The 119,917-nt window shown below is 32.3% G+C and overlaps 1 protein-coding gene across 1 annotated transcript; it reads right to left on the bottom strand.

Moving 5' to 3' along the window:
- Positions 1-5,369: 5,369 nt before the first annotated feature.
- On the bottom strand, positions 5,370-114,312 carry LOC132923449 (zinc finger protein rotund-like). Its single transcript, XM_060987446.1, is given in 8 exon segments — positions 5,370-8,320; positions 18,188-18,265; positions 66,714-66,940; positions 70,177-70,219; positions 71,104-71,175; positions 105,303-105,821; positions 113,246-113,474; positions 113,476-114,312. Coding segments are annotated over 8 exon segments (2,907 nt in total). The 5' UTR covers positions 114,033-114,312; the 3' UTR covers positions 5,370-7,138.
- Positions 114,313-119,917: the final 5,605 nt, after the last annotated feature.

The following is a 119,917-nucleotide window of genomic DNA, read 5'->3' as shown; positions in this document are numbered from 1 at the left end:
TAACTAGACAAATATTTAACTATAATTATTATCTCTCAAAAATTATCCTGCTATTATAGCGTATTGTTCGACGTGCAATCACCTCGAAGTACATTATTACTACTACTGTGTACTCATTGCACGTACTATATGTACACAATATATTACAAATATGTTTATTATATAATATACAAAATGTATTGTGTATATATGTATATATATGTTGTTGTTATTATTATTATGTATATTATTGTACCTTTCGTTGCAAATACTAGTATTTGTAATCAATAATAGTATATTTAAGTACGTAATAATATATTTAGTATACTACGTATACACTATATATGCATATAAATAAAACTGGTTAAACGGTTTTTTTGTTTTTCAATACAAAGGCGTCTCTCTATACACTTGTTAATAATGATGTCGTTGTGGTCTACTCAGTAATATATTATACTTATATAATACATATATATATAGAACAAACACTCAACTTACATAGTCAACTTTCGAGTTCTTTTCATAGAGGCCAAGCGTATGCTTTCGTCTTTGGCCTTTGAAATCGTTGAATACGGTCGGATACGCTTATCCCTCTTGCGGTGACCGTGAAAGTATGAACGTGTTAAATAATAACACCATATCCGTAGGCGATTGATATATACCATATAACATCTTACTGTATTACACAATAAAATATACGCTTCCATATTACACCCCTCACCACATTAATCAAAACTTAAACAAAATTATTATGTTTTATTAAGTATATATATTTTTATTTGAATAGATGCAATATTAATTGTATGCGTATAGAAATGAAAATAACTCACAATATTATTAAAATTTAACGTAATTTGTGACATCTCATAGAGTATTATTCTATCAATGTTTCAATAGTAAATAATATAAGTACAAGCCACACACTAATAAAATATTAATAATTTATCACAAGTTTTTTCTCACTTGTTGATTGCTACATCGCTATTACGATTATCTATACACATTGCGCTTTGCAGTCCCGGTAATCGTATAAATGTCCTTGTATTTAATAAGATATTGCCTGGTTCACGAAAAAAAAATCACTCTGTCATCCAATCTAGCAAAATCACCGACAGTTACTGATAACCCATAATAATGAAAACTGTTATGGATAAGCCACGTGGCCTCGCCGGATAACGCCTCTGGAGTAGCGCGTATGGCACTGCCTCTAGGATGCAGATATACCGATTCCGTTATCATTTGTGTCGAAATCTAGCAAGAAAGTGGACATCACGATGGGCCGCCGAGGGCACAGGACTAAGTAAATTAAATATATATGTTATTCTGACATCAAGCATTTGAAACTCTGAGTCTTAGTACAACTTAAAAACTACAAAAGAACCCATAAATACTATATCATTCTACCATTTTATGATGTTTATGTTTGCAGGTCTAAAACAAATATAACTATTGTGATGTACACTCATCAAGAGGCAAAATAAGTACCGGAATCTTCGTTTAAAAAAAAATAATTACAATAAAAGTACTGTGGCTAAGGAGAGGGAAGGCTTAAAAGTATTATAATATAGTTCTTGTCACATTTTCGATGGTCGGTTTCGTAATGGAACTCCAAGTATAATATTATATACTTAGAATCGTCGATTAAAATAATATATTGTTGTTTATTAAGCAGTTTACTTAAATTATAAATTAAACGTGGTGTCTGTAGTAATTTATATATAGTAATAACTGTATTTAAATGTATAAGGTCTGCAATATTAAAGTATCTAATTCTATATTATAATGCACGTACTTTCCGATGATTATACAATTAAGGATTTCAGTCAGGACAATTAAATATCGTTTCGATATAATAAGAAATAAGACAGCAGGAGAGGAGAAGGGTAGAAGCTTATAATACCTCCTCATATAATATATAGCTAAAGCTTACCACTTTAAACTAGTACTATAACATTTATTAGTTCATATTTAGTATTAATTAATAATGATAATAAAAAAATTGATGCCTACATCGTAAAATAAGTAATGTCGAAGAACGTAAACTAGGTATGTAATATTATAATATATCCATATCGGCATAGTGAAATCTACAAGAACATACATCTCAGACAGCCAGTTGCATCTAAATATATATGTATATATAATATGTGTAGTGAGCATTTTTATCGCTTGATTATTGCTTGAAACCGAAATCCGAAGCCAGCTATAAAGAAAATGTTTTTTTTTTTCACGTGAAGAATATGTCGAATTTATCACACAGGTACATGTATCATTATTATGTCATGTGTGCGGTGTGGCGGTGATGATCGTAAAAATTATAGGACGTGACTATCGCGTGTATAGTTTTATACGATTATTGTCGCGTAATCACGACGGTTTAGATGTTATTTTTTTTTCAATGTTTAGAACCTTGTAATATAATACAATACCGTTGTTTGATACGCTGCCGCCACCTTCCAATCGGTCGATAAACAACAAAACCGAATATATTATACACGTGAATAAAAATTAAATCAAGAACCTATCAATAGACCAGAGTACCAGACACGCTATTTTATTACAACCGCCAAGGGATATTTAGTATTTACAATGCAAAGTATATTTGGATGGATAAGTTTGAAAAAAACATTTTAAAAGATTGGAATCCTATTAACCATTTTCCGTACAAGAAAATGATTGTGTTTACAAAATGTAAATTTATAATTTTTGCTAATTCGTTTTATGTTTTTTAAAGGTAATTTTTTTTTACATTTAGTATGTCACACAGTGTTAACTACGTTAAAATACAAGATCTTAATAACGTTGTTACAATCAATTTTGAATAAACCAAAAAAATAATAGATATTATACCTATTGCGTCGATCGATGTATCTCTATTAAAGTATATTATGTATACATGCGCCGTCGCAACGTTATCTTAAGATTAAAACGTCTTATACCTATCATTGCGATTTTGTCCTTCACTTAAAAATTGAAATCATACCCTAATTATATTACTGCCACAACAATAATATATAATTACGCTGTAGATCTATAGTACTTATATACGCACGATACCTATTATATAAGTATGATTATTGGCTATTGACTATGATATATTATAAATTATAGTTATTATCAATATTCTATATAGGTAATGCGAATCGAAAATACTGCTCAATATTTAAATATAAATCGATCAACATAATACATGTCGATGTCGCGAGACTATTTCACAAGCCACAAGGTTTTAAATGGATTCTTCAAACGTATTATACGTTATACGCCATATTATAGGTATACAGTAAACATATATTATATAAATTCAATAAAATCGAATTAACTACACGTTTCAGAGGCGTATGAAATTTTCACTATTCCTAAAACAATAAATGTAAAATAATAAATATTATTACTTTGCTACTTTAACGGCGCATTATCTTCAAGAAACGTTTTGTTGAGTCGGAAGTATATTATAGTTCACGAAGACTAGTTCATGAAATCATGACCATAGTTTCCTTGAAATTTCCGTCAGATTGCACATCAGTCATATAAATCAATATAATATAAATGTACCCGAAGTGTTTCTTTTGAGTTGAAGGTGGATACGCAAAAACTGTTAATAACAGGTAAATTAATTACAGACAGTAATGCGAGTACAATTAGATCTAAAATCGTTTATTGTGAATCAAACGGTACTGGCGACACGAATGCAAAAAAAAAACGGATGACGACGACCTTTATCGTAAGAAATGTGATGACTAAGTGATCAATGGAAAATTTTACATTATCGAGGTATCGTGTTCGTGTACACAATCACACGAATATACATTTCAAAAATGTTATCACCGAAGAAATATTTATCAGTGATGCACGTGACCCGGTAACGTTCTAAGCTTGAGCGATCTGACCGCGGTATAAACACCGCCGAGGTGCAGACCATCGATGTACGATGTACTCGTGCTGGCTCGCCCGGTAATTGTAATTTTTGTGGTTTTTTTCGGTCTCACCACCATTTTCCGGTCCAAGACCACACTAAATCTTCAACTGTTTTTTATTTTCGTTCTTTGCGTCCACGCACGTCTTTAGTACCGAACGGGTCTAGATCACTTCCGGCCCGTCGACACAAGAGCCATCCGTTTTCCCGAAGATTACGCGCTCAAAGTCGACCCATATAATATCATTATTCACGGATCACCTGCACTTGCTCCGTATGTAAAAATATACTACAGATATATTATATACAGTTATATAAACGGCTCTACGGCTGTTGTTTATGAATTAGTCTTATGCTGTTTAAAATTTAAATATATATTATGTATGATTAGATTCGAAAAATTTGAGTAAACCTTGATAAAATAATCGCGTTTAATAATAACGCGTTGTACTACGTTTTTTAGTAAAACTCTCTATATATAGTAATAGCTACAACATAACATAAAATAATATTGTATAAGGTATACTTATAGTATATTTGGCGCGTTATCCTCAGTTGGTCTACAAGCCGACAACACGCATACGCCATTTCGATTTAATATATTACTGTGCAAATGTGTCCAATATTACTGTATCATATTTGGTTGGAAGCTCTGCCGATTCGAAAGTTGTCGGTGTTCTGACGAACATCAAACAAATCTAATCTAACCTAAACCCAACCGAACCGAACATTCCGCGAGTATCTGTAACACTACCAATTCATAATGTCATAAACACAATATTATGTTGAAACTGATCAAGAATAATACGTTTCATAACTCATAATGTTCTATAAATAATTCTAAAATTATATTTTTACTTGTACAGTGGGATGTTGTGCCCACTGAAAGTTTGAGATACTAAAACTATTTAGCTTAAGAGTTCGATTTTAAATGACGCTTTATAATAATAGTTGTTGTTAATAACATCCTGAAATATGTCAAAATATTTATCAAGTATTTATTTTTAATTGATCCATTTGGGTCTAACACCCATTATGATTATGACAGTCGATGACAATGTCGGTTACCTGCGGTTTCCGTGCTTGGTCGGGCCCAAGGCCGTTGTCGTCTTCGTTGTAACGGTCGTTGCGAAAACTGCGACATTTGAACAATAATATTTTTGGGTTAAGGCCACTTTTCTCCTTCAAAAAACACACGCTTATCTCGTCTCGGATATATACTTCTCCGTCAACGGAACATTATTTATATTTTTAATTTTGATTGCCTATACCGATATGTATCACTGTATCAGTGAAAGTTGTAAAATTACTTATTATTCGTAAAACCACATTATGAATAAAGTTATTAATTATGTCATATTAACTCAAACTGTTGATTCTCATAAATAAATACTATGTCGCCCATATTAACCTGTTTTTTTTTTTAAAGATAAGGAAAATAATAACAAAGTAGCCATTTTTTAATACATTTTTTTATTGGAATATTTTTATCAACCTCAAAAAAAAATTATCTTACAATTTATGTATATATATATTTTATACACATAATATATATATATATTATATTTAGTTATGTATATATATATAATATATAAGACCGTCGGAAAATGTGTTGTACAACAAACTTAATAGTCGCGTTATAATATTATATTATAACATTTTAACTAATAATGTACAGGCTTATTTTTACTTATTTTTTTTTACTTTTTTCCATGTTCTTTTTTGTACAATTCGTAAATTAAAATAGTTCAACAAAAACAAAAAAAATATTTGTTAGCCTTAAGTACCGAACCATCACAACGATAAAAAAAAATTACATAATTTGTTTAAAAGCGGAACAACGAAATTTAATACAAATTGAGCATTAAACGAAATAAAAATTATATAATAATAATTAAAAAATTAACGTTTTTAAATTAATTAGTTACAAAAAAAAAAAAAAATTAAAAACTTATTCAAAATAAAATTTACGTATCCTATAAAATTAAGTTTTAGGTTAGGAATTTGTTAATTACCTTCGTGACTCGTTGACTATACTATTACAAATGGTAACAATCACAAAAGAAATGTAAAACACTGTTTCAGTAAGGTTTTCAAAAAACAATATACGTCGTCTACAATTTACTGAGATCCATGCGACTGACCTCTGTGTCCCTAACGCTCTCCATAAAAAAAAAAAAATAATAGTAATGAAAATTAAGAGAAAAATTTTTAATACCTCTAACATTTAAAACTGCGTTATTATTTTATGTTTTTCGATAGTATATTATTACTGCCCGAATTCCGATAGTTATTTATTTATTTTACAATAATAATTATTAATAATGTACACATCAGTCTTGGGTATAGACAATTCACTTTGACGAGAAGAAGACGTTGAAGATAAAAAATAATAAAATACAAATTAACGATAGCTGTTTTCTTCATCTCGCCACTCGCTCAAAAATATTTACATGCGTTACACGGTTACGGGCAATAAAACCGCACGTATACACTCGGTCCACAACTTAACACCAAAACTTAATTTAATATAATATACTAAAATATTAGGGAGGTATATAAATGAAAAAAAAAAATAATAATCAAAGGATTGGATCGAGACGACGATGAGACACATACACGTTGACATTGGACAAAAAACATATAAAAACACATTTATAATAATGATAATAATAATAATAATAATAATAATAATAATAATAATAATTATAATAATACAAAAAATAATAATAATAATGATTTTAAACGGCGTAAATTGGCGAGAAAATTATAGTGGTCGTCGACAATATTCGCTGCTGTGTGCGTCATCACAGTTGGCTCGCGTTGCAAGGTAGGTAAATATAATATATATAGATATATGATAACCAAAGCCGGTATATACCTAACCTGGTATATATATATAATATATAATATATAATATATATATCTAACATAACCACACGCGACACAGACGACACGACGACGACGACGACGACGACGGTATTAATAAATAATACGATGAGGAATACCGTGCGCGGGCGTTTCATAAATATTATTATTAAATACGGTTTTCCGCGTACCAATACACATACGATAATATTATTATGACATTATGCATAATATTACACTATACATAAATACAGATATTATTACGACACGCGGTACGGAGCCGCGAGTCGCGGTGGCGTGCCACGTTATAATAACGTAATAAAAAACGCAGTCGTACGACGCCGCTGTGTGTGCCCCGTCGCTCGTCACCCACTACTACTGCACTTTGTCCTTCATGCCGTGCAACAGGTGTTCGGACATGATGGACGAAGGACTCGGCTGGTGCGAGTAGTTGCGTATGTGATGCAGCGAGATCAGCTGGTTGGGGAACCCGTTGGGCACGGACCCGACGGACGGCGGCTTCATGTCCATGGGCCCGGCCATCGGCGACAGTTGGTGGCCGTGCGCGCCCAGCTGCTTGGCGCCCGGGAACGACAAGTGGTTGTACGGCATGTACATGGTCTGCTGGTGGTGCTGCTGGTGGTGCGGGTGGTGCGGGTGGTGCGACGGTGGCGGCGGCGGTGGGTGCGTCGGCAGTCCGAACGACTGGATGGGCGTGAACGCGGACGTGCTGGTCTTGGGCACGGACGACGCGTCCGACAGGTACTCGGAAGGTGCTGTGGGTAGGTGGGTGCCGTGCCTGTTGGACGGCTGGTCGTCGGCGGCCACGGACGCCGCGGTGCTGGACGGTCCACCGGCGTTCAAGTCGCCGGCGGTCGCGACGCCGCCACCGCCGTTGGAACCGCCGCCGCCGCCTCCTCCCTGCATGCACTCCTGCTGTTGCTGTTGCTGGTTGATGGCCTCCACCAGGTTGTTGGCCGTGTCCGGTGACATCTTGCCCCAGTACGCGCCGTTCTCCAGGGCCACGCGCGGTATGCCGATGATCGGCGGCCGCTTGTCCATCCGCTCGGCGTGCTTCTGCATGTGCTTGGACAGGTACGTCTCCTGCGTGTACGACTTGCCGCAGTACTGGCATATGTGCGTCTTGAGGTGTTTGGACTCCTTGTGCTTGGGTATGTGCTCGAGCAGCGACTGCTCGTCCTGGAAGCACTTGTAGCACGAGTTGCACTTGAACGGTTTGTCCGTCTGGTGGCACCGGGAGTGCGACTGCAGGTTGCTGAGCTGCGAGAACGCCTTGGTGCAGCCTGGATGCCTGCACTTGTAGGGCTTGTCGCCGGTGTGCGTGCGTATGTGCTGCTGCAGGTGGCTGAGCTGCGTGAACCTCCGCTGGCAGATGTCGCACCGGTACGGTTTGATGCCCAGATGGATGCGCGTGTGCTGGCTCAGGTACGAGCTGTTGGCGAATGTTTTGTTGCACTGATGGCATTTGTACGGTTTCACGTCTTTGACGTGCAGCTGCGAGTGCAATTGCAATTCCGACTTGGACGCAAATATCTGCTGGAAAAAGAAAAAAAAATGTCTGTTAATACCAGTGTGCAGGCGTGCAGCATACATTATAATATTATATTATCAAGGCTGGATAAGTTGTAATTTGTATTTGTACTAATAGTACTGCTGAACGGCACTAATTTATTTTTTCTACGTTGCAAGATACAATTATTAAGCTCACTTATACAATTATAATTACCCACCCATTTATTTAAATAACAGCGTTACTTTACGTTACTAAGTATAATAAAATGTAGAAATTATAATTTACGGAGAGTAATAAATGTTATTAAAATCAAATATTTGTTTGATTATTAAATTGTTTTATACTTTTTAAATTATTATATCTATAATTAAATATATATATAATTGACAAGTTTTTTGCTTAATTATGTATGAAATCGTTTAAAGGAATAATTAACGCAATAGTAATAAAAACAATATGGTGAAAACATAATATGTTATTTTTTAATTGAAAAATAAATGTATAGGTATATATTTTTGTTTTAAGTTTTTAAGATTACTTTTTCTTGGTCTAATAAATACAGTCGTTTAGTTTACCTTCCCTCCCCCACCAGTTATATTTGCTGCGTGTGCATTATGATATTGATACAATATAATAATGTACGATACATGATATTGTTTCGTCCTCCGATCGTAATTATTATGTACTAAATTAAAATTGTTTAAATGATCACGGTGTGTCTGCGTGCGTTATACCGGTTACCGCAAATGCACAGGTTGGCCACCACTATTTATTATATACTACCTGCAGCCGTGGGCGTTTATTCGTATGCCTAATATTATATACTGGTTTGTGTTGCCACCCCTCTCGGCCTCTCCGGACCAGACACAATACGCAACGGGTTACGTCGGGCAAGTATCCAAAAAATCCGTCATCGTCGCGGTGCTCGCATCGAAAATAAATATATATATATATATATATATATATATATAAATTAAATGGGATAGAATTTTCACAGCTAAGGTCAAGGCGTCCGAATATAGACTACACGGGCCTCGAAGGATTTTCGGATAGAGGTCTATTGGACGGGGTCCAAAAGCGCGTAAAAGGGTCTAGCTGCACGTACGTCACCGCGTCCAACAAATGTCACACGTACACGTCGTCGTCGCAAGGCGATAAAAATTCCATAACAATCACAACCCGTTTATATTATTATTCGTCGCGTTGGGACCAGGTCCCGTAGAGACGTACCTAACGGGGGGTTGTATGACACGGGTGTTTACACACACACACAAAACACGCACACACAACCCGGTCATAAATAATCGCATGTTGCTCACCATAGCCCCCGCAACGACGTCCGGTATTCTCTTGTCAATAAACATCTGACGAGAACAACGGTCACACGGTAAGCTATAAATTATGATTATTATCGTATATTGGTGGTGCCTATTTAATAATAACGATAATGAAAAAAGGTCTGTCCGAATCGATGAAATCCGCCGTATATGATTGATTTCCGGTTTTGACTAAAAAACGTCATCTCGCACCGATGAAATACCTACTTTGTAAATAATAATTTGCATATTATATTTTTCGCTCGCTCGAGGACAGTCACGTTATAATGATAATCTATAAAACCACCGGCGGCGGTGGCGATTTAATTATAATAATAATATATCATGTAATTATTATAATATAGTCCAACTATTTACGACATGTACGACGACTACTACAACGACGATTATTGCCACTACCGAACACCCGCGGTAGTCCTGTACGCGGAATTATTGTTGTTTTATTATTATTATTCCTATTGCCTATTAAGCGTATCAGTAAGAGCGTGATAAAATACATTAATATACATTTATAGATATATTAATACACCGACAAAACGAAAACGATTCCGGGTCATATCGTGACCCACTGGCGCGCAACACATAGGTACCTACGTCGTTCGAGACCAAGGCCGACCGTACGGCGTCGATGAGAAAAAAATAATAATAATAATACGTAAGACCGCGTCGTGTATTATGTGTGTTGTTATCATCCAACGACGACGACAGTGCCATGCGTTATCACTAGAGCCGCCGGTTCGACCTTGGCCGGAACGTAAAATTCAAGGCCGTCCGAATCTGTGCGGTGTGCGTGTGAAATAGTGAAAAATCTCTCAAAAATGTATAACGTTTTGTACGCGAGTATAGTGCGTTATGAATATAATTATGACGATGGTAAAAAAAAAATCGAAATCTCGACAAAGAAACGGATCGCCGACGACCGTAGCTAACATGGCGGTGTAAAACACACACACGCGGGTCGCTCCGACGCCGCCGCCGATGATTATCTCCGCACCCGCACCCGCCGCCGACCATCGGATTTATTCGCTTGTCTGTCTGTCCGTTTTCTTTTTTTCATTTTTTTTTTTTCGGGGGGTCCGAGAGAGGCGCATACGCCGCACACACAATCGTCGACGGGTCGAGTGTGGACCGGTTTCGGCGCAACACACACGCGAGACGCGTATACACACCATAATATTATATACCTCTATAATACGTAACATCGTACATAACTATATAATATAATATGGAAGAGGGTCCTGCTCGGCCGATTAGTGTGTGTGTGTGTGTGTGCTAGAGCGGCATATAAGTAGACGTGAATTTTTTTTAAAAACGTGCGCCCGACGACGCGTTAGGGTTAAAAGAGAGACTGGTGCGTGCGACTAAAAAACCGGGTTTTCAGCTGCTGCTGCCGTTGCCGCTGCTGCTGCTGTTGCTGCCATCGATCGAAGTGGACGCGATAAACATCGACGGCGGCCAAGTGCAGTACATTATAATAGTAGTAATAATAATAATAATACGTAGTAAAAAGAGTTTATTTTTCGAAAATCCGATCGTCTTTTATGATAATAACAATAATAATAATATATTGGTCGGCCTAGCTATATTATAATACGCATATTATGATATACAGCGTGGTTGTAATTTTCAAACATTAACTCGAGCAAACAAAAGAGCCACAGAACCCGTCGCGGTCGACGGTGAAATAATAATAATAATAATATAATTATTGTTCCGTTTCGGAATTACTCTTATTAAGTCCACGTGCGCGTTCCTCGACACACGCGTTCATTAATTTGCAATTAATTTACATGAGCGAAAACTTGACGACCTATTATATAACACACTACAACATATTGACTTGAGACCTCGAAGACTCCGGGACTAAACACGACGAGATTTTAACACGAGAAGCATTTTGATTAGAGGCGATCAGAAATAATTCGTAGTCATCGAGTGTTATGTAGCTTATGAGTGTTTTTACGAGTTTCCTTCAAATATATCATTATTATGATTTGGTAATTATTACTCACCGACTACGAGTACATCATAATGCAGTTATATACGTATTATACGATAAATACACATTATACCATTCGAATATGACGACAGCTATACATGCAATGCAATAACGCAGGGTTAATCAAATTGCATTTATTACATCAACGATAAATAGAAATAATCGAAAAGCACTAGGATTAAAAACAGGTTTGAAAACGATGGTATACTAGTCGTCGATTTAACGATTCTCGGTCGATACAAGATTGATTTTTTTTAAATGTAGTACCTACGTAATAATTATAACACTATAAAATCCATTAATCTCATGAATAACATACAAATTCTTTTAGCATGTAGTCAATCAATCATCGTTAAGTTTTAAAATGCTTATTATCAACAAAAACCCTTATTTTAAACAATGATATTTTGCAACTTAAACGAGTGTTAAAAGACTGTAAATTCAAAAAAAAAATGTGTGTACCTGAATATATGGACTTAAAAATATTAAATAAATATATATTGTTTTAAATCCCTAGACCAATGTCGACTCATTGATCCAACTGAATACAAAAATCACATTTATTTTTAACCAAAGTGAAATAATTCAGACATAACCTTTTAAAGCAGAGTACAATATTGATCTAAAATAAGTGGAGTAAGACCAGTTAATCCACCACGCAATAGTTTCTAGGACATTCGGAAAACCAGTGCATAAATCCCATATGTATGCATATATACATTTTTATATAAATGTATTTAAAATAATGTAATATACATTGTGTGGTGACTACTTGCTGCAGTGTATAGTTTACCGGTTTTTTATTCAATGCAAACGAATTAAAAAACGAAATCGCAATAAAAAATAAAAAGTGTCGTCGAATTTCGTAACGGGTTTGGCGTTCGCTTTTTTCGTAAATAAGTCGCCGCAGGAAATATAATATAAGAGACGAATCATCGCGACTTTCTATTGAAACGATTCAAATGTACCGCCACGCCGCCGTTGATCAACGTCCCACACATCACTGCGGCTATTGCTCTGCGACGATGTGGAGTAGAGTAACGATATTATATTATAAATTATAATATTAGTTTAGTCACTTGCATTTTGTGAGAATATCGAAAGGGAAAACTCGTTTTTAAAATAAAAAAGATTTTAAACCACCCGACAAAGAAGTCACCATCGCCGTCATTTAAAATACAATATTTTATACATTCACACTACTTTTTGCGCATAATAATATTATGTATGTATATAATATCGTTGGTTCGCAACACTGCGTGTTTTGATATTTGCGTATTTCGCCATACTATAGGGACAGTGAAAAAATTTAAATTTCAAACAAAGTTATGTAATTTTTTCCAAATCCTAAGTCCCCTATAATACACCTAACGCGCCTTTATCCGTGTAAATGTTTTATCTGGGTTTCACTGCCAATTACGAGCAAATCACGAAATTAATCGAAAATAATGTAAATTATTCGTGTATGGTTTTCTCTAAAAACTGATTTTCGAGAACAACGTTGTAAACCTATTACGAATCACGTGGTCGTCGTGGTCGTATTACTCGTATTGCGACTACACAAACCGTCGAGTGCACATTGAACATCACACGAGCGTTGCCCAGACACGCCGCAGTAAATAAAAGTATGACGCGCGATTACGCGGCTACCGATTTGACTTGAGCACTGAATATTCCGCTACAGCGTAATAATAACAATATTGACGCGTATGCGTAGAAAGTCGTCTATAATATTATAATCGCATAGCGTCATATTATTACATTATAGTGTACAGTGTTCCGTGAATTAATATCGAAATGACGCGATCGATCGTCTGCGGCGAAACGGCATGTCGACAATAATAATAATTATTACACTCGTGCAGTTGGCCGCCGTCTCGGATTATCCGCAAAGCCTCGTGAGCCCGTTTAAGACAAACATTTAAAAAAGACGCACGTCCGTCCAATCGAGTCGTGTAGCGATCGTCCGTCGCGCTTATACGGAGAGGTTCACGTGGCGGACGGCTGTCTGTACCGCGTTTTCAACAATAATACAACATTATAATATTACGTACTGCACGGCGGCGGCGCGCGCGCACTGATGTCATGTCCAAGGTCGGTCGCGGCGTGCCGTACAAAATAGGTACGCCGCCGCCGCCGCCGCTGACACGCTCGTCGTCGTCGAACGCGCGTTTTGTCTCACCGCCGCCGCACAATAATATTTTAGTAATAATAATATATCATACGTTATATTATAATATTGTTGTTAAAAAGTCGTCAAAGCTGAAACACGCCCAATTCGAGTGCATGTGTGTGTGCAGCAGTATGTATATAATATGTGCTGCGTATATATATATATATATAATAGTGTATACTAATAGTCGTAATCCATACGCGGTCGCAAGACCGCCGCCGCGGTAAAGTCGACTCCGATCGCTTTTTAAGTCCATACCACGTGTATACTGTATGCAGTATTATATTTGGGGCGATTACAGCCGATAAGAGCAAACGACGGAAGCCGCAGTGTGTTGAATAAACATTTTTTTTTCGGAAATCCGGAAATATCGGACGATCGTATAGAGCGCGCGTGCGAATCTCCGACGCAACAGCGGTGCGCGTACACGCGACTGGAAACGGAGAAACACGCAAAAGTCGAAACGTGCCAAACTTTAAAACCGTCGTCGTACACGCGCGGGGAAACGAATCGCGGTAGCGGCGGCAATCGCTCCGTACGACGTTTAAAAAAAAAAAAAAAATATATATTAAACGCGCGAGGCCTCCTCTCCGCGGCAGAGAGTTCGACGGCGATTGTAACGCGGAGGGAGGGGACGGCCGTACGAAACGAATTCCGACCATTATTCGGGCGGCTGTGGCACGACACACGCTGTATATATGTGCGCACCCGGCGCGAGTCCGTTGCTGCCGCGGGCGGCACGCACGCACACATACACACATATACATGCGATATTAAACGGCGACAAGCTACCTGTGTGCGCGTACGTTTAAAAACGTCTGTTAAAAAAAAAAAACGAAACGAATAAAAACGCCGTGGCGCGGACGGGCTACTGCTGCACCGGTGGTGGTCTGTATGTTTACTCGAAACGACGACGGTTTAAGTCAGCGGCTGATAGCGATTTTATTTACATTTTTTTCCCTTAAATATCTTTTCTGAGATAGGTAGCATCTACATTGGTTACCTACTGTGAATTTCGTGATTCAACCGGAATCTGCAGTTGATCTATAAGTAACTTTACTTACTGTACATCATATGTATTTATTATATTATCGCATATATTATACAGGAGGGTGGTGATTTACCGAGCGTGCTCACCATTTTATTCTTCTTCGATAATGCAGTTTATCATAATCTCATTTTTGGAATATTTTAATTCATCTTTAAGACCATAATTTTCATAACGCAGACGATAAGTTTTAACTCTGTTCGTTAAATTTGATGGTAATGGGTTTGGAAGATATGGTACAGTAAAAAAGGGGATTTTTTATTTGAAAAAACAGAAGTTTGAAACACCACATCGCACTCAATTAATAAAAAAAAAAATCTCTAGAAATTAAAAATAAGATGATCCTAAGGTATATAAAAAAAATCCCAAAAATTAGAATTTGAATAAATTATTCAACTTTAAAATGAACGTAAACATGTTCGGTGAATCATAATGTGTATACAAATAGTGTATAAAATACCGATACTAACGATATTATTAAAGATGATTATATATTACATGACATATAATTTACTCTGTGTCGCCAAACATTTATAATATGTGCTACTCATGTCCTATATTGTTATTTACACGAAAGTTGAAGTTATGTAGGTAATACTCTGCTGTAATGATCGGGAGCAGCGACCTAGTCGACCGCAAAATTCGAATTCAAAAACACATAGACGATTCGTAAAAAAAAAAATACTCGCGCGGTCACGGCAATAATTGATGTCGCGGCATTACAACATAAAACTATATAATTGTGCATTGCCTGCCCAAGACACGGGATTATCGAATATTTTTTTCCGGGACGTGCGACGGATGATGGGTGACCGACGTATTGAATTATAAATATAATATTATGCAAATTACAACATTGGAAAAATCGAATTTCACATGCGTACCCACTGACCATTCTTTTATAATTAAATAATAATAATAAAAAAACGACAGACCGATAATTCCTCCAATTTAGCGGTCACGTGTGTACACGTGCATGGGGTATAGGAAGCAGGTAGATAAAAAAAAGGGGTTCTATACTTCTATATACCTAAATATGATGTATATGTGTTATGGTATATAAAATATATGTGTATTTAGTATATATACATAATAAACATAAATATACGGATAGGTATGTATACATATATGCATGGTAGAACGAAAAGGCTTCAGGTTTTTTATATTTCTAATTCAATTAAATTCGACCCGTTCTCGAATTGAGGGGTTACAAAAAGCGAAAAAAAAATCAACGGTTCGTAAATAATGCACGATGACAATCGTACGCGAGCACACCAACACACCGGTTTGTCCGGCTGTGCTAAAAAAATAAATATAATAATAATCATTTTTCGTCCCCATACTACTATAGCGACCAACATCGATTATGTAACATGAAACCGCGATTCATAGCGTATATTTGGTCGCTCATCGTTAAAAATTTAAAAAACCAAAAACAAAACCAGAACTAAACCGGATAAAGCTATACATATCTACGAAACACTTCGTAGGTGTTGACCGCAATCTCCGATTATTATTTTGTATTATTATTATCATTATTTTTATCCTCGATAACTATATGTATAATTTAAATCGTTGAGTGCACCGTTGCAAAACATACAAAATAATGACGCGACTATAATATACATAAATCTATTTAGCCGTTTAGGCTTATATACTGTAACATATTATAAATAGATGAGGCGTGGTGAACACGAGGCGCTTACATTTTTTTTTCAATTGAAATTAAAACACTTCTCGTACACACACATATATATATATATATACCTGATTTTATCTTTTTTTTCTCCCGGGTGCAATTCTCTACGATAACCGCGGCGTCGGCTAATTGAAACACAATATGTAACAAACGATATAGGTGATAGGTAAAAAGACACTCGTCGGCGGCGAATGGCGTAAAAACGAATTTCTCGTTCTGAAGATTATAACGAACGTCCGTCGCTGATTTAATTTGTATGCTTTTATTTTCAAAATTAAACGCATTTTATTCCATATACACCGCAAATGTAACGAAAATAGCCGAAACACGTGAAACGCGTTTTCGCAACGACCGTGTGATAATAGTAATAATAAATTTAAAGAAGAATTCCGTCGACGAATACTACAATACTAAAGTACAATGTACAATATAATATGTTTAAGTATACCTACTATTACTCGGTTTATATAAACGTCAGTAGAAATTGATTTTTATTTGAAGCATAAGAAAAAAACAATTGGTTCACGTACTAGTGTATACCTCTATATGTAATACTTGCAGTCTGCCAGTTTAAAAGAAAGCATATTCCTGCGATTCGTATACTCACGTGCACAATCTATTGGTAATTAATTAAATTTACTGATAAAACACAACAACAGAGGTGAACGCGTGCAGCATAATATATATATATATATATATATATACAGCCTAACAGTTACCTATATAATAGGTGTAAAGCTGCAATGATATACATATTATGCGCCTGTTATCGTTTTCGCACCGCACTAATGACATGCAAGTTATATATATAATTTTTTCAACGGTGATTATTATTGTAAGTGTTATCACACAGTCACAGGTGTATAATTTGTTGAGATTTTTAATAGATTTATTTCTCAGAGTTTGATTTTCAGCGCGATGAGGGTTATCGCCCGTGCGTTTATTAAAAGTGATGTCGTACTTAAAAAATTACCAACGTTTAATAAGAATAATAAAAATCAACAGTAAGCGAATATCATATAACCCAACCAAAACTATTTTCAGCTCCGAACCTACCAACGACTTTGGACGTTCAATAACGTGGCGGCATCGGATATAATAGTAGGTTTTTCGTAACCGTTCGTGAACTAAAATACATATTATAATAATATTATAATAAAACCGGTCTAATCGTGTTTTATCGCCGCATAATACACGTTAGGAAGTAATTACTAATTACAAGTGATGTCTATTATCGTATATAATAATATGTACCCATGTACTATAATACTAAAGTGTATATAATGTATATACTATATTATAATATATATTATACTGAAACGTTTCAATGCACCCAAACAAAACTCGTTTGTATATTATATATTTATATGTATAATAGTATACTACATAGTAGTAAATAGTAATATATTATATTAACAATCGTATACCATGGTTATTTTTTCCGGTGATTCTTAAAATCGACGTCGAGGGCGGATACGATCGATATTATTTTAAAAAGCACTACGCATATTATTTTCAGATTATGATTTTTCAAATCGGAAGACGAAACAACAGCGATAATTCATATATTATACATGACGCCTTAATAAGCCACATATATATATATATATTACTAATAAACAATCGAAACTTACCTCTGGGTTTCCGTGGTCCACACTCGACCATCCGAGACCGTCTCTACCTTTGTTCACGCCCCGCTTCCTACCGCGACCCTGTAACAACAATACGTGCCATGAGCATAACATATACCTATATATACGGGTTGATCAGTAGTTCGTATTACAAAATGGTAGGAGCATTATATGATTCATATAAATTCCACAACAGTTTTGTAACATAGATCTATGATCAGTCACCCACTGTAGCTATGTACAAAATAGAAACCAATTAGCGCAATAAGTAGGCAACAAACATTACGATTTCCGACAACGGACTTGTCTGAGTATAGGAAACATTTTCCAACGAATGTGCATTTCCGGAAGATTTGAGTTTTAGTCAATACTCAATACATAAACTAAATTTAACTAACTGTTGACAAAAAAAAAAACCTACCTAACCTATATACTCGTTTACAAACGCCCCGCTCTAGTTAAAATATATCGATTTCCATACACTGCGTACATTAGCAAAACAAATTGTGTATGGTTTTTTTCATTCCGTCCGCTCTTATATATAATTCATAAGCATCGCGTCTCGCGATTGAATTTTATTATCGATAACTGTTGTTTTCCCTCCGCCACTACAGCACCGACCTACACCGGTCGAGCGGAAACACTTGTTTTTATTTCTTACGATAAAAAAAAAACCCCCGAGAAGAAAGAATCAAAATACGAGTCACCCCTTTTTTATATACAGTGCCTATATAAACGAAAAAAACTTGACCTACACGCGCGCGCGAGTAATAATCGAATTCGCGCGCGCTTGGTGAACGTATTTTATTTTTTATTTCTTTATGAAACGACCGAGCAGAATATATAATATAATATAAGTATAATGTACATGACAACAACGACGACTACGACGACGACGTTTTAGGAACATTAATTCTTCGTCTATTTATACGGTTTTTTTTGGCCGACGGAGGCTAATATTTTGGCATCGGCCGCGCGCCGTGGCGTAGCTGTGCGCGTATCCTCAAAAATATAAATATAATATATATAGGTACCTATACAAAAAAATACGTCGTTTATTTTTTAATGACCCACCTCTCCCCAGTATCCACAGTTCAATTAAGTCGACCAATTTGTCGATATATACGTGAGTATATAGGTACTGTATGCTGTAATGTGTGTGCGTGTGTGTATTCCCTGCACGTTCATTACTCCCATCGCACGGGACCCTCTTTTCGGATTATTGCACAATCGACGGCGGCAGCGGTTGCGTGCAACATACACACACATATAATGCAAGTAAAAATGGAACCTAACCAAAGGGGGTATACAGCATATACTGCACACACAAACACTCATACAATCGGGTTTTTTGTGTTTCATTAACCCGCCGCCGCCCTCTCTAGCGATCGAGCCAAAGCGCGCGCGCGCGCGAGACGCTCGCCACCGAAAAAAAAGGGTGGAAAAAATAACCCGGAGGACTACTGCTGTGGCCGTCACCCTTTTTTGTCCGTTAGAAAAATCGCCCCCAGAGAGAGGGACCCGTTGCCGAGAAGAGGACGTCGACCGCGAGACGACCGAGGTGTTTGGTCACTCCTCGTAGCATATCGCAATGAGTGCGTTTGTGTGTGTGTGTATGTATAACGAGCGAGGGGGGAAATGGAAAACTATTGCAGCCGCAACCCCAGACCGAATTTACCGGTTACATTTTTAATAATCTAATAATTACGAATGTATTTATCATTTGATAACGATTTTAGATTGTCGCGCAGGAAAAGACTAACCGTCATCATTGACGAGCCGCGAGATGAAACCGCCAATGTCAATAAATCCGTCATTATAATACCAAGTGCGTATGTACTTATCATTGGCGGGGAAAAAAATAATAACCACAAATTATGCAATGGAGCGCTTATTATATAATTAGTTGTCTGACGTATAGACTCGGTTATAAGTATACGTTTCGACTATATACGACTATACGGCAGCGGAGTAATAATAATAATAAAAAAAAAAAGAATCGTAAGCAACGATAAACACAAATATTTTTTATTTAAGTCGTATAATATTGTCATTACAATATTTTCGATGGAGTTCGTTCGAATAGACGATTATAGTGTGTTTTTTTTTTCACGCCAATCGCGTATATACTTTTGACGAGTACCTACCTACGCAATAATACACGGCGAGCCTATGAAAGTCGGCCTAGATATGTGCGTGTGTGTTTATTATATTATATTACTGCAGAGACATGCAGGCGACGACGGCGGCGATCGTCGATGAACGCGCGGGACCCCTTGATGACGACGATAAAACAAATATTTACGGCGGACAAACACGGTATTAAAAACGCGCGCGCGTGGACGACAGCGACACTTGTCAGGTGTGTCGCGCACACGTGCAGGCACATTAGGTAGGCATATTATAATATCGTATGTTATTGTACAGGTAGGTTAGGTACGTTTACGAGACGACCGGAAAAAAATTGTCGACGCGTTTTTGTAGACTATTTGTTTTTTGTGGGGAGGAGGAGGGGGGAATACTGCACGTCGGAGGATGTCACGTCACAAACCGTATATTAATATATTATGCTGATGTGTGTGCACACCGCGTGTATATGATAATTATTATAATATTATATTATTATTGTTATTATTATTATTATTATTATACGGAGCGGAGAACCCGACGAAGCTCGTGATGTGATGACGACGAGGAAGAGGCGGCCGTGACTGATTCGTCTTGGCAGCGACGACGTGCGTGTACAATTTAACAAACTCGAAGAATGCACATTTTACAAGCTAAATCGTCGGCGGCGGCGGTGGCAGGAGCATTTCACTGTGCAGGATTTACGGTGTGACCCGATGAACCCTGTCGGTTATATTACATATGACACATAATATTACGCGTATATTATAATATTAATATATACGCCGCAGTAGACGTCACATATGGTGTCTCTCTCTCTCTCTCTCTCTCTCTCTCGCTCGTTGTGCCCATTTCCCCCCGCGATCAGTCGACGGAACTAATTTTGAAAATTTGCCACCGTGTTTCCCGTGCGAGCTCGCGCGCGTATAAGGCGATGACGACGAACTTCCGACTAGATACGATAGATCTTGCAGCCGCGCGGCGTAATAAATCCCGAAGCGTGTGTGCCGGTTGATGGGGTAATATAATATACTCGACATCCGACGATTCCGCCCCCGCCGCCAGAACCGTCAATGCGACCCCGACGAAGGCGGCCTCGTTCTCACGAGATGGAAGCTGCGTGTCGGCGGATACATTATTATATAAGACTAGAGATAAAATTTTTTTTTTTTAGTTTGTTGTTATGTTTCGTTCTTGTCCGCGTTCGTTTTCTGACTATTTGCAGTGGTTTGCGTATTTTTAGTTATTTTTTTTAGGATAGCGTAGGCACGCCGTGCCGTTCTGGGGGAAGCCCACGCCGCCCACGATCGGAACCATATCGATCACCGTCGTCGCGCGAGCGAAGTGAACGCGTGTGCATTTGACGTAAAAACCGGTTCCCGCAAGCCTTCCGAAAAAAAAGTATACACAAATACAATATCATACGCATAATCGAACACATAACGAGTATTATAATGTGTGTGTATGTGTATATTGATATTGAAGACCTATACAAACGAGTTTTTTTTTATACCTATAGCTACGACATTCTGTTAATTTTTACCAACAGTTATGGCAGATAGGTACCGGTTTTATTGACAATAATAATAAAATAATAACCCGTCGATAAGTCGATAAGTACACGAGTGACAGTGTTCAGCGAACAGTACCTATCTATATACAAATATTATAAATTTATAAATACCTACTATTTATATATCTGCAGTGGATGGTTACAGCTGTTATAACGCATCAGATGGTCCAGTAATGAGCGGGAAACTAAACTTTAACCAAACACCTACCTACATCGTTAAATAGTATTATATATTATGGGGTACTTATAATGTATGAGTAACTATACCTATAATAGCTGATAAATAATGATGCGTTATATAATCATACATGATTTTATTAATTTACAAGGTGAATATAATATATCATTAATTATTAAAATAATCGGTTAAAGTTTTGATGGGCTCCTCGCACTTATTATATATTAATATATTATATTATCATACCTACGAACGATGTGTCACCACTCACCTTTCAACTATAGTATACATATTACACGGTATAGTACTAAAAAGCTTCTGCCGACAACGACGGCAGCGGCTGTTATATGATAATATTACATATGGATGAACGACTGTCGCCGCTTTATGTATATTATCGTACGAGGTATGTATTGAGGTGTCGCCCGGCAGATGTATATATACTTCCCAGTTACCATTCATTTGGCGCGGGCGCGCGTGCGTGCGTTTCTCTAATAACTTTTAGGTGGGCGACTATAGCCTAATTTGCATATATACGTATATACACTGCACAGTGCACACATACACACACATTATTACTATATATACACATACCTACGTATATAATGTGCGCACACAGACACACGCAAACAAGCACACACCCGCACACACGGACACATATTGCATAGCGGGCCTCTTGTATTGCGTGCAACAGTTTTAACATGTTTCAAAACATTTATGCGCGGCCACGAGACCGTGTGCACTGTCATTGTTAGCCCATATGGTTGGTATATATATTTTATATATATTATTTTTTTTCTATATTTTGTGCGTGAGAGGAGTCTGTTTTTTTATGGTCGTATATTACGAACACGTATAATTATCGTTTTCCCTCTCCCAATATCGCCGCCACCGTCGCCACACGTTCCGACCATCCTTTTTGTCTTCGTTCGTTCGTCGTGAATTTATTACCGCACACCGGCAGCGGCGGTGGCGGCAGTGGCGCCAAATGATAAAACAACAACCATAATAATGTTAAAGTATATTTTTTACTCTTTACTAGACTACTGGATATACCTAATAATAATAATAATAATAATTTTCGGAGTAGCGCCTGCGCACCGCGGAGCTGCAGATACCGGCAATTAGACTACGTGTAATAAAGTGCCGAAACTGCGTGGTTTCGGGAACGCAAAACGGAATGCGAATAATAATATTATAATTATAGGTATAAACGAACATTTTCCAGAGATATTTAAGGACGCTGTGGCGTAAAAAAGAAGGATTACGATGTGGCGGCGAACGCAATAGTTTAACACCCGCACGGCCGCACGTGGTCGCTTTACAAGGTTACGACGAATGACAATACTCCATTTCCTGAAACCTATTAAATTCGAAATCGGCTAACGAGACAACAACGACGACGAAAAAAAGAACCGACTACGAGATGAAATATATTTTATCTCGCCTTCTCCTCCTATATCCTATTGCGTACACAATTACACTGTCTTTATTATAATAACGTTTGCTAAAGTAGTCCGAATCGTAACCACCGCGGACGGACGGGGTATAGAATAGATTATAATGTTATATTTTTTAATTGCCAGTTTCATGGCGATAAAATTATAATAATGGTAATAATAACAGACATTGTCGTGAAATTCATTTTTTTATATAATATATATATAATATGTATATAAATAAAGCCGGCGTGTAACGCAGTGGCGACTTTTGGACTTTAAGAGTAAAATATTATTATAATGCTATAATATACATATATATATATATAATATTAATAACTGTGAGCGTGATAAGACCGTCGGCGCGGATTTCGTACGAATTTTATCTCTTTCCGCACGTCGCCGATAACGACGTCTACGCGGAACGAACTGGCGCGTATTTATGTAGCTACTAAAGATATATTATACGCGCGGCCAAACGAAAGCCGCACTGCACAGCTCGAATTTCTGCGACACTTGTCTGTAATCGTTAATCCCAAAATTGTGTAGTGCCATTTCGTGTTTCCGACGATTCGATCCTACTAAACACTTGGCCAGCACACGTTTCAAGGCTAATGAACTCTTCATTAGTGTGTGTGTGTGTCGCGCGTGTGCATATACTACGGCTATATAGTTACATATTGTATGCGCTGCTGTCGTTTTCGTCGTGTGAGAAAACTCACAGAAAACAAACACACATACACTCGAGGGCGACGATGTACAGTAGAACGGATTTAAAAAAAAATTAAAAAAATTGAGATAATATTCTGTTATAATAATATCGTGTCAGGTATACTATCTCGAGTGCACGTATGTAAGAGAGATTATAATACGAAACGTTTTGGGGCGTTACGTTTGGAGGTAAGTACACTCTGCACGCCCGGAGTGTGCGGCGCGCTTAAATGTTATAATATGTAATAATAATAATGGAACAATATTAATAATTATTATAATGTGATATTAATTATAACGATACAATAATATCATTCTACCGGGCCGGCCACCGGTGATAACGACGGCTGCGATGACGTTATTATTATCTGTCCGTAGCGGACACCCCGCTGCACGCCGCGACGGCGGTTCGACTTGGCAACGCTGCCGCCGCCGCGATTTATATACTTACTTACGCTCAGTGTTCCGACACACCACACACACACACAGACGAACACATTATCCTGCGGGTGCTTTATATTTTTTTTTACCGCATATCAAACACGTTTCGTAAAACGTCAATATTGATTTTTTTTCGTGAGCGCGTGTGACAGTTGTTAAAACGTTACCTACTATACAAAAGAAGGATGAGTACGGCGTTATTTAGTTGGCACATATTATACATACATGGTTAGTGGAAGAGTATTCGAACGTGCGGTTCATCATATTTCTATATAACAGCGAAAACAGCTTCGGTGTGCAGCGATAAGTGGCTTATACTGGAATTAAGTTTTATCCTATGTAATGACATTTCATGTGTGCGAGTGTTACAGACGAGTGTAATGTAGGTCGTTTGGAAGTTAATAAAAAAATAAAATCAGTTTTTTGCAATTGTCGCACAAAAATTAAATGCTTTGGTTTGTATAATCTTAGTCGTGTTGGTCTTTCAGACACAGCAGTTTGCGCGCACGCACGTGAGGGAGATGGGCAGATGGCTTTCTTTTAATGAGCCAATAGATAACAAATAGCGTGTGCGCTGTGCACCATCGGGGCAGCTAGTGAATCGATTGCCAGAATTTCGGATTCGAAATCTTTATACATAACAGCACATTAGAAAGAGTCGAAGGCGCATCACCTGTATAATATGTACCATGATTATGAAGTGTATTATGTTCCCTGTGTTTCTATAACGTAAGGTATCGTGAAGTTGGGATTTGGACGTCAGACGACCGATTCCGGGGAACGGGACTACATTATATCTACCTGCGGCAGCAAATTCGCCTTAAAAATGTTATAGCTCCCAAACAAACAACACTCGCACACAGCATAATACCCGGCACAATGATAACGGTCGTCGTGATGTGTATTGGTTTTTTTCTTTTTCGTTAACCGGCAGACAACAAGAGGGAAAACTCTCGGACGACTCGACCAACGAAATGTATATAAAACATAATAATAATAATAATAATAATAAAGAAAAAAGCAAGTATAATTGATTATCTGACATGTTCTGGTCGCATTAGTAACCGTGCCGTGATCTCCGGATTATTCGGGTACGCATATACGCACGCATATAGGTTGGTTTTTTTTAGTGTTCCTACAATACCAGGACTCAATAGACTATTCAGCCGCGGACGAAAGTAATAGAAAGTGGCGAACAGGGAGCCGTGGCGATAATAATCGTTTTAAATATACGCCACAATGTCATATTATACTTAAGCGTTAATTGACGGTCGGTCGAGACTCTCAAGGCGGGGAAAATCGGCATTTAAAAGAAATGCACAGCCAAAACAGCCGCGATGGTTGTAGTTAGCCTAATATTATTCTGCTGCACGCCGGGTGCAGTTGCGGGTAAATGCCGACTCTCGAGGGTTTCGATGGTCGGATGGGGGCGATATGTTTTCACTAAAATAATAATATTGGTCATCGTGATCGTTACCTTGTACATGGTCTGTTCGTCGGCAGCGGCCGCGGCCGCGGCGGCCTGTGGTCCGTTCTGCACGCTGGCCGGCGAGAACCCATAACAGTTCTTGTTAAGTTCGTGCAGGTTCGGATAGTCGGTCCCTAAGCAGTTCTCCATTGCGAAATCGTACTTCATGCCGACGGCGTACGGATTACAGCACCGATGGCTATGCGCGGTAGCACCGGCGTAACGCGCACACGGTCGTCGATGTTCACATAAAATTCAAATGACCGGCGGCGCGCGAGGGATGATCGTGCTCGTATGCGGGTGCGGTTTTTAGGTTTACAATAATTTCTGGACGATAAAGCGCACAGCCCAAACGCATGTAAACGCACCGGGTTCGCGGACGACGGTCGAAAAAATAATGAAAACTGTATCAATGCTCCAATAACCAATAAGTGTATATTTAATAATAGCCGGTGGCGAGTATAAAAAATAAACGCGGGACGGACGCACACGCACACAATAACACTGGTCCCGGCCGGGGGTTATTACAACTTCTACAACCGCGGTCGGAGCGGATTAAAAAAATTTACGTATTAATTATTGTTGAAAAAAAAAAAAAAAAAAAAACAATAAATAAATAAATAAAAAACTATTTATGTTAACACACACTGTTCGTTGGAGAAGACGACGACACAACAATTACTTTGCGGTGTGTGTGTGTGTGGAGCGCGCACGCAGACACCGGTCCGTACGTGAGCGGTTCGTTTCGGCGAGTGTGCGGTTTGGGCGGCCGACGACGACGAGAACTCTCCGTCGGGTCCCCCCACCGCGACCGCCGCTGCCGCCGTCGCCGCCGCCGCCGACGACGACTACGACGACGACGACCAAACTCGCCCCGCCACCACGCCGCCGCGACGGACGAACGGCGCGCGCGGCGAAGGGCCCCCCGCCGCCCGTCCCGCGCCGTGTCTACACGAGCTCGGGTAAAAAATATATATGAAAAAAAAAGAGAATAAAAAAACCGGCGGCGATGATGGTAGGGTGTCACAATGAGCAGCGAGCCGGACCCCCCGCCGCCACTTCGTCGTCCGGCGCGACGCCGCCGCCCGTAGTTTGGGATCCATTAAAAAAATCCCATATACAAGTGGTGGGGGCAATGGCGAGCGGTGGCGGCGGAGGGACTCACGGCGGCGATGGCGGTGGAGGAGTTGGTGGCGGTGGCGGCGGTGGCGGTGGTAGTGCCGGCGGTGGAGGAGGTGGTTGATCGGGCGCGGAGGAGGGGGCCGGTGGGCTTTTTATTTTTTCGTCCGCGCGCGTTGTTAAAAAATAGAACTGCCGGCCGGCCGGCCAGCCAGCCGTACGTGTGCGTGTGTGTGCACCGGCAACTCAGGCGGCGGCAGCTGAAACGATCGGTAAAAGAAGGAAAAAAAATATACTCTACACGCACACCACAACTCACACTCGCATTATATTATTATACGCGCGAGACCGTGTGTGTGTGTGTGTTTATTTGCCAACATAAATTCATTCATAACTTTTTTTTTTTCATCGATACATTACTACACTACGACTCGCTTAACGTCGTGTGTATACGCGCGCGAGAGCTAAGTCTTTTTTTTTCGCTGTCGGCTTTTTTTTTTTCCCCCGACTCGTCCGCGGCGTTTCCTCCGACGTGATGTTATTATTATTGTTGTTGTTATTACTATAATAATAATAATAATAATAACGATAATAACAATAATAATAATATAATCGGTTCGAACAGGTTGTGCGCACGATGACATCCGACCGCGGACCCAACACATATTATTGTGATATCGTCGTTATTCTATTAAAAAATAACATCATCGTTGTTTTTTGTTTACGCGTAATACTATTTATTATTGCAATGTTTTCAAAAACTTCATATTGTAAATAATTATATTATTTCGAAGTGCAGCGGGCTATTATAGGTATAATAACGCTAAACGCGCACAGCATTCGTCAAATATTATTATCAGACTCGAAGCCGTTTACGAGGAGTATTTTATCATATTTGTAATACAGAAGTGTGGCTGCGTTTACTCGCAACTCGGTGTTATATATTATCATATTATGTTATTATAATATCGAAAAAATACCGACGAAACAGCACGGATAATGTTATCGCTGGTTATTTATCGTTTTATCGGGGAAAACTTTCGAGCATTATTATATTATAATATCTATTTGAAATAAATGTGCTACTTGTACTCGAGAAGAGTTTTCGACAATAGTGTGTCCGTGTAATTTTTTTTCCGTCAAACGGACGTGTGTCGATAACGTTGTGGCGCTGCACGAGAACTAGAACAATGCACTTGTCTTATTTTATAATATTATAATTTATTTATAAGACGTACGGAAATGAACGAAGAACGCGGTGGACGAGTTCCACGAAATGTACAATATCTGCACGCCAAATATATAATAATATACATTCGTATTGTTGTTGGTCAATTCTGATTAAATTTGAATTAATCGACAGTTTTAATATTGTTTTATACTCTTATGTCACTTACGCAGCAGGCAACAGTGCCATATACACACAGTAATGTTCCTATTGGTGGGGATTGTCGTGGAGGAAATCAGGATATTGAACTAATTGTATAATTAGAAGTATGAAAATTATGGAGTATCTAATTATTTATTTAAACGTATTAAAAAAAAGCTCATGGTGGAGGGAAATCTGATTAATTAAAGAGTTCTTATACCTGTAACATTTAACTCTAATGTTAGTATATATTCATTAGTATACTCAATCTAGACATGTTATGCAATATATTATAATATTATGTGTATAGTTTCTAATTTATACGATGGAAATATAACATCTTAACGCGTTTTTCCAATTAATTTAATCAAAATTACCACTCCATTTGACTTTACCGTTATTGAGTTACAGTACCAGACTACCTATATAATTTCAATTAGATGATTATAATATCATACCAATATAGATTTTCAAATAGGTGTAGGTACTTAACCACCATATTCATAAAATGTTAATATAGGTAGACCACTTCAATCCAATCACAAAAATTAAAATACAATTCCTAATCTAAAACGAATATAATTATAATAAACGTACATAATAAAATAATTATGATCAAATGTATTTTTTTAATTCGTGCGCATTCGAATTGTGAATTAAGTGCCATCGTATAATACATATTAATATATATTAAGTAGGTATCTTCTACATAAATATGCATGGGATATCATAAATTATTTCATGCAAGGTATTAGACCGAATAGACCGATGATAAGTGAATCAAAAAAGATTTATATGATTTACATATACATAAGATATATAATATAATAATAATGTTGACATGTGTCGTTGGCGTGCGGATCCAACTGCTGTTTATATCGTCGGGGAGACGTAAAAGTAAAAATTCAATGTCGATGTGTATAAGTCGTTAGATAAATCACCCAATAGCTTGTCGAATAAAATGCGAAATCATACACATTACGTAACTTAATATCCTATGAATATCCTATGCGCCATCACCATGTCCAATGTGGCTATACATATGCAATACATGAGCATAATATACTATTGGTACACTGCAGGAACTTCTAGAACACCGCGTTGACAATTAATTTAATAATTTTAAATTATGATAATAAACGTTATATTTTTAAGTTATAACATATTATAACGAAAAGAAAACTTGTTTCAAAAGTAAACAATCGCGAACTCCCGCTTACTACTTATAATACTGTTATTATTTATTATAACGTTACCTACATTACAGTGATTTAAAATAGAATCATTAAAACCTTGACCTTACCAAGATTTTTAAGTAGCTGTTAGAAATTTACGTTATAGGTTCTGCAATATTTTTAATCATTATTATTGTAATGGGTCTGACGACTAACGGTCTAATACATTTTTCGATTTTCCGAAATCCGCATGTTTATTATAAGTCTAAAACCTTGTAAAATAAGATATATAATATGTGCCACTTATTTTTTTTGCATTTGGGCAGAAAACTCATGTCAAATAAGAAAGCCTTAGGAATCGCCCTGAAATCTGAAACACCAGAACTAAGTTATGTATAATACATATATATAATGTATATATATTGCGTATATTAGCCTTGATGTGTCCAAGGACATTTCCGCTTCGGGATTCCATAAAATATACAATAATATAACAAATAATGTATAATATCTATTATGTATGAACTCCATAATGATAACAAAACCGAAAAAAAATCACCATTACTCTATAGATCGCGTATTGGTCATGGTCTTTATTCTTTTATATACAGCGTGTGTGGGTTCATATACTACATGTTATATATTTATTGTAAACTAACAATTATATAACGTAGTATAAAAAAACATTTTTTTTTTATTGCGATTTAAGGGAAGTTTTGGCTTATTAGTTGCTGTGTCTAGGAAAACAAAAATGTTAAACCAGCGGGCGCTTATTATTTGATTATATTAAATGTGTAATAATAAAAAAAAAAAATACAGTTAAAATTGTAACATACAAGGAGAACTGTGAAGTGTATAATAAGGGAGCGATTCAGAAAAAAAAATCGTAAGCGAATTACGACAAGTTAGAGTAAACACACTTTGTTGATCGTTTAATAAAAAATACGAGGGTCGTTATAGGTGTATCGTAATATATATATATAAACATTATTATGTGAAGTTGGCTATTATTTCTATATTACCTTTATGTATATAGACAAAAATATAGGGTTCGATTGTTTTACGACACAAACTCACGGAAACAAAAAGTAAAAAAATAAAAATAAAACAAATCACATAATAGTTTGACGAAAGAATAATAATATAATAAACGAACTGTTTTTATCTCGACTTAGACCTGACGAGAGGATGTACCGTTTTTATAAACGTGTTATAATATTATAAAATTAATATACTTCTGCACACTAATATAATAATAATGTAAATCAATACCATTTGAGTTTTAACGAACAACGGTCGTCGTCATATTGTTGTTGTCAGCTTGGACTTATATTTAATATATTATTATAACTATACTATACTATGCATACTGCCTACTATGTCTGTATATAATAATTGCCCGCATGCTTGCCCAGTCACCCCTCTTGTGAAAAGCGTTTTTTTTTCTCGCCGTGGGGAGCAAAAGAATCGAATGATTTGCATAATATGCACAAGAGCGCGGCAAACAGTAGTGCCAAATTAAATCTGGAACGCGCAGCAAGCATTAAAAAAAATAAATAATAATACTACAAATTAAAAACATCATGTACTTTACAGTAAAATATACGCCCGAATCGCGTTTTTCGGTGTTACAAAACATCGTAAGCGATTTTGCGTGTTTAGTCGTACTGTTACATCACCTCACACAAGCGCGCAACGGACTTAATTTCCCCTGAAAAAAACCAAACTAGAATATTACCACAGCAGAAGTAAACCACGGTGTTATGAATATAATATATTATTATTATTATTATTATTATTATATTTGTAAAGAGTTGAATGTTGATCGAATTCGAAATTCACGAGTGACACGACCGGTACGGCATGAGCGACAGACTGCAACGGCACCGCCGTTGGTCTCTTTTTTTTATATCATTATAATTTATCGACGTCACCGCCGTCGCTGCCGAGATGGAGCATTACGAAGTTGTTTTTTATTTATTTATTTTTTATGTATATATAATTATATGTAGGTGAGCAGTCGCAAACGTCTTCTCGCCCGAAAACAAATATAAACTGCAGCAGAGAAATGTACGTATCAACTCTGGAAAAAAAAAACGATCGTAAAGACTTGCACTCAGTCAACAGGAGGTGTATATAATTAACAAACTTAAAAAAAGACGGAATATTAATGACAAAACTCAACTCCCAACGGAATATACGCGCCAGATATTTCTCGAGTTTTAGGTAGATCATATTATACTCAAACAATCGTCGTGTATTTTCGGCTAAATAAAATATACAGAAAACCGATTTAATTTTTATATTATTTCGCATAATATAAAGTATTCGTCTTTTTATATTTGTAGCTTACGTCTTACGTATACGACATACATTAAACTGTGATCCATCACTATAGAACAATAAATATTTATTACATACAAATAGTACATATATGTCCTATAATATCGCATAACATCTTTCGGCGCCTCGCATTCCGAGAAGGGAACGCCATCTCTGAAATTATAATCGACAGTTGCCAATAAAAAAACATCTTTCCGTGACTCAATTGAATTAGGAAACGACGAAGATATACTTTCATCAGTTCCTGCTTCCAAATAAACACTCGGTTTACATAGTATACAATTAATAAATACGGTATGAGATTGTACGAGGACCCAATGCAGAGTGCAAAGACCATAACAGACATTAATAATATCTAATACCTATAGTATTATTACGCAGAGAGGACTTACATGAATTTCCAATAATGCAAGTACAGACGATACAAAATATTACATTATATATACGCGTATGCAGTTTACCAACGAACTGTGTCGAAGAAAAAAACAATATAATTTCCACAATAGTATCTTTTTTTATATTATTATTATAATTCAAGTACCTACTTTATCAGATTTCTGCTTATATACGTTATATATATACATAATGCCATACGCGTTAGGTTAGGTTAGGGAAACAGATCCATTATATTGTATAATAAGGTCGTATAAAACAAATAATATTACACACATGGTATATAAATAAATATTGTAATAAGATTGAAGACAAAACAACGCCTTAACAAAATATAATATATATATATAAACCTATTACACCTAAATGCAAAACAAACCGTTTACACTGAACACTGCAGCGGAGCAAAATGTTTCCGTGATGTTTATAATATAGTATGATAAACAGATAAAGTTATAATGTGGATATGATGTACACGAAAGTATAATAATATATTTTATGTCGGCAATATATTTAATATGATAACGTATTGTTTACAGAGATGACATACATATTATATATAATACATTTGGCGTTTAAAAGAAAAAAAACTTATTAAAACATTAATATCTACCTATATAATTTTAATTAATGTACGTGCACGGCGCACACTGTAATAAGTGCGCACATGAAAAAACACCACACACACACACACACACCAACGATTAATGTAATAATATTATTATTGTAACATATTATGTTTGTATAGGTCGTAAATCGCGTTGCGCTGCACTGGTCGCTATAACACGAGCACGCGGTCGGACGGTCTGTGTAATTACGTTAATATGGAATATCACAAACCAGTATAATGTTATAATGTAATGTGTTTGTGTGCACAACGGAGAAAAAAGGCATTTTTTTTTTTTACAAATTTTTTCTGTAGGTACAGCTTAAATATGATGTGTATATTGTTCAGTGGGCGTCAAATCGCGCGCGTCCACAAAGTGGGGTGTAAGTCGCGTGTCTGTTATATAAAAAAAAAAAAGAAATAAAAAAGTCGAGTAAACGATTTAATAGTTTGTTCCTCCGTAAAAATATATGAAAAAAAACACAGAAGGAAAAAAATATGTATTTTTTTCCACCAACGACGAAAAAAAAATGTTCCCAAAGTACCTCTACTACTCACTCTCCTGCACACCGTTCAAGGGGTAATTTAATGAATGACACATTTTTTTCCGTCGCTCGTGTTGTTGTGGCGCGCGCGTACGGCGACCAGTGTTGTTTTTATTTCTTTTATTATTTTTTGTCTTTGCTTTTTTTTTTCCCGTTCGTTCGTCGTGTTGTCTTCTCTGCCCCACCTTCAACGCCACCGTCGGAAAAAAAAAATTATATCGTAAACCCATTGAGTTTAATTCGCGTGCCAGCGAGTAGGGCAATACATTTACCGATTGATATATTACAATATTGTTATTACTATATATATATATAGGTACACGCAGAGGTTTAGTATATACATTATTATTCTATCGGAATCAATGGCCAAAGGGGTCGCGTGGCCGGATCGATGATCTATATTTTTTAATGATTGTTTGTGTGTATATATACATACACACTCGTCGATTATTGTTATCGCCGTGATTTTTTTATTTCAGTATTGAATGAAATCATTTACAATGGCTGCCGAACCGACAACTATTATTCAAGGTGGGATATTTATACATTGTACCTATACCTTTATAGATTCATTTTTTTTTTGCAATATAGTTAAACGTAATAAAGTATTGGGGAATATCAAAGTGTCAAGAGAATAAAAATCTATCAATGAACGCACCATGGTAGCACCACATTTGAAGCTTAGATATATGACAAAAACTACAATTAGTTGTGTAATTTAATTTTCCACGAATACATAATAATATAATATTATGTTATATTTATAATATTACTATATTAGTGCTTATAATTTTATGTTTTTAATATTTAGGTTATATTATATTTAGGTACAACAATCAATGAAGAGGATGTGGCTAAGTATAACATATCAAAATATACGTTTAACAATTTTATTTTATTTGGTTAGTTAATGTAATATTAAATAATTAATTGATTAATTAACAAACTTAAAGGTAAGAAAATTATCTGTGTTTCTCGTTGGTTTTTTTAATATTTTAATTTTTAAATGAGTTATAAACATTTTTAAATATAATACTAATCATACTTATAACTCACTTATAAATGATTAAAATATTGTAAAAGTCCAACCAGAGAACACTTATAATGTTCTTACTCTTAAGTTTTATAATAAGTCAATTTACTCTATACATTTCAGCTAAAAATACGAAATTGAAACTGCTGAAAGTAAATGTTGGTATATATTATACATGAGTAAACAGAGACAACACATGTGGATACAACGTCTTCTTAATGAAATATTGCAGAGTATATGATATTATTATTATTATTATGATTAAAAAAATATTACGCATACATACACGGGTATATACCTTCGACCTACCTATACAATTTTAAAAAACGATTTTTAACGTCATTTTTTATTAAAGAATAAATAAAAAGATACAAATATTGTATTTCTATTAAGCCGACGAGTGTGTCCAACATTAACAATGACTGTCATGAAAACCTCGGGGGACAGTGGGTATAAGACGTATAGGTATTGCGTGCGTTGACCATCGAAGAATAGCCCCGTCGAACATAATAGTCGCTGTTGCAGGTATTTTTGTATACGAACATAATATATAATGTATGTACATGTATGTGTTTATATACGAAGGGTAGGTATTATAGTTCATTATATTGGTGTAGGTATTATATTATTATTATACTCTTTTTTTTTAAAACACCTCAGCGGCTGCAGTGGTAGTATAGCAACGCGGCGACCGGAACGTGTTTCACACATTTATATATTTATACTCGTATAGCGAGGTAGTTTTTTCCGTCTGTATTTTGGCGTAAAAAAAGAACGAGTCGCTTGCGTTTTTGTATATATATATATCTGCTGACGAATTTTTAGCCCTCGCGAACGACGACGAAGGGTGGAAACCAGATGGTTGGTCGCGAGGCAAAAGACCGACGGAGGCTGCACCCTCTCGAAGACGAGAATTACTACGCAGAGATGGTAAAAAAGAAGTTGCGGGGGTTGAGAAAAAAGAAATATAATGTATATATATATATATACAAGCCGTTCATTTGCATTCCCCCATTTCTTTCTTTTTTTTTCGCTAAAAATAAGACTCCGGCAATGGCCCTGCAGTGCACGGAACACTCGGGAAACAAATGGCTACCGCGTGAAAATTAATGTTCATAAAAAAATACAAAAAATAACGAACACCCTTGAGTAAATTAGACTGGAAACTCGCGTTCAGATACGATGCACTTGATGGAACGATGCATTATTCGAACATGTTCAGTTTTTTTTTAGTTTTATATTCCATTAACGCGTGTCACTAGACTATGCGTAGAAAACATGAATAACGAACTATATTATAATATAATCAATGCAATCGTAGAATTTATACAAACATAATATAATAAAATACGGCTCACCTTAGATTTCCTTTGGCGGAAGTCGCAGTATAAGGCCACGTACTTAAATTAAATTAAAATTAACATAATTAATACACATTTACTTGTTTACATTTTTGTTTGAATATGCATTATTAATATTTCTCGAAAACATAGGAACGTGTATTATTTGAGTCACAATTAATATCAAACGGAAGAAACCTGTTGATTCGATCGAATTTCGCACGAAATAATCGTGCCAAAATATATAGGATTGTGAGTTGCAGCGTAACTGATTTTTCGTATAAATAAAATAAGTAGACATTTTGGATATAAAAAAAAATAAAAAAAATACACTTTATTGTTTAATATTACATCGTTACACGAGTACAGTAAATCCTTATTAGAATATTATTATTTAGTATACAGTATGGACATATGGTATAGGTACTATGATACGGGAAAAAAGATGACTAAAAATATTCGTAAGAAATAGCACTAAAAAAAAAACAGTGTATACAAAATGTGTCGCTATGAGGAACCGTTATCCGATGGCTAGGAAAAAAAACCGTTAAGAGTCAACCCGGAAACGAAGATTTGTCTTGGGGGATTTTTATGCTTTTTGGGGTAAAGGAAAAAAAACGGTTTTTGTCCCCAAAAATACGACGACGACGTTCCGTGTTTTTTCTCGCTCGCATATTAGGGTGTCGTCTTTTTATAGAAATTACGTCCGTTGTTTGCCTGCCACGTCCAATACCTGTTGCGACGAATAGAAAAAACATACAAACACACACATACACACACACACACACACACACATACACAATGCAAATCGGGTGCGTAAAAATTTGAATACACATAACACAATATATATATATTTATATATTGTATAGGTGTATAGGTACGTATAAAATCAACGGAAACGTGTCCGGTCTGAGGGGACGTTTTTAGCGGGGTGACGGGGGGAGGATGGATAAAAATTGGGGAAAAAACACGTTCCCATGGGATGCGATATGCATGTGCGAAACCGGTTACAGCAGTGCACATGGAAAAAAATCCATTATAATGGATATTGTTCGATTCATATTGTGTAAAAAGAAGGGAAAAATATACTTTTTTGGAAAGAAGAGAAAACCGTTTTTTTTTTTAATAGCAAAAAAACGAATAAAATTGACGCGTGTTGCAATTCACTAGCAGCCCCTATTTGCTAGATTATATACAATTTTTTTTGTTACGTTTATTATTTTTGACTCGTGCTCGGATGAGGCTCGTGCCTTTTTTTACGAACCTTTATGTTACGGGGGTTAGAATGAAAAAAAACACGTCTGGCAAGTTAATTTTGTTTTGCCATGGGTTTTCTTTGAAACTAACATTGGTTGCAATTGAGCAAAAAATTCTAACTTTAAAAAGAAAAATATATTCCTCTTGTTTTTGACGAATATTAATTAAATAGAAAATTAAACATTTTGTTTGATGGGATGTTCAACGGTATCTGAACAAAAAAAAACCGATGATTCTTTTTTATACATAATTTACAAAAAAAAATAAGACAGCCAATGTAAAAATAGCTCTTAAAGCAAACCTTATAGTGAATTCTGGGAATTTTATTGAATTTAAATTTGATTGATATTATATATAACAATACTGAGATATATTTAACGCATGGAAGTAAATTAAATAATAATAATCATCATAATAAATTCTACCCCATTTAAAAACGTAAGATATTATGTTTTATTATTATTTGCATTTAAATCTGTTACAATAATTTTTTTTTAGGAATACTGAAATGAATAAATATACGTATTATGCGTGTTTATATATGATACTCGTATAAATACCGCGCACTGCACATAAATGTACATAAAAAAAACTATGTTTAAAATTTAAATTAAAAATTAAAAGTTAACTCGTTGTGTGCGGAATCATAAATAATTCGCCTTAAAGTAATGATATGTATATTTGTAATTTGTATCGACATAATAATGTGTACCAATCATTACAGAAATGCTTAAATATCTGTATGTATTTACGTAATTACGTGTATTATATACATATTATAATATTATATTTATATTTTGTTGATTAGCATTCCATGGGAACCAGCGGCCAGAGAATTATACTGGAAACGAAATGGTGACAGTGTGTATTTAGGGGGGCGGGATACAATTAATCACGACTGATATTTTCGCAGCAATGAAAATGTGCTGTATATTAAACTAATTATATAATGTTTAATGTAAAAAAAAAAAAACGTATAAATTAGACTAAAAATAAGATTCGTAATTATTGTGTTTTATGTAAATGATAGCGAGGAGGTGGTGTACGTTTTGAATATAAAAAGCCTCTGTATTTTTGTAAAAAACGATTTACCCACAGCTTAGCTGTAGTTAAAAGTAAAAAATTTCACCACGGCCTTGGGTGTACTCAACTCAACTCTATACTATATTAATAATAATATTATATAATAGAACGAAATAATAGCATACATTTTACCGAACGTGATATTATCGCGTCATATGTTACGTTATATGTAAGTCTGGAACAAGCGACGGCTGGCTGGGATAGTATCGTTCATGAGGATTTTGGACTACCCTGTAATTTCGTCACGTCCAAAGGATGTTTCAAAGACGATTTTTTTCTTTTTTTTTTCTCTCTTGTTATGTGCACTCAATAGCATTTACGCGCATACACACGGAACTCGCGACAATGGTCGAACGACAACGCACATAAAATCGACATCATGTAGGTATATTATATTTTATTTCACTGCGAATAGGTACAAATTATGTACACGTGCAGTGCCTACTATACCTATATTGGTGGTCAGTTTACAATATAATAATGTGTCGCGCAGTGCATTATTATTTCGTTCGCAGCGGACGATTTAACATTATATTATCATGTTGTTTGCTCGCGATTTATTTATTATTTCCCGATCGTTAGTCACGAATAATGCTCGGCCATCCACATCCGAAACGTATATCGTTTAGCGTGTATTATGAAACCATTGTGTTCGGTTTTTAAGACCGAAAATCGCCTTAAGGGCATCGAGCAATAATAGCACTATAATAGAATATGTATAATGTGACGAATAAAAATCAAACAGAGAAAAGGAATGGGTCTCTCTGCCGACTTGCTAGTTACTAAATCGAGTGTAAAATCGGACGCAATTTTGCACTCTTTTGCTGCGCTAACAGGCTTATCAAATTTAAAAAGCTTATTATATTTCCATAGGATTCCTCGCCTCGAGGCTTATTGTGGATTAACCGGGGACCGTTTAAGTCCTCGGGGGATTTTTTTTTTTTGACAACCTGGTTGTATGGTTATAGGTCGATGCGGAGGTTTTTCAACCGAAAATTATTATTCTTATTAATATGCAGCGTACACGCAGAAATACGAAGAAAATTGTTCAGTATATAGTATTATTACTATTCAGTGGAAAAAAAGCGCATTTTTCTTTTCGGAACATTCAATGATTTTAGTTACATATTTGTTCACAGAATAATATTAGGTACCCATATTATATTATATATTATCGAAAAATCACGATCAAACAATAAATGATTCTGTTTCACATGCGCTTACATTGTTTTTGTCCGATTCATTCTTTTCGACGAGCATCCTATTATGTTTGTATTTTTTTTTTTTAATGCGTTAAGCATTTTCCACTTTATTTCAATACATAAAATGTAATATGTTTGTATGTTATTTATTTAAATGTTTTTTCCATTGTGCTACTCCATGCAATGCAATATACATATATCACGTCTGCCTATATAAGTACTCTGTATAGGTATATCGTATGGATAACAATATACACTATTCTGTTGCATATATTATTATAGTTATCACAAAATATATTATATGATGATGTATTGGGGACGAATGAATAACGATAGAAACTGACGAAACTTAGCATTGGAATATATTATAATTTTGATTTTCAACATTATCAATAATGGTCTTGGTTTTATCCGCGAGGACTTCTTTCGAGATCAGATTAATTAAACGCAAAAGCAATATATTTTAAATGCAGACAAAAACAAAATTAAAAATGTTCTTTATTTTCTACGGTTTATTAGTGAAAATCCAACGGTGGTTTTGTAAATAGGCCATAATATTGTTGTAAAACACCGTATACCCTGACTGGTACTATATTAGTCAGCAGTATTATAATATAATACGCGCGTATAAAAAAACGACGTTCAGCAAAATTTGAGAACCAACACATATTGTGTCGTACACACGTTCAGAATACTTGCATAATTGTACTATTGTAGAGGTATATTAGTTTCGACTTGTATATTAAATGACGTACGTCTTATAAAAGCACATTGAATCGTAAAATTCTGTTTGATATTCATATTATTATAATAAGAGAAATATTTTTTGTTTTTCGCGTACTTCGTTTTTATCATCATCTCCGATGAACCATACAATATCGTATAGTAATAGTAGTACCATTATTATATATCATTTTTGAATATTAATATTTAATATTGAGTTAAAAATGAAAATCATGAGTTGTTTTATTTCAGTTTGTTAGTTGGACACTTGGACGCTAGATAGTTGACACTTACAGTTATAAATAGTTATCTACATATTAATATTTTTTCGTCCTACTAAAAAATCTAAATAACGTAGATAAACTACTAAAACACGTCACAGCATCACTTATTTATTTATGATACAAATACTATATAATTATAGAAATCACATTAAAATTGGATGCATACGATGAATGATATAAAAATTAGGTGTATTATATAATATATATGTTACGGGAAATATAGAAAATAGAGGCGTTATATAATTATATATTGGATTTGTATAGAATAGCCCACATTTTTGGGAAATTTGAAAATTATTCAAGAATTTTTTATATTGCCCGGGCATTTTAATAGAATGCCCGGGCACTGTATAGAGTAGCCAATTTTCCAAGGGCAATATGAACTTAAATAAATATTGTCATATTTTGTGTTTACTAAAATAACCAATATAGAACTAAATTACCAATATAACTGCCTGACCGATTTATCAAGGTATAATAAGATGCGGATGAATTCGATAACAATTCTCATAGTTTTGATTCACTATCACCTATAGGCTATAAAGGTAATAATGATAGTGAATTTACTAGATTATTTTCAAACTTTAGGTTAGGTCTAAAATTAAAATTAGATAATTAGGCTAACATTAGCCTCTGGCCACCTTGTGATTTTATTCATAATTATCATTATTTACAATAAATTTATTTGTCGTTTATTTTTATATATTATTGCGAGATACGTATTTAAAAAGGAGCAGAAGAAGTTTAAAATATATGAATAAACAAAAAAATAAAAAATAAATCTTCATTTACAACCATGTAAATCATATCTAGATGATAACTAGTATAATTTTATACTATTTAGATGTTTACCGATAAATAGAGGTAAGTTCATTATAAACGTTAAAATAAATATCACGAACATAGGTACCTTTCTTTACCCTACTATGCATTACAAGACCACTAACTACATACTCGAAAACAGCGCAAACCGCTCTTACTTCTCAACTGCGGAAATTAAACAGTCTGTAAGATGTGGACTACGTCTTTTCATATAAATGTTATGTGTTTCCAAAATATTAGACAACTATTGCGATCTTTGACGTCAAGGGAAATACAAAAAAGAAAACTCATTGATATATTTTTTTATTATTATTATTACTCAATTCGTACTTAACAGTACGTATTTCTACACCCTACTCAATAGCTCAATAATTATATTTTCTACATCAAGGAGCTATAGTACAGTACACTACTATAAACGTAATTTATGATATTATAAGAGTGCTCTGTAGGTATACCTATATATTATATTATATACGTATTTATAACTAAATAAAAACCACTTTATTATAATAATCATACACTTAGGCATGCAGTCATATTGGCATGGTTGTAATTTGCGTCAATTTTTGGAGGAGGTGCTAGATATATGATAAAATAATCAGTGGGTCTTTGCTCCCACCAATATACCAATATATCTTCAATGATGTATCACTTATATCTTACAAAATACCTATATAGACATATAATTATAATTTATTTGTGTATGGTACTACCAACACATCACACCTAATATTGATGGCCAAACCACTACGATTTTATTAAAATTTTAGAACAATGCAATACAATTGTTTCATAAGAAATCATTATATAGATTCGTATGTATAGCTGGTTTTAATCGTATAAGTATAATTGTTATATGAATTTTGTAAAACATTTTCTTTCGTCAAGAAAAAGTGATGAAAAGGGTTTTTAATCCAATAAGTAATAATAAAAAAATCTAAATTTATATTCAGTACTTCAGTATGCAAATTTTCTCAATTATAATATCTCTGCTTTTAAATATGTTATATCAATATTCAGGATATCCAGATCCAGAATAATAAATTAAAACTGTGTTTTATTTACAAAACAAATCAAATACCAAATATTACAATGTTAATTTCAATAAAAAAAAAAGAAAAGATTATTTTCACAGAACGCGTTATCATTTAATTTATAATATTGACCTTGATCTTGTAATGATTGATAAATTGTGAACTTTTATTTATTAGAATCCATAAGATTGTCTAATGAATATTTTTAAATCAAACTCTCGTCTAAAATTACGAAAAGCAGTATATATTATAAAAACATCAATTACATTAGATACATTTACTCGCTACTCGTTATATTATAACAAACTCATACAATGCAATTGTACTAATAGCTGGTATAGGAGTCCCGACTGCGAGAGTGATCTAGTTCAATAGGTGCCTCAAGTGTAATCGAACTAGTCATTCTAGCTCACACGTACGCGAGTTGGTTCGCCGACCAAGCACAGTATAAATTCAGTATCGACGCTATACGTAGCATGTTATAATATTACAAGAACGATAATGACATCCATTTTAACTATAAAGATTATTAAAAGCAAGTTGTTTCTGTGCTCTTCGAAAGCGGTAGTTTAAAGATTAGAATATAACTAATAGAAAAAAGGATTGGGTCGTTAAAATAAAACCTCACGCGGGGAGAGTTAATGACATAATGACCAACAGTATCGCTCTGTATATTATGTATGAACGATATCACCGCCGACGACGATGACGACGACGACGACGACGACAACGACTATTATTTGCCAATTAAAACAGATAAAAGTACATTATGAAACGCCATTATTATAACTACAAGCACACACTCACACACACGCGCGCGCGGACACGCGAAATTGATTTATTTGCCGCAGAGCAAGTGCTCGGCGATAGAGAGCAATGAGCATGGTCTGCAGGTATATCGGCGGCGGTGGGCTGTCGATCGTGACGTCGCCGCGTTAAAATATGACCGTTTTGTCGCCCGAGGACCGGGGCGGACGCGAACGTGTTCCGCGGTTTGATTTGTGTCTTCATCCGCGTGTGCGTCGTGTAGGTACCTACCTATAATACATGTATAGCATATATTATAATAATACATGCAGCCGAAGGATGCAGCCATACGCGGAGGAGATAAAAAATTGGACTTGCAAACACCACGATACAATAACCGTCCACCGCGCCGTCGATAATATTGTGTTATTATTATTATTATTATACCCGAATCGGTTAACTATGTAATATATTATGCGTATTGGTTATAGGTTATAGGTAGGTGTATATATATATATATATACTATATAGTTATGTACACGTTACACGTATATTATAGTTATTAACGACGACGAGACGACGACGCGCGCCGCAGCCGAGAGGAGAAAAAACACGTCGGACTATATTATAACATATTATATTATAATATGAAACGAGTTTTAATTTCGATAATATATTATTATAAAATTATTGCGCGTGCGTGCGTGCATGTTTATCGACCGAACATAAACGATTCGGAATTCAAATCTGTGTATACAGTGTACAGCGTGTGTGTCTTATATACCCACAAAACATAATATTACTTTATGTATACATACACATTATAATATTTTAGATTTTTTTCTCACCGTCTGGCGTCTTGGTGAAATAGTTTAATATTAAATAGGTGTATTATCGCGTTCGATTTTATAGCAGTGGTCGATAATGCGGCAAGCGTGTTTATCAATAATTATTGTATCTATCATTTGTTGTATATTTTTGTCATTTTGTTATATATTCCAATAAGTTCGTGCCATATTACGATGTTTATTATTAATAATAATATACCTACTACTGTATAGTAATTAGTAGCTAACTGTATGAGTTTTTCACATTTAAAGTTAAACGGTTATAAGTCTTTTTTTTATTATTACATACAATTGTTAATAATATTAATACCTATTGGCTATTATTGTCTATTGATTTATGTTATTTTGAGTTTATGAACGTATTAATTAATTTTAAAAAAAACTTCGAAATCATAACAAATAGTTCATTAAATGAAAAGTGTGTTTCACGTTCCTGAAACATATTTTCAGCCATAAAAATGAATATTGGGCAGTATTTCAATAATAAGCTCATCGAAAAATTTGTGAAGCTCTTACGTCATAATATAAAAATATAATACTTGGCTCATTTCGACAATCGACAGCCAACACGTTAAATCTATTAACGATAATATGCATAATTATGCACAGCATATTTAATTGCTCACGTGTAAACGTGTAGTGTATTTGTAAAATTATAACATAATAATATCGAATTCGAAAGAAGTCCTTCGCCAAAGGTAACCGAAGTGAACAAATTCTTCCATATCAATTTATTAATAAATTCTCGTGCAACAGGCAATATATAACCACAGTTTTCAAATAGAGAAAATAATATAACCAGACTGCGTGACGATTAGAAAAATCGGAAATTCGAATTTAAATAAATGCGTGTCATCGTGTCTTCGATTGCAGCAAGCCTTGTCGGTCCGGTTCGTTCGTGTCTCCATACTACAATTGCAGCGAAGGGGATTACGCTGTGCGAACACAATGCAAATGCGTTATACCTATTATGTTATAATATATATTATGCGTGTTACAATGTTATATATATATATATATATATAATAAGTATGTTTGTCGTCTGTACAGCGTATAATGTACATCGCCACGAAGTTTGTACATTATTTAGTGTTGAACATTGAGCAGACCGTAGTATAATTTCGAATGCATTTTATGAATCGAATATAACAGAGTTGGATATGTAACAATTGCAACACGTCAAAGCGGATGCTCGGCGAGTTTAGTGCAATGATAAACCAATAAATTATATTTGTTGTTAAAATAAAAAATCTTCCAGCCGATAACGTCCTATAAGAATCCGACCAGAAAGTAGGAACCAATGAAAATCAACAAAGAACGTGCACGAGGTTATATAATTTATATTCAATTTTTATTTTATACGATTCATTGTATACTAATCATCTCGCCACAGATAAAGATAAGTACAATTCGGAGGGGATACCGACATGTCCGGCGGATTAGTATCATTTAGGTCTATGGTACAATTCATATCATTATAAAAATATCCAATATTAGCTTTTGAGGTCTACAAAATACCTTCAATCACTACACTTTTTTGATGTTTACTACGCGTCCCGAGAGTTTAACTTGCTGAGGCCGTCAAACTTACAACCGGTCCAAATCGTTAACGTAATATTATTTTTACTATGTTTAGGGTCATCGGACCCGCACGCTACTCGGGTAAACAATGATTTCTTCGTACCTATATATAGGTATACCAAAAACGTGGACGTCGGAAGCGCGTGTGTGCGCGTGTGTTAAAAAAGTTTTGTCGGTTCGTTAAGAGAAAAATACGGTTTCCCAGTCATTGACAGACGAGAGTTATCCGTCGGTTGATCAACAACAGATGTTGTTGCGGTGGCGAAGACTCTCGCCGCCGCTGCTGCAGCGTGTGCAGTCATTACCCTTAAGAAATCTGTACGGGTTTTAATGGGGTTTTTGCGCTCGCGCGTGTGTATATACATTATACTTTTATACGTATATATATAATATAATACCCAACGTCCCACATGACGGTTTTTAGGGAACGGGTGGAATTGTGGAAGAATGTGTGATGACGTGACGCGGAGAGACGAGAGACCCGTCGGCGCAGTTTGTGCAGTCTTCTATGAGCAGATATACGAGAGAGCCCGAAAAACGCAAAGCTATTGAATTTCACGTATGTGTGGCCTACTGAAAATTTTTTAAAAACGCGATACTCATAAAAGACAAGTATCGGGTTTCTTTGTGTGTATAATATATGGCCATATAGTTATTACAATAACCGGCACGGCCACGGGCTGAATACAACAGTAACTGCAGTTATTAACATGGTACATAACCATATAATACATTTAATACAAGCATATTGTATTAGGCGCTATTTTATATTTTAATAATGCAAGATGGTGACGTTATCGTGATATCGAGAGAACTTTGCAACAGTGATACGTATAGTTTGTATTATACAATTACATTAATTCGTTGATTCGACTGCACGCTTGTCGATATTCGTAAAAGAAAACACGATGTTTAAAACCGATCGATCACATGACGGCGCGATAAAAATAATTCTTCTCGCACAGATACATACGGCGGTTGCGGCGAGATTGCTTATATTTATTATTATTTTCGTCCGGCGTCACGCGCTCCAGTCACAACTATTGCTTTTAACCATATATACCTATAACCCAAATACGATATTCCAGAGCGGGTGGTCGGTAGGTAGGTCGACGGGGTGTCGATTGAAAAACAAACAAAAAAAAAAATTCACAGGTAGGTAGGTACATTATAAATCGTTTATGACGCAGTCGCATTTTTGACCGTACAGTACGGTATAGTACGGTTGCACAGTAGAGTAGGCAGGGTCGCAATTCGCTGTATTGTCACTTCCGATCGACTCGACGGGGGGCGGTTACGCTTCCGGTTATCGATTTTTATTTATTTATTTATTATTTATTTTTTTTTTTTAATATTCTTTTACACAACCCGAACCGGCGACCAGCACACACGCGTATAATGGTGATAAATATATAATAGACAAACGGTCGGACACGTATACACGAGGAATCTGGAAATTATATTTTTTTTTCTTCGTCCATGTTGTCCGCGTCGTCTTCTCCATCAAGCGGGGGACCTTGGACGCGAAATCGCTCGGCCACGGTTTAACGCGATCGCGCTGTGTACACGTTCGTCCAGCCGTGTCCAATTGCCAGATGACCGCCGCCACAGTATATATCTGTGTAGTAAGCCGCGCGGCGGTCTTCCGGCCCCAGGAAAATGTATGACCGGCAAGAATGATGTATTTTTGGCGAATGATATTGATGGAGATGAAAAAAAAAATATCTCATACTATTATACATTTTTATGCACCACGTGTATAATAATATGAGAAAACCGTAAACCGTAATATAAACTTATTATATACATTATGTAGCGCGTCCGATAGGTATGCGCTAGGTAATGTTATAATATTATTCTTCAATACGCATTGACGTATCTGGTCTTTAGCCGCCACAGGCGAGTCCCTTCGTTTCGCCGAAAAACTATATATTTCGTGTTTATTATAGTCTTATTAAATCGAGCTATTTTCTTCTCCGTTTCATACACAGTTGAAAGAAAACACGCGCTTCTCTTTCATAATAGTTTATAATTTAACTATTTATATTATCTACAATATTTTTATAATATTATATTATTTTACATTAAAGTTACGTATTATTGTTATACTGTATTATTTGTGTATAAAAAAACGTACCTATAATGGTAACGTGCTACAGAAAAATTCACCCACGTTAAACTTCGCAATAGTTATTATTGTATAAAATAAATACCGATTTTTCTTCTACCATCAAACGACAGCTGCTTCTATTATAGCAGATTATTCTTAAGCAATTTTAAATAGTTGGATCAATATAATATAAAATATAATATCAAATATATCAAATACCTCAGGTGGTAACCAGTCGAAAATTCCGGACTTATTTTTTTTTTCTGTTGTATAAAATGAGCAAACGCATATTATTTTGGAGTCGGACATATAATACGAAAATACGTATTATTCAATTCGCAAAATAAAAATTTTAAATAAATATTTAAATTTCTTGTATAATATTAAATTCGAGTATTATTCATATACTCGTACATACAAATTACAAATATTATAGTTTCACGTAAAAAAGAAAAAGAAAAGAATATGTAAAAAATCAAAAACCAAAGCATATGAAAATAAATATTCAATTTAAATTCACTGGGAAAGTACAGTTTATCTTATACCATTCGATTACTTATAGGCTGGAATCAATATTATTATCCATTTATTAATTATATTAAACAATATTTAAATTTGTGAATCTAATATAATATCTGTACTAGGCATTTACGAAATTAAATTATGTGTGTTAATGTAGTTCGCGCATTTTTACAATATTCTTATTGAATATACTTTTAAATAATTTAAAAAAATAAATTTATATTTTTTTAAGCTTGCTGTAAAACAAAACCATCTTTCACGGAAATTTCAAATAATTAATGAATTTGAAATTAGTACAATTTATATTCTACTGACAATATTTTTTGATAAATAATAATTAATAATAAGCCATCACTTGACTGTATTATTTTCGTCTTTCAGTATAATTTATTCATTATTAAACTCAGAAAAAAAAAATTAAAATGCGCCGGAAGTACAAAGTTTTATTTTAAAGTTAGAATATCTTTTTTCTCTCTAAAAAAAAGCAATGCATATATAAGAGCAGCGGCGTTTATTTAGTTAAATGAATATGACTACTTTATTAATGTAAATTTTTGTTTGCTTAAAGACCGTTCAAGAATTGTATAGAAAACTTCATAATCAATATTCATAATCACTTTTAATAACAACTGACAAGCTTATAAATCAATATTAGATATTTTAAATGTATTAATATTTATATGAGTTTAATGACAAACAAAATGTTTGTTTTCATTCACATTTCAAAATGTAAAACTCGCAATAGCTATTTAAAATTAATATATATACCTATATTATTTATACCTAAAATGTAACGTGTAATTTTTTATACAAACGTGTTTTCAGTTGTGTAATGATAATTAGAGTAACAGTTTATTATTTACGTATAAGATAAAAGGTTTATCAAATAATGGTGAGAATTTAGAAATGATTTACATAATAATATGTATTTCGATTCTTTATTTTAATTATGACATAGTCATATAGGATAAATCTTAAATGATAATATCAATTACTACCGTTTAAAAATATAAAGGCATTACTAATATATTATATGGATTCTTCATCAGAAACTAGGAAATAAAATATAAAAATAGATTCATATTATTATCTCTTGATGGTCTCCATCATCATGCAAATATTATAAAAATACAAATTGTATAGATATCTAAACTATATAAACTATATTATTTTTCCCTAAAGCACTAATTGTAAATATTCAAAAAATAATTTAAAATAAAAATGTAATTAAAAATAGTTTTATTAGATGGATTTTTACGATTATTAAATTATATTAGACATTAATAGGGCATACGTTTTTCGTTACAATTTTGTATGCAATCTAAAACGTGTTTTTTGTTGACTTAAAATATACTACGATATGGGAATTATTCAATGTTAAACATAATTGTATTGTAACAATAATATTTAAAAAATAAATTAGAAATATTATTTTTATCCAATTAATGCGTATGATATTTATTTTATTTTTACAACTTGATAGGATACGTTTACAAATAACTTTTTAAAATTTAAATAAACTATGATATGCAACTTTTTAAAATTTTAACGATCCTCATAACATTTATTTTAATAATTTTATTATTGTAAGAATATTATTGGTTAGTAAAGATATATGTTTACAGAGAATTACGAGAGAAAATTAGAGAAAATTACGTCCGGGTATAAATTTAGGTAAGTATATCTATTAATATATTATGAAAATTAAAATGTTTAGAAATGCTAAAAAATGAAAACGGCTTTCGATTTCGATTCGCGGATTTTACATGTATATTTTTTAATAATAATCGCACAGGATCATAAAAAAAACAGTCTAGTTATCGGCGTACCGCGCGGCTCTGTTCTCACAGGTCTTATTACACATATATGCACGCGTATACACACAGATACACGCATACATACACCACGGGTAATAGGTCGGGGGGCATCTGTTTTGTCCGAGTGCCGTTCGATGACGACGACGTACCCATACACACGCCCGTCATCGTATTTGTAGGTAGGTATATATAGTATATAAATACGTACAGTAGGTGTATACATATATACTATATAGGTATATACACTTGTCTGGCATAATATATATTTTTGCGCAATCTCTCCCCTGGTGCGGGATAAAATGAGAATAAAAAAAAATAATAATAATATAAAATAAAGAAAGACCGTCGTCTCTTATTCCACGCAATCGTGTGTCTGAAGGAACCACCTGTTTCGATCGGCTGCGGCGGCGGTGAGGCAGGCAGTAGACGAGTAGTGGCCAGACGGTCCGTGTGGTGGAAAACGCGCACAATATATAATAATAATAATAATAATAATAACAACGAGCGCGGGGGAGAGAAGAAACCGCCACGATGTCCGTGGGAACTTAGGGTCATGTGTACAGTCATATTATTGCGTATTCCTATACACCACCACCTATACACCACCCTACAGCCGCCGCCGCCCAGGCTATTATTCCGGAAAAAATAATTAAATATTTCGTGTACCTATACGGGGGCGGACGGGTCACCTGTTAAAAAAAAATCTCTATTTATTTGATATCCTCCCCCTCCCTGTCGGTAATGAGGCGGAAAATCACAGCGCGCTGTGTATTGCTGCAGAGGACTTGAGTGCACTAGGAATTCCGGTGGAACGCGACGGCATTATAATATATAATTTAATAACAATATATAAATAATCACATATATATATATTTGTATTATAAATACCTATACCTACACCGTCCCGGTGAAACGAATGACAAAATATCTCGTGAGTTTAGTCGTTGTAAGTACTCATACAGCAGTACTATATTTTGTTACAAGTACTTATACAAAATGCATTAACCGTTGGTTATGTTATAATATCGGCTAAATAAATTTTTTTCCTGTTTTTTTTTTTTACCGCCATGAAAATTCGAAATAATATTTTAAAATTTTATGCCAGTTATTTCACAAGTATCGCAAAAGTCAAATATAATAATATTTTTTTGTTGTTTCTCGTTGGTTTACTTGCATGCACAAACATTTAACGTTCTTAAACGCGCTTATTTTTTATTTTAATTCAATGTTTTAATGATCAGTTAGGGTTTATTAATTTAAAACAACTTACGAATTAGGTACCTTTGAAGAACGACTTGTTAAAAATGTTTTCTGCAGTTTTTGCAGCGTTTTGTGTGGGCGTCAAAGCAATTATATAATATAAAAGTTGTCCGCGGGTCAGCGATTCCCGCTTGGTTCGCTCACCCGGCGTTGTATATTTAACACTTTAAAGTGGCACATTAATATTATATTAAATTAAATGCGTTAATAATTACATTTAAAAAATGATTTTATATGGAACTCTGACATGTATTTTCAAATAGGGGTGTTTTTTCAAACTTAACAAAATCAATTCAAGTACTTATGTCATTTGCTTTCAAGTTTCAATTAACAATTGATTTATAATACATATGAAAAATTAATTAAATCTAGTAAAAATGTATATAAATTTAAAAGGCAGCAGTAGTAGTATATAAATTCGAAACAAAATATTTTATTTTTGTTATTGAACTATAATAATAGTTACAACTTTAAATTAAATTATCTACTGCACTTAATATACATAGTGTATTTTTATTGAATACCTACATAAATACTCATATTCTTTGTAAAGTTTTCTATCTGAATTACGTATTTTTAGAGCTTAATGAAAAATTATTTAATATCGAAACAATACTATTTTAAACTGAACTTTAAAAAATGAACAATTTTTTATTCGTGTAGGTACGAAAACGTGCTTTATTTTATTGTCGTATGTAAGGATTTCATGCTTGTAATTATTTTAAAATGTACTAATATTACTAATATTAGTCAAACATTCAAATATATTGATTGGTATGCTTTCGTTATGTCATATATTACTGTACAACTTTAACAAAATTATGTTTTCATAAAACCGTGATATCACTCTGATCAGTTTCATATTTCAATTTTAAGTTTAAATTATTTTATGTATTTCCGGGGATGAATATAAACAAAAATATAAAATCTAATCGCGTACCGTTTAAGAACAGTAAAATAAATAGTAATTAAATTATATATGTATATTCTAGACACAAAAAATATTGAAAATTATAATACAAAATAGTATTCCAACTAAACTGAATGTCTAAAAAATCATCGAAGTTAAAATTTAAAAACCAGTTAGATAAAATACTTTTGATCCATTTACGTACCAATTTTCGCGCGATTATCTTACTTTATAGGTATAAGAATATAATGATGGCAATTTGCATCTTTACAATACGAGAAAGTGTAGCAAGGTACATCCATTGCGGTGTGGGTGGCAAAATTCGGGCAAAATAATAATACTATAGTAATATAATATACAAGTAGAGTACAATCCTTAAGCCGCCGAAGTGTGACCAAACTGATGAAATGACGAGCAATAAACCTACTATGTACCTATAACATATTTCAGCAATCTGTCCGGACGCTTAAAAAAAATTACTATAATTTATAGTTTAATATCGATTCGGAGTCGACAACGATTCGCGTCGGATTCGGTACACTTTGGATGAATCGCGTTTTGATTTGTGGTCATATATATTTTTAATCCGATCAGGTTTTCCGAATCACGCGCGAAACAATACACCCGGGCAGTTATAATTCGCCACGACTGCAAATCAGCTAGGAAACTGCAGCATTTTAATATCATGCGATACAGTGATAATATTGGTCCTATATAATAGCTAGGTGTCGGTCGGATACCTACAGGCTACGCGACGTTGTGAGCCGTCACCGGTGCGGAGAGCAAGCGCGATGAATACAAAATGAAATTTAATGTAGAATGTTCGAGGCCGGCACAGCTTAAACCGGTAGTTTTTGTCGGAATAATAACCGAGACAAAAAAAAAATAATAATAATAATAATAAATCGCCAGAGTCCTGTAGTAGGTATATGCACTGCAGATATAGGTATATAGGTAAGTCTGGTATCTATAGAGACATGCGAGCGATCGTTTCCTCGGCAGTTATACACGCCATATCCTATTTATTTGTTTATTTTTAATGGGTTTCAAATCGGAAACGGTACGTCAGTTTTCCCGACGTGCTTACCCAAACACGAGTCAATAATGGTTTATTTTTATTACTTCCTCCTCCCGCAGTGGCCCAATTACCCCGCTGTCATCCGCCAATGACCACTCCAACTGCAGCGTAGAGAATAAAAATTAAGAACACTCGAATGACCCGAACGAATTTTTTTTTACGGTGGAAACTATAATGTTCACGCGTTATATATTTCATATACAATATTTTCATATAAAACAATATGTGGATAATACATTGTATCCATGCATTTTGTGTTTACATATTAATTATATATTAAACAATTGAAAAAACGTATTTTGAATATTTTTTGTGTTGGTCACGGATGGAAAAGTCAATGCAAATTTGAGAAAACTATAATCAAAGAATGTTCATTAATAATATTTATTTAAATTCCAACAATAGGTATATAATTATCGGCATTTCTGACGGTTTAATTTTTTGTTTTTAATTAAAAAATAAATAATAATATAGCTAAGTTTATAAATGAAAAAATAACTTTTCAATACTGTAAATAGTTTTTGCAAAACATTAACATAAGTTTTTCCCTACGCTTTTTACTGCTCTCCAATAATAATATTATAGTAAAAATTGTTTGGGAAAAAACTTTTCTGTCACACGTACTACGTAGGTATTAAACGAGTTTTGGTCGTGAGATTGTGACTTTTTTATTTGTTTATTTCTTTTTTTTAATTACTGGTCCAAGGAAGTCGTGTTAACCAGAGTTGATAAGAATCGATTATTGCTGATACCCGTTCGACGGACCAGTCTCTCAATCGTGTTTCGCTAATTAAACGACCGTGGGAACAGCTCCTCGGTAATAGGATCGTTTGAATGTCTCGAATTCAAACGATTTTACCAAAAATATAATTAAAAATGCATTTTATCGGTACCACTTAAAAACATCATACGTACATTATACAACGACGTGTATAATAATATTGATTTTAGACGTGTGTCTTGTAGATAAATACAAAATGATGTAACTTAAAATCTGGCATGTTAACAACATGAAAAGTATCCGACTACTATCTGCATTGTTAAAATAATAATAATTTGTAAGAGCTTACTAAGCTTTCTACGAGTAATGGCATTGTTGATCCAAGTGTGTTTCAAGAGGAAGTTATCAAAGAATAAACTGCGTGGAAAATTATAATTTCAAGTGTTATTCTAGAGAAAACAAATCGACACCCTCTTTCTAATGTTTGCTCATCCGTTCAACAAGTTTAGCGTCTAGGGTTATGGAAATATAATTTTAAACAAAAAACAAATACGCTTGTGGAACAAAGTTAATGTCAAGGACCACAACGTTGTATTACGATAAAATTTAGGCTACGAATAATATTAAGACGTTGAAGTTTTATAGGTTTAATAATGTATACTTACGATGTTTCTATAATTTGTAATGATACTCAGCTAGAGGCCTCTACAAAATTATTCTAATCGATTTCGATACACTATTTACGAGTATGTACAATATGCAAGAATTTAAACTTGTTGACAATATTTACAATAATACCCTAATATGTCCCTCTGATGGTTGACGAACTGTTGTCGCAGGTTTTGGGTCGATAAACGGTTAACGCGACTATAATGCGTATACTTGGCAACCGTGTGATTAATATTGTTATTTTTATGTATTCGGACATGGAACGATAAATACGGCCTAAGGTTCATTTTCGGACTTAAATACCTCTAATCTTGCTATTTGCCGATCGTTTAAAATGTAAACAAAATATGTCAAATGTCAAATGACTGCCATATAACAGATGCTAAGACAACCAAACGAATGCGTATAAACATTTCGCAACAAGCACGATTATATATTATCCTACGATAGATAGTGAATGAATACAAAATGCGTTAGCTACTATGGACGACTGTTTTATAATATTTTATCGTATGTAGTTTATTACTCATAACCAAGTATAAACCTAGCTAAAAAGTATAAACGAATCGAACTATAATCGTCTGGAAAAGATGTTCATGTTAATTTTCCTTCGTTGACATGACGTCAACTGCGATAACAAACCGTACTATAATTTTATTATAATATAAGAGTGGACGAGTTACATTGGAAACGATTGTATTCTTACACGGATGTTTTCAAAATTAAATTTATAGCCCCATCCTATATAAAAATACCTACATTGAAGTGACCCCAAGAATAAGCTCGGCGGGTGTGTGAGAACCAGGAAGACTATATTTCGTGCGTCTTACAAGACGTGTTTGTTTTCCTAAGGAGGGAGCCAAGTATAAGAAGAAAAAGAAAAAAAAAACGATAGAGATATTATGTCCTTTGAACAGCGTGCATATAATATATAGGTACGTGTTGTTGGGCGTAATAAGGAAAGAGAAAAAAAATAGCGTTTCGAATTCAATGTGTGTATACACAATTGACCATAAGAAGGAGAAAAAAACAAACAAACAACAGGGACACGTGAAAAGAAAAAAGGGCTGGTGCGGTGTGGCCGACCGCTTATATGTAAATGTTCCGAGTGCGTCGAACCAGGAAATATTCACTTTTTTTTGCCCTCAATAAACCACCCCCTCGCATCTTTTGACCGTAATTTATGACTTATCAATGGAGTGTTTACAACCCTTTTTAAAACCCTTTAAGTTTTATTGAGCATTGTGTATGCGTGCACGCGTGTATTTTTATTTTTTTTTTGACGGACAAAATGAAAACAAAAAAAGACGGACAAGACAATTTCACGGTCCCTTTCGTTTTCCAAAGTATCTTCACCATTTTTTGCCACTCATTTCTGAAATGTCGAATATAATTTAGTTCATTTCTACAAGAGCAAAAAATATAAGCCCTAAAAGAAAAAAGCCATATATTAAGTATATGACACGTGTATATGGCCACAAAGCAATGGCAATCCATACCAAACTATACTCGTATTCATAAATCAGTGGGAAAAAAAATTGAGTCAACTGAAAATATTTAAAACGTGTAACCGTGTTAAGAAATGAAGTTAGAATTGAAGTTTAACCTAAATCTTATAAACGTAATAAAGTTTTTGAATCTATTTTGAAAACAATATTGATTGGTATAATTTGTTCAATACAACAAAATATTTAAATGTTATAAACTATTTTTCATCAAAAAACAATCAGTGTATAATCGAATAAGGATGATAAAGACAAGTAATTATATTCATATGCATAACTATAGTTATAATCCTTATTAAAAGAATGAAATAATTAAGACACAATAAACGAGTTGATAACACAAAATGAGTGTAAAACAGTTCATCCTGGGTAATTCAATATTTATGGACAAAAACGTCGTAAATCAACTGTTAATTGCATGAACAATACACATGAAATGTGTACCTACGTATTTAGCGTGTGGTTGTGGAAGAATTTTAAAATCTGAATACTTTTGTGTGTGACGTGCTAACAATTTATAAGAGAAGTTTTATAAAATACTGTACAATGGAAAAAAAATCTAATGTTATAACGATATTTCAATAATAATTTTTTCAAACAGTCAGTCCCTTACTTACCTATAGTAAGTATATAAATATTTAAAGATTTCGTCACTAGATATTTTTTACAAAAATAAATATTTTATTTTTCCAGCGTTAGCGTATATCGGAAATCTGAATGTTTAAAAATATGTACGTTAAAATTTTATAAGTGGTATAAATATAAATATATTATTATAATATTATGTATTATGTACCAATTACATTACAGAATAATCGTGGAATTTGTGAAAAATCCAATGACCACTGTTCAAGTGAAATTATTTAAAGTCAAAGTGTGTAAATTAAATAGATTATTAAAACTTGAATGATTCATTGTTATTTAAATTTTTACTGATAATACACTTGTATGTTTAATTGGTTACTCAGTAAAAATAAGTAAGCTACCCCGATATGAGGGAAAACATTCAGAGGTGTTTCCGTAATTACATTTCAGGGGCTATAAATTAAAATAAATTGTTGGAAATTTATAACACAAATACATTTTTATTATAATCTATACACAATATTATATATACAATTTTATTAATTATACACATCGTGTAACTAAATAAGCAAATATCTATGAAATAAATATATTCAAATCAATGTAATAATATTATTATATTGTTAAAGAGGCAAATCGTTTAATATCAATTTAAAACATAAATAAAATGTAATTTTTATTTAGTGTGACAGCGTTTCAAATTATTCGTTGTATCTTATAACTTTAATAATAAGAGAATATTTGAAATATCGTTACTTAACAGGTACGCAAACGGCAAACAATATACGATTAAATACATATTTAAGAAACGCATAAATCACAATTCATTTCCGACAATACCCTCAACACATAAACGGTTCAGCTCAATAAATAGTTAACCGTCGTTATTACTTATTACACAATTTAATTGCAGGTCATTGTTTTTATTCGGAATTAAACATATTAAACAATAGTTCTAGATATGCTCAGACGTAAAAGGTTATATACTATTATAGTGCGGTTATACAATGATATATTGAAATTTTATTTACAGTCAATAGTTTTACTATGATAATATAGTGCCTACAATCCTTTGAACTTTATTATAGTTGTAATCGGCAATTGACCACTAAGAATAATATTATTGTACTATCAAAAACTAAATAATAATGTTTAATTACTTATCTCTAATAGGTAATTCATATATAACATATATACACGCATATAGTAATAAATGTATACTGATATTATAGTGTACCTGCGCGTTATATTGTAAAAGAATTCTAAATACGTGTTTTAAATTTAAAGTTTGAATATTTCTATACCTATTTAATGATATAGCGAATCAATGCAAACGCACATTGCATTTTATTAGGTTGTTTGAGTACGTATTGATGTTCTGATAATAAATCGTTGTAGGACTAACGTATACAATTTCCCATAAAAAACTCCTTATCCATACGACCAGATAAAATCGGTTAAGATATTAAAAACACATCCGTCGGTTTATAAAATAAATAGTAACATAATTTGCATTTATCGTACTCACTCATAGGACGTGCGACACAACGAGCAAATAAAAGGTTCATTTTAAAACGTCTATGCAACGGCACACATACAATTATACAGGTATATATATATATATATATTATACAATATATATGTACAGTGTACACGTAAGTATACGTAACCCTATAGGCTATTCCTCCAGTGTTTTCATTGCGAAATGACAATTATTACATTATTATTATTTATTATATATAAGCCGTGGGGAGAGTCAATTCGGCGTGTTTACTTATCGGTGAAAGGACCAACCCTTTATCGGGGATCGACTGTAAACGTCCGATACGTATCGGCAAACTATCGTTGTCGTCGTCCCCATTTGTTGTGCATTATAATATTATGTAAAAGAGGCGACAAACACACACACGAACACGCGTATCGGTCGCATTAAACACTGTATATGTGTGTATATGCTATTCTTTAGGTACCTATATATATTTTTTTTCGTTCCCTTTCGTTTTTTTTTCACCTCATTCTTCTCGCAGTATTATATATCCTTTTCCGTTTGTATCGATTCCGGGTCGCATATACATATATATTATATTATGTATACACACGACGGATATCTCTACGGGTAATAAACTCAACCGATCACCCGAGGGGGGGGGAGAGTTCCAATACGCAAGGGATGATGATATTGGGTCTTGTCGGCGACGTGTCACGAGTGTGCCGCCGCTGCCGCGTGTGTTGTTTTTTCTTTTCACTCTTGGCTGGGAAGAAAGGGTTCCGCCGTCGCCGCCGCCGCCGCCTCTGAGAGAGGGTTTCTCGTGTTTCCGAATCGCAGTCAAAATAACATGCGTAAATATACAATAATATGCGTATGTGTGTATAAACTAGAAAAAGGGTTGATCGTAAATTTTAAAATGTTTATTTTTTTGTTCCTTTTTGTTATACATACACACACACACTCATACACGAGGAGTTTCTATTACACCGAATTTGTCACGAATGGCCTCTACAAAACGGCGTGTCCCTTTGTCGGTACACATAATATGTACGTCTATATACCTACACTCTTATCCCTATTATAATATACCTATATATATATATATATATAACACAACACGTTGCCGCCGAGTCGTCTCATTCCTTTGTACGGTGCACTGCCTGCCCCTTAAACAGTTTCGTTTTTTTTTTGCTCCTAGACGTGCATAATGTCGTCGGCATTTCGAAATCACGAACCAACACTTTGGGTCCGGACGCACGAGTATTGAAATCATGCGATCGACTGGCTCGTCGTTCGTATACGTTTTAGCAATAAAATACCTAATTTAATATTATAACGTTTTCAGTGAAATAGTACATTTCTATACTAGATTTCTATATTATACGCACCACAATAACATTAAACGTTAAAAATTTACTTGTAATCGCATCATAGGTAATTGGATATGGTATCATAATTATTGTTTTCTAATGATTCAGATAAAATACGACTTATTTTATTATATTGTAGTGTTATTGATCGTAAACAGAATAATATCAATTATATAGTACGGAACCAAGATAAATGCTTTTACTCAAATTTATTTCACAGAGCTATTTGTGATTAATAATTAACATAGTTTCTCTGCAGCATATTCGTGTATTTGAGATTTAACGAAATTACGATGAAACTGTTTCTATATTCGATGCATAATAAATTCTTGTTATTTTAGTTTTTTGTTTTTTATACTGTTTAGTCATGTAAAATGAATATAGATTCAAAATAGCTTTAGATAAACACTGACATTTGGTGATTGAGCTGACCCATCCATCGTCGAAGTATAAGTATAAATAAAAGTTTACATATACTCGAATAAGCGTATGAATAAAAAAAAAATAAAATACAGTAGTATTATAAATACTGCATATAACGAGTGCTGATATTTAAAACTTAATAAACATTATTATACTGTAAAAATATAAAACAATTTTTTATTTTTTTACTCGATACGCAATTTAAAATCCTTACGAATGTCTACGGTAGTATTGAATATTTAAGTATAGCATCCAAAGTTAAAAAATATTTTTAATTCGTTATTTTCTTGAGCGTTAATAAATTATAATTGTTTGTAAGTACTCCATTTCACCATGTTACCCTACAGTGATTTCTTTTATAACTATACACTTGTCTATTAGTGTAGTATTAAATAACAACCTACAGTTTTGGCATTGTCAAACGTGCGGACTACAAAAGTCAGATGCAATTTTAATATTATGAGTTAAATAATAATTATAGTAATAATCGATAGTTGTTGTATGAATAATTCACTAAATATTTATCACATAAAATTCACACGAACAGACGCGCTTAACACGTGTCACAGAGGTATGAGTTTTGTGTAACTCTTGCATAAAACGTGTGTAGTATGTACAATGTGATCATACACGATGTGCCGATGTTCGACGTTGCAAAAAGACGGACATAATGTGCTGAGGTGAAAAAATAATAATAATCAATGATTAACAACCTGCTTGAATTAATTTGCAAGTTAACAAAATATGTATGTATACGATAAGTTATTTTTTAAGCTTTCTATTTATCAATATGATTTAATATCATTTAGTACTATCGTTTAAATTTCTACCTAGAGAATATTTGAAACTTTATCCCGGTGTACTAGTTGTATAACGATACAGATCGAAAAGTTGTTGAAAGTTATACGTTGTAAAGAAAGCGTTAAAGGTATGTAAAGTTCATTCATCAGCATCAAAGGTATACGAATGAAATCGCGCATAGATATAACATCATGCTAGTAATTAATAAAATATATTCCGAGAAACGCATACACGATTAGTTTAAATTATTTTTATATTTGAGCTACCGGTTGATGTTAACATATATTATATATTATTATATATAGAAACATTATTTTAAATTAAATCGTTCAAGTATATTGTCAGACTAACTTATAATATTATATACGTTACGTTATATAGTCCTAAGTTTAATAAAAAATTAAAAAATAAATAAATAAATATATTAAATTGCAACTGTATCAATATTGTAGAATATTAAATGAAATTATAAAAACATATAATATGCAAATCGCATAATAATTTTAACGATAAGGAAATATGAGTTTTTACAATATCCACAATGAATGTTATGTATGAGTGTTGAGTACATATAGATATCACGAATACCTATGTTATTTTGTTTTTACGCGTAACCATATAGTCCGTCGTCGAGAATAATAAAAAAATAAATGAACGATTTTGATACTATATAGGTGTATAATACGCCGCCGTCCCTTTGGTTTTTTTTTTTTAAAAATCAATAGAACAGTTTTTATTTCGTCCTTCGTCCTGTTTTTGCCATATGTGTAACTATGTGTTAACCGATTTTTCCCTCCGGTTTGCTCTTATTAACGTTATCGACGCGAACCACTGTACAAACCACTCGCGTCAGTGTCAAAAACCTACTCTTATAACGCCGATGTGTTGAAGTAGCTGTGCTTACCTAAACATAATATTATAAACACGAAAGTTAACCGTAAAGAAAAAATGTACGTAAATTTAGTTTTGTTCACAACATCGCATCAGCCACTGAAAGGATGAATATAATCGATCATTGATCTTAATTAATCAATTAACTATATTTATATTCATACTATAAAAATGTGATTAAACATCTTTTCAACTATAGTTTTTATAATTTATTATGGTACAAGAGTGAACGCAATATAATCATTTGATAAAGATAGTAATATTTATATGGTACTTAAGTTGTTACCTACATTTATAGTAAGTTTATACAAATTGTATTTTAAGTCTTATAGCTATAATAACGAATACGTTATTACCTACGATACATACAGTAAACGATCTAAAAAGGTACATACAATTGCATATTAATTATTATTATATATCCGCTACTGGACATTATATAACGTAATGCATGAAAGCGTTATAGGGGACAAATTATCTGGTTTAAAAAATGTTGTTTTTTGTAAATGAAAAAAATACTCTTATTCAAATTTACATCAATAAATAATATGCCTACCTCGAACAAAAAATGAACTTATTATTTCTGATCCATGTCTGGTGAACATACTTATAATACGACATGTCCTAGTTAATAAGGATCATTGTCATACATTATAGTCCACGTCAAATTTAAAGAAAATAATACAAAATAACAATATCCATTATTATAACATATCGTTGTTATTACAGCGATGAGTGCATTTTAAAAGACCAATGCTTTGGTAGATCGTCGGTGGTTTATTAGGATGATCGTCGCTCAACTTGGCCCACCTGCATTCCAGGTATACACACACAGACAACTCCATCGTCCGCCGCAGACCACCTGCAATTACACCCTTCCTCCCTACTCTTACGAACAAACTGACTCGCCCACTACACCTACATATAGGTATATTCATGATATACCCTACACGAATATAATTTGTAATATGTGATTATATCTCTACGTATACTATCCCAGCTGGATCGCAAATTACACAAAGATTCGTTACTATCATGGTCAGGAAAGGTTTTTGTTGGTCTATACTGCAGGATCTCCGTCTAGCGCTTATATGTATACTCTGTAGACTGTACATGACCTAGCGTATATATATAATATATACTATATAGACCGAACTGTTGTCTGCCAGGTAGAAATACGTTGCAATACTGTAAGAAACTAAGAACAAATAATACGATACAGAGACAGGATATTTGTAAGCTAATCATGGTAACATGGTAAACACTATCTAACTGTAGAGTAGATTTTTACGAAAAAAATTAAATTAAAAAGTTGTTTATACTATCATTGATTATGATTTATGAACATAAACACATCGTATTTATAATCAATGGTATTCCCAAAAAAAAATAACACATTTTAATGAAAAGGAAAACAATTGTTCATACGTCTGGTGATTTTACAGAGATAAACTTTTGCAAAAGAAAAAAAAATTGAGAATATGTCAACGGGTTGATATGAAAATTAAAAAAAAATAATATATTTTAAAAACGGTAAAAGGAGTAAAGAGAATGTGTGGATTTGGGAATACTTATTTTTTAAAATACATTGTCTTTCAAAATAACAAATTAATAAGAAAAAATTAAAAATAAAATATTATCACACTATTCCATAACAAAATGTAAGATTCAATTTGACATTTTGATTTAAATATTATTGATAAACATGATAAATACGATGGTACATACATACCATTATGCTTGTCAACATATTGCGTACATATTTCTGTTTTAAATTTTAGATTTTTGTTAAAAAAAAATTTGCAGCAAAAAAAAACTATAATGTTTTTATGAATAAAAAATTACACAACAGGTATATAATTTATTAGGGAAGTCTAAAATGCATTTTATTTAGAATAATAGAAACATAAAATTTTTGATAAGTATTATTTTGTAGAACGCAGCTATATATAATGTATCAGTAATGTACGTGATGTATTTAAAAAGCTTTTGAACGCACTGAAACCCACAGTTTAAAAGAACGCACTCGAACCGTATAATATTAAAACAGGGTTGTTATAACGATTTTTTAAAAACTAACATTCCGGGAAAGAAAATACTATATAAATGTCTAATGGGAATGGAATAATTGAAGTAATTTTTTGTTTTTTGCACTCGCTCTTTTTTTGAATCTCGTGCTAGCTACTACCAACGCACGGTGTAAAATAAAACACGAAATGTGCCGAAAAAAAAACTTGGGGTCGGGTATTCCTCCCTATTCCCAGTTTGTCCTTAAAGAGAAACTCGTAGGACAGAACGAATGAAAATAAAAAAATCAATCAAAGTGTTATTTCTCCCCCTGCGTCGCGGTTTCGTCTCATTTAATTCAAGATCATTGCATGGCCGTAAAAAAAATAAATAAATAAAGTATAATAAATGAAAACATAAGTTTAGACCGTCAAATGAGCCTGAACGCATATTAGTGGATAATATAATATATTATATTATGACCATGCAATACAGGTTGATCACGCTAATCCAAATGATTACAACAGGTCGTAGGAAACGAGCAGAGCGAGAAAATATGGTATTTTTTGTTGTTGTATAGGCATACCAGTTATGACTTTGACGTTGGTGTTTAGTTAACGATAATATACGAATATTTTTAGTCGAAAATATATCAATAACGTACTCTAACCTGATTTACTGTTTAGTTTTCACTTCTCAGTTACATTGATATTTATACATCAAACACATCCATTACCTATCTAAGTAGATGCAGCGTGCATATAGATACCTATACCTATTTTACTTTCTGTACACAAATTGTAACTAATTTGTTTCTGCACGTTATTAACGATTTTTTTTTTCAAAGATCACAAGTGTGGACATGTTATTATATTAAATTTATATATGGGTATATACTGATTTGGAAAAATAGGAAGTAAATAAATAACCATATAAATTATGTTACAATCTAAATTATTTGCTATTAGGCAATGCAATACATTTAAATATTTTAAATTTGAGCGATCGAACGAAATTGAAGAAAAGAGTTTCAAATCAGTTTACAGGGGATGACTTTACAATTTATTCTGAAATTAAAAGTGGTTACTAACTACAATGTGTGTCTAGAACCCGTCATATTAAAATGTATATCAATACATTGTTTTTAATACAGTAAAAGAAATATTTTATAATTTGTAAATAGCTGTTTTAGAAATATCAAAAAATATATGTGTATTAGATTATGAACCAACATAAACAAGTTTATAATAACAGCATTAATTAAGATAATTAACATGAATTTTCGATTAATTTTTATTATTAAACACTATATAGAGTATTGAGTGATTTACATATACCATTTTTATAACTGGTACTAGAGCACAGACTATAAGGCACGCTAGAAAAAAACTTTCTCCGTCCTGATCCTCAAACTGCTGTCCATATTTTTTTTTAAAGGTGACTCGACTTTAAAGGTGTTTCCTAATTTCAAAACTATCATTTACTCAAATGCTTCTCATATTATGTAGTTGAATATTAAGTTTTCATGCTGTCTCAGATAGATGATTATTTCACTTTAATCATTGAATCGAAGAAAAATTGTTACCCTATATTTATTTCAATCAATTAAAACGTCCGTTGTATATTTATTATACCAATTTTAAACTATTGTCTCAAATTAAAATGGTTTTCCCTATTTTTGATAATAATATTTATTTAATATTTTTATAAAAACAAAAACTTGCTTGTTAATAACGTAACAAATGCACAAACGGAATTAATTATGCAATGCTAAACTAATCTTCAAGAATTATCAGTTATTAACAATAATATATTGTTTGGAACTTTGGAAGTAGAAAAAAATAAATATATTTTTAACGTATAACGAGAAATGTGAAAATCAATAAAATAACCAATAGTGCAATAAAGTATATTGAATATTATAATCGATAGTACAATGAAATAAATAGATATATTGATTTTTTATTATGGGCATGATATATTGATATGGGAGGCAGTTTAAGTAAAAAAAGGACACCTACCTATTTACGAAGCAGTTCGTGCGCACCGAAAATATATTGCGAACGTAGGATGTAATTATTTATTCTGTCCTTAAATAGTACAAGTCAATTATGATTATAAAATAAATTGAATGTTCTGATTAAATTTTTATCGTTTACCTATTCCGTTTAGACGTTTTCAAACTAATTAGCAACACTTTATTCCATATCAGTATATAGACAGTGACCAATATTTTATGTTTTCATGTCTTACTAATCAGTTTCTACATAAATATATAAATATGCGTAAGGTCAACAGCCAACAGGACAAAAATAATAATTAGTTACTTATGATAAAAACAGGTTACATTTAATTTAACTGCATTCATAAAAATGCATAAATTACTTCAAAATATATTTAAAATTTAAACGTGGAATTAAATCACTAGTATGTGTAACTAATTATTATCTAGTTAATCAAAGTAATATACTCAACTATTTGTAGGTATTTACATTTCGAATCTAATAACGTTTTTATAATATACATAAAATATAGACCCGATTAAATATTTAAATATTCGGTGAATAAATGTAAAAATTTAAAATTTTAAAAATATTATTATGTCATACGAGTATACACAATATGTGTTAATGGACTTAACTGAACAGCTTTCCAGATCACGATTAAATAATAATATCCAAACGCAATCAATTTGGACGAATTATACAAAATATTGATACCTAATATTTTTTAATATAACTTTATATAACATAATATATTTGTCAACTCTAATGTTTAATGAAATTATTAAATCAATAATTTTTGATTATTTGGCCAGATTGTAATAATAAACGGTACTCTATGAAAATACAATCGTTACAAGTTACAACATATTCTTGCTCAAGCGTTATATCATTAATAGCTTATTTACACAAAAATGACTTACCGATGGGCACATTTTGCAAGTATATTTTCGACCACCACCGTTTTGATGCGTAACCACGTGATGTGCGTCTGTGATTTTGGCGGCATTTATCGGATGTGGTACGATTAACATGGGCGTCGCTGAGTTACCAGTGGGTGAAATGCTGCTAGCCGTACTTGCTGTACTATGTGACCTTGGCGTACCACCCCCGTGTTGCTGGTACATGCCAGAACCATCCTCCATACCACCTGTAAATAAAATTTGAATAATTATCGCGAATTTTGATAATATAATTGATTATATCTATATGATAAAATAATGTAAAGATGTTATTATTATTAAACTAGTTGAACACGCAATTCATTTATGAGTTACCCTTTGGCAACCTATAGAGATTAAAAACAAAACTATGAAAACTCCCCGAGTCTCAAGGAATATGTGTGCAGAATATGGTGACAATTGTTTCAGTATTATATATTTCAAATTAGCCAAGTTTACCTAAATTAAAAATAATTTATTTAGGTACCATATAGGTATATGCAGATTAAACGGGTTATAAGCATTCTAATCGCAATGTTTTTATTATAAAAATATAAATGATTGGTTCAATGCTAAAACCGGTTTACGATCAAATTTTATGGTTTATTTATTTTGAATTAGTAAAACACCGAAAGAAAATCCAAAGTTGTTTGTTACTGAAGTATTGCTGGTATTTAGAGACTACAAATAGTTGAATACATTCATATACAAATCTAGATGATACCTGCTCGAGTATTTTGAATTTTTGAACAATAGAAATATATTATGGACTATGGTATATATTATTATTATTAGGTATGGAATAATAAATATTACATATCAGTTGCATGAGCATATGTATATTATACAGTTTATTGAATAATTTATGGTAAAAAAAAAACCGCAAGTTATGTAAAGAATTTTTATTTTTGCAACCAAAATTAACATTTTCTGTATATTTTCGATAAATTATAACAGATTATATATGTAGGTATCAGTGTACCGTCCCTATGAGTCGAAATGTATGCAAAATTCGGCGTTTCAAAGGGTTCCGGCGGTGTCATTATTCTTTGAAAACAACTATAATAATATGTTGGTATCGATTTAAAACCCGTTCTGAATTTGTCGTGACCATAAAACAGTATTAAATCTGTTATATTAATGTTATCGTTACACAATAGCTCATAATAATATGGTATTCTTAAAACATGAACCTTTCCCAAATTCACAACTACTTGATTAATGCAGAAAATCAGAAAATCAAACAGAATAATATGTATTACATCTTTAAGCGTGGCATGCTTATAACAACATTGTATTTTTTTGGTTGATAATAATTTTAAAATATTTCACAACTGCTACTATTTTCAAGTTATTAAAATGATATAATATAGGTAATATATTATCTGTATTTAATTGATATTAGCTAAATAATATAATATGGGTTTATGAAATAAACGATCAAATTATGTGTTTCAAAACTGGTTTCGTTAAACTAAATAAATAATATTGGCGTACAAAGGTCTCGCGAAACACGTTTGATCCCATGTAAATTCGATCGAGTTTGTTATAATATATTATGTATACATGTATATTTATACGAATTTCAAGCGTTTGTTAGCATAATATTTACCATCAGATGTAGGGGTACGTAAACTTTCACACCTCGACGTCCTTTCGTGAAAAATAAACAGAGTATACTTCCATATGCGTATATGCATATTGTGTGTCAAGATTTTCATGTTATTTGCATTTTGATATTTTAAAGCACTCGAATTAAACGGGTGGCATTGAAAAGCATAAAAATTGTATTTTATCGAAGCACACACATTATCACGAAAATGTGTAAGTGTCAAATAGAACATAAATATGGGGGCTGTCGAACTGCATTCCTTATACCTAAGCCAATGTTCGAATCGGATTCGGTCTGGTAATTTCGTAGAACTTATAAACGTTCATTTTAGAGTATTGTACGTGAGTGTTGGTGATTTAGTATTGAAATTGTCAACAACGTATTCTGAATAATTTAGAAATAAATGTTAATGTATTTTTATACGATTTTAATGTTTAAATTATATCTATGTAATATCTAAATTGCAATTATTTGTTAATTTTTTTAATAATATGTTTTTATATAATATTTTCAAAATTGTAACTATATATTATGTAATTATTATAATAAAAATACTAGTCTTTAAACAAATTATTCTCCGGACCATCTACTGAATGATACTCGTCGGTATGTAGGTTATATCACGTGCATGTAATTATCAAAACGAGTACAATTTAAAAAAAACAAGTGATATTCGACCTTACCCGTAAACAAGATGACACTCGCGGGTAACGCCTTAGATCATTCTGTATAGTATATCTATGTAATCTAAGGGTAACGGCCACATACAACCCGAATTACATGTACAATTTAACATTATAAAAAGTAAATCTTTAACCATTCGACACGCAATTTGATAAATCAGAACTACGGAAACTGACCCCCTGATGGTTCTCTGAGAATCCCTTTCTCTTATACTCTGGCCTCGGGCGGATGTTCATTCGCGTCATATTATATGTAGGGTATATTATGTGTACACGTCGTAATGATATCGGAAGAGTATAATAATAATATGTATTATAACTGTACCGAAGACAGCCAGCCGGCCCGAAGACTAGACTGACTACGTTCCGGGTACACACCGGAGGAGCGGGCGACGGTTCACTGCAGGGGAGAGGGTGTAATGAGCCGTATAACGCTGTCAGACTACTCGGAAAGGTATTCAAGGTGAGCATCGGTGAGCATAGGTGATCATACTAACAGTATGTCAGTATATACATATATATGTGTGTGTGTATTGCGTATGTGTGTGTAGGTCTGTGTGTGTGTGTGTACGTGAAAATGTACATTATATAAACAGCCTCGCCTTGTCAACTCGGACACGTACTCTGCAACCATCGTTATGACTGTCGACTACGATTACGACCCTGCGTGTCGTATCCATGGAAACTATCGATATCTTTAGAGAGAAAAAAAAGTTAATTATTATGCGTATTGGAATTGCTGCATATTCTATGCCCACGAGCCATCCACAGGACTTACAAGAGAACAAACAAATCACTCCGTTCGATAGTGGTTCTGCTTGACGGCCAGTTTGCCATATTTGCTAAATAAGGGTATACCCATGTCACTGCGGGGGAGATTTCGATAAAAGTATTACATTAAACGGAATTCTATATACGTATAATAATATTGTAATTTACTAACGAGTACTACAGCTACTACTTATCATACCTGGTCTGCATAAATGCATATATAGTGCATATATATATATAATATATTGTACACATATATCCTATGCAAGTACCAATACGTGGAAATATTGGCCATAATAAATATAATATCAGTGACTGTAACTATTTTTCAATGAATACATGTTAGGGTTGGGTATATAAGATCATAATATATACGTACCTTTTGAAAGTTGTTGAATATGATCGTTGTTGTTCATTTTTGCCTAAAATAAAAAAAAAATTATATTAGTTTTTATCGGATATCTATGCTTTATACAAATTCATGGATTCAAAGGTAATGTTGCTTTTTGAATTATGGTTTTATAGTATAACATCTATAAGTGTCTTGTAAATTGTGAATATATTATGTCGTTTTGGTAGAAAAAGCACGTATTTGACAACCACGTAATTAATAGGCACAAATTTATAATCTCTAAAAGCAAGGGACATATTATATTAAATTTATACAAAGAAAATAGATGATGAAAAAAATAATGCGTAGATCCATCATAATTTTAACTAGATATATCTGTATAAGTTAAATTAAGTTACCTATAGAAAGTTAAAAATGTACACCGTTTTTTGGTGTTATTTCATCGAACTACTCCTCTATCGTGTGTATATATATTTGATACAGGATAATATCCAAATTAATATTGTACTACCAATAGTATTTATTTTATTCCTATCAATAATATTTTGAATTATTATTTTTTGAATACTTAGCAACGGAGCCCAAAAGGAATCAAGTCAATAAGAGATAGGGCTTATAAAATATAAACCAGTTTAATCCAGACGCCTAAAACTGGATATAATATATGTATATCCATATTATACATATTAATATACGAACCACACAGTGTTTTTAATGGCCATCTAAAGTAAATACGTGTAGAAATCATAATGACGTGTAGTAGTAGTAGTAGTAGTAGTAGTAGTAGTAGTACTAGTAGTAGTAGTAGTAGTAGTAATAGTATTAGTAATAGTAGTAATAGTATTGTATATAAGTGCTAGTTGTAGTATATAGTGAGTAAAGTGTATAATATTGGCAAACGCGTTTGATTTTTTCTTTATCGTTTATGTTTTTTTTTTTTTTTAGAATTTTTACCTCATAGCCTTGTTTCATGGCTGTCTGTCTAGTCCAACTATAGTCCACTTCTTTGCCATGTCCACCACATTGCTGTAAACACACAAACAAAACCGACCAATCAGAATTAGACACAACAATCAGTGATAATCCGGACCTGCCGGAGTGCACAGCTCACGTGATTCGAGAATGCACAATTTTAACACAACCATAAACGAATAATATATTATTATATAATTTATATTATACTATTGATAATAATTAATAAACATTTATACTGAATATAAATTTGCAATCGATATAATATTAATGCGTGAATTACGTACGATTGGATTTTAACATATGCTGCGATATAGGTAGGTACTTATATAATATATTATTATTCTATGATTGTCTACAATTACAAATTTATTATACAATAATTATTGATAAATTAATAATTTCTTTTTTAATCATGATCAATGTAAAATCGATGTATATGTGACTACGACGAGGGGAACTATCCGGTAGACGTTTTAACATTTCCACAATGATAACGATAAGTGTAACGAGTTATACAATACCTATCTGACCATACTGATTATAATAATACATTGAAATGTATAGGTTTAATGAAATTCGAAGAAAACATTGTAAAAACGTATTGTATTAAGAATACTGTTTTGTTGTTTACGTGGCCTTATCGAATTTTTATTGCATAGAAACTTTCTTCAAAATCGTTTAATTATAAAAGTGTTTACTGGGCTTCACTATTTAAGCACAAACGGTTGTCATAAAACAATGACATTATTTTTTAGCTTTATACTTTTTCTCGATAACACTTTAAATAGAAGACGTTTTATTGATATATATATATTTGGAGCATAATACGTGCATATAATATAGCTTCTATTAGAGTAAATATTTATTAATTTTCCATCTGCATCTGAACCTGCCGTATCTCAGAAAAAATTAGGGTTATTGAATATTTTTTTTTAAATACCTTTACAATACAATAATAGTACGTTCGATTAACTTAAAAAAAAAACACCGTTATTTATTTTACAATCTCCAATTCATCTGGATATAAACATGTTTTATTATGTTTTCCTTTTCGGCGTTTTTATTGTTTGGCAAAACTTTACAGACGCAATGTTACCCCTCCGACCCCACCCAAGCTACCGAAACGGTGGACGACTGTCCCGGGCACCCGAATTCTCTGTCGATTTATTATCCGGTCCTCGTTCGAAACCACTATTATACACCGAGTAGGTATGTATATGTATATACAACTCGACATAACGGTCATCTACCCAGACGGTTTGAGAAACAATCGAATTCGAATAAACTGCTTCGCGAATGCACAGCATTGCGGTGAAACGTCGAGAATAATCAATGGTATCTACACGGGGGATAACGTAATTTTTACTCTTATTATAGTTATTTTAAAACTAAAAATATCATCAGGTTATGCGCACACGGTATACCGGCTATATTATTGCAACGCAGGTTAACAATATTGGATTGGTATACCTCGCGTGCTTACGATCCTAATTGCATACTAAATTTCAACCATATCGTCGAATAACAAACGAAATTCCAACGATGTGCTATGCACAGTTTATATGGCATATGACGTATATGGCTATTATGTGGTTAATTATGCAAAGAGTAGAGTACAATATTCTGTTCAATGTACGTCAAATCATCGTGATCTTGTCGCAACACACCGGTTCATAAAACATATATATATATATATAGAGAATCTAAAAAGTATTGTGCGGATACCCTATAGGTAATATCACCATGTACGTATATTATTTTAAACTGTTTAAAGTGTTCATCTCGCTGCAGGTGTACCTTAGTACCTACCTATAGTACCCGTCTACCTACCCCGTTAGATGCGTGTTGAGATATGATATCGTCACAAATTATCGAAAAACAGACTACGAATTTGGTTATTTTTGTATACACATGGTACATAAACTTCGTACATAATTGTGCCTGTCGTGTGATTACACTCAACGCTCGTCGACTATAATTTTATAGGTACACGGGGATAATATTTTATGTTCTGCTATTCGGGGACGTGTACGTTTTTTTCGATTCGTCGAAGTTAGACCGAAAACCCGATCGCGTGACTATATAACCCCGCAGAGTATTATAAACGACGTGTTGACGTAAAAGCTTACAGATGATGACTCCATAAGTTTCCAACGACGGATTAATTGCATAATATTATTAACGAGACGAATAACGACAGTATTGTATAATCGCATATAAATTTCATAACAGTTTTCACGTGAGTAATACAACTAGCTATTTATTAACCACTCGAGCACACAAACATTTGAAAAAAAAGATGGTATTGTGTAAATTAATTACTGAATCTAGTAAAAATAACCATAATATGAATATAATATGATATATTCCAAAATAAAACTATAGTGGTAGGTATTATCATATTATCATTGGGTAGCCTAAATCTATCGTTGTGTAGAAGTTTAGTTTGAAAAAAAAATGTTTTTCCTACATTTCTGGACAACGAGTTTGTCACATTGCTTACATATTTTGAATTTCAAGGATTTTCCTGAATTGTCAACCACAAATTTCATGCAAAATTTATGTCTAGATTTTATTATCGCGTATAATATTGAGAATACTTGCACCCTCAACCTGCGCAGTGTACACGGAAATTCGGCATTGTTATCGACGGCATGTCGTAAAATAGGCTAAGACGACAAAAGCGGTGTGAAAACGTTTCTTAAGGTTTTATTTTCTAATATATACATACATTATAGTTATAATGTATATACACAGCTTGTTTACCTTCGGGGGCTGTTTTCGGCCTACCCCTTGCTCGCCGCCGAAAATTGTTGTATTAATAAAATAAAATGCGTAATGAACCGTAACTACGTGATTTGAATAAAAATCCCACCGAGGCGTGTACGAATCACGGCGAAGATTAATGTTTTTCGTCAGTCGTAAAATGGAAAATATGATAAATGATAGGAGCCACAAGGTGTTCGATCTCGAATATATAGGAATGGGTACCTGTAAACCGTATACCTTGACAAATCCACGTTGTTCCGGATCGCGTCAGAATGTTAAATAGGTCTTGGGAACAAAAATCAAAACCAGATCTTGTGAAAAGGGTGCGACGCGTAAGCAGCTAATGTGACGTATAGGTACAGACAGTATAATGTTGTGTGGTACTTACCATACTTAACGCGCTAAACGATATTGGGTTATTTTTCACTGATAAAACATAAGGTTATACCTATCATATTTTATACTGTACAATATAATGTGAACAATTTTTTTACGATTGTTTTTTATCGAGTATTTTTGGAAATGTGTAGATTGTTTATTCAATATAGGTACAGTCCTTCGACTGGAAGATAGAAAATATGGACATTAAAATTATTTTAATATCTCTAGAAATATACCTATGTGGCTATGTTAACTATTTAAGTGTTTGTTAAAAATTTAAAAAGTCTAAACAAAATGATTATCTATGTTTGCAACATGTCGTCTGACATGCGAGGAATGTAGATCCGAGATAACCTATTTCGTTTTAAAAAATAAACAAATTTTATATTGTATAAAAATTAAAGTAACAATTTACAAGTTCAATTTTAGTTGTAATTTCATAATAATTCTAAGTTTCAAAATATTCAAATACTATTTTTTATTATTAAATTGTGTTTAATGTATATTTCTATATATATATCACTCAATGTTTCTTTCTATGAACTTATGCGGTGTCAAAGATTATATAAACGCTCATAGAAAAAATATTATAATAAACTCAACCGATAATTTTTTTTTTTAAATGGAATTGGTGTAGAAAACAATTTAATTATTATGTTATAATTTGTATTTAAAAATTGAAAAAAAATGTATAGTTAGTCGCAATACATTATATTTATATATTAAATTATTTAGTTAATTATAAAGATATTATTATAAAGAAAATATAGTAAGACCGAAAAAATTTTTCATATCAAATGACGAGTTTTATTACGAAACTTTTTTGTTAATAATACGAATCTGTATAAATTACACGTGAAAGTATTAAACCATTCTAGACAGATGTGTTATAAGTATACGGTATTTTAGATATATTATATTTGGGTACCTATGTATACAAAAAGATTGACATATTTGATCAGCTGCTCTTTAACTAAAGTTATCGAAAATATGATCATCAGTAATTTACTAGGTTGGATTATTCTTACTTTTATGGTAGTGTTAAATATTTTATGTTTAATAATAAAAACGAAATGATTTAATAATAAAGTGCATATTATATAATACATAATATTATAAATTATAAAATCCTACATATTAATCAAAATAATATTGTTGTGTTATTGTTTTACATACATTTATAATTCTTTATAAAGTATATTTATACCATAATTATGTAGCCCTTAAATTAATAAAATATAATTTAATTTTTATAAATTATCAACTGAATATAGTGTATGTAGTGACAATTGGGTTATAGGTTTAAACAGCGTTCAGTGGTTCGTATAATTCAATTGAAAAAATAGTTAGAAAAGAAAAACCACATAACGGGCATACAATAAGCATACCTAATAAATTGTATGTGTATGTTTAAATATCGAACGTGTTTGTAATAACTGTATTGATATATTTGTATTTAATATCTTTTAAAAATAATAAACGGTTTTAATCACTGCTAGTGTCTGCTTCGATAGATTTAATGCTATATAGAAGAAGTTCGACGACGCAAAGAGGATAACCTAAAAATACTATTAAACCATTGTTGTTGTTATATATATTGTCAAGTAGAGTAAAAAAAAAAAAAAAAAGAAAAAAGGCACCGACATGTGACGGAATTTAGAGAACACAATTCTGCCGTCGTGGGCGAATTAAAGAAGACTTTAGGACGCATTGTGCGCTAATGAAGCTCAGAGGGGTGAGTCGGGTGGTGGGGAAAGCGCCGAGACTTGGCTGGCGGAAGACGACCGGCGGATAGCAGTGGCGGGGAGGGTTGAAAAAAGTCCCGGACCAGAAAAAAAGGGGTCGCGTGTATACACACACACATAAATATATATATATATATATATATACATGCATACATACGGGAGAGGGGAAGTAGTGGGCGTAAAACGTTATAAAAAAATCAATAAGTGCTGTAAAAAAACCGGGGTTTTTTTCCCCGGGGATGATGGACGGGGGGTTAGTGGTGGAGGTGGAAAGCGCATGCTCATCAACGCAAACGGAGGGTAAAAAGCTGGTGAACTTTTTTTTCACCCACTGCCTGTATAACCCTTGTTAAAAAAGTTTCGTGATGTGAAAATGTAGAGAAAAAAAGCATAAAAAAAGCAACACTTAATCGAGTGTATGTGTGTGTGTGAAAAATATCACGTAAAGTATACGAGCTCAAGAGCGACTAAAGGTCAAACTTTTTAACACATCAAGAAGACGCTTCGGAGGAAAGGGTTCAACGCGTGTATTTCAAAGGAGATATTTGTATAGTTGTAAACTAAAGGGAAACAGAATTTCTCCGAAGAACTAACACCGATATAATTAATGTCGAAATTAATTGAGATCAAAAATCTTTCACCGCCATCGTACAATATATTATATTTACTCGTGTATTACGAAAACTTATGACAATTATTAACGCAATATATTCGATAGATTGTTAGCTGTTCGAAATATGACGACACAGTCTCTAGAACGTGAATCAAAATTTACTCATATGGACGTATTTGAAGTAAAAAACAAATAGCTATCGTTCAGGCTGAGTTTTGATTGTGTTTCTAATCGTATTATCGTAATCTATATCTATACGTATACAACTATAGTAACCGACAGCATATACGTATTAATAAGAATACACTCACGATAAACTTTATACTGACGAGCAATTAGAATTTGAGACTAACTGAAACTAGACGAAAGAATATACTATCATTATTTTGTTCGTCTGAAAATACCATAGTCATGTATGGATAAATTTATAATACATCTAAAAACAGTTTTACGCCGTATTTCATTAATCGTCATGTCTCGTGTGTCTGGTATAATATTTTCGCGTGTGTGTTTACATTTTATAGTTTTAAAAACATCGATAAACAATGATATTGTATATACTTACCAAACGGTTTGATATATCTAACGATACATTACATAGATAAAAGATATGTCCAATTTGTCACTTTGCCATATTTTATTTATTATTCTTGTTTGCATATTGAATATATATGTACTAACTGTAGAAACTGTTCACGGTTAGCACTTTAGAAGATAGTGTACGCCAAATATAATAAAATAAAGTCTAATCGAAACAGTTGATTTTAATGTTTAAAAAAAAAAAAATTACGTTTTCAACTCAAAATATCTAATCTACTTTTAAGATCGAATATAGTTTTATTTATATGTAATTTTAGTAAATTAAATAAATCAATTCAAAAGCAATATTGCTGTGAATGTTGATATATCGTATAGGTACATTAAATACCCGTATTAGATTGTAAACAATAATTTTGATAAGTTTATAAATGATGTAGTAAAAACAGATTTCAGCTGCGATTTTTAATATATATTTTTTTTACTGATTGATATGGAATTTTTATATAATCATAATATAACTATACGAGTTTTATAATACAATACTTTAAAATATGTACTTTTTGTTTGATTTTTAATACGTAAAACTTCGTGACTTTTGTGATACATAATATATTATAAATTATAAAAATAAGTTGTGGCAAATGTTAAAATATAATTAAATAAGGCATATTGTTTGTTGGACTATATTTAAACATGTAAAATATTTCCGAGAGGTGTTATTAGATATACTATTTCGCGATCAACTGTTTACATAGGAAAATAATATATTACAAAAGTATATATCCATAATGTTTAATATATTTTATAGGACGGACTATACGGTTTATTCGATTCACTTAGAACTAGTAAGGAAGCATCGTAATCGACAGCGGCGGTTTACTTACGTTGAATTACCTGACTAAGGGCTATATAATGTTATAATGTATCTTTTATCTTTCTATCTATATATATATTATATAACAATAATGGTATTTGGCCATTCGGAATCAATTATCCCTCGAGATTACGCGCGTTTCAAAACGCGTCCCAGGTGAAACCCGAACGTCCACCGCCGCCGAAACTAATAGATATAAATATGATCGATTACTATTATTAATCCAATATTAATGTGTATGTGTATGTAATGATGATTATTATAATTATTTTCATTTTTTCATTTATACACAGGGTGATTCTTTTTATATTAAATACTTATTATCTCGAAAACGTTTTTGAAAAATGTTCTTGCATAATTAATAATCACAATATAACAACATTTTTTTCAAAATGTTTTTGTTTACTATTTTACACCGTTTATGTCATGGTAAATTTTTAAAATGCATAAAATTTATAAATTTTGATTTATAGAAATTGAATTTCACGCAACTATAATATAAGTACTTTTTAAATCTAGTTAATTAGTTTATAACCAATAAGTACTTTAAGTTTAGATGCGTGTAGTGAAGTGACACAACTGAGGTATATCCGGATAAATATTGGTCCACCAGGTAAAGATAAGCTGAGTGTTAAACTGTTAAGAGAACGACCTTGCAGCATAATATTAATAAATTTACATAATAGTATTCATGTCTCATGAACCTTGAGTATGTTGGTACCTAAATGTAGTATCGTGACCATATTTGGTTTTTTTTGTGTTTACTGGGTCTATAGTTCATTTAATTAATTAATTATTTCTTTTTTTTTATCGAAAATCTACACGGCAAAACAAATTAACATTGTATTGGAACCGAAGTTTTCTCAGAATGCGGTCGTGTTCCTAAATTGCATTTGAACTGTCACTATACAGAAACTATTTGTTCCTTTTTTTAAGCTATTCATTTATATTGACGTGGTTAACAACTTTTCTTTTATCTAAACGTACACATTTTTTATCCACACAACTAAAACCTACACTGCCGTTTAATGAACATCGTTTGTAAATATAGTTAGAATTTCAAGCAGGCGTAAATAAGGAAATGTAATCGAAACAACAAATATAATTATTTAACGATATAATAATATTAATAATAATAAAAAAAAAATCAAAGTGATAAATATTCTTTTTTTCACGAAAGAATATTGTGGTACAGATATAATTTTTAATTTTGTAAAACGTATTAAAAAAAAAACTGTGTCCAAAGTGAACAACATGAATTATTATTGAAGTGTTTAAAGTTCCATGAAAGTTTTGAATTGTATTTTGCCATTATGAGTATAATAAGAAGAATGAGTATAGTGAGAAAAATAAAGAGTAAAACGTTGTGTTTTTGATTAGAAAAAAAATAAATAGATACTATAATATTATAATATTGATCGTATTCCTAACAGACTATCATAGTCGTAGTAATATCTATATCATTCATTAATATCATACATCAAACGTAATAATAATCATCATCATCATCATCATCATCGTGTAGATGAATAATTTTTAAATAATATATTACTGAAGAATTTAACAACGAGATACATTCAACATTCAACTAATTTTTGTTTTGATTATCAAATTAAACTGTTGTCTTTAATTATATTTTCTACACATCATACGTAATATCAAACAACATATACGTGTTTATTTCATTTAAATAAAAACGTATAAAATGAATTTTTAGACCAATTGTTAACTGTGTTGGCGACTATGTGTATGTATGAATTTAGTAGGTATAAATGGTATAACCGTATAATGTTATTGTTGTGTGTTTTTCGTCGATTTCCGTGTTAAGTAACTTTGAGATTTCAAACGTCGTATCATGTGTCAAACCGCGTTAGGTTATGAGTGTTATGACATTTGACCTTTCGTTCAGTTTTTTCACACGGCAGGCTATTGACACGACATTTTAGGTCAATATTTATAACAACATGCGTACATTTTAATAGGAATCGATCGTTATTGCTAGCCGAACATTATTTCAACAAGTTGTTAAGATAATAATTATTCCCGGATTTGACCAGTCGTCTACTCGTACATTGGGAAAATGCAAATTATGTTAATATTGTAATCGTAATCTACACAGACCAATTATGTAGGTCAAGTGTATATATTTATATTCTATAATACCTACATTTTTGTATAAAATAATATAAACTCGTCGAAATAAATCGTCCAAGTTAAACAAAATAATTTGTGCACGTGTATGGTGTGTTCCTATTTATAATTACATATTGAGTGGATTATTGTTTAACTTGCGTGAATACAGACAAAAATATTTTTACTAAGTAGGTGTAGTATAGTAATTAGTACGAATATAAGACCCGTAGGTACTCATATAGGGCACAACAAGGGTGTACATTTTTTGGGACAAGGGGAATGTAGTGCCCATTTCTCATCAAGATTATATTTTAACTCAAAATAATCTGCGGGGAGAGTCTACTCTTATAAATATTTCATCAGACATTTTAGATTCTAACCGAAAAGCGACGAGTGTATTGGTTCCACAACAGTGTTTATTTTTTCATACAAATGGCACTATCGTAAACCAAGTATAAGCCGATCATAGAAATAGTCTACCCAAAATTATATACAATGCATTTATCACTATTATATCTAACCGGGATTTTTATTTTGAATTTGAATTACTCATAAAAATTTATTAACTTGCAATATGAGAATATGTAATAAAAAAAAACCCTATTTCATATTCAATTTTTTTTTTTGGGGGGGGGGGGGGCGGGAGAAGTGGTTAAAGTTCCCTAGTCGTACTCGTGTACACCTCAAATATTTAATATTATAATATCATAATGTGTATTGATAACACGAAGAACCGATTTTAAGTCACTGTAAGTACATAAAACGCGCATCGAACACAAGCCAATATCGTACATATCATGTATCGTATTTGTATGATGTATATATATGATGGTATACTAAATACTACTGAAAATCGGCAGACTGCGAAAGGTGTTGGGTTGAAAGTCCTAATCGGCTTCCGATGTATTGTTTTCAATTCACCGTTTGTATAAAAGGCGTAGTTACCGACCGCCGGACGATCCGCGCTGGACACACGCGTCTATACATAATAAATATAAAATATATTACGATGCACGCGCGCGAGCCGGTCTTGTTTTACAAATAATACATGTGCATCAACACACGTCTGTATATTATAGTATTAATATGCTCGCATATTATTCCAACTCCTGGGCAGTTTTTCGGTTTTTTTTTTCAAATATTTTCACCGCGGGAAGGCGATTTTATTGTCCAAGCGATTTACGACTCGTCGAAACCGCGATGGCGCGGTGCATATATATATATATGGGCGTCGAACTGCAGCAGATATCCCCCCGGGCTCGAACTATGGATAATAATAATAATAATACTATCGCACCATAAACACGGACACGCGGCGACGGTAATAATAATAATAAATAGTTTAAACCCTTTTCGGCGGGTAAACGAAAATATACGAGGAGCGATAAAAACCCAGTTTCTTAAACGGTATAATCGGCGCGGCGACACTCGTTGTAATAATTTCACTAATGCCCGAGCAGCATAAATAATACTAATGTTATAATAATAATAATAATATGTAGAAGTACTATAATATATTATATCATACGATAAATTTTAACGTACAGTTGTCAGCATATTATTCTGCAGCGAGAAGGCATTATTATCTGTAAACGTGATGTAGGTATACAGTGTACCTATATTAAATTACCGATTTCGCCGGCACCTACACCTAATCAAAACGCTATAACATTATAATATACTGACACGGTCGTGTCTGAAACTATGATTTTTGTAATATTATGTAACACCGCAGCAGGAAGTGATGGAAAAATCAAAATTAATAATAAGACGCGTGCAGATATGAATAAATTGTATTTGATTTTAATTGACTGCAATACACATCATTGGAGTCCGGGGTACGGGACACCTATATGGCAGCCGGCAGGCTACTAAATAACTTTAAATTTATATTAAAATTACGGATAATATTAAGATTATGAGCCAATTTAATTATTAATCGATAACAATCAGTGTTCCGGCATATTTTAAACTACAGCCGGTTCGGAAGAAATTTAATTAACGCCGTTTATAATAAACTATTTAGGTGTACAATATTGAGTGTTATTTTTTTATACAGCAAATTACTTTTAATGTTTATTTAATTTATCAAAGTTCGTTTGGCGAATATCTTCTACCCAAATTATATATATAGGCGTGAATAATATTCAAAAGTTTCTACTTAATTAATATAAAATATTACATATACTTATTTGGTGACAATCTGCGCGTAACGTATTAAAATCACGTTAAAATATCACAAGAAAATTGTTTCAGGTTAATTGGACCTTAAATAATAATATAACTTAACGAGTATTTTTATTATTTATGTATTTAATTAAGTTAATTAATTACGAGCGATGTACAATAATATACAAATATAATATTTAGGTTGCGCCTATCTACATGTCTGCAGTCTGTCTGTCTATCTTATCGTTATTTACTATGGTGTATACGGAGTGGCTCTTTCAATATAGTTAGGTAGTTATATTACACTGATTACCTCGTTCTATAAAAAAATTAATTTTACTTATTTTTAATTTACAATTTTTTTTTTAAATATTATATAATAATATATATACCTACCTATTATACCTATAGGTTAAAGAAGTATATATACATTTTTTAAATGGAATAATTTAAAAAGAAACTACTGTAGACATATAGTAAATCAATTACAGATAATTATTTATAACTTTATAGACGTCGTAATATAAAAAATAATATATTATATTAGCACCTATATACAAGAGAAATAAAGAGGTAAAGTAAACCGGATAAATTTTTTTCTGCTATATTTTCTTAATAATACAAGAGCTCTTCTGTAAATTTAAAAATATATTTTTTTTTTAGATACTTATATAATGTTATGAATAATAAACTATTAGACAACTAACACATTTCTGATTTTTAAAGATCAAATTTCTCTGAAAAATGTCTTACTTCAACGAGTAATATTTGCTAAGTACGATGTTATATAAATTATAATACACAGCGCAATAAAATGGAAGAGATAAACAAAATACTAGTAAAAAATAGTATATAGTAAATACTACAAATATATTATATACGTGAAAATATATGATAATTATAGCTAATTATTATATTGGGTAAGTAGTAAAAATTATATGAAAAAAAAAGGACTAGAATTAAATGTAGAACGAATTGGACTATATTTATATGCATAAATACTAATTATGTTAATGTACACATAACATAATAAACACGTGCTAGTAAGTATAAAATAATAAAGCAGTGGAACTGATTAGATAAAAAAAGTTCAATCGGTCAAAATTCAATAACTATAATTGTTAGGTAATCATAACCTAGTGGTAACACACCACCGGCGTGGATTCCATGTATATGTATCGAACATGTTGCACGTCGATGTACTTAGACTTAATATATTTCAAACACGCCTTCGTCGTTGTGTATAAAAATTTCCAGACAAACAAACACACAAACAATAATTAATATTATGGCAGTTGCGCGCACACCATCCATTCCAATCTATAATTTTTCGATTACGACCGTTTTGGTCTGATAACCGTCATTGAATAAAAAAATGTCATCTTTCCGCCGTTTAAACGCGCCGTCGCCGCCGTCGTTTTGCCGGATGAACAATAATTTCTATACAAATAATTAAGAAGTCTAGAATGTAGGTACCTATAGGTATTTATGCATTATTATTTATTAGGCACTTTTATTGTACTATTGTAGATTGTAAGCTATTTGATGCTACGTTTTGATTATGATTTTTATCACCGACCATCACCTACATTTTGAAGTTTTATCATTTATAGTAGCTGCGTATTTTTACACTTGAAACCAACAACTACCATAGAATATTTATTTACTTCTTAGAAATATCTCGTGGTTGACGTGGTTAAATAAAGTTACGAGCTATAATGATATTTTTACAATTTTTATTTTTATAGAATTTCTTTACGACCCGAGGAATAATTCTAAATGCCACTGATTTCCCAAGTTAAAATGTCGCGGGATTGTTTATAAGTTTTATAAGTTGACATAAAACTATATCTACCCAGAGGTCAGCTGATGATATTCTTTACTACGCTTAAACTAAAATAATATTACTATTAACACTATGGCATCTCAAAACTCATAATAAAAAATATAGGTACTTCAACGTAGAATATCTGATTAAAGATTTTGATACTGTTTATATATTATAATGGCGTTAGAAAGTAAGTTAAAAATATTTTTAACACAACAACAAATCATAAGAATATTTAAATTCGCATGGGATTGCAGTATAAATTATAGTTTATTTATAGTATGTTAATTGATTTTATGTCATAATTTGGAATTTTAATTCTGTTTTTTCTTTAAATTTATTATATAATCCATATAAAGATAAAAAATTATCGTCTGAAAAAAAAACTTCAACATTCAAGAAATATATGATAAAATATAATTTAATGTCTGCAGTAGGTACCTTTAAAATTTCTTACTGGTTATTTCTACACTACTAAAATAATACAGATTCAAATTTTTTACGACCTTCATCAGTATTTTAACTACCTAACAATTATTATTATTAAATATTATTTGTTCATCATTGATTTCGGGATATACAAATATAATAAAGTGTTATGGATACTATATAATTGACATGCTAAAATTATTATTCTGCATTTATAATTTCAGATTTGAAAGAGACATATTAAAAACTCTTTTATTCTAGAAATTGGTTATTTGTTATTTATTAGCCTTACATCATATATTATTATACCAGATAACTTTATTCGTTAAAATGGAATAGTGATTATATACTCGTATTTCATAACGGTTAAAATAATACATATTATATAATATAATAAATATATATATAGTATATACACCAAAACTTTTTGTAATAAATAATAATACAATATATTGGAAATACTGGATTTCTAAAACTGTTGTTATTTTAATTTTGCCCGTTATAATAACATGCTCGTATAACATTATATTATACTCGTATAATATTGTACACACGCTATACTAATATACTCTACACATTGATTTTGGAACGATCAAATTGTACGATGATATCACGAAATAAAGATGTCTACGTCGTTATAATATTATTTGGGTGGTCCAAAATGGAAAAAAAAGCGAAAGGATGAATTCATTATTTACTTATCTTTTCCCCTATTCGCACGACGAAACGGCACGGAGAGAGGGGGTCGACGAGGATGCGAATCCTAAATTTGCGCAGCAGAGTCTGCCATACAGCCGCGATGTCAACCGCGAATAATATGACAACATCATCATCATCATCATTATCATCGCACCGGGAGAACAACCGTAATATAAACTATACACATATACATACATAATATAATTATACATACGCCACTATTGTACAGATATAATACATACAATATTATATCGCCGCGTATAACAGTCGTTTTTAGCGTCACGCACGTATATCGGCCGGGTTTGTTCGCATGCGGTGGCTAATCGACGGAATTAACACCTACCTATATAATATATTATTATATATTATCGTCCCGTTCATTAGCGAATTTATTCAAACACGGCCCCTACCCATATACAGTGTTATGCGCACTGCACGGATACGGCAAAGGCGCGTCCGCGAAATAATGATGGACGAAAAAAAAAAAATAAAATAATATAATAAATACATTATAAGTGTAACTAATTACCGCGGGACAGGAGTATCGAAAAAAAGTGTTTCTCTGTCTCTCTCTTTTTCTCTCTCTATATATAAATCGGGCAGAAACAATGGCGGTTATATTACAGTTTTTTTTTTCAATACTTTTATTCCCATGATCATGCAAATAGGTATAGAACATCCCGACGACGATGAGGACGCGGTCGCCCCCTCCCCCCCAAAGAATCATTAATTTAACGCGGTTTCTTTCGTGATCGCACGTACGCGCACGTAATGTCGCATTATCTATACCTCGCGGGTATTATAATATTATACATTCATTCATTAACATGCGGTCCCCATATGCCCTATGTAAAGCGCGGCGGTTTATTCAATCGGTCGACACAGTCTAAAAATATAAAATACATAATATTATGTACCTAACGTTGGGTTATAATTTTAATATGCCCTCGTATGTGCTATTCCGTTGCAGTGTGCACTCAATACACGGCATTCTGTATCTGCAGTGTTTGTACAAGTAATACGACGAAGAAAGCTATAACATTTTAGAGTGCAGTTTTGTGACCGTACACACATTTGATATCTATATCCTATTTACTTCCTGCAAGTTCTAACGAAGTCCTTTTATATAAATTGGTCGTGGTCCGTTCTATAATTAAATTTATGCTCACAAATATTCAAAAAATCCCAAAAATATTATGTAGGTACATGCACAACTCTAAATATTTCCCATGGAATATCGAAATATAAAAATATTTTTTAATCCTTATAAAAAAAAACTGTCGTAAACACTTGAACTGGTATAATACTTATTATTTGTAAGTTGTGTATTGGTCGAGACAAAACGATAATAAATTATATAGTATAATTTGTACTTTGAAGTTTTGACAAATTCATAACTACCTATAATATATTATAATATCAAAACTGAAAGAAATTTAATTAGTTTTGCATTAAACATAATTCATAATGCGACCCGGCTGAATTACTATTTTTAGTTACTTGATATAATATAGAAATACGTTCGTCTTTTATACTTAATTATTATATTTTCTATAGCATAATAATATACGCTAGGTACTATCAACGACTTCGTCCATACAATATTTTCCGTTTAGTTCTCTTTGCCAACGGGATTTTTTTTTTAATATTAAAACTAAAAAACACTTACAGCAGCTGTCTGGCAGTTTTCTTTTTATTTTATTCCTTATATATGAATAATGATAGAAGAAAAAGAAGCGCACGTTATTAAGACATAATCGCGTTATAACACGAACCCATCTAAAAACTCACGGATGACGTGATCGTTTCAAATAACTCGGCAACCCTTTGCATCGGCATTTATGCGTTGTACGAGTGTATGCGTGTGTCTGACGGACCACGAGGAGTCACGCTGCGCTCTTGTTGCAACCATAAAACCTCGATGCTGAAAGAGATTATCGGTTTTGATGATTTCAGATAATTTTCAATAGGATAGCACAAAGGCAGGTTAGAATATTATGCCCCCGAGTTTCGTGAGTTCCGCGACGATCCTATTCAGTTCAAATGCCCCGGCGGATGAGTCGAGCGATAATCGCGGTGATGGGACGGGGGTGACACAAATTAATCAAGAGGAATTAATTGATATTTCCCACACACTGCTCTGCAGGTTCAGGTGTTCATCGTGTTGTCTTCGTAAACACACATGCATATTATAAAACCCACCCTCGTAATGCCCGTTTTTTTTCATTTTGTTTCGTCCATCAAAAATGTATTTGTTCCAGGTTTGGAATTTTTTTGTTGATGTTAAAAAAGCTATTCGGTTTACATAATGCCACCGTGTTTGTTATTCACGTTTTTTCCCATTAATATAAATATTGATTTTGTTATTAATTTACTTTTTTCCTCCCGCGATCGTTATAATATGTATATATTATTATTACCCATTACGACGGGCGTTCTATACACGGCTGACCAAAAAAATAAAAAAAAAATACCATATTATGTGTACTGTACAAACTCCCACGGCCGAGGCAGGGTAGAAAAAATCTCATATATATCTAGGACACAGCACACATATTTATATACGTATGCAGCAGCAGCAGCAGCACACACACGTACCATCTGACCCAAATTATTCACGCACCTGGCTACCGGCGACGACGACCCCGCAACGGGTTTAGGTGATTTTTGTATGTACTTGACTCCCACGTATAGTGCACACGGCCGGCCCTTTGGCCTAGTTTCCACGGAGGACGCGATCGATGCGATAGTGGATAACGGGTTCCCATCAACAAACGTCCTGTTTACGGTATATCGGTGAGTTTCGTTCGTTGGTCTACGTGTCGTATGTTCGGGCGAAGACGACACAAACAACGAATACAAACACGGACGAGGACAGATAAAAAAAAAAACCCATTAACCATTCGTCGTCGGGGTGCATCGACCGGCGCGATCCGAGACCACATATGCACAAGGTGTAAGAGAGGGCGAACTTTTAAAAAAGAAATACGACATATATTTATATGTGTAGAATGCACACACAACGATAATGGTATTGTACGGCCTTTATGGTTGTACGTTATGCCTACATTATATTATTACACGTTTGCCACGGATCGTATAATAATAATATTATGCGTTTGACGTCGTTTTTAGAAATTTCAGTTCGTGTGTTTGAACGTGATATGATAATAATAATAATAATAAAAATAAAAATAATAAAACGTTCGTATGTGTACCTTTGAACTCAACAAGAATTACGACTTTCTTATAAAATTAAAAATGTAGGTAAATATTACATCGATAAAAATTATATAACAAATTGCACTGTTCGCCTTGAATATTCACCGCGATTTCTCGCGCCAAATTCAATGTAATTTCATTTATCACCGACCAACAGAATAATAGAAATTCTTGTTGTTTTTTAGTTCTCTATTTTAACAACGCTTACCAGCCGTATTACATAGCTACCTACTCGTTTAGGTGCATATTCCAATGCCAGCCACCGTTGTATGTTCATCGGAATATACAATAAATAATTTCGAATTAATTAATTTTCACTTTAATACTTCGGTTTGGTTTCAACGCATATGTCGTGTGATTTAATCTGCAACCTCTTTAAAAAATTATAAAAACATAAAACAACAGTAAAATTATATATACCGCGAAAGCATTTCATTTACGTATTTATGTACTGTATTACAGACTATATGTAACACGTTATATAGTTCAATTAAACCTATAATATTTACCAAATTAATTAAAACATTCGTGAACGACGAGGGTAAATAATGTTGAAAAATATATTCAAACATTAAATATTAATTAATAATTTTTCCTAAATTTAAAAGAATTGAAATTAAGATCTTTTTAATGGATAACTTTATAACAGCGACGATTCGACTAAAACACGACGATTTTACTAAAATTGCTTAACTTAATCTAGTGAAATACTTAAATGGATCTTGTACGTTTTGATGAATATAATATCACTTACAACTTACAGTTTACGTTTTAAGTACTTTTTTTCAGATGTTTTTGCACCAGTCATTCAGAAAATCATAGATTTTTATGAACTAGTGCTTGCTGCTTGCAGTTTTTTTTATTGAATACAACTGAGTAATCTTAACAAGAATATTATATAATACAGGTAGGATTAATAAATTAAAATAACTAAGTATGAACTTATCGACATAGTATTAATATTTATTAAAAGTAATTACTTTTGTCATAGTTTATATCACCTTGAAAATTGACTTCCATGGATGATTTAAGAACAAAATTATATATTCGAAGGGCAAAGTCTGTTTGGATACAATAAAAATTGCAACCCGTTTAGACCTTAATAATAAAATTCGCCTGGGCAAATTATGAAAACATTTTAAGAATATTAATTCATAATAATTTATTAGTATTTTTTTTTTGTTTAGTTCATCTTTATTATTAAATGGTATTGTTGCGCATTGTTTAAAATTAAAATACAGTGAAACCCAAACGTAGTATTATTTTATTATTAGTTATCCGTAGAGAAAAGCCCAAACATATATATATTTATATTATTGTTATTTTTTAAGAACCTAAATATATACATATAATAGGTACCTACATAATACATAATATAGATGAACTCTGAAAACGAGAAAAATGTAATTCCATATTTTTGAAAACTGTCGCTGCCGTCGGCGTGCATTTTCCCATACGTGTCTTTAGGATTTCCCAGTGTTTTCCCGCTTCGAGTGGCGGTCCATTGCGGTCCACAGACAATGCATCAGAGCTGGTCTCGGTTGACTTGTTTGTCGGCTTCTTTTATTCTTTTTGTCCATCGATATATTATTTATATTCTATTAACATGGAAATCCTTGACGTTGGAATAGCTGCCGTCTCTCGTGTGATCCGTTTGGTTCCGGTCGTGGCGGAACACAATGGGGCCCCCGAAGAGTGTGTCGTATGTGTATAAAATTTTCGGCTTACTTTGTTCGATTTTCGCCTTTTTCCTCCAGTATTTTACACACACACATATACACACATATATATTATATATACGTCATCTTGTTTTTTTTATTCCCTTCCTCGTCTTCTTCTTTTCGGCTTCGGTCGTCACTCAATGTACCCAGTACAAGGAGACACGTACAATTTACGCCGAAGAACGCAGCAGCTCCGATAAACATATACTTCAGCACAAAAAAAAAAATCATTTAAAACGTACACTCGACGCAACCCTAAATGAAGCTGTTTTCACCCCTAAAATGTATCGCTTAAACAAATACTTCCTAACTAATAAATATATATATAAATATCTTTCGTAATGTAGTTATTGACACCAATAATTTTAGACTTTGGAGTCTATTTTTTTTAATGTTATCAATAACAACATTTTTTTTATTAAAACACATTCTAAAATAAAACGGTTTACAATTTTAGATGATCAATTTATTTGTATACTTATACCTACTCATAATTTGTTTTTGTATATTTTTATTTTCTTTCAAGCGTATTAAAAATGAATAGAAAGTTTCTTTTAACATACATTTTTTTAATTTAGGATTTTTCAAGTTAAAAATAATATCAAATGTTTAAAAGACTTATGATTAAATATTAACATGCTCGTTTGTTCTATATATATATATATATATATATATATATATATATTTATTTTTATTTTTATCCATTAATTTAAATCTTATAAAAACTCTACGTACATGTTTTAAATTGATGCATAATAAAGATTTATACCAACATAATTATTAGTTTTTTATTTTGTAAAATTATAGCATTTTAATAAAATAAACAGAACGAGATCAAGAATTAAATTATAATATATGAACATATAATCGTTAATACATACGTATATCGTTAGCGGTTCAAAATAAAATAAAATAAATATTTACTTGTACAACACTTATTTAATTAATTCTTGTAAATAAAATAAATTTACAAATTTAATTATATCATAAAAGTAAATTAATTATTTAGTTATATTTAGTTTGTTTAGTAAGTTTTTTTTTTTTATATATATATTTAGGTACCATCACCCACCTATTTTAATTAAAATATTTTTGCATTTTAGTTTGTATTTATATTATTAGGTAAATACAGTTTTATAGACATAAAGTGCATATTATACATTTCAGCATCCTGATGTTAATATTCATAAATTACTCTGGAGTCTGTATATGAGTGGTGCGCATGGTTGGTTGACTACCCTCATTTCCCGCATCCGGTATGGATTAAGTATATTAGTTATAAGAAAAAAAAATTCTATTCAACGCACATAAACAAATAAATATAGGTATAAATACTAATGAAATTAAATATAGCTATATGCGTGTTGTGTACGACAAGAAAAGTTTAATTTCGGTCGACACATTTTAACTACTCTATTTAAACGAACGCGGTATTTAATGTGGTTATCGAGCAGGCAGAAATAATGTGGTTAGAGAAAATGTCGATCGATTAATTATTATTCGTCCAAGTACAAATTTAAAGCGTTAAACGAAAGTCATCAATCTGCAGCAACGGTAAAACAAATAAATAAAAAAAAGATAATAATAATATTATACAAGACTCGACGACTGTTTCGAAGAGCGTTGCGAATGATATTGTCGTTCGGTAGTGCGATGACAGTTATTATTACGTTATCGGCATTTAAATTCGTATACGATATTCATAAAAGGGATGATAACGTGTCTTGATTTTCACACGGCTGCCGCCGCCGCCGCCGTCGATCGATCGATCATTCAGTGTTTCCAATCACGTACCTACCCGCGTTCTTTTATTTCTCTCCTTGTCGTCCTATAATACTATACTGTACGCAGTATCCGTTTATCCTGTGCATGCATAATATCATCTGTGCACGAAGACGTCCTGCGGCGATTTTTCGATTCTTTTAAACAACGAAATACTTAAACCGTAATATAAATACGCGGGTACGCGGGACACGTAGCGCGGCGGGTAGATTGTATTGCTAACCCTCCGTCGTAATCTATGCGACCCATTAGCCGATCAAACGAAAACACAACTCGTCTTTTTGCATACGATCAAAAATGCGCGACGCAGCACACGCATACAATAATGTATAATATACCTATATAGACGATATAACATTATAATAGTGATGTACACACGCGTAAGGTACCTCTGTACAATATAATATACGCACACTACACGAGTAGATGCGGTAATATTGTCCGGACACGACCCTTTCGCTTTTATTATTTTATTATTCCTTCATTCTCTGACGACAATGGAACTCCGATGCACTAAACAACGGTGGGTGCGCTCGGGCGTACGGGACGCGCCGCCGCCGTAGTCGTCGTCTAAGTCCAACACCGTCGTCGTCTACAATAATAGTATAACATAATATACGTACACACTACAATATATTATATTATTATATACACGACAACAGAATGCGATAAATTCCAACCGTGTGACAATACGTCACAAACTCACAAAGCACGCACCCGAGGAGCTCGACTACGACCCAACGCCCGCGCCGGTAGCCAAATATAATAATAATACGATCGTGATGTGTTTATCTTGCCGTACCGCAAACTTCCAACGATATTTCTGTCAATGTGAAACGACAATCGTAGGCGAATATTAAGTAGAATTTTTAGTCGGAGGCGTTTACGAATTCGTGTATTTACGTGCCTCCATCGGCAATATTTTAAGCAACGAATAACGATACATATAAATATTACCGTTAATATTAATCGAACATAATATTTTCTGCAACTGCTAAAAATCAAAAAAATATAATATATTTTTAATTTTAATAATATTTTATTTTTAATGAGATACGACCAACGGCCGGGCCAAAGGTAATAGAACCAATTTAATATAAAAAAAATATATATTTTTAAGAAAATAACAAATACCTAGTTTAATGGGTGTGTTAATGCTATAATTTTCAAATGCGAAAATTTTATTAGGGGACTAGAAATTTAATTTAAGAGGTTACTTATGACGACATAGGCATAGCACAGGAAATAAGCTTATATATAGGTACGTACGTTAAAATATTAGGTCTCCGGACGATATTATTATTCGTATATAACACTAATCGTCACGAAGAAGATGGTGTCGACTGTCGATATCGGAAACTCGACACAATTGTATGTGTATATTTTAAAAATAAAATAAATAAAACTACAACTATTCGACTCAATTGCAATACCGACAATAATCTGTGACTATTATATTATCGTATATTTAATAGAATAATGTCTGTTTCTAATACGCATAAACTCCCATTATCTATAGAAAAACATTATTAATATTAGTATTTAAAGTTTTATAAAAACAATGCCATTAATTCTCCGAGTATTATAGAATGGATTTTAATCTTGACAATTGTCCTATGTTGCTATATGTATTGTACTTGTAGGAAAAGAACAATGTCTCAGCAGTATATTTCTCTGTTCGGAACAATATAATTCATGTATTTAATTTGTTTAATAACATTGTTCTTAAGTTAAAACTGTTAACTATGTTTACAAATTTATTAGCTGAGTAATCATAATCCTAAGTAAAATTTATCTTTTGGCTTATAATGATTTGATAAGACAATATTCTTATAACATTTTACTATAACTGAATTCAATATGGATTAGTATACTATTTTAAATATTATATGGATACGTGGTTGTGTTATTTTTAATTGATTTATTACTTTGAGCATTAAGAGATGTATAACGTTTGTACAATTTCTCAACAAACTGGTTTAAAAATATAAATAACTTTTTTTTAACTGATTTGTATAAAATAATAAAATTATAAAAAAAAAAATGTTAACTGTAATTATAGCCAATAATTTCTACTAGAAGTTAAAATTTATAAAATATTATCGTTATAATTTTGGTATAATTATGTAGAGTTGATGTCTGTTACCTAACATCTACGGTTATATAGGTGCAAGACAATCATTTTTTATTTCAGATATTGTCAACCAGAATTTCTTGTCTAGAAACGTGGTTGTTTTTTTATTATGAATTATAATTAACCTTAAATAAGAAAAAAAAGAGAATTGATGGAAATAAATAAAAATCAATCGGTTTTCTACGTGAAATTTAATTTTAAGATAATATTTATAGTTAAGTACCTACCTTCTAATTACTATTTAGTAAATTTATTATTCGTATACGAATAACTATGTAATAAAAAACATGACATTATATAATATTTTGATTAACAAAAAAAAAAAAAAAAACAATATAATTAATGTTAAACTATTACAAATACGACGTTAATTTTCAATAAATTTAATGGTACCTACCGAAAATAAATAATAAAAAAAAATGTCAAAAAAATTATAAATAAATACGTTATGTATCATGAAATTTAAAAATATTGGTACGATATAGGCAAACTATGAAAATATATTTTTGAAGTGTATGTAGATTAATGTGTATTAATTTATTTTCAATAATAATATATATACGTAAATGTAATAGGAGAGACATAATAAAAAACGGCAATCGTTAATAGCATAATATTATGACTTTAAATTTTAATTGTATTCTAATAAAGATCGATATTTATCAATAAGTATTTTGTTATAAATCGGGTCAAGTACAAACATTGATAGGTACCTCAAATTACCAGTTGATTATAAAAGTAAGGACATCAGATGATTGTTCCAAAATAATTGTATTATGTCAAGATGCATATCGCAAAGTATACAAATTTTCTATTGGCTTATGATGATTTTGTATGTAATAAATAATAGTTACTATCATACAATTATATCATTATTAATGCCTATGTGAATAGTAAAATTATTATTATAATAACTATATAGCTATATGTTATTTTTCCTATTAGAGATTTTATCTTGTCAAAAAATTTATTTAATGAGTTATTTTTAATCTGAAATATAGGCATAATTAGTGAAGTATTAGACACAATATGCGATATTAATTTTAAACAAATTATTCTTTCTAAATTATCTGAACAAAGATATTTTATATATCTTAAAAAATATTAAATCAATATTATATTTTATGAATTAATTAAATATTTAACAGATAATAAATTTATATCAGTATCACCAAACAGCAACGGTTTAGACATTTGTATTGAATTTATAATGCGCATGATAACAAAAACTATTAGAACATAAAATAAAAAACTATAAAACTATAAATTTTAGAAATCAAAAGTTAATATTACAGTGATTTTTTATACATTCAAATTAAATAATATTTACATATACTGATTTATGTAATAAAATAACCATTCTTTTTACTTAATTATGTTAATTTGTTGAGTCAACTTGTAAACAACGAGTATATTGTATAATTTTGTAAAATATAGGTATTTTAAAAGTATAATATGACATATTATTAACTAATTGAAAATAACTAGTTTTATTATACAAAGTTTATCTATTTATATCATAATTTAAAATTAGTAAATTTTGACCAAATGAATGATAGATTTGAAAATATTATTTATTTATTCGTTACATTTAACAAAAAAATAAATTTAATTTTAAAATTTAAAGTTCATAATTTAATAATTACAATGCTCTTTTAATAATCGATGAACATAATTCATTTAAATAAATAAAAGTAACTGAAGAAATAATTAACATATTAAAAATACAGTTATTGGAGCTTCTATCTACCTATATTATTACGCAAAGGAATTGAACGCAGTTACAATAATTTTAACCGATGCTATTATACTTTAAAATTGTCTATAGCTTTTGAGTACATCGTAAAAACCATTAAAAAATAGATGCAAGCACAAATTATCAACCATATAGTTTTGCTATTTTAGGGTTAATCTAATCATGTCATCATCATTATTTGAATGTAATAATACAAAATATTATTTTGGATGTCAAATGAAAAATGTAACTTAAAATTATTAAAACAGTGGTTGAGAAATAGGATTATGAGATGAAAGTTGGAATCGAAAATAAGTCATAAGTACGTTATAAAGAAACATATATTTTTTTTAAATTTAGACTTCGAGTTGGAGCAAAATTTATTTTATTTTTTTACTCCTTAACTGAATGGCTATATTAATTAAATATAATATGTACTCGAATGAAACATTTAATATTATATAAATAGTTTGATTTTCAAATAGACGATGTATAGTATTTAGTCATAGTAAATTTAATATATAAACGAATGTCTACACGTCATATAACGAATGATCATTATACTTACTAATGTAATTATTATTAATTAATATGACTAGGTTTACTCATATATTTAAAAATAATAAACATAGAAAGTATATTAAATTATGAAAATTAATTAATAATTTTTTTCCGTGAACTGTGCAAAGAATACTTCTTAAAAATTCAACCAATTTTTTTTATTATTCATTGTATTTGATTGATAACATAACATTTTCACAAAACAAAGTATAGTAAAGTAGATCACTAATAAACCTATTTAATACATTCAATACATTAAACAAAAGTTTATGGACTACGGTTTAACGAAAAATGTAATGTGCATAAATCTCTTTTCAGCGAGAATATAGACGTGTTTACGGAATAAAATATAATACATCTAACTATCTAAGTATCTTATTTCATTTATATACATCATGAATAATTATGAATTGTATCTAACGATTTTTCACAGATTGAAAGTATGCAGTAGTAAAGAATCAAAGGGGGCCAATACCTACACCCCGTGTGTAAAATAAAAGGAACACTAGTAAGGACTCGGCTGTTTGCTATACTCGAGTTGTTAATTTTACATTGTTCTTGCTGCAGAAATAATATATGCCCTGCGGGAAGCACTTTTGGTCATTGACGAATTCTTTTGCTCTCGCTCACATCCCTGCTCGCATCCCCATATAATATATCTTTACTGACTAGAATCAAAAGAAATTAAATCATCCTACCATTGTCATATAACCCGGAATTAATAATCCGGCCCGTTGTTTTCTTAGGCCATTTTTATGCAAAACGATCCGCGACGCATTACACTCGTCGCCGTCTCTCCTCTCTCTGCTTAATATAGCCAAACATACACATTGTGGGAACCCGAAACTCTCTTTGACAATATTAATAGCACTCAATATTTACCATCAATATTTGCATGCCGAGTACAAGCCGCGGCCGGCACTTAAACATATGCACGGGCTTTGTGTTTATACGAAATTTTCGCACCCTGCGGTTATGTTTTGATATTCTAATCAATCGATTAACAGGCACACCGCGCCCGGAGGGTTGATCGCCCCAGAAACCCTTTCATACGTATTATTTTCAATTTTTTTTTTATTTATTATATTGTAACCGAACACTGCTAATGTGACGGATATCGATGACAACATTTGTCAAGTAACGAAAATACGCCGAGATCATAATTATGTACGATTATGATAATATAATACAATCATAATAACAAGAAAAATGAAGTTCACATAAAGGCTAAAAAAAGAAAAATATCTTAGCTAACTATCACAGTAACTAAAATCGGTAGAAATAAATATGACATTTAGGTTTTTTCGAGGGCATGCTGATATTATTTTTTAATAGTTTATAAATCCATCAGATTGTTTAATATTAAACTGTTGAACAATTCTTTGAATGAAAGTATGTAATAATATTTTATAAATAAAACATTATACTCGAGTATCCAACTCATTTCATTGGAGTTATTTTTACAAATAATTTTTCAAAATGATTTATAAAGTTCAATGTTTTTTATTGAGAGATAAAAGCATAGATGTTATGTTTTTATGTAATTAATCAAAAAATTAAATATTAGCAACAACTTAAGTGTAAATTATTTTATTAATAATTATTAGGGTCTGAAAAAAAAAAGGTGAAATATAAACGGTATACAGATAATGATCGAGATATTTTAAAATATATTAGAATTTAGGAAACATGCTTTTTACATTAAAATGTTATGACTTTATAATATTACAATAATAAAATTACTTGTTTAATTTGATCAGTAAATATTTGTTAAGGAAAGTTTTTTTCAAATCTTATTTTATGGTAGGGTAAATCATAATCCTACAATATAAAAATAATAATGTGTTGATTTCACTTCAGATTTTTTTTCTGTCCCCCGGGACAGACCTATCAAAACTCTCCACCACACATAGCAACAATTGTGTTGGACGATCGGAAACGTGTTATTTTTTTCGATGCAAAAAAAAATAATTCTTGCAGATGTTATACAATAAGCTTTTTTTCATTTTTAGGAATTTTTTTGTTTCGTTTGTATTTTACTTATAATACGTATACATAAAAAACACATACAAATATGTATTCATATTAGACACCTAAAGAGACCCTTTTCAAACCCGACTGAAATATTTCGACGACACAGCTAGTCCGTGTATGTCCGTCGACAAGTTCGCAGCGGGCACAGCAAAGCCGGAAAGGACCGAGTAAAAAAATGTTGGCTCCTAAAAAGGATCATACTCACTTTGTTCCATTCAATGTCGGTTGTGTGCATTGTTTCTTTGGGTCAAAAATTGCGTATCGGAAACCATAAACCACTCTACAGGACGGCATTTAACGAGGTAATACACATTACGTTTATATATTGGGGTGGTCTTTTGGGTTTTATATTGGAAGAAAAGAAAGGCGAATTGAATGCAAAAAAAATATATATAAAAATCGTCTCTGTAATCATGTTGTAAACGCCGTCGTCACGGGGTGTACACAGGACCTGTGTATAAAAATATTTACTGAATACACGTTATCGATATTGGCCTACAAATTGATCGAGGGTCCACAGATCGCATACAATTGGTTCATTCATGATTTCGATTAAATAATGTTCAATGGGCTGGTGGTTAGTGTGAATTGAACAACACAAATAAATAAATAATAACAAAAAAAAAAACAAATTGTATAGTACTGTACACGGAACGACTACTGTAATACAAAATTGACCCATAAGTGTGAGGTCTTCTTTTGTATAGATACAAATACTTAAAATATAAAAAAAAAATATATTTATTTTGTACGTGTTTAATTTTAATACTTGTTATGTAGTGAAAATAGAAATATATTTTATTAGATAAAAAAATATATTGCTGTCAGCATAGTAAATTAAGGAAAAATAAATGTGTCATTTAAGATGTATTTAGTGAATAGAATATGAAAAATATTACCACCTATTATATGCAAAACACAATAATGAACATACAAAATAACAATAAAATATATGACATAGAATTTATTATTTAACTTAATTATATTCGATCATGGGTAATTATAATAAAAAAAAAACTAAATGCACAGCACTGTAAAATGTCAAAATTGCTGACTATGGATCAGGTCGAAATTTAAAGGAGGATCAGATTACAAAACACACGAGCTCACCGGTACAATAATAATTTGAGGAAACTGATAATTTTGCTTAAGTAGTCAAATATAATTTTTTTTTGTTTGTTCCGAGTTACGCTAGATAGACAGTTTTTGTAAAAATGCATAATTTACCGATTAAGTATTCCGGGAAAATGAATGTAAAAGAATAAAATCTAAATGGAACTCAACAGTAGAAAGTTAGCAAAAAAAAATATTCATAATTTTATTATACTACTGTTTGAACCGTATTATATTTTGGAAGAACTCATAATATTGGACATAGCTTGTAATTGGTATTAGAATAGACTTTATTCATTTATATATGTATTTAATGTTTTACTTTTATTTATTAGGAAAAAATTGTAAAATTGATTAGGCTGTGTTTTTTTATATTGAAATCAATACGACAATACACGGCGGTGAACCGAATTAAAAATTAATTTAGATACGGTACGAATCCGTTTTTTGAACACACCGTTCAAGTTCAGCTGTTCAAAGTCAACACATATGTAATGGTATACCTATACATTACGATGTACGATGACGGGGTTGAAACGAAATCAAAAACGAAAAAAAAAAAACCGAAAAAAAATCAGTTACGTCTAACGGTCTTGGTAATTTTTTTCGTCCAGAAAAAAAACAAGTTAAAAAAAATTCCCTGAAATTTATGCGTTGGATTCATTCTAAGACAAAAAAAACGTGTTGTGTAATACTCATCCCCTCGGAAGGGTATATGGAGCTCGAAAAAAAATTAAAAAAAGAGCCACAAGGTGTGTACAAATATAATAGAAAGTAAAGACAAAAAAAAAACGATGTGTATATATGTATATATATTATATAAATAAAAAAATACTCCCATGGCCCATGACCATTAGTAAAAAAAACATACACATACGCAAAGGCATCCTTTTGTTTAGGCGACGGGGGCCGACTACGGAGTAATTTGCATAGTTAACCCTCTCGAGTCGCGAGCTCGGCGTGTTCCCATCGCTCGGCACTTGTGTGTGGCGGCTCGGCATTTGCATAAGCCTCCGGGCGCGGCCAACCGGTTGCGCGATTGTTTTTTACACATTATTCAAATGCCCGGTGTGTGTGTGTGTGCATTATAATATATTTTTTTATTATTATTATTTTTTTTTTGCACCCGGTAATACGCGCGCACACGCATTATACTACCTACGTATACCAGCGGTGCGCGTACGTGACTGTAGTAGGTATATGTGCGGGTATGTACGCCGCGAGTGGACCGAAAAAATCTCATTTTTTACGACCAGATACAACTATCTGGCGACGCTAAATAATAATAATAAAAAAAATAAAAAAGATCCGTAGAAGAGGGTGCGGCGGTACCACCACGCGCATTACGACGACGATGATTATTGTTCTATGCGCGTTGCAATGTGCATATTACGCGCGTACTGTATAATATTATTATTATGTGTGTGTATTGTAATGTGCGCGGGGTGGAAAACGCGCGCGGGGTCGGATAAGACGGAATGGGAAATAAAAAAAAAGTTAAAAAAAAAAAAGCAAGCCACCTTACCCCTTCCCACCACCGGCTTCGGGTGCACATCATCTACGTGTACCTATATAGTCACATCTCTTGCATATTAAATACGCGTTTCTCTTTCATGGTCGCGCGTCTCCACGGGGGTTTGTAATTATTACGTGCGTACAACGACGAGCGGGGATGAGCCGGATAGTTTTTTTTTTTTTTTACTCCTATTTATTTGTATATTTATTTTTTGTTTTTATTCATCGCGAGTCCGTTACACTAAAATCTCACGGACTCGAATTATTAAGATGTGCTCCGCGCACCAACCACTGTATACGGTGCCCGCCGGGTTCCGTTTTTTTTTTTTTTTACGTTTTTGTCTTAACGGCTTCTGCTGCGGCGTGTACGACATCGTATACTTACACTAACTGTGTGTATAATATGCACTTACATAATGACACGTCGAGTATTGTACGAACAACCGACGTGGCCGCGGATTATATTATTAAATGATAAATGTATACGACGTACACACGCTGACGAGTAATGACGCGTTTTCTTCTTATTTATATCATGATTATTATTATTATTATTATTATCATGGTATTATGCACGACGTTTTTTTTTTATTTCCAAATTTTTTTTATCCGTTATTCGGAAGTCGGTTAAACGAAAGGGTACGGAGATGATTTTTTTTTGCATTTCGATCACGAATAACGGATTTGGAAAATAAAAAAAAAAAAACAAAACAAAAATACAAGAGAAGACGAGAACATACTATACATTCCGTACATAATACCATACATAATATCTTTTAATTCAAATTATGTTTGAAATATCGAGAAATCGGTCACGACTTTGTGCCTTTTATGTAATTTTTATTTATTCATAAAGAATACAACTTGTTTTTCCAGTATTTTCGAAGGTGGAATAAATGTAACCATAGTATATAATATATGTATTCCGAAAACTAATTGAAAAAATTGAAATTTATCACGAAAGTGGCCACATCATCGTCATGAATATAAAATCAAAGAAAAAACTCGATAACCAATAAGAATCTATGTACGTTTGAATATTTTTAAAGAGGAAATCTATATATTGATTAATTAGAGTTCGAAATAAATATTTATTTAAAAATATATTTAAATTAATTCGAAGTACATTTTGAACTCGATATAGTAGTCTAAAAATATGAAGTTACTGTCAATACTAAAGGTTTTTAATATAAAAAAAAAAAAAAAAACATATGTAATAAATCTTAATTAACAACCTAGCTAATACATTATATATTCTGGATAAAAAAATGTTATATATATATACTATATATTAACGCAATATTATATGCAGTAACTTTTCAAAATTGATCAATAATTTAATTAATTATCGAACAGAAATGATTGGTTAAGTGACTAACAATCTAACTGGTTTAAACATATTTTAATTAGTGTTATTTATATCACATTATTACCTGGCTGTATTGCATATCATTTTTTGTACTCAAAAATCAACGTACTACCAATACTAATATACTATACTTTATTAACCATGAAAATAGGAACTCGGAATAATCTCTTTAAAGTCATTCTAAACAATGTCTTAATTCTTGGATGATTATTCAAATAAACAAATACTTAAAATTATTATGATTTTAGTGTTAGTATTGTGTTGATATGAAAAATTTACTTAATTCTTGTATCGTTTTATTATTACAACTACCGTGTTAAGTTTTTTTATATTTAATATAATGGTTGGTACTTAAATAGCTATTTTTTTCATATTATGTACATTTTATTCAAACAATATTTATTTTAATACACAATAGACCTAAACTTAACAAAAAATAAGAACAATATCTCAATCGATTTTATGTCGGGCAATTGCTAACTCGCCCTCTCAAGATAATAATAATATTTCAAATTTGTACATAAAAATTCTCACATTCGACGGGGGTTTCGTAAATTATACGAAATATATATCAATAATTAAATGATAATTTTACTAATTTTCCAGGTTTTATAATTTTTTTTAAAAATTACTAAAAATTTTCAAGTTTGGACGTTACCAAAATAGAATTGTTTACAATTTAAATTTGGCCCATTAAATCTATTGCTAATAAAACGAAAATGTTTAAGTCAAAAGTTCTTTTATATTATTATAGTAAAGACACTGCTATAGAATTAAAAAAAAAACAAATGTAACCAATTAATTTTGTAAATATTATTTGTTGATTATGAATTTTTACTTACATTTTAATCAAAAATATGTAAGTGTATTTTGTGTCATTGAAATAATATCACAAATACTATAATCACTTATCACCGTTTAACTTCGAGAAAAAAGTTTAGGCTGTAAGGCTGTTGATATTATAATCGATAGTATAGAACTTCAAACGTACTTATTATAATTTTCTGACATTACTCCAATGAACAAATGCATACAAACATTATGTGTAAGAAAATATAATATAGTGGATCACATTGTGTACGCACTCGGATCTACTTGTATTTAAAATCGATTCTTATATATGACTAGTATAAAATATTAAAATTAATTTTGATTTACTAAAAAATAATGTGTATTAATTTCGTTCCTACGACGGTTTATAATTATTATTATGACGATAATAATTCATTTTACTGCAGATGTTTTCAATCAGTCGACAATCACAATAATATAATGTAGGTATATAGCTGGTTCATAAGAAAAAATACCGATTCGATTAATTTCAGTCAAAAATTAGTTATGTATGATTATATTTCTGTTCACGGTTTAATAATCTTTGACGAAAAAAATAATAATAATAATAATAACGCGATACGAATACGATACGATAATGTGTATATGAATCGTATAAACAACGCAATATAGTTACCGACTCACCATATTTTAATACAATGAGTCGCCACTATTACGGTGTGTATATTTTAATATCACAATATACGGTTTTTCATTCGTGTTATTATATTGGCGTCAGTAGTTTCTTAATTTTGGAAAGATAGCCGCGGTAATGTGGTTCTCACGATTGTTGGCTACCACGAGCACATAACCACGGTATAAATTACCTATATATATAATATAATATCAAAAGGACTTGAGATTTTATTTTCGTCCGGTACTATACGGTGTTTCTTAAATGTTATAAAGGCCCGCCGAAAATGTGCGCAGGACGTATTTTTTTTCAGTCTCCGTGGAATGAGAAATTAAAAGATCATTTTTAACAAATACAAAAACCATAAATGAACAATATTATTATTATTTTTATTATCATGATATATTATATAATCGAGATCTGTGATAATTTACACGTTGGAGTTATGATGTGTGGCGAGCTTACCGTAAAGTCTCTACGATGATCCACAGTTAAGTATGTTATGAAATTAATTGTGTAGTCGATTTAAATAAAAATTATAACATTTAAGTCGACTCGTGTATAGTTCGTATAATAGATACAATAGATACATCGATAATAACTACTTTATATATAATTTATGTATACATCATAGTATATTGTATTATGGTTATTTGGGTATCGTATTCGGATTTTATCGTTTACAACGTTGGGTTTCAAGTAAATAGATAATGAACAATATACATTCAACTGAAAGCGCTAAGTATGAAATGGAGAAAAATATCAAGTCATAAAAATGTAATATAATTCTTTTTAATTACTATATCAGAACTCCGTGGCGATTGTGCAACTTTAACTTTTATAAATGTTCATAAACCGTTTGTTAAAGAACATTCACACTGTACCTTGCTATACGCCTATACATCTGTTTTTATTAACGATCTGCTTTTAACTCGACGAGTTATTTTTCAAATTAACCAGAAATATCCGCCAAAGTGCTTTCGAATTAACGAAAGGCCTCTTCACCAATCAACCCAACGCCTTTTGCGCGTAATGTAGATAATTATTTTTTAGACCGAGCAATATCATAATTAGACTTAAAAAAATAACCTCCCGTAAAAATCGAATTCTAATAACTCGTTGCGATTATATCGTAAATCGAGACAGCTGCTTTTAAGCCATTAAGTAAAATGCGTATTAATTATTCTTTTTCAGGAAACCAACCGCAGTCGGGTAAAAAAAGAGTTGTATGAAAATGAACTCGTTTATGAGTATATTAATATTATAGTATATGCCCACTATACGTAAGAATAATAACGTGTAATATAATATTAAACCACCGTCAAAGCAAATAAGGTAGGTACTCACCACGTCTACGGCCGGCGTATTCCACATGTAGTGCATGGCGTTGGCTGGATCGGCTGGGTGATGATGGTGATGTGGGTGATGGTGATGGTGATGTGTGGCCGCGGCGTTGTTCATGTGCTCGGCCATCATGGACATCCAGTGCACCAGTCCGGTGCCGCCCGCCCCGGTGGCCGCGCCACCTTGCTGCTGTAGGTGTTGCGGGTGGACGGCCGACCCGATACCGCCGACGCCACACTTGTTGCCGTTCAGGTGGCTGCTGCTGTTGTTATTGTTGTTGTTGTTGCTGCTACTGTTGTTGTTGTTGTTGTTGTTTAGGCTACCGGCTCCGGGGCCCAACGTCTGACCACCGGCCACGGCAAGGTTATTTTGCTGCTGCTGTTGTTGCTGCTGCTGCTGTTGCTGTTGCTGTTGCTGTTGTTGGTGTTGCTGTTGTTGCTGCTGTTGTTGTTGTTGCTGCTGCTGCTGTTGCTGCTGCTGCTGTGCCTGTTGCTCCGGTGACGGCCACAGGAAAGCCGCCTTCTGTCGGAAACAAAACAGAAAACGGAAAAAATCCATCAAGATCACTGTTCATAATAACAACGCAAGCGACAAGAATATTATTATTATTATAGTATATACGGGTAGTCGGCTTGGCGATCGTTATGCGATATATTATAACCGACAAAAACGCAGAGTGAACAGAGTTCAAGACAAATGCGATATTTTCGAGACGTTGACGGCAAACTTTCATTTTCGAAACACGTGCGAATTCCATCCGCGTTACCTATTTTGTGTGTGCTCAAATGCACTTTGCAAGGGTATAGATGCTTTAAATCGCACATAAACGTCGCTGCTATTAAATTTCTAATTTCGTAAGGTTACTTTTTCTTCCTGCGATGTTCTTTGTGGAAAAATTTATAAAAAAATATATACAATAACGTAGACGAGTTATTTTTGCTCCGGCGCATACCATTTGCCCGTTTCACTATATAAATCGTACGTTACAAACGTTGACGTTTTTCATTTTCGATATGTACATCCCGACCTTTTGCCCCTCACAAGCACAATGTTATTATTTTAAATGCAACTACCTGTATATAATATTACAGTTTACGAGCCACTCTAACTTTGTATTGTAATAGATTTAATATAATATGTATAGATATGTGAAACGCTGCTCTCGTACTTGACCGATAAGTCGTCCGTTTTTCGTTTATAATTTATTCCTACATTAACAAATAATGGTATTGCCTATTTGTGGTAAAAAAATAATAAATATCTATCACCCACGTACGGTTTATACATACTGGTATTTTCGTCAACGTCAATGAAGTATGGAAAAACGAGTACCTCTACCTGTAATTAGCTAACTGAAATAAGTATAAGATTGATTCGTTATTATAACAATGTTAAGATGATTTATTGTTATTGTTTAGTTAAATATACCTACGGGTATTGAGTTTTGCAGAACCCGAGTAAATTAATTTATATGAACTTAAATTATTATAGTATTTATATTATTCATTAAAATGATTTTTTTTACCGAACAAAAAATAACATTTATATTTGTGACAGAAATCATTAATTTATTGGCAAGTATTACGTCATTACCATATGCGATACACGTATAATAAGAGAAATAATTAAAAATAATACACAATATGCGTAATAGTTTAATTAATATTAAAGATGAATTTCAGCAATTAATTAAAAAAAATATATATATATATATGCATATATCTTAATAATATAGTTACGATTTCCGATGACTAATAAATAATTTTCAATTTATAAATAAAGGTGTACATAAATTCATTGGCTGCTTAAATTAAGTAAATAGTGAAGCCCTAAATGTACAGCTTTATTGTTAGTTATAAATATATCTCAGTACTTAAGTATTTAAATACGTAGTTCGAATTGATTTCGAAATGTACACTAATCGAAATAATTTGAATAATATAATACCAATAAATACGTTAACACGATAAACACTATACAACTTTTAAAACTTTTTACTTATATTATTTTACTTTGTAAACACGAAGAGTGTATTGGAACAACAGCGTATTTTATAATTTAAACTTTCAATTGTTATTTTTCAAATAACACTATATAAACATTTTGACATTTTATAAAACTAATAACAAATCTTCTTCATAGTGAAGGCATATTATGTGTTACATATTTAATAATATAAATACTCTAATCTTTTGTATAATAATTATATATGTGTATATATATATTATAGTTTAATGTTTCAACAGTCGGAACAATTAGATTCTAATGTTCTTAAATTGTATTCACATTCATTTAAGGAATTCGTTGATTACTTGACACAACATTATTATTGAATATTTATTTCTCATGTCAAATGGACACGCGCGTATATCTAGTTAAACATATATATAAGCTTATGTTTGGGAAAAAAAAAACAGCTTATATATGTTGTTCAACACGTGTAGATGCTGAAACGTCGAGTTAGCATCGTTTAATACAATAATTTTACTTTCGAAGCAAATTTATATTCTTGTATACTTAAATATATTATCTGTCTCGGTTTTGAATAGTAGTAAATATTTAACACAATACAATACAATAATACAATTGATAACATTGCATAATAACTGCATTTTGTAAAATTTCAGTTTCTTAAAGAGGATTATAAAAATTAAAACGCAGCCGTATTAAATTATAAGTACTATACAATACATATTATTATGTCAAAGAAGAAAAGGTAAAAGTTGATCGTAAAAAACAATTATTTAATATTATTATCACATAATATACGGGTCCCGCATTTAATATTGTGATAGTGTAAATTGTAAAGGTAAACATAGTAATATTATATAGGTGTATAGTAAAAAATAAAATTGATCGTAAAATTGTATTTAAACGCCTATATTTTAAGTAATATGTAATAATTTTTTCCTCAAAATACTTTATAATCATTCTTCTGATCGTCTGAATTTTTATAGTTCGTATTTATATTATACACCTAATACCTATAATAAATAATATAATATAAAAATTGTATCCGAATATATTGGCTGAAGCTGTGATTTTCGTATTTCTTAATAATAATAAGCGACACATGGCCATTTCCTACAAAAGTTTCGAATAAAACGGGTTTAACGTTAAGGACTTTGACCTAGTTTGTAAGTTATGACTTTTGGTTGTTTCTGTAACCAGTCGACACAAAACTTCTATGAAGGGTCGGACAAAGTTTTCAACTGATCATCTAATAACACTGCACCAATTCTTTTGAATGAAGATAGTAGTAATTTAGTGTGCACGCATAACGGATACATAATATATTATTATATATCATTGAATTGTATATAATTTTTTATAACATTATAAATATGTTTAATATTATAAGAGTAGGAGGTACCGACTTATATGACGTGCATTGACTATATAGTTGATTAGGAATTCATTTTCAAAGAAATAATGACATAATATGTTGTTGTAATCAGATAGGTACAATATAGTACAAACATTTGGCAGTGTAAGTATAGTAAACAAAATGAAAACATTTTTTAAAAAAGTCACTAGTATAAAAAGTATTTTTAAATCGTATCTATTACACGATCGAATGTTCAAAATCATTGTGCTTAACCCTTAAAAACCAAAAATAATAATACGAATTAAATACATAATTATGTGTGTCGAATTGAGTAATTTATTAATAATTATACCTACGTTAAATTTTACTGTGCAAGGTTCTACATATACAGATCATTATAACATTTACTATTGTCGTATATAATTTGTATGAAGTTGCGAATTTTTTAGAGGTAGTTTCATACTTCTCAGTCCATATTTTACGTATATCTAAATTGTGTTTTATTTAGTTTATCACAATAGCAATATTAACACAAATACAATAAAAAAAAAAATTTAACTAAGTTATCGAGTTCTCTGTATTACATATTATATAGATCGTATAATCTATTACGTAAATAAATATTATCTCATGATCGTTTTGTGAATAGCCTACGATTGTTTGAATTTATCGTTGTTATATACTGTTATTAATGAATAATGGTGAATTAAAATCAACATAATACTACTATTTTAGACATTAATTATATTAATATGTTATAATATACTGTGTATTTTATTGTGTTTCTAACGTCGATCAAGTTTTCGACTGGATATTTAAATAATAAAAACAAAACGTCGGTCAAACGAATTTCTTAATAGATGTCACACAACCAAAGAATTTTCATACGCGACAGAATTATACGAAAGACATAATATTATTTTGAACACGATCTTGTAGATATGCACGGGTCGATGACTTTCTGAGAGTGAAATGATATATGTAAATAAAGAGCCGACTGTCTTAATAATATCATTTAATATGGTACGGCATAATAATAATATGTGGTGATCCCGTCAAAAAAAGGAGCCACACGCGATTATGGAAACAAACGCGACGATCCACACGCGTACCAGACGCTCGTGTGCTCCTCTTATCATTTTTTTTCCACGATCATGTTATAATATTACCGACCTTGGAAATGAAAACTATAATACGTTGTGCACAGTGCGAACACATAATATTATACGCGTAACAGCTGCACGTGGAGCACATATCAACCAGTTTCACGGTTAATTTTTATTTTATAATAATTTTTTTTCCACCTACTTTAGAAATCAATAAACGACATTGTACCAAAACAGACATTGTATTGTAGCTGACATTAAAACTCGGTTGAACCTTAGAACTCACGTGATAATTATTATATTATTATGATGGTGAATATATAAACAAACAGTACGGACTAATTATTATTTGTCAAACGAGGACAATGCAAACTCGTTGAAACAGAGAAACGAGGCCGAACGAAACATTGTTTGATAAAATTAGGGGGGTAAAGGGGCTGACAAAATTGACTTACGAGTAATATGAAGTAGGATGTATAGTTCTCACGTTTCGTCCCTTTAAATGACGTAGGTACAGCGTATAATCACGGAACGCATTGGGTTCTTACCTCGTTTCGATTAAAATCAAAATTATTGTGATACAAGAATTTAGTGTCCATTAGGTAATAGCGAATCTTTGGATCTGCCAATCAATGTCAAATCGTTACACTTGAAAACAATTGTTTAAGTATTTTTATCATTATTAAAAATCTCGGGTAAATATAACCATTCAAAAATTCTATACGATTTAATCTGTCTATGTATATATATTTTTGTTACCATAAATTATAAAAACAACCATTAACCTGTAAGGTTTTGTAATCAGTAATTTTAGCTTAGACTTATATAAATAAATTATAATGTTTTATATATATTAAATTATTATTTATTATGCGTAAGAGATATTTATGAGTATACAGAAATACACAGCGTACAATATATATAACCAAAAAAAATTATTTTATTAAAATGTTATTTGATGCATTTCGTAATTTCGTTTGATGGTTTTTTTTTTCTAATAAAGGTTTAGATATTTTGTTATAGTTATAGTTAAGCTATAAAATTTGAATAAATATTTACTATAAAAGTTCCAAAAACAATTAAAAAGACCTCCAAATTTAAATAGTAAATTATCAAAACATATTTCTTTTGTGGAGCTTATCATAAATTATTGATAAATATCATATTATTGCAATGAAAACCAATAATTTTAAATTTTTAGTATATATATATTGATATATAAAATATAAATAGTTGGTGATTTTTTTTTTTATTAGTCTGCAATGTATATGAAATGAAATTCGAGGAAAAACTGACACTAAAATCAAACAACTTTATGATTTATTAATATTTTTAAACATTCAATACTCTATTAAATAAATATAATATGATACCAGTTAAAATATAAATAAACAATTTAAAATAATACCCAAGTTATTTTTAATGAAAATCGATAATTTGTATGGTCAAATAAAATGCGATATAATTATTATTATAGACTGTTTTTGTTTTTATTATTAATTATTAGTGATTACATTTTCAAAATGCATTTTCTAGTATATTTACTGCATAGTTGCACGATTATACATTTTTTATGTTGTTATAATTTCGGAGTGATACTCATCGCTATTATGTAAATGATGTCACGATTAGTTTCCATGCGTTTTAAGGATACAATTTAAATAAACATAAAAAAATCAAAACCAAATATATTGACCCAAAATCTATTCTTCAAAAATGTTGGTTAAAATTTTTATTTTATATATAAAATAATAAAGTTGTTACTATATTAAGTTTTAGTAATTTTTAAATTAAAAAATGTACCTATCAGTTGAAATTATATTAGATATCTATTAAATAATGTGTCTAATATAATCGATTTAATAAAACAATCTGAAATATTTGTTGTAAAATTATGTTTGGTAAATTGGGATTTTTTTTTTAAATCACCGTGAAAAACAAAAATTATGTTTCTCAATAGCGTTGAAAATAACTGAAAATAAGCCAGACAGGGTCCTACATATGAAATATATGCCTTAGATGTTGTAGGTATCGATCGAGATCGAGAACGAGTTTTGTGGTTTATAATATTCAAAAAAAAACATTTAACTCGTGATTTTAAAATGATCCTAGTTAAAAAAAAAAACCGTCATTTTGTGTACGTTAGAAGCAACACTTGTCCCTTGTCAACGTTTGAATATTTGAATATTTAATTTATTTCGCTCTCTAGGACTCCAGATGAACACGAATGACAATTAAAAAAAAAAAAAAAAAACGATAACGTTTCAATATCGTTTATAGATTATGATGAATGACATATTTTTTATTGAGGCTGACGGTTAGGTCCAACGAGGCCCGAAGTGACCTTTTTTATTTTAAAAAGTAATACGTATAAAATACTCTTATTAAAACTTAATATTAATAATAAATATTTTAATTTTGTCTTACGAATGTTTACATAAATATAATATAGCGCATTCACGCGAGCTAACGATTATTCGGTGCCAATGGACGAATGTTGGTATTTTGTCCGAGCTAAAGATAGAAAAACAGATGAACTATAAGATTAAAACCTAGTGCGGGACGTGGCTGTGGTGTAGTAGCTAAAGGTTGGTATCTTTTAAAACATAAACAAGTTTAACAAATCTAACAAAATGTTGTTCCATAAAAATGCGTTTTTAACCTTTCAAAACTATCGAGAGCATATAACTATAAAATACAATTATTATTATAGGTACTACGCTATTATGCAAAATTTGCAGTCGACCGAAATTGCTATTATTTTCTAAGACTGACCTATATGATTTAAAATTTGATGCCCGTTTATTCTGTGTATTAATGTGTAAATAATAATAACAATAACAATATATTATAAGCCACGTTATTTTGTAAAACTATGCAAGGAGACGCAATCGGTACGCTTATTATATAATATTATTTATCGTAATGCGATAAGTCGTTTCCGTTGCACTTGTCCTATATCGAGAGAGACGATACTTGTGGAATTCAACGGTATATAAATATAAAATCTACCTAAGTAGTGTATATTGCGATGTATACTTTTAAAATTGGAGGGAGAAAGTTGTGAGGGCGGTATTGTTGCACTGGTTGCAGGGAGGGATGGCGAGAGGAAGAACCGTCGATGTACGAACTGCGATAAGTGCAGCGGTTTTTTATTAAGTAGGTATGTATTAGTGGTGAGAGGGTGCGGCGAGACTTATAATAAGGGATGATGAAGATAACCGTGTAATGATTACGCGCGCGCGGCCGACGGTCTCGGCCGTACAGACGTATATAAGCATCAGCGTTTCGCCCTAACGTCGGCCGCGGTGGTGCAGGACGTGCGGGGGGTGGCGGCGCCGTTGGTAATGAAAAGTTAAATAACACGTGCGCGCTGTCTGCGGCGGCGGCGGCGGTGTTGGTTTGAGAATCGCGCCAAAACGGCCGCCTCCCCGCGGCCCGCGCGCAAGTAATTACGACTGGTCACCCACACGCGTCCTGTCGCGGAACTGCACGTCGCGCGCGCTCGTCACCTCCACGCCGCCGATCTTGTGATGGTGTCCTCCGCTGTCCGCGTCGTCGTCTTCGTCGTCACAATCGTCGTCATCATCGTCGTCGTCGTCGTCGTCGTCACCGTCATCTTCGTCGTCGTCGCCGGACGTGCAAGCGGCGCCCGCCGCGGATCTGTTTCCCGCGACGGACGGTTGCTGCTGCTGCTGCTGCTGGTGATGACCCATGAGTTGGTTTTGGTGATGGTGACCCGGCCGCCGGCAAGTGCAAGCCGTGCGCGTTGTGCAGCGCGGCCACGTGGTGATGACCGCCGACGACGCCGTGGTGATGGGGGTGCAGTTGTAGCTGTTGCTGGTGCAGCTGTTGGTGGTGCTGCTGCTGCTGTTGGTGGTGCGCTTTGACGGCTTTGCCGAAAGTTGCGGCCACGTTTGCGGCCAATAGCCGTTTGTAGTACAGCGACGGGCTCAACATCAGCGATTCGGCCGGCCGTAGCTTGGCTGCAGCGGCGGCCACGGCTGCGGATGCGGCCGATCCGCCGGCCACATCTTCGAGTGCCGGACGTACGGTTGGCGGCGGAGACGGTGTAGTCGGCGAAGGCGGAGATCGCGGCGGCGGTGGCGGTGGCGGCGGTGGTGGTTGTAGTAACGGCGGTGGCAGCGGCGGTGGCGGTGGATCTGGTGACAGCGGCGGCGGTGGCGGTGGTGGCGGCGGCGGCGACCGCGAAACCGCATCGTCATCGTCACCGTCACCGCCGCCGCCGCCGTCGTCGTCGTCGTCCGGCCGCTGTTCATTTCGCTGCCGTGTCGTCATTGCAGTTGCTGTCAGCGTGGCGACCACGGAAACAATATATATTATGTATATATATGTATGTGTATGTGTGTGTGTGTGTATGTGCTGATGTGACGGTGGTGGCTTGCGAGCCTCAACGACGTATCGGCGCGTGCACGAACAGTACAATCACAGCGATTGTTCGTATATTGTTTGAAGTTGTGAACGTTTTTTTGTGTGTGTTGAGTTTTTTATATGTGTGGAAAATGTCTCGCGCTCGGGAAAACCGTACAGAACGAACGATGCCGGAAAACTGAGAAGGGGAAAAAAAATCGTCCGCGGCGAGCGCACACACACACACATGAGATACATGCAAGACAAAAAGAAAAAAAAACCTCGGGACGAAGAAAAGGAACAGGGTGGGCATCGTCGCGACGACGTCGGGGAGGTGCAATATGAGAGCGAGCGCGAGACGGCAGAGTGAGTGAATAAGAAGGAAACAGAGTGAGCCAGAGGGACAGAGAGAGAGCGAGTGAGAGGGTGTGTGTGAGAGAGAGGGGGGGAGTATTGAATAAAGGTGGGTCGTGGAGAGAGGGGAAGGCAAAGGAAAATGGAAACATCGTACGAGTTTAGGACGCAGTGGAAGGGGTACATAACGTCTACCCGCCATCAACCCACCCTCGCACGCACACCCCATCGTACCCCCTCAACTTTTTATTATATATATATTTTTTTTTCGCCCTTGTACACTTATTGTATTTTCCCTTTTTTTCCGAGGACGCGTTCTTTCTGTTCTTTTTTCTCGTTTCCTTTTTATTTTTATTTTTTTTATCCCATTTTTATTTTGTTTTTATTTTTATTTTTTTATTTTTGTCAGGGGTGTATTTTTTTTTCCTTTTTCGGGTTGTGCATCCCACCAGCTCCGTGTATGTGTGGGAGATATATATATATATAATATATATTATGTATACGCAATAATAATTTGACTATGAATATTAAACGACATATACAGACACGAAAAAAAAACAAATACAACTAAAGGGTCAGGGTAGACACAAAAGAACGCGCAAAGTCAAGCACGCAATGAACCGATGCCAAACCGTTTTACCGCTTCAGTCGTTGACGATGACGGTCGGTGAGCAGGACGTAGTGATAGAGGCGGGAGAGGTGGTAATGAGCACGTTTCTAATTGAAGTGGTCATAAGATTATTTTTGAAAAAAACCGTTTTATTACTTCTTGAATAAATAAATAAAAAGAAAGTATAAAATCCAACAACTTAAACTTTAATGCATATTAAATCACTATTTATATAATACTTAATAACACCCTCTGAATTCTCCGCATCATAATAGCTCAAGATTGCATTTAGATTTATTATCTCAAGTACAGTGTACACAAGCAATTATTAAAACTAAAGAGTCCAAACCAACTCCACACATTATTAAAATCACTGAAAAATAATTTATTTTTAGAAAACATTTATTAAAATCATAAATTTGTGTAAGTTCTTATGTATAATAATAGATAAAGGAAGTAGTATATTTAATTTATATAATTTACTTTAGTTTTCACTTATTGGCGAATATCGGTAATATTTAACATTTTTAAAAAGTCTAAACTATAATTTATATAAACTAGGGTTAAAATAGTTTATGCTAAATTCTTTCAAGATAGATAATATTTTAATTTGGGAAATGTATCGACTTAAGAGGATCACTCGGCGTACTATTTGTTTTCTCTCCTGGGACCACGCGTGACGTAGCAAATTTGCGCGTTCAGCAGAATCAATCTTGTGTTATTAGCTTTAATATCAGAGTGAATTGACTTATTAACAAAGTTCAAGTTAAGAACATTATCTGTGTTTATAAGTTTGAAATTTCAGAAGAAATAAAAACGTACAGACATAGTTTATGTTCTTAACTGTAAGTCTGATCTGGTCAATTCATTCAAACATTAAAGCTAACAACATACGACTGGTTTTGCTGAACGCAAATTTACTATGTCACTCTTGGATCAGAGAAAGAAAACCAATAATGCACTGACATCCATTTAATGCCTAACATTTTATTTATTATGCTACTTTTTCCATATAGGTACATAAATACAAAATAAGATTTTAATTGACAATATTTCATGTATTATTAAATTATTTATTGTCTGGTTTAACACCAGCTGTATATAAATTACTAATAAATTATGTAAAATCATTGAATTATCAACGTAGGTACCTATTAAAAGAAAACCATAGATATGATATTTTTGTAAAAGATTAAATAGGTAGTATATTGTTACAAATACTTGTTGGTGATCTAATACCTATAGATAACAATTTATTAGTTAATATCAATACTAAAATTAACTTTAAAACAAAATTACAATTTAAGAATTAGAATTATAAAGTTGGCTTATCATTTTACAAAGTTTAAAATGTAATATAAAAATCAAAATATTTTCTCGATGTTTAAATTTAATTTGTTTTATGATATTAAAGTTTTTACCAAATTAAAATGTGATAATTATATTTTAATTAAAAGTAATAAAGTAATATTAACATTATTATGATAACATTGGTTACGTGTTTCATTTAAATTACATTAATAATATTAAAATTTATAATTTTTTTAAATATCCTAAAAATATAGATAAATTATTAATTAAAATAATATTTTATTTAATACTTGAAGAACATTTAAAGTCAATTAAATTTATAATGTTATATAATACATTTAAATTTAATATAAATTGTACATTAAGTAGATAATTTTTATATTACCTTACGTATAATAAAATAATACATTGTATATATATTATATATATATATATATAATAACTATCAATTAATTTAAAAAACAAGACGCCCTATAAGTATTAATGTATTACATAATATAATAAAGTTAAATATAGTGAAAAAAATAGTATGTCGTGAAAATGTATAATATAAGCTTATATTATTATAATTATTATGGTTATGTCTGACAACTAATTAAAACCTAATAACCTGCATTTTATATATAAAAAAATGTATATTTATATATATTGTAAAGATATTATCTTATTAATTATGATAAAGTAATCAAGTCTAAAAATATTTTGTATCAAATTTGCATTAAGTATGTCGTTGTGCATTTGTAGCTAAAAACTACAATCAATATTAAAATGGTAAAAATAAAATAAATTATTTAATGTTTGATAATGAATTTAATTAATTATCATTGAACATGTTATTTAAAAATATATTATTAGTATAATATATAGGCATTTTTTGGTTAATTACTGATTTAATATAACCATGTACGCATAATGGATATGTATGTATCCATAAATAATTACCCAGATGTACGAGTATACTAATTTAATTAAATAAAAAAAGAAAAAAATTAACTAAAAGTGTAGTTAAATTGAGAAAATCTTATAAGTAGAATATAAAAATAGTGCATATAATAAGAATTTCTGAATAGAATATCGCCTTTTAAATATCGGCCAAGTACCGTAACTCATTGGTTTACGAGCTAGTGGATATCGGCGAAAACATATTGCATGTATTCAACTATTGTTAACAAACTTAAGTAGGTAGTATAAACCCAACCGCAAGGGCCGGTGAAAAGTAAAATAATAATAAAAATACAAGAGCTCACATTTATAAGTATGATCATGTATTTTTTAGATTTGTGACGGTAAAAAAAGAGCTTTAAATTTTAATATCGTTTGACTCGTATAATATTCACCCTTTGGGACCAACACATCCGCCTTGTTATTTCATCTTTTTTTTTCTGAAGGCGTGTAAGAAAAACTCTTCAGTTTTTTTTCCCATTCTATCCGTCGCTCACAGATCCCCTCTCAATTTTATTTCATTTTCCTAAACACATTAAGTCTCTTGGAGAGAGACTTTTTTTACAGACAGTTTTTTTTTTGTTACCCCTTTTTGGGATTATCATAATAATAATAAATGATTTTAAATTACAAACAAAAAACATACGCCTAATCATAAATATAAACGGCTTGTTTGTACGAAAAATACCGGGGGTTTCCAATAACACAAACAAACATTGAAGGCGGGCTATGCTAATTTGGGGCCCGAGGTGCCAATTTATTCCGCCCAAATCACACGCAAAGGTGTCGCGGTAGATTCCTGTCGTGGAATTCATTTAAAAAGAAGGTATAAAAACGGGTCATAGCAGGAAGTTAAAAAAAACACATAAATATGTCATTTCACTTTTTATGAAGGGTCCTATTAGCAAAATAAAAATAGAAAATAATTTTCCTTGAACAGTCACCGTAAAAAGATAATCTTCTTTTTTAAATTGTTAAACATTTAAGTAAAATGTTGTTAAGTTGATTAATACAATATTTAAAATAATCACTCAGAAATTATTTTAATGGATGCAATATACAATAATTTATAATATTATATATATTATATATATAAACTGTTATGTATTACTGTGACTGGTTAGTTTTTAAGATGCAAAAATAATAAACATTAAAACATAGTTTATTTATATTTTATAAGATTCTGTAATATATTTTTTTTTTAAATAAAGAATAAATCTTAAATAGATAATCATGTTAAAAACACGACTTAATGTAACAACCTGTAATTAAAAATGTGTTAAATATTTAAAAGCGTATAATATTTATGCAAAAATTAGTTTGTATTAATTACCTAATATTAATATTTTATTTTATAAAATTAGTAATAATTATACAGTATAAGCCAGCTAGCAGATAATATGATAATATAGAATATAGATGCTCAAATATCCATTCTCTGATATTACATCTGCAGTTCCCTGAAATTTATTTCGTCGAATTGGCCAGAAATTATTCAAATTGTATGCATTCAATTATTATTTCTTAAATACTAATTTATCAATAAGTTAAGTTTTTTCGATGGAAATTTACGTCAATAAAACTAGAAATCAAAAATTTTAATTTCACCTTTTTCTCATGCTTACAAAAACATTCAATAATAATTATTTACAAAGATGTCAAGATTCTAGCGTTGAGTGGCATAGTGGGACTTCATTTTATATTATATACATATATATGCTCTCATTAATAAATCATTATATTCGAAAAACAATTTTGAATTGAGTTTGATTTAGATTTTAAACGCTCGAGGTTTTTCAAAAAGCATTTTCATAATTACAAATTAATTTGAAATATACTCTAAAAATACAATAAAATTCGAAAAATCACCAGTGAAAAATAAATAGTGTTCAATTTTCAGTGGCGTTCCATGTAAATTATCAAACGTTCTGTCGTAAAACGGAGCTTTTTTTTAAAAAAAAAAAACCATTAATTACACACAAATCACTATAAAACCAATGCATACATCATTCCATTCTAAATATGAAAAAATAATATAAAGACAGGTGCAGTTATTAGTTTATTACCTACTCGTTGTATTTGATTTTTCAAAAATCATTACTCAAATAATGACTGAGCCGTAACAAATACGTGTTAAACCTAAATTATATATTTTACTTTATTCTATTATAATTATGTGAGTATGAAATATAAATAAATTGTTTGAACTTGGAATATATTTGGAAGGAGTAAGCTAGATATTATATTGTATTGTATAAAACAACCTCATTCATGTACTTATAGAAATGTTATTTTCGTACATAAATTGTTCACTCTGGGAGGTGTTTTTTCTTGAAAAAAAGTGAAGTTCGTTCCATTTTCTTTATTTTTTTTTATCAGGATATTATTATTTTGTATTCGGAAAAATATTGTTTTTTCATTTTATTTCGTCATATTGTGAATGCTTTGGAACACGATTGGAAGTCGTCGAGGAAAACAGAAAACAAAACACTCGTTGGTAGTGGTAGTGGAAATTGTTTTCATTTTACCCCGAACGGTAATGCCACCAGTATTTCCCAGCACCAAGCACAAAAACAAAACAAAAGCCACGCTGTGG

This window comes from Rhopalosiphum padi, chromosome 2 (genome assembly GCF_020882245.1).
Source record: "Rhopalosiphum padi isolate XX-2018 chromosome 2, ASM2088224v1, whole genome shotgun sequence".
NCBI lineage: Eukaryota > Metazoa > Arthropoda > Insecta > Hemiptera > Aphididae > Rhopalosiphum > Rhopalosiphum padi.
This window is presented reverse-complemented; position numbering and strand designations above follow the sequence as displayed.